At 40.7% G+C, this 142,535-nt stretch overlaps 1 protein-coding gene and 1 pseudogene across 3 annotated transcripts; one reads left to right on the top strand and one right to left on the bottom strand.

The window, feature by feature from the left end:
• The first annotated feature begins 21,102 nt into the window (after nt 1–21,102).
• LOC115513438 lies at nt 21,103–21,669 on the top strand (annotated as a pseudogene).
• Nucleotides 21,670–35,559: 13,890 nt separating this feature from the next.
• MYB (MYB proto-oncogene, transcription factor) lies at nt 35,560–69,294 on the bottom strand. Of its 3 annotated transcripts, XM_030316399.1 has the most exons (16): nt 69,177–69,294; nt 64,377–64,494; nt 62,519–62,590; nt 60,971–61,063; nt 60,499–60,719; nt 58,538–58,772; nt 57,194–57,274; nt 56,627–56,731; nt 54,829–55,083; nt 53,331–53,693; nt 51,659–51,801; nt 50,559–50,673; nt 50,341–50,466; nt 49,374–49,484; nt 47,317–47,424; nt 35,560–36,274 (listed from the first exon to the last, which is right to left on the bottom strand). In XM_030316399.1, exons 1-16 carry the CDS (start codon nt 69,197–69,199, stop codon nt 36,158–36,160), a joined length of 2,286 nt encoding a protein of 761 aa, XP_030172259.1. In that variant the 5' UTR covers nt 69,200–69,294; the 3' UTR covers nt 35,560–36,157. The 3 variants fall into 3 exon arrangements, with proteins under 3 accessions (XP_030172259.1, XP_030172257.1, XP_030172258.1); XM_030316397.1 differs by lacking the exon at nt 53,331–53,693 and having other exon boundaries at nt 69,177–69,288; XM_030316398.1 differs by lacking the exons at nt 53,331–53,693; nt 69,177–69,294 and adding an exon at nt 67,415–67,509.
• Between the last annotated feature and the right edge of the window lie 73,241 nt (nt 69,295–142,535).

Genomic DNA, 142,535 nt, shown 5'->3' with positions numbered 1-142,535 from the left:
TTTCTTTTTCTGCATTCTCTACTCCCTACCCACATAGAATTGTTCTTCTCCCTGTGGGCTCACACTTTACCATGTAGATTCACCCTGTTGCTAAAGATTTAGGTAACATCAGCACATCTTGTGGGAAGTCCAATGTCAAAAATCCAATATGGAAAGTCTATAGAATTTCTTTAGATTCTCAGGGAACTTACATTAATTTCTTACTTTCTGTCTCCATTGAATTCTTCATTTCTTGATTTCATACATTCATATATTCTCACAAAGCTTTTTATGCATAGAAATTACTGAACACTTACATGCAAAGCAAACTCTTTTTTTTAAGTTTATTTATTTTGGTGAGAGAAAACAAATCGGGGGGTGGGGGCAGAGAGAGGGAGAATCCCAATGTGGAGCTCCAACTCAGGAACCATGAGACCATAGCCTGAGCTGAAGTCGAACACTTAACTGATTGAACTACCCAAGTGCCCCACAAAGCAGTCTTAAAAAAAAGTCCTATATCTTCTCTGCCATGCTGCTCAGTAATCACTGATTTCATCCTTTCTTCTATTTGCTGCATCCCCCCCAAGAAAGAAAGGGAAATTTTTCATTTTTCTAATGTTGTAAAACACTTTATTTCTTCCATCCTCTCCATATAGATTTTGTCCTATCGTTCTACATTCACCTGGCCAATCAAGGTTTTATTCCTATAACATGACATTATTTCTCAAAGAAGACTTCTTGTAGAGCTTAGTTTGGAAATATGAGCTGATAAGAGCTAAATTACTCTGGATAATTGTATCAAGGTACTAGGAGTTCATGGGAGCAATCTGGGAGAAGTAAGAAAGACACAGGTGAGGAGAGGACCAGGAAAATAGTGAGAGGCCAGGACACTTTGGGAGGTGGTCTGGCCAATGAGAATGGGAAAGGAAGGTGGGAAAGGACTTTCAAAAACAAAAAAGTCCAGTGTTCAATTAAAGCACCACAGATGGAGATTGGGTGGCTTTTAGGAGCACCGGCTTCTTGGGTTGCTGACAGTTCTCCAAATTCAACTCGACCACCAACTAGCTCTGTGACTGGAAAATTCCTCAATCTCTTTCATTTCATTTCTTTTTTTTTTAAATATAAAATGTGGTAACAATTTTTTTAAATCTATTTCCAATGACTACTAAAATATTAAATAAGATAATATATGAAAAGCATCTGACAAAACAAACCAGTTGTCTGGAAATGTTGGCTATGGTGATGACATAAACAATGGTGAGCAAATGCCATTACTGCTGCCATGTAAATTGACATTATCTCCCTAAATCTTCAATTGCAAGTCTGTGAGTTGGTTAAAAAATACTAAAACAACCAAATTCCCCCATTCTGGTTGAAGCAATCATGAAAACAAGGACAGGTGAATTTATAAACTGACCTAATGCAGCAGAAACAATTGCTCCTGGACACAAGCAGGCAAGCTCCTTGGGAAATAACTGAAACCTTGGAGTCTGACTTTCTAAGGCTGGGGATGGAGGCTCAGCCAGTTGCACCAGATCTGAAAGGGCAGGTACAACCCAGTTGTCATCTGAGTTAACTGTCCTTTGAGTAGTCCCTACAGAGATGCCACACATCGCAGGCCAGGCTGTCCTTTGTCACTTCTTATGGTTGTCACTGGCAGCGCTCCTGTGTTGAGAAGAATTCTCAAGTGATGGCCAACCTCAGCTTGAGCTGGTAGGGCCTTGACTGATCAAGGACATTTGTCTTGACCTGGAAATGTTCTATCCATGTCCAGAGTCAGCAAACTAAAGCCCACAGGTCAAGTCCGGTACACCACCTGTTTTTGTACGACCCATGAACTGAGAACACTTTTTACATTTCCAAATGGTTGAGAAACTTCATAAAAGAAATTTCATTGCTCATGAAAATGACATGAAATTCAAATTTTAGTCCGAAGTGTTGAACTTGGTTAATTTAAAAAGTTGTGGAAAAATATTCCTTCACTTTTGTTATGAGAGAGCCTACATCATATTCTAGATTTTATCGCTTGGCTCAGAAAAACGAGTAAAATATTTACTGTCTGACCCTTTACAGAAAAAGTCTGTCACCCCTGTTTTACATAATCCAGAGGATTCCAAGACACTGCCACACTGTGCCTTCTTCCTCTCCGCCTCAAGGCAATGCTTGTTGTTTTTCACTCGATTTTATCACATACAAGTTGTGGGTGGGAACCCAAGAGGCCTATGGATTGATTTCCTTTCTTTTGGTAGAAAATTTCTTTCTTAAATTATCCCCTAGTGACAAGCACATGGTACGTCAAATAATGCAAGCCTGAGTGATTTTTTTTTCCTTTCATCAAATACTAAAAATGAGTTAGTAGTTCTCATCATCCTCTGCTTTAATGACTAAAATATAAGGTAGGCCCATGTCGTTGCCATGATGCAAGGTTCTTAGTATTTCTTCTGTTTTCAAGGTGACTGCCAAATCTGCTCTCCCTAACTTTTATTCTTTTCTTTCAAAAAATAAACACACAAAAAAAGAGATTTCTTATCTACTCACTACCACCCACCTCTCCGCTTTACTTTCAGACACCTGAAAAGGATTTGCTTTCTCAGTAAGATCTAGGACCTGGGTACAGTATGCCCGGTGGGTGCAGTGTTCTCAGGTTGATGGCCTGGCACCTCTTCCCCAAACCCCAGGAAGGCAGGCACCTTCCCCTTCTCCCGGAAATACCGGGTGCCCTTTCTCCAGAAAAACTGTGTGAACTTTGAATTTTTTCAGTGCAATAATTTCCCTGATAATTACATTATAATATTAATGGAGCTTATCTTTGTTTCTGATAGCTCTTCAATTGGCATGGACTCCTGAAACTTTCTCTCTCTTGGCCCTGCCTACCCCCCATCAAATACGTAGTTAATCATCTGTTAACAAATACATAAGAGCTTGAATGGAGTTGCCTTTTTAAAAAGAAGCCTGTGGAGATTCTTTCAGAGGAGAGAAAAATCCTTTACAAAGTGAATAATAATACCCTAATTATATGTTCTGGGGATTTTGACTTTCTTCTTCAGATTTTCTTAGGGTTTGCGCCACGGTAACAATATTCCTTCTTTCTGAGCACTTCTTTGCTGAAGCCTGTTTACTCATTCACCAACCACTTACTTCATTTTTCTTAATTGATTTTACAAAAACAATAGAAGCTCTTTTTGACAAGTCCAACAATAGAGTTACATAAGTTATAAGTTTTAAAGAAAATCACTCTTCCCTCCTTCCTCCAATCTTGCTCATGGCTTAACAGAAGATTGAATTTAGGATCTCTTCCATCCACTTGGCTATATTTAGACAAAAACAAATGTGAAGAGTTATTTTCTGTACCTTTTTCAAAAAAATAGATACATATCACTCTGAGGTTATAATCGTGTGGGTCTAACTCATTCTTCTTAGTAGTTGACGTTATTCCATTGTAGAGCTGTTGATGTTTTTGTGGAAAGACTTTCAATTCAACATTTACTTTGCACAAAATAAATGCCAGACCCTTCAATAAATTCTGGAGAGAGAAAAATGAACAACACCTCACATTCGATGTGAAAGTCAAGGACCTATAGGGGAAATTAAACAAATGACTGTATGTCAACATGATATGCTACAACAGAGGAGTGGACAGTCATACAGAAAATGAACAGAGAACTTGGAGGGGGATTCAGAATATTCTGGAGATAAAAGTGACAGATAAGGGGGAAGGCCCAGGCTTAGGGAAGAGCATGTGCAAAGTCAAGGAAGCTTGAAGGAGCATGGCACTCTCAGGAAACAGGCTAATGCACAGTGTGGAGCAGATGGAAAAGGGCAGAATGGTAGGTTGGCACCAAAGTGAATGGACTTGTATACCAAGCTAGTGTGGACTCAGCCAATGGGCTGAGAGTAAAGGGGGAATGTTGTAAGGGTTTTAAGCAGGAGACTGGATCCTGTCTTTAGAAAGATGTCTGGAGAGCATCTGGAGGATGAATTTGTGAGGGAAGACCAACTGTAATAGGAAGTCACAAGAAGCAGTTGACATGGGGCACCTGGGTGGCTCAGCTGATTAAGCGTCTGACTCTTGATCTCAGCTCAGGTCATGATCTCATGGGTCATGAGATGAAGTCCTCCGACTCGGGTTCTGGGCTGACAGAAGGAGCCTGCTTGGGATTCTCTCTCTGCATCTCTGCATCTCTCTCTCTCTTTATCTCTCTCTCTCTCAAAACAAATAAATTAACTTAAAATTTTTTTTAAAAAAGCAATTGACATAATCTAGTCAGAAGGGGTGATGGTCTGAGGCAGGGCGGTGGCCAGAGAACAGAGGGGAGAGGATGGGAATTAACTCTTTGAGGTGAACCCAGTAGGACCTGTGGGTAGACTGAAGGCATGACAGGGCAGGAGGGCTTTTAGCTGGGCAGTCAGATGTACCCATGGAAAGAAACACAGGGAGGCAGGCCTGCCCAGGAGAGGTGATGGCTTCAGTTTTGCACACGTTGAGTTTGAGGGGCCTGTGGAAACATCTTGGGCTTTTTGAACATTTTCCAAATACGTGGCAATGATGGCCCTCCTGAAGTACTTCATTTAACTCTGTGATAGGTTTTCCCCTTTCACAGAGAGAAACGAATGAAATGACTCAGTAGGGTTCCAAGCAAGACTCCAGTCCAGGAGGTGGGAGCTATACAGCAGCAGGGACTCTTCTAGCACACTCAGTGCCTCTGAGGTAATTCACAAAGGGCCTCTTCTAGCTGACACACTGAAAACATGTGGCCCTCTGGGTAGATCAGTAAGTACATGGTATCCTTCCAGTAGGCTGAGGTACACATGCCAGGAGGCATGGCCAGGATGATGGACTGTGGGTAAGATCCCACTGTGCCACCCTCATCAGTCAAGCACTTGTGTGCAGGTCCCAGTCTGCCCATTTATAGGAGAATCCCCAAAGGCAGCCTGTCCCTAATGAGTATTTCCTCTGGAGTGACCATGATCACCAATTACGTCCTAATTGCCAAATCCAACCAATGTTTGTCATTCCACATCTTACCTCACTCAGTAAGCACACAACACTCCACAAAATGACAAGTACATTGGATGTCAGAGACACCATAATGAGCAAGACTTGCTCTCAAGATACTCTTGGACCAGGGGCACCCGGGTGGCTCAATCGGTTAAGCGGCCGACTTCAGGCCAGGTCATGATCTCGTGGTCCGTGAGTTCAAGCCCCGCGTCGGGCTCTGTGCTGACAGCTCAGAGCCTGGAGCCTGCTTTGGATTCTGTGTCTCCCTCTCCTTCGGCCCCTCCCCTACTCATGCTCTGTCTCTCTCTCTCTCTCTCTCTCTCTCTGTCAAACATAAACATTAAAAATTAAAAAAAAAATACTCTTGGACCACTATGGAAGTCTGAAGTGACAACCCCCAAATCCCATTACCGCAAGATGAATGCTTCCATGCCGATAGGTACAAAGTATAGCAGTGTGACAAAAATAAAAGCTCCTTTGGGTGGGGTTACAGAAAGCTTCAGGGGGCAAACTGCAGAGACTTTTCTGGGGTAAGCAGGAATCTCCAAGAGGGACAGGCTTCCTAGAAGGATCTTCCACTGAAGGGGAAGCCTACAGTTGCCAGATACAGCCAGGAAATTGGCTCCATCAGAACCATCTGTAAAGCTTTTTAGGGTCCCAACAAGGTGAATCTCTGCAACTTAAAAAATCTGACGGCGTCAGGAAAATTACAGAATTTATCCTGGGAGAATAGCACTCTTTCTTTTGGGGACATTCACTAATATTGTTTTTGAAGTATAAGGCCCGGGAGCTTAGCTGGAGGAAGAGACTAATGCAAAAGGGCTAAGCTGCCCTGCAAGATGAGAGGGGGTGCAGAGGAAGGCACCTTCAATTTTTGCACCTTCTGGATTGTGCCCAGAGGAAGATCTTCAATAGAAGATGATTTTGGAGAGTTGGAGAGGAGGGAAATGTCTTATCAGCTTGGGCTGCTATAACAAATCAGCACAGAGTGGGGGGCTTAAACAACAAACATTTCTCTCTCACAGTTCTGGAGGTTGGAAAGTCTAAGATTAAATTGCTGGTGGATTCAGTTCCTGGCAAGGGCCTGCTTCCTGTGTGTAGATAGCAGCCTTCTTGCTGTGCCCTCACATGGCACTTGTAAGGGACGAATCCCACCATGAGGCTTCATTCTCCTGACCTCATCTAAACCTAATCAGCTCCCAAGACTCTACCTCCAAATATATATTCGCCATATTAGGGGTTAGGGCTTCAACGTAAGAATTTGAGGGAAAACACAAACATCCCGTTCATAACAGGAAGGAGCTTGAAACCGAGGAAGAGAAAGCCAGAGAAGACGGGAAGAAGGCCCTCTGGGGCAGGACATGGGTAAGGTCAGGGAATAAGGACAGTGATAACCATCCAGTTACTCCTCTAATAATGAGAAGGGCCACGTCATTTGGGGAGCAATGCTGTCTGATATTAAACACTACTTCGTTTCGTATTTTGCACTGTCATTAGTCTTGCTGTTAGTTAAGGTTTATTAACCGCTAATGAAGCATCAGCTGGTGGTGGTGAGGCCCTGGGAAAAGGAGGAGGAGGAGGGTCAGTTGGAACAAAGAAGGGATAGGGAGACACCAAACAGTTGGAGGGAAAGGTTGAAGACAGGAGCTCTGAGTTGAGGTAATGAGAAAAGGAAAAAAAAAAAAAAAGTAAAATCTCAGACTCTCCTTCCCTTCAACCCAGGAACCCTCAGAGGCATTTAGGAGGGAAATTAAATTCCTCCTATTATTATATTAAATAATAATACATTATTTGGAAATAATATATAATAATATATCATGAAAGTTGGAGTCCTTTCATGTGGTTGTAGTTCTTTCTCTGAATCCAAAAAGCTGGAGGACTTGAAAAGTGAAATATAAATACCGATTTCCTTTCTGTGTCTGTCTGCTCTAGAGAATTCTGATTCCCAAGGTTTGTGGTAGGGTTAGGTGCCCGGATGGCTCTGATGGGTCACTAAGGCCCCCGGGGCCACTGCCATTGGCTGTGGAGGCCAGCAGAGTTTCAAGGAGGTGGGTTTGCTTTAGAAAACTCATCTTGGTTGCCCCGGTGATGGTGGGACGGTGGGGCAAAGCTTGGTTCTATCAGGAGAACTGCGATCACCTGACTCTGGACCTTCCCCAGGCCTCCTGTGGCACACAGGCTCTCAGGGCACCTGTCTTGCGTCCTGTCGTTTTGTGTTACCACTTTCTTAGAGGGAGCCCTCTCCTTGACAGCAGAGTGTCTTTCATTTGTAATTCCCGTTGATTGTTGTCGAAGGAAAACAAAAACCAGCATGTTTGTCTTTCATTAGCCTGCGCGCCCCACCCCCCACCACCCCGGAAGACAGGGACAGAGCCAAGGCCACGTGGACCTAGTATTTGACTACCGTCTTTGGAATCCTGCTAGCTTCTAGCTTTTATATCTTATCAGAAAGCCAGGAAATTGCTAAAGCAAACACCCCCTTTTTGCATTAGGCTAGGCCCAGCTCGAGTTTCAAAAGAAGAGCCTGGCTCCTTCCCCAGGAACATGCTCCAGTGTTTCCCCACTTTCCAGTAAAATGCAGAAAACAATTGGGGATGCTGCTGTGCTAACACAATGACATTAGAAATGTGTACTTAGTTAAAGCTGAGAATACTAGGTACCCTCCTTTAGGGGGTTTTCTCCCCTTAAAAATGTGTCTTGTGCTCTAAATTTAAGGGACAGAATGTAACAATTAATGAGCACAATACAAGGAACCGTCTTCTAGAGCCATGCAGCCCCCACCCCGTGCACCTCCCTTTTGAATGTAAATGTGGGCAATACCAGGAACCCAGCCGGGCACTGTGTTTGTGCTGTCTGGGTATCTCCACTCTGTCTGTTTGGAGTCTTAGGTAAACACGCCCCCAGCCACAGAGCGTGGCCACGTGTCAGCGCTGCGGCCTCTTCCACCAAAGCGCCTCCTCTGTAAATTCTGATTAGCATCTCTCGAACCCATTGTAAGCTTGCAGAGTCCAAGAACAAAAGACGCTGTACCGGAACTCAAAACAGTAAGTGCGTTTACCCAGGAGCAGCTTTTGGTACATCATTCTTTTCCAAACATCAGCAGAAAACCTGTACGTAAAGGGTCATCTCACTTCATGATATGAAGCTCTGTACAGGATAGGTTGGGCGTCTGTAAATGGGGTGTTGTCAATCGTATCTCATCCTTCTGCCCCAGTGGGAAGTAATACACATATTACACATAAACACACGCCTCGTTATACGAGTGTGACACAACATGCTAACATTTGTACTATTAATAACGAGCACTCAAAATGCTAATTGTCATTTTTCAGGGTCCGGAGCATTTGTTTCAGGAGAACAAGGCCACAGCTCACATTGTTCTCACAGTATGGCCAGCAGCTGGCTTTACCACAATGGGGCCCATTGTTGGGTAAATGGAGTCCCTCAGGTGAATGTAATTATGCAAATCCTTCCAGAACCACCAGCACTCTCTTGGCCCTCTCCCTGGTGGCCTCCCACCACTGGGAACACTGTCACTTTTCATTACGGGAGGCCTCGGAGGCCTCACTTGTGTGCTGGGAGTGTCCACCCCACCGGGCCCACTAAGGAGCTCCCCAGGAGACCAAATCCTTTCCGCTGACACATTTCTCCACATGTGTCAAACATTAAAAAACATACCTTTAATTCCCTAAAGTGCACACAGGTAATTCTAATGCCAGAGGCGAGAAAGGTAAGATAAGGTCCTTTGCGAAATGTGATGCAAGTTATATAGACCCATGGTCAAGTGCTATACACACCGTGCGCGCGCGTGCGCACACACACGCACGCACACACACACTCTTCATTCGCTCTAGGACACTAGCATCCCCAATCCACAGACATAAGCAAACTGAGCTGTTTTTTGTAATTGTTTTAACATTTATTAATTTTTGAGAGACAGAGACAGAGGTGAGCGGGGGAGAGGCAGAGAGAGAGGGAGACACAGAATCCGAAGCGGCTCCAGGCTCTAGGCTGTCAGTGCAGAGCCCCACGCAGGGCTCGAACCCTGAGATGATGACCTGAGCCGAAGTCAGAGGGTTAACCCACTGAGCCACCCAGGTGCCCCTATTATTGCTTATTTATTAACACAACTATACACATACCTAGAAATAGGGAACCTGGACAAAAAGATCTCTTGAAAGTCCCCACCCTTTTAAATTTACATGAGTCACTCCGTGTGCAGGGGTCAGTTTTTCCACATTTTTGGTGATTTCCCACAGTCACCAAAATAGAACTCTGCCTGCAAGTGGGTCCCACACAAATGTTGAGGGAACACAAACTCAAAGTAACCTCTGTTTACTTTTGAGAACTAGCTCAATGAAATAAGAACATTAGTTTAATTATCATATATTATTAATGAATAACACTTTATTTCTCAACAAGGAAATAAATCCATCAGAGACGGGCCCTAACGTGGAGCAGATCCAGGGGACTCCTGTCGTTCATGACCTCTTCTCTGATTCTCCCTCGTGGAGAGAGCTTGGCCACAGTGACTACAGGCCCAGGAGTTTGGAGCCGGTGAAGCCGGAATATCAATCATCAGGATTCTAATGAAGAATCCTTGGCTGAAAAAGCCACCGGTAAAAGCTACCAACACATCATGTCACGGCATATCCTGTAGTCACCCCTAGAAGTACCTGGTGTGTTGTGAAATGTTTACATGTGAGATAGGAAAACAACTGAAATAGTGAAAAAACCTACTTTTACCCAGGAGACAGCCTCCGTGATGCAGACAAGGAATTAGATCCAATATTCTACATATAAAACACAATTTCTCATCTTTGTGACTAATTATATACATGGATTTTAAACAATTCTGGCCACAAAACTGTCCTGACAGTCAGGATTCTTGCCCTGTTCCGGTCTATTCCTATCAGTTTCTGTAAGATAGTGAATTCTTGACCAAGAACCAAATCACATCAGCTATACAACATAGAATAGCTATACGATATACAATATAGAATAGCAAATGAGCCAGATCTGCACTAAAAGTATTTTTAAAAATTTTTTTTAAGGTTTATTCATTTTTCAGAGACAGAGCATGAGTGGGGGAGGGGCAGAGAGAGAGGGAGACAGAATCTGAAACAGGCTCTATCTAGGCTCTGAGCTGTCAGCACAGAGCCTGATTCGGGGCCCAAACTCACGGGGTGGGGGGCCTGAACTCACGGAGGACGAGATCATGACCTGAGCAGAAGCTGGACGCTTAACCGACTGAGCCGCCCAGGCGCCCCTGCACTAAAAGTATTTTTAAGACCCATAGTTAGTTATGTATATAACATTCTTATTGTAGTAACGCCTTGCTAACCAACAACCACTGCTTTCTCCAGGGCTCCTTTCCAGGGCCGGTGGCATTGCGTTCTGGGAGACCAAGGCTGAGCTAAGGCAATCGAATGCTGACCCCAGAAAGCTAAATCACACCTCGCCTTTCAAGATACTCTAAAACCATCAACGTGAGTGCTTAAAAAAAAACCCAACCCCCCATCTCAACGTTAAAAATTTTAATAACCTGTCAGAAAGACAGTTTTGTAACTATAGGAGTAGGAGGCAGGAAATAGAAATCTTTTTCTTTTGTTGTAGTTTGAGGCTTAAGTATTGAAAGGAAACAGGCACTTGTAGCTTTTCACAGCTGAGGAGGCCAAAGCGGGCATGGTTGTAAATCTGACATCTCTTCCGCCTGAAGGTGTCAGCTCAGAAACACTGCTGCCCATTGATCCCAGAGCAGAGCAGTGGTTTCTTGGGTTGTTGGAGGGGTTTTTTTGGCTGCCAGGATGACAGCAATGGAAAGCCTACAAATGACAACCGAACAACAGAAAAATTCCACCATGTTGTTATTAATCATTAAAAAGGAAAGCCTGTTCCCTGACACTCGTAGGAAAAACCAGCAGCCGGGAGTCAATCCTTTCGCTTCCCTCCCCTCTGACCAAACCCAGGAACCAAAGCAATCAGACAAGTGTAAGATGGATGTGAAGGGGGAGAAAGCCAGTCCAAAGGCCAGATCTTCCCATTTTCTTAGAAAAAGTATCTTTGTAACTAGGGTGGAGTACACCCCTAACAGATAGAGGCTAGTGGAGCAGAAGGTTCAATGGAGTGACCAATAAATAGTTTATTATTTGATGGTGGTGATTAATACAACAAAGTGCCGATAAGTAACTCAATACTCAAACCCAGTTCGGGAGATTTTATCAAGTGCTTTTTTTTGAAGCTTGCGTGAAAATATGAACATTTACCTGAATAGTCTTTCCTCGTGTGTATATGGAAAGTGGATGCTCTTGGGTATCCCCTGGCTTAAAATAAATAAGCAAATAAAGCAGTTTAGTTCACTTTCTCCTATTCTTTTCTTTGTTATTCCTATTCCAGAAACTTCCAGGGTCAATTCAAAGCTGCTCTCTCCTCTGTATGAACAATGAAGAATGTGGCTACCTGCCAGCCTGGGCGCATTCATGACTGAAAGCATCATGTGTCTCCTGAGCATTAGCTATGCTTTATTATTAGTGTTAAGGACAGTAGGAACATGTGGAAGATGGAAACTAAATCCCAACTATTTTCCCTTTTGAAATTTCTCTTCTAATCCTAATGGTGTACATGCTCATTTTTGCTTGGTAACCCACTGTGTGCAAAAGGACACGTCCTGCTTTCTTTTACTGAACATTAGTTACATAGCAAGTGTTTTCCTTGCTTTTTGTAGGGTACACTTTGTTTCAAATGGCTGCATTGTGCCATAATTTAATTAATGCCTTATTTTTTCTTCCTTCCTTTCTTCATTCCAATTTCTTAACTTCCTACCCACCTTCTTTCTTACCTTTCTTATCATAAATCCTATGGCTTCTTATTTATTTTGGCTTTTTTTTTTTTTTGACCAAGTTATCCGATGTGGGATTACCGTCTCAAGGCAAACAATGCTTTTATTATTCTTTATACGTGATGCTAATTTGTTTTCCAAAATAGTTGCAGCCATTCACACTGTCAGCGAGGGTATAGGAGTACATCCAATCCCCTAAACCTTTTCTAACAGTGTGAGGGATGTCTGAATTGCCAAAAACATCCTTGTTGCTATTTTTATGTATATTTTTATTTTTAGCAAGGTTGCTAATTTTAAATTTTTGTTAACTATGTTTCCTGTTATTCAGCTAATTCATTTATCTACTGCATTTTTTAATGAATTCTTTAAAAAATAAAAAATTTGCTATATTTGGGGCACCTGGCTGGCTCAGTCAGTAGAACATGCGACTCTTGATCTCAGGGTTGTGAGTTTGGGCCCCATATTGGATGTGAAGACTGCTTAAAAAAAAAAAAAAAAAGAATTTGCTGTATTTATCATATTTGCTGTATACATCTTTTCACAGCCTTTGTATGCCTTTCTACTTTAGTTGAAGAAGACTTTTTCTTTCTTTTTTTTTCTTTTGCAGATGTAAATGTTTTCAAAGTCTCTTTACCTAAATCTGTTGACTTTTGGTTTTGTGAGTCAATCCTTTACTTCTAAGGTTAATAAAACAATCCAGAATTTAGATATTGGATATTCAATTCTTACTCTATAAAATATTTAGTTTTTTAAATTATATTATCTAGTGTGTCACACAGGTATAGATGGATTTTCTGCACCAATCTCTAACCACTAACCACTGTCCCTTTCCTTCCTGGTCATTTTATGAGACCTCCTTTGTGATAAAGTTCTTATCACTATGAAGCTATCCCAACCCAGTGCTACAGGATTATTGCTGGCTCTCCTTCCTACTTTTTTTCCTTTCCCGAATATTCCTTGATATTTTTTTACTTATTCCTTCTTTGAAATAAAATTTAAAATGGTATTATCAGGTTTAAATACATCATGTTGGGATTTGACGGTATTTCTTTAAACCGGAGAAATTATTTCTTTTATTACTTGGGATAAGATGACATATGGTGACTGGGATATTTTAGCAACAGTTGTCTGGAGCCGAACTGGGTTACATGACTTTTTCTCAGAACAGCCTGCCAGCATAAATTATAGCAAAGGAAAGGATTCCAGATCCATATTTGGGGGAAATGTCAACAATCAGGTCCAAAGGGAGAGAGTTAGTCTTGAAAGACAGAAAGGATATTGAGACATCAAGAACCAGAGCGCCTGGGTGGCTCAATCAGTGGGGTCTGACTTTGGCTCAGGTCATGATCTCACGTTTCATGAGTTTGAGCCCTGAGTTGGGCTGTCTGCTGTCAGCACAGAGCCCACTTCAGATCCTCGGTGCCCCCCTCTCTCTGTCCCACCCCCACTCACTATCTCTCTCTCTCTCTCTCTCTCTCTAATAAATAAACATTAAAAAAAGAAAAGAAAAGAAATCTAGAATCCAGGAAAGCGATAATAAAGCAGAAAAGAAATCATTATATGGCCACTGATGTATAACCAAACTCTTGGTTTTCTATAAATGCATTGCATTTTCCTTTATGTTAGCAGGGTCATCTGTATCTGGCCGTGAATTTTATAAACTAGAAAGAGGCTTTTATAACCCTGTGAAAACTGTGTCAATGACATCCAAGCATCTGTCGGATTTGCATAGTGTCTGATGTGTTGTGCAGGAATCGGCCACAAATTGTCAGATTGCATCACAATTGCCTCATTACAGATTTTTGAATAAGCTGAGGAAACATTTACTTTGTGATATCCTGCAGTGTTTTGTTTTGGAAATGTGTATTCGTGGAATCAACTATAAGTCATAATATTTACCTTTAACTGTTTTCCAACTTAAAAACATTTTTTAAATTTATTTTTTCTTTTAGAGAGAGAGCACAAGTGGGGGAAAGAGGCAGAGAGAGAGAGAGAGAGAGAGAGAATTTTAAGCAGACCCCATGCTCAGCTCAGCATGGAGCCTGATGCGGGGCTTGATCTCATGGACCATGAGATCATGACCTGAGCTGAAATCAAGAGTCAGACACTCAACCAACTGAGCCATCCAGGCATCCCTAAAATTGTTTTTAATCAGAAAGACCCGTGATTCTCTCTTAACTATAAACACCATTTTTCAGGAAAAAAAATACTTCCAATAAGAAATTTCAGGTAGGGGCGCCTGGGTGGCTCAGTGTGCTGAGCGTCCAACTTCAGCTCAGGTCATGATCTCATGGTTTGTGAGTTCAAGCCCTGTGTCAGACTCTGTGCTGACAGCTCAGAGCCTCGAACCTTCTATGGATTCTGTGTCTCCCTCTCTCTTTACTGCTCCCCTGCTCACACTCTGTCTCTCTCTCAAAATAAATAAACATTAAAAAAATTTAATAAAAATAAATTTAAAAAATAACAAATTTCAGGTAAAGTCTATTTTCTGAAATTTAGATGAAGATAACAGATAATATGCCAGATCAGTTCCCCATAAATCTATCTTTATTCAAACATTGCTATGAGTTGAAATATATTTTGTTTACAAATGTTCTCTGAAATTTGAACAATAATAAATCAGAAAAGAAACATTATATGGCCATTGATGCATAACCAAACTCTTAGTTCTTCCTCCTGGTGTTTTTCTTGATTTCAGGTTGGGTCCTGATATCGCGGTTCCTGGGTTTGGGCCCCACATCGGGTTCTGCCCTGACAGCGCTGAGCGTGCTTGGGATTCTCTCTCTCTCCCTCTCCCTCTCTGCCCTTCCCCAACTTGCTCTCTCTCTCTCTCTCTCAAAATAAATAACTTAAAAAAAAAAAAAAAAGCTGAGTCTGCAGCTGTCATTGGCTGGAGAGAATGCAGCTGACGCACCAGAAAACTGAAGAGACCACCCAAAGTGTTGCGTTCCTACCTCCGGCTGTCAGGGCCCCACAAGGTGTGCAGGAGATACAAAATGTGGGTTCTGATGGTTAAATTCAGTTCCTGTCATTTGCATCCAAACAACTCCCAACGAATATTGCTGAGACAGGAGCTTTCTCAAGCACTGAACACCCTCTCCATGGAAAACAGCACCGTTACTCAAAACTTTGTGCTTAATTTCAGAGGTTCACATTCAGGGATCCTTTACGGTTTCTATGCTTACATATAATCTATTCATACACTTCTGATTGTACGAGGAGGACACGTTCACAGGCTGTCTACTACTCTTCCTGGCAAGAATGCGGGCCTCGCTGAGTAATCTCTGGGTAATATTTGAGAAAAACAGTAGCTAGGACTTTTGTTTTGGACTTTTTCCACCAGATAAACAGAGGTACCAATATAGAAATCACAGCTGATCAAGTCAATAAATAAGGAAGTAAAAAAAAAATATGTGCCAAGCAGGGTACATACTCGGAGCTGTGCAAATGTCCGCATGGACAGAAAGTTCAGGAAAACAAGCAGACGGCACCGGGCAAGATGGTATCATTCAGCTACCAACTTACCGTGAGAAATACCTAAGTGATGGTAGTATTTCCTCGACTAGGGAAAAATATTTATACTGTCGCAGGAGCAATAGAATCGTGACGTAGGTTCCACAACTCAGCTACCTGATTTTATGTATCTTTAGTCCTCTTCTGACTAAATGTGTGTCCAAATGAAAAAAAAATTTCTCTCAGGTCCCCCGGGGGAGTTCCCGACTTCTCACTGTCCTGCACATACACTGTCCTCCCTACACACAGTACATTATGTCAAAAAGATGAAGTGGTCTAATTCCACCAGACCCATATTGGCAGCACCGTGTACAGAGCCCACGTTTATTGCTTTAGTCCTAGATGTGTCCACTTTTCTCTGAGCCCTCTGACACCCCCCCCCCCACCATCAAGTTACCCCTGTGTCTGTGTGGGCCTCGGGCCAGCGTGAAGCAGGACCCGCTGAGAGGTGCTTATGGGACATGGCCTTCATATCCCTTCATCTCACAGCAAACACTCCAGAATGTTCTGGGACTGTGTCGCACCAGTTCCTTGCCCCTGGTAAACAAGCAGGAAGGCGGGGTTTCCAGTGTCAAGCAGGAGAGAGTGCCAGGAGGGAACAGAGGAGTTCTTCATGCCTGGCAGCATCCTTGCTCCAAGATGGCAGTAGCTTCCATGTAGTAGCTGTTTGGCCTTTGAGGAACTTTTGGGGGCCTAGGAAGCTTTACCTCCCCCTGTGTTGTTATCTTTTGCTTTGTGAAAAGCTGTCTTTATGAAATGTAAACATATTTGCATATCCCTTGATTTTCTGAAAGAAAGAGAAGGAAAGGAAGAAAGAAAGAAGAAATAACGAAAGGAGGAAGGATGGAAGGGAAGAAAGAAAGAAGAAAAGAAAGAAAAAGAAAAGAAAGAAAGGAAGGAAGGAAGAAAAGGAAAGGAAAGAAGGAAGGAAAGGGAAGGAAGGAAGGAAGGGAAGGAAGAAAAGGAAAGGAAGGAAGGAAAAGGAAGGAAGGAAGAGAAATAGCCCCTGCCTGGATATTTGTAATAGCCCCTGGTATTTGTCAGGATCTTTCTATTATTCCTATCATCTTCTCATTTTGACAGGCACATGATAAACTTGAATGCTGCCTCCATTTCAGTTAATGCCTTAATTTGAAACTCAATTTTGCCTGATGACAGTTTTCCTTCTAGCCAGTTCTCAAGAACAGTTTGCTTATATTTCCTCCCTTCTTTAAAACATCACACCTTTAAAACTGCATAGTCTTAATGCTGCTGTATAACACACTACCACAAACATGGAAACTTCAAACAGCTCCCATTTATTAGCTCACAGGTAGGCAGCCAGGAGTCCAGGAGGGCCTGACGGCATTCTTTGCTTAGGGCTCGGCAAGCTGAAGTCAAGTTGTCGGCTGGACTGAGCCCTTACCCGGAGAGTCTGGGGAAGAATCTGCTTTCAAGCTCACCTAAGCTGTAGGTGGAATTCAGATCCTTATAACTGGTTAGGACTGAGGTCCTCATTTCTTTGTTGGTTGTCAGATGGGGAAGATTCTCAGCTTCTAGAGGCTTCTCTCTGGTCCTTGTGTGAGCCCCCCCCAACCCCCCCCCCCTCATTTTTCAAAGCCACCAATGGTCTGAATCCCTCTCACACTTTGAATCTCTCTGACTCCCTCTTCTGCTACTTTTTGGAGAAACTTCTCTGCTTTTAAAGGGTGTATCTACCCGGGTGAAGCCTGCAGTAGAATATTTATTAAGCCCACTGACTTGGGACTTTACTTGCATCTGGAAAATTCTTTCATGGCAGCACTTACATTAGTGATTGAATACCCAGGGCACAGTAATCTTGGGGGTGGGGGCCATCTTTCGAGTTCTGCCCTTCACGACTACCAGGTTAGAAGCACTTGAGTCCCCTTCCGGGGGCCTTGGATTAATGTGGAAGCCTCCACATGTTACAGCCGATATGAATATTTTTGCTAGGACAACTTCAACTTTTGGAATTATTTGCTGTTTATTGTTTGGATTTCATCTGCTATGCTTCCTCGTTGTCTTCCTTGAGTTGAGGTGGGGGCATGGGGATTCCTTCTATTTCTTTGCGAGGCTAAAACAGTCTTTAAAAAGTGTATTTTGAGGGGCGCCTGTATGGGTCAGTCAGTTAACTGTCTGACTTTTGATTTTGGCTCAGGTCATGATCTGCTGCTGCTTGTGAGTTCAAGCCCCACATCAGGCTCTGCGCTGATAGAGACGGGGATTCTTTCTCTTCCTCTCTCTGCCTCTCCCTTGCTCACACTCTCTTTCTCAAAATACATAAACTCTAGAGAAGCATGTTTTGAAATATATGTAAAATCTAGTTACAATAGGAGAATATTTCAAAGTATATAATCCCCTATAATAATGGATTCAGTGTCCACAGATTCTTGTGTGTGTTTACCAATGACACAGCATAGCTACTAAGCAATCAGAATGGACACCAACCATGAGGTACTTTATAACATGCTAACGGAGACACAAAAATGACTATAAAAGTAAGGTGTGACACACAAAACAATCTTGTGAGGAAGATGAGCTATGTATGTAATGTAATGTTAAGACATTTATAGGTGTCAAAAGAGAGATAAAAATAGAATGCTTTGTGTGGTCAGAGGGGAGAAATCTGATTTCCACCTAAGGAATCTGGAACATTCGATGGGAATACAGCTCAGGAGGTAAGCCTGTGGAGACCAACTATCCCAGGGCTTTCACACTTTCACCTAGAGAAAAGCCTTTTATCCGGATTCTCTTGGAGTGCCCTCTATACCCTGCATGTTAACGTGCACAGAAACGGTAGAAAATGCTTTCGTATTAATGGAGGCATAACTGTTTTCTGAGCTAGATCTATTTTTGACTAAAGATAAACCATGACATCAAGAGACTCAGAGACTAACCAACAGATTATTGCTATTTTATCCTCTGTCCAAAATAAAATTATAAAATATTCAGATAGTATTGCATTTGTTTTCACAGCTCACAAGACCTCTTTGTTTCTGGCCTCTCACCTTTTAATGGGCATTCCTGAAACAGAGGATTTGGTCCACAACTACACATCTGCTTTAAAGGGGAAGATGTACTGACGCTTTTAGTAGCATCTTCCAGAGTAAAAGTGATCCAGGCCGTGATTGCTTTGATAGACTGTTCTCAGACATGGCTACAATCATTCCTCTCCCTTTGCAATGTGACTTTGTAGCTCTTCCCATCAAGAGGCGGAGCCTATTTCCCTTCCCCTTGACTCTAGGCTGAGCTTGTAACTTGCTTTGACCAACAGAATGTGAAAGAGGTGACATCATGCCTGTTCTGAGCCCTGGTCAACAGAGGCTGTGCCCACCTGCAGGCTCTTTTGGGACTCTGCTGAGCCACCATGTTAACAAGCCCAGCAGCCCGTGGGGCCAAATCCAAAAGCAGAGCTGGATTTCAGGTGCTTGAGGAAACCCAGCTGAGATCAGCAGAAGTGTAGGTTCACAAATAATTTACGGCTGTTACTTTAAGACACTGAATTTTGTGTTGCTGTCGTATTATCCTAGTTCCATTTCTCTCTGAGGCAGGTTGGAAGGGCCGGTCCCACTCTGATCTTTGGTAGCAACATAAACAGTGACCTGGGACAAGGATTTCTCATAGGAATTTTGCAAGCATGACATTTCATTTGTTTTGATAATGTGCAAATTACATCTCTGTGGCAGGTACATACAGATTTTGTGTAATTTGCTTAAGAACTACAGGTAAAGGTCACAATATTTTATTTCCATTTTTTTCCCCTCTAAGAGTGAAAAGTCTGAGTTTCAGGTGCTTCAGAAGAAGAATGGTGAGTTTAATTGAGAGTCTCCTGGACCTCCAACCTTTCAAAATGCTCCAGTGGTACTATTCCCATAACATTGGCCAAATTTGGGGCGGGGGTGGGGGGGCTTGTCTGAAACATTGGGATAACATATTCTGTTTTAATTCTCATAGTTGGTTTCTTTTTATAAGTAGCATTTACAGGGTACTTTATCCTTTACAGAGCAGTTAATTCTTTACAGAGCATTTGAACCTTGTAACTTTAAGATGTGTATATCCTCACCACCACCGCCACCCCTGGTCCATTTTATACTTGAGAAAACTAAGGCTCAAAGAGATTAAATAATTTGGTGTAATGTATGTTCCCATTATCATCTGACATCAAAACCCTTGCTTTTATCCAAGGCTTAATAAATGATTAGTGGTTTGGAATTTGATAGCATGTTACATGTAAGGTGTTCAAAGTGTTCATCCCTTCTTTCTTGTATGATATCTATGTCTTTAATTTGAAAAATATTAAGGACGGAATAATTAACTATCAATAAGTCATTTAATTAAAAAAAAGTATACAGAGATCTACAGTCTTACGTGCAAGCTCAGGTTTCAAGTGTCTATAATCTACTACTAACCTCACTGCTGATGTTGTTGTATTCCTTTCCCCCAAACATTTTATTTGTGACTATTGAAATGGCCAGGAAAGTTGAAAGAGTTTTAAAGTAATACCCATACACTTGCTGCCCAGATTCTATAATTCATAATACTTGCTCTATCATATCCATCTCCCTATGCCTATCCATCCACAATCAATTCTTTTGTGTTCACTTTTAACAGGACAGTTTGGTAGCCCAGAGTAAAATGCTGTTAAGAATATTGCTTTGTGAGCAAAGTTTGTCACTTCACCTTGGCACCAGGGTCTACAGACAAAACCACTGATGATCTGAAAGTCAACTTCAAAGGAAGGATGCCAATAAAAGCACCAACTGCAATTAGTTTCAAAGTGACTCACATGGTCTGAATGGAGGCATTGCTTGCCTGCTGATAGGAAGGGTTGGCAAGAATGCAACTCCTGCCTGCTGGCCCAGAGAATGTTCCTTTACTGCAGCTCTAATTCTGAGTCATATTTTGAGCCTTCTTTCTTTATTTTTTTTCCTCCTGAGACTTCCCTCTCAATAGTGATATAAACAAAAATAAAAGACATGGAAAGGAATCATGGAATCATGGGGTATAGAAGGACAGGAGACCACCTTGTGCCTCTGCCAAAGAGCCCAGATGTCCAAGATGAAGGGTAAAGCCCCTTGAGCATAGAAAACTGAAAAATATGTACAGTGATGGAAGGAAGAGACAAGGCAACTCCAAAAGAGTGATACAGCTAGATACTAGGAGTAAGAGAAGTCAATATGAGCTTTGGAGGACTGGAAAAGAGGCCCTGAAAATACTCTTCTATTGTTTTAAAACCATAATGTCTGTGTAGGCCAATAACTGATTTTCTGTCCCCCGGGGAACATTGTACTTCATACCTTGTTCCACTCACTTGATACAAGTATTGAACCAAAAGAAAACATTCTTGCCAATGGATTGGGAATTTATGGTGTTGGGAACCCCACGAACTCCAATGTACACTGTTAGCTTTCTTAAATTGGGTGGGGGAAATTCTATGGCTGCTTGACTGGCTGCTGGGAGTTTCTCCAGTAAGTAAAACCCCAGTGACTCTTCCTCTCATTGCTAAAACCACAACCACTGTGTTTGGGGATTAGCAGATGTTTACGCTATGTTACCACTTACCCAGAGAGCAGTAAAAGGGGTGAAATTAGAGGCGCGGAAAGAGAGAATTTTGGAGGAATTTAGGCAATTGTCTTGCTGTATGAAGAGCAAGGAAAAATTCTGCTCCACCCAAGTCTCTTATTGGTGTAGCACATTATTTTTTAAAAGTAAACTCTACCCCCCTTGTGGGGCTCAAAGTCACAACCCCGAAATCAAGAGCCAGGCGCACTGGTGTAGCCCATTATTCACGGATTTCGTTAAAAATGCAGCTTGAAAAATGCGGGGCAGCTCCAAGTGTTACAGATTAACAGACAAAACAGTCATTGGATGCAGCAGATTTCATGGAGACTGTCTTACAAAGATTTTGTCTTACAAAGATTATTGAAGTAAGACTAAAGATGTATAAGCATTCCAATAACAAGACCATGACTACAGGGGCGATTGCTGCAATGCTGTCTACAATCCTCTATTCAAGTCGCTTCTTTCCATATTATGTTTACAACATCATCGGGGGACTGAAGACGGGAAAGGAGCTGTGTACAGCTTTGGCCCAGTAGGGTCCTACCAGAGGGACTCGTTCAAGGCTGGAGGCCTTGCTACAGCCCCTGCTTGACAACCAGGTTGGTTTTAAGAACATGCAGAATGTGGAGCACTGTCCTTGGACAGAGCCACGTGGCTTGTGAAAGATGTCTTCATTTCAGCGGCTGAGAGGGACATGTACACTGGGGATGCACTCAGAATCTGCACTGCGACCAATGAGGGCACCAGGGAGGAGACTGTTCCCCTGAGGAAGGATTGATTTGTGTGCTGTTTTCATTCATAACTGGTTAATTTTGTATCTTGGAACTATTGGACTGATTTGTTTTATTAAATAAAACTTGAAGTAATTATTCTAAGCAAAAAAAAAAAAAAAAAGAAAAAAGAAAAAAGGATTGTAGATGTAGGAAAGGATTAAAACATTAAGCCCAGGATGAAAACACTCGTGTCATCCTAACTGGTTATGGAGATGATATAAGGCTATAACCATTGTAGGAGAGGTGAACAAGGGGCTTGCGGGGAACGCATGTTGTGGGAAGCACTGTAGAACCAGAGTGGCTGGACGAGAATAGCAACTGAGCCATTGGGATGGAAAACTACTTGGAGTAGTTGGGCCATCACAACTGCCATGATATTCCAGACAGATGTCTGGTCTTCCACAAGGCCCGAATCTAGATGCGCCCTTGGTGTTTGCAGCCTTCACAGCTCAAGTCACTGAAAATGAAGACCTGCCCTCATTCTGAGGTGTCCCAGCATTCCAAAAGCTATATGCGTGTGAGAGGAGAAGAATGAGCCACAAAATCTTCAATCACTCCTCCGTGTCCTTCCTGCTAGTGAACGTTAGGATCTTAGATATATTAGCGGCAATGTAATTTTTAGTTGATTAAGTAAGCCTACGTTTATAAGCAGTGGTTTCAATGAACTGGATTATGTCCCCTCAAATTTCCTATATTGAAGCCCTAACCCCCAGTGTGACTGTATTTGGAGACAGGGTTTTTAGGAGGTAATGAAGGTTAAATGAGGTCATAAGGATGGGGTCCTAATCTGACAGAATTGGTGGCCTTATGAGAAGAGGCAGAGGTAGATGAATTTCTTGCCACCACAGAAAGGCCATGTAAGGACACAGTGAGAAGGTGGCCATTTACAGTCTAGGAAGAGAACATTCCTAGCTCCTGACCAAGGTGTCACCTTAATCTCAGACTTCTCATCTCCAGACTGAGAAAATAAATTTCTGTTAGGTTGTCTAGTCTGTGGTATTTTGTTATGGAAGCCCAAGTTGACTAATACAGGTGGTAATACGACCAAAGTAGGAACACAGTTCTGACTTCTGGTCAAACACACTTTTTGCTTTTCTATCTATCAGCCAGCTTTCTTCTATTCTAATTCTTTCTCTATCTCTCTGTCTCTGTCTCTCCCTCCCTCCCTCCCCTCCCCTTCCCTGTCTCTCTCTGCCTTTTCCTTCACCCTTCTCTTTCTTTCCCTCCCTGCCTCCCTCTCTCTCTCCCCTCATCATCTATGTATTATCCAAAAGAGTATTCTATTCTTAGATTCCAGATAACCTAGTGATGATAAAATTTAGCAACATCGCATTTAAAAGGGGCTTCTCAGAGGATCAGGAACCATGAGAATAGGGGAGTTCTATATGCTATAATAGCATTCTATGTTTTTCTTTTGTAATAGTTATATTTACCCTTGAAGCTGTTTTGTTGTGTTTTTTTTTTTCAGGCATTTTTTTTCCACCTATTTCATTCATCCCACACCCACCTCCCCTCTGGTAACCATCAATTTGTTCTCTATATTTGTTCTGTTTCATTTGTATCTTTTTTTTTCTTTGTTCATTTGTTTTGTTTCTTAAATTCCACATATAAGTGAATAATACTATATATGGTATTTGTCTTTCTCTGACTGACTTATTTTGGTTAGCATTATACTCTCTGGATCCCTCCATGTTGTTGCAAATGGCAAGATTTCATTCTTTATATGGCTAAGTAATATTCCATTGTACATATAACAACATCTTTAGCCATTCATCTGTCGATGGACACTTGAGTTGCTTCCACAATTTGGCTATTGTAAATAATACTGCAATAAACATAGGGTTGCATATATCTTTTCAAATTACTGTTTTAATATTTTTTGTCATCCCTGAAGTGTTGTGTTTTTCCCTAGAACATAAGTTCCATGAAGACAGAGGCTGCTTATCTCATTCACTACCATATGGTTAGCTTCTAGCAAAAAAGAAGTCACTAGGTTTCCCTTTTGCAACAATTCTCTCATTTCTGTTCAACAAACATTCACGAAAGCCTTACTCTGAGTGAGGCACTGTGCCCATGGAAGACACTAATAGAACAATGGTTCTCAAAGTGCAAATACTGAGCAAGTATCATCAACATCAACTGGGACCTTGTTAGAAATGCAAATTCTTGGACCCTATCCCAGGCCTACAGAATCAGAAACTCTCGAGGTGAGCCCTTCCATCTGGGATTTCACAAGCTCTTCAGCTGACTGATGCAGACTTAGGTTTGCAGTAGTGGCTATGCCAATCATTTATTACAATTGCCCACATTCTTCTGTCTAGGTAGAAGGAGTCCATGACACCCAGCACTGAGATATTGTCAAAGCTCTTTGTAGCTCAGGGATGCTCAAGCCTGACCGCTCGTTAGAATCACCTGGGGCACATCCAAAATACCCAATGCTGGGCTCCTCCCCCAGAGTCTGCTTCAACTGGTTCAGTGTATGGCCTAGGCATTAATGTTTTAAAAGCTCTCCAGGTGAATCGAGTATGTAGCCAAGGTTGAGAACCATTGAGGGAGTTGGAAGTCTACAAAGGGAATGGGGAATGGAAAGTGAGAATGCTGAAGGAGGCTGAAGTCTTGGGCTGAGTCACATGAAGCTGCCATATTTGTAGGTCAAAATCTGTCAAATGTTGGCAGTTGTATACGGTTTAACCTACTAGATGTTCTCAACTCCCAAACAAAAGCAGTCATGGCATGTAGCCAACAAAAGGGCCCAGGAAATGGAGAAATCAGAAACTCAATTAGTCTAACTAAAGCACAATCCATTATCTTCACCACTAGAAATAGAACTGCTATTGTGACTTTCGGTTACTTTTCCTCAAGGACGAGGGTCACAGACTTTTCCTGTAAAGGGCCTGATAATAAATATTTTAGATTTTGCAGGCCATGTGGCCTCTCTTGCAACTGTTCAACTCTGCCACGGTAGTGGGAAATCAGCCACAATGTGCAAACGAAAAGGCGTGGCTATGTTCTTGTATGTGTTAAAACAGGCAGTGGGCCAGATTTGGCCAGGGGTCATAATTTGCCACCCCCTGCTCTATGATATGCATTTTTAGTAAGAGTGCTAGAGAGTAGACTTAAGATTTTTGCATGATGATACAGCTGGTTAGCTGACTCTAGTGAAGTTATACGAATTAGCTATAAGACACAAAGAGGGCTTCCCTATATCAAGAGGCTTTTAGGTGACACAACAGAGCATTGCTGAATTCCTTGGAATAGAAGGACTCCCATTTAAGCAGCAGTTGGGAGGTTTGGGAACAGAAATGGGAGAAGCCCCAAACTGTAGAAACTTTTTTCTCTTCTTGTACAACTGGTGATTAGCCAATGTTATTGTACAGTTTGCTAAGGCTATCATATCAAAGTACCATACTGGGTGTCTTAACCAACAGCAATTTATTTTCTCATAATTTTGGAGGCTAGAAGCCTGAGATCCAGCTGTTGGCAGCATTTGTTTCTTTTAAGACCTCTGTCCTTGATTTGTAGATGGCCATCTTCTTCCTATGTCTTCACATGGTCACTCTGTGCGTCTGTGTCCTAATCTCCCTTTCTTAGAAGGATATAAGGACATCACAGTTATATATATGACCCCATTTTTACCTTATTACCCCCATTTTTACCTTATGCCCCCATTTATAGGTCCTTATTCCACATATAGTCACATTCTGAAGCGTTGAGGGTTAGGACTTCAACATATGCGTTAGGAGGAGACATAATCCAGACAGCAGTTATCAAGTACATTGCTTTCATGAACAATACACTTGTCAAATAAATCCTCTAAAACCACTGTAGTTTCCCATGTGCAGCAGCTTAATGACTTCACTTACTTGGAGATGGCTAGAGCAGGAAGGAGTCTGTCCATAGCTGAGCTCATCCAAACTCATTTTATTTTTTTAAGCTTTTTTAAAATTTTATTTTAGAGACAGAGTGTGTGTAAGTTGGGGGAGGGGGTAATGGGAGAGAGAGAGAGCGAGAGAGGGAGAGAGCGAGAGGGAGAGAGAGAAAGAATCTTAAACAGGCTCCACACTGAGTGTGGAGCCCAATGTGGGGCTCGATCCCACAATCCTGAGATCATGACAGGAGCTGAAATCAAGAGTCGGATGTTTAACCAACTGAGCCACCTGGGCACCCCATCCAAACTCACTTTATAGCTAAGCAAACACAGACCTAGAGAGATGAAGTGTTTGATCACTGTCACAGGTAGGTCATGAATAATGATGCAGGGATGCTAACTCATATTCTTTCATGGACTTTCCAAATATGTATTAAGTACCTTCCACACGTTGGGTATTGGGTTAGAGACTGAAAGTATAAGAACATTCCCACCCCGGAATGGTTTAGACATGCATCAACCCATGAGCCATGGTTAAGCATGTGGCTCTGATCTGCCTGGGGAAAGTGGTCAAAATTTGTGAAGGCTGAACCCCTGTGGGTTTCAGAAAAAATTCATAAGTAAAAAGTTAGGGAGTCTTTTTTTTTTTAAAGTAAGCTCTATGTCCAACATGGTGCTTGAATTCACGACCCACAAGATCAAAAGTCACATGCTCCACTGACTGAAGCAGCCAAGTGCCCCTAAAACATTAGGGAGTCTTTTCAGATATTTCTGATTTTAAGTTTCAAGCTCTTCCTTTATTTTATGGTGTCATCAAGTACAGGGCTCTATGGACTTAATACCAATTTTCAAAGAAAGAAAAATCAAACTATGTTAAAGACACACCTGATGTCAGAAATGTTAAAACATGAATAAAGACATTTAGTCTTAAAGAAATATGGCTAATAAAATAGGAAATCTGAAACCATTCTCTTGGTACTTTTGGGGGGCATCCAACACAATATTGCTCTGTAATTTGAAAATTACATATATCAGATTTGTAGAATTTTGAATTCTGCCTGGCATGTGAAGTGCTCAATAAATATTTGTAGAATACGTGAATAATTTAGGTTCTTGCCAAAAAAGTAATAGTACCTGGTCTTTTCTATTCTCTTTGACTTTTATATTTGTGCTCCTTACTTCCCCCTTCATTGTCATTTGGTACAATTTCCCGATGGAGTGGCATTAATTCATGTCCTCCATTCACTATGTTTAACCAGGATACATGTTTCTAATGTATTCTCATTTGGGCAGATTTGCAACTGGGGAGGGGAATGGATCTGGTATGATCCAAGTGAAGTCATGTGGCTACTGCCCAAGCCAACGTGTACCATCCCAGTGTGTGGCAGGCTATACACTTGGTCACTGCTTCACTGACTTGGAAACTAACCAAAGGAGGGAACGTGAGGAGTCTGTCCATAATTAGGTATCTGGGACCACTAAATTATAGGTGGATGGATTTACATTCTTTAGCGAAGTGACTGACTGAAAACCAACACCAGCTCTGTCCTTTACATCTGCCCCCAAACACAGTCAAGGATAATTTGTCAATTTACAAATTCATTTCAGAGGATGCTTTCCAGCAGGAAAACCTCACTATTCTGTCCTTAAGATTTCAATGTCTTTGAGCTACTGAAGCTTTCTTTGAATTTTATTTGTCTTTGATCTGAGAACCTCTGTGTGCTTTGTAACTATATACAAGATTAAACACTTCCTCCATTTAAATAGAAATTCCAAAGTAGAGAGGTGTAAAGTGACTTGAACAAGCATTTGGCAAGTTGATTAAAGACTGGTTTAGAACAAGGGACTTCTGGATGGAAATGGTATTTTTGTATTTTGTAAATGAACTAAACTTTTTGAGCTATTAATTCCCTTTTGATAGGTCATATGCAATAGAGCCATATGTTTAAAGAGATTTGGACATACTGTGAGTAAAATTATGCTTTGCCACATATTGTAAAACTTAAACAAAAGATGGATCTGACAGCCAAGTTCAGCCTTAATTACCAATATCTGTAATACAATGATTCCCTGGATTTAAGAAACTTTATTTATAGTTATGGGCTTAATATTTTTCTAATATTCTATAGACCAATGTACATTTTAATGAAGAATTATGTGCTCCACAGGAATTGAAATCCATGGGGATTGTAATAAAGAAGGCACAGGGTTTGGGAGACTAAAAAAGTTTGTCCTAAGACAGGGTTTCTAGTGTGGTCCCCTCAGACCACCTGCATTAGAATTACCTGGAAGCTTGTGAAAATATTCCTAGGTCAACACCTGACTTATGAATCAGAATCCCCAAGAGTAAGGTCAAGAATCACACAAGTTCACAGTGTGTTTCTGATGCCCAAAAAAGTGTGAAAATCACTGGACTACATGAATGTATTCTAGATTACAGAGTAAAATACAATAAATATAAAGTAAGCCGAGAACACCTTCCAGAACAAATATTGTCAGGGTTCCTTACTGGGCAAGAATTACACCATATGTTAAAAATTCAATGGAAGATTTGGCTTTTGAAGATGACAAGGAAAATGACAATAATTTAGATAAATTATTGATCATTGGTTGAAAAGATACTGCTCTTAAAGGAAAAAAGTGTTTTATGTAAATTTTCCTGTACTAGTTTCTTTATATACTATAAAATGTGAAAATAGCCTTTATGAAAATAAAAAAAAAAAGAAATTAGTCTTTGTTAACTTCAGAGCAAAAGGTATTTCTCAATAGGATTTTCTGGGATTAAAGCACATTCCTTTGAAATTAAGACACAGTAGGAAATGTACTATGAAAAACCCAACTGGCTGAGTATAAAATTTAGTCCCTGCAATCATTTGGCTCTGCTAAACTGAAGTTTCATTTTATCCTATCTGTAAAAAAGGGATTTGAACAGAATTATTTATGTAAGTCAGGTATAAATTAATCATCTTATTTCCCTGTCTAAAGCCACTCAACATGCAATGATTCCCTTTATCTCTAAGGACACAACTCAAACTCTTGAAGAGTGGTTATAGGCTTCTCTCTCTGGCCACATATCTTTCCTGGCCCCCCAAGTTTCCCTTTCATTTTTTCCTCACTCTGACCTCTCAGACATCACTATTTTTCCCTCTGCTAGGACCCTTCCCTACCTCTCCCTTCTACCGTGAGCACTTAATATGCATTGTGGCATTACTAACAATGTCATTACTGACAATGAAGAAATGTGGCACATTTAAGGTGGCATAATTTCAAGGTATAGAACTCAGGTCACTGTGAGCAATTGGGTGTAAGGAGGGGTGATAAGGTAAAGGGAGAAATCAAGGATGACGCTCAAATTTTTAGCCTGAGGCGTGCCTGGATGGTTTAGTCGGTTAAGCGTCCAACTCTTGATTTTGGCCCAGGTTATGATCTCACGGTTTGTGAGTTTGAGCCCCATGTTGGGCCTTGCAAGGTGGAGCCTGCTTGGGATTTTCTTTCTCTGCCCCTCCCCTGCTTGCATTCTCTCTTGCTCTCTCTCTCAAAAAAAATAAACATTTAAAAACGTTTTTTTGGCTTGAGAAATGGAAGAAATGAGGGCTAATTACTACAAATGAGAATGATTTCAAATGAGAAAAATAGAAGCAATGAGTGATTATGAGCTTCATTTTGTTCATACTAAATTTAAGAAGTTTATGTGGGGAGGATGTTAATATGGAATAGAATACAGGAATCTGGAATTCTGGAAGGGGGTCAGGGCTAAAGATAAAGATGATACTTAGAGCAACATAGGTAACAAACTCCCTTGGGAAGAATGATGGAGAGGAAGGAGCTAAGGACCACTTGGAGGCCAAGAGGAGGAAAGTATCAAACTGTGTTAAAAAGAAATGGGCTCGGGGAGCCTGGGTGGCTCAGTTGGTTAAGCATCCGACTTCGGCTCAGGTCATGATCTCACTTGTGTCCTCAGGCTCTGTACTGACAGCTCAGAGCCTGAAGCCTGCCTCACATTCTGTGTCTCCCTCTCTCTCTGCTCCTCCCCTGCTTGTGCTCTGTCTCTCTCTCAAAAATAAAAAAAAAAAAAAAGAAAAAAAAAAGAAAAGAAACAATAGGCCTAAAATGAGTCACTTATGCTAAGCCCGATCAAGACTTAATAACCTAATTGCCGTTTCAACCTCTCCCAGGAGTGGAATTTTAAACCATTCAGTCTGGGATTTCTTGATCAACACCAGTAAGGTCCTCTGCATTATCTGTCTGAGGGGACCTCCTGCCTCTCCCCCTGAGGGAAGATGACCTTGCCTGAAACGTTTGCTAATAACTTCTTTGTCTTGCAGCTGCCACCCCTCAACCTGCCCCTGCCCCCTGCACCCATTTCTGCCTATAGAAGCTTTCTACTTTCCACAACTCCTTGGAGCTCCCTTCTATTTGTTTGAATAAAGCCAATTAGATTTTTAAACTTAGTTGACTTTTTGGTCTTTAACTAGAGGAAACCAGTGAGGAAGGAGGGAAACCGGGAGAGTGGTACCCTAGAGCCAAGAAAGGAAAGTGGCTCAAGAAAGTGGGAGTGTCAATTCTGTAGAAGGCTGCCAATAGCTGAAGTGAAATGAGGCCTGTAAGTGACCAAAGGATTTGGAAACGTGGAGGCCATTGGTGACACTGACAAGGGCAAACATGGTGGAATAGGGGCAATGAAAGTTCATACCGTGTGGACCACTGGAGAAGACAACATGAGGAAGTGGTGCCCATGACCATAGAAGATCCTTTAAGTAGTTTTGCTGAGATGAAGAACAGATAAATGGGGCTGTATCATGGTGATATTACTGCTGGGAGATGTAGACCATGTTAATGTGATAAGAGTGATTCAGGAGAGAGGAAGACATTATGATATAGGAGAAAGATCCTATCTGCAGGATGAGGCCCTGGAGGGTACAAAGTACAAGAATACAAGCTTGCAGAGGCCGAATGGAAGGGCTGGCCCCTGATTGCAGCTGGGAGTGCTCATCCATATTAAGGCGGAAGGAAAGGACTTTGGCATGTGCTGGTCTGTGGACGGCTTTGATGTGGGGAGATGGGATGCTTCTCCTTTCTCACTGATGTTCTGAGCTGAGAAAAAGACTTCACCAGAGAATATCCTCAGGTAGTAGAATTGCCTGAGTCCCCTTTTGCAGTTTGCTATCATGAATTTAAAGTAAGACAAGTCATTTTATTTGGGTCTTTTTCCTCCAGGAAATTTCAGATGCTACCTTCACCTTGACGCCGCCTCCAATTCCTACCCAGTTTTATCTTGGTGTTATCAGTCCTGCTTGATGCCAGTTCTGTGGGAAGCTGTGCTGTTCCTCCAAGTCTAGATTTAGTGCTCTCTTGTTGTCTCTTTTACTCTTGTTACAACCTTACCGTAATTATCCAGACTCCTCTCTGTCTCCCTCCAGAATGTAAGCTCCCATTGTCCAGGGATTTTCAGCTATGTTCTGAACTCTAATCCCAACTCAAATAATAGGTACTAACTGAATAAATATGGTCTATACGGCAAATATCAATCTCCCCAATTTCCACATCAGCAGCAAGAATATTTACATTAAATGTCAATTAAAAAGAATTCTTGCCTATTTATTACCAAAATACAGTTTCCTTAAAATGTATAGTTCAGTTTCATCTTGCTGCAGTTCCCAAAGTTACTACATATAATTATATATAAGGCAACTTTATTTTTAAAAAGGGATTTGCATTTTATTTTTTTAAAGACTTTATTTTGGGGGCGCCTGGGTGGCTCAGTCAGTTAAGCGTCTGACTTCAGCTCGGGTCATGATCTCACGGCTCATGAGTTAGAGCCCTGTATTGTGCTCTGTGCTGACAGCTCGGAGCCTGGAACCTGCTTCATATTCTGTCTCTCCCTCTCTCTCTCTCTCTGTCCCTCCCCAGCTCATGCTCAGTCTCTCTCTGTCTCTCAAAAATAAACATTAAAAAATTTTGAAAAAATGCCTTTATTTTTAAGTAATCCATATACCCAACATGGGGCTTGAACTCACAACCCTGAGATCAAGAGTTGCATGCTCTACTGACTGAGCCAGCTAGGTGCCCCCAAAAAGAGCTTTGCATTTAGTTGACTTCCTTTTAACTCTGCTCTCTAAAAAATAGAGAATAAGGGGGAAAAAAATTATAATGGCAAAGGTTAGAGAAAAAAAAAAGCAACAAACGTGTAAGTATTTTAAGTGCAGTGTAAGAGACCTGCACATCATATTTTATCTATTGGTTTTCTTTTTCAGATTAGAAACGAACAAGTTTGAGGAAAAATATGCCCCCATATTTCCCACAAACATTTGTACAGGAAGGGGAAACATATTTTTAGTGGCATCTCAGAATGGTTAGGAATATTTTGAGAGGATATAACTTAGATTTAAAGTTAGTTTTAATATGAAGACTAGATTTAACACAATCAGAGACATGGGCCTCAGTGGTTTTCCCTTCTCCATTGCTAGGTAATCGACATGTTTTTTTCTCTGATTGATCATAAGTCATTACAGTGACTTACCCAATCATTAGGCACTGCAACATTTTACAAAGATGCAAGAACGCATTTACTCTGTCATGCGATAATCTTCGTAATACCTAACAACATTGAGATGTATCAGCTGGTGCACTAATTATTAACACAAGAAAGTCCTATATAAGTAAAACATACAATGAATAATATGAAGCTTGGGGTGATAAAGTAAAACTTACATAAAGTCATAGAGCTGGTAAAAGGCAGAGTCTGAATTCAATTCAGATCAGTTGGTTGGCCTCTAAGTGTGACAAACAGGGGAAGCCCCTTAAGATGTCTAAGGTCCCTTCCAGTCCTAGCATTTTATAATTTCTAAAGAAACAAAGAAAATTTTCCCTGCACTTCTGGCTCATCTTGAACGATTAATCCCATTATCAGCTGGGAGACAAATCAGAATTTTCTCAGCATCTCTCCTGTTCTCCAGATGTACACATGTGGACACAAGCTTTACACACAGGAACTCAAAAGAACAACCTTTCCTTTGAGTAGTAAGAAATGTTATTTCCATATATTTTACTGCCTGAATCTCTGCTTTAGAAAGGAGGATGATTAAAAACAAAAAGCCCGGACAAATAAATGTCTTAGAGATGCTGATGAAATGGGTGTTATACGAGTGTGAGTATTTGTACATAAAACCTAAATCTGCACTATTTTTCATTAGTTCAAGTTTCTAGTTACTAGGTCATGTACTTGTCGGAAAGGTAAAAATTTTTTTTTTTAATGTTTATTTATTTTAGAGACAGAGAGACGGAGCACAAGCAGGGGAAGGGCAGAGAGAGAGAGAGGGAGACGGAACCTGAAACAGGCTCCAGGCTCTGAACTGTCAGCACAGAGCTCGACACAGGGCTCGAACCCACGAATCATGAGATCAGGACCTGAGCCACGGTTGAACCGACTGAGCTACCCAGGTGCCCCTCAGAATGGTAAATATTTGTTTCAGTTCTGCATAATGCTGAATTCGCTCTTGCCATTAATTTAATAGTTACAATATGACCTCTGCATTTAACTCTGTAATCAGCAATGCACATCACCAGTCAGATGAACATTTGACACACTAGATGGCATGCATTACTTAATTACAGAAAGCATATGTAACAACAAATATTTGTATAGCGTGTTACTCAACAAGACTTCATTGTAGGAATGAACTCATCTCACAGGTGAATAAAAGAGTCTCAGAAAGGTCAGTGACCTGTCCAACTTTGAACTGCCAGTAAGGGGCATCGTAGCACTTGGAACATACTCGGAGAGTTCATGAATATAAAAACACTGTGTTAGGGATGATGTGTTATTACCTCACGGAAAGACAAAGGGGGCGCCTGGCTGGCTCAGTCAGTTAAGCCTAAGCACCTGATTTCAAGTCAGGTCAGGATTTCGTGTTCTTTTTTTTAAAAATTTTTTTTCAACGTTTTTATTTATTTTTGGGACAGAGAGAGACAGAGCATGAACGGGGGAGGGGCAGAGAGAGAGGGAGACACAGAATCGGAAACAGGCTCCAGGCTCTGAGCCATCAGCCCAGAGCCCGACGCGGGGCTCGAACTCACGGACCGCGAGATCGTGACCTGGCTGAAGTCGGACGCTTAACCGACTGCTCCACCCAGGCGCCCCAAGGATTTCGTGTTCTTGAGTTCGAGCCCCACGTCCGGCTTGCTGCTGTCAGGGCAGAGCCCACTTTGGCTCCTCTGTCCCTCGTTCTCTGCCCCTCCCCTGCTTGCATGCCCTTTCTCTCAAAAATATTTTTTTAATTTTTTAAATTAAAAAATGTTTATTCGTGTTCGCGCGCATGGGGGAGGGGCAGAGAAAGAGAGAAATACAGAATCTGAAGCAGGCTCCCCAGAATCTGAAGCAGCACAGAGCCTGATGCAGGCCTTGAACTCATGGACCACAAGATCATGACCTGAGCCGAAGTCGGACGTTCCACTGACTTAGCCACCCAGGCGCCTTCCCAAAAAATAAACATTAAAAAAAAGACAATTGGAGAATACTAAACAGTCTTTTTACTCTTTTTTTTCCTAAATAGTCCTAAAGACTGGTATTGGGATAATAAATCCTTGGCTCTAGAACACCGAGTGCATCGTGCAGGTGAGAATGCAAAGTCTAAGTTGGACAAGAGTGACTAGAGGAAATTGTAAGACGTCCAGGTGAGAGGGCTATTGTAGCACAGGAAAAAGAAGGGTGAGCAGAGAGGGAGGCCAGCAGAGGTTCATCTGTAACACAGGGAGGTGAAACGAATGGGTGACTCGGCTGGAATGCCCTACCCTTGCCCCAGCAGGTCAATGTTCTTGGGCTCTGTCCTCAGAGGCTGACTGACCTTACATCCAAGTGCTCCCTTGCCTTCTAGCTTCTGGTTGGTTCTGTGGACGAGGACCCTTGACAGAGATGGAAGGGATGGAAGTAAAGTCAAGCATTGCCCTCGGCACTCTCCCTGTGAGGTCTTCAAAGGTCATGACTCTTCTCTAGGGCTCCTGCTTTCCGTGACTGCCCCTCTCCAGGTGACAGTGTCCTTCAGGCCTCTACCCACCCAGGTGCATGCACCAACCCCGTGGTCCTCCTATCCCCACCCACATCTGTGGTACCAGTCCTCATTATCCCAGTGCACATGCTGCTGGAACCTTAATACATTCTGCAAGATTCCTCCCAGCTGTCACTCTGCACGTGATGATTTTCTAAACTACTGAACTTGGTTTGCTTGTTCTTCTTTCTTGGCTTCTTCACTTGAGGTTCAGATGGTGCACAAATTATTAACCTAAGAAAGTGCTTCGGGTTCGCTCCATTTCCTTAAAAGTATAACTATCGTCCACAATCACAAGAGAGAAGCCAGAAGTAAGTAAAATAAGGGCACAGCTTTATTTCTCTACAAGGCAGTAAGTACACTGTCATATCAAAGTTCAGTGCCGGCCATCTTGCACCAAATGTTCTTAAGGCAGCAACTGGCTATAGACCCCAGGCTCTCGACCCCAGCTGCGAACACAGGTTCTGTGCGGCAGTTCTGAGACCTTACACTTGGAAACCATGGGGGACGCTGATCAAACACATAACCCCTGAATTAAAGAACAGTTAGGCTGAACTCAAAACAAAACACAGAACATCAACAACACAGATCTCCCAAAAAAGAAGTAAAGAAGTGCAATGCGAGTTCTTCTAAACCAACAATAACCAAAAAAAAAAAATAAAAAAAAAAAAAAACCAAAAAAAAAAAAAAAACCCAATGACATCAACAAATGCAAAATCTCCCAAACCAGTTTTCCAAGGTATTACAAAAGGAAAAAAAAGTACATATATATATATAAAAAATTAACAAGTCTGAAATACTAGTGCATAGTCAATTACCTAACACCAGGTTTCTTTTCTTTCCGTCCAAAGCTCTACTGCCCCTCTGATACTAGCAGCACGTCTACAGGCTAAGACCATAGCAGCAAAACACATTTTTCATTTGGCATTTACAAAATTAAATTACTGAATAAAAATATAATTTTTTATAAAACTATTTCACACAGTAATAATTTTTAAAGCAAGCTGACAACAACAACAAAAAAAACTCATAAAATGGTTTAGTACAATAAATGTACCTCCAATGTTATTAACCATAAATGAGCATTTACAATCTTGATTAATAATCCCATGGTATTAAGTCAACATTTATAGTAATGCATTGTGTTTAGTGATTGAGAAAAGTGAAATATTGGAGTACCTTTTTTTTTGTGTAAAAATTTCAAAAACCCCATCACAGGAAAAAAATACTGGTCTGTGGGATTCTCTAAAATACAGATAAATCATTTTATGTTTAAAAAAATCTGCATTAAGATATTAACAACTGACTACAATTCATTACCTAATAATTTAGGTAAGACTGTTATTTATTTATTTATTTATTTATTTATTTATTTATTTATTTTAAAAAATCCTTTTAGTTGGGTGAAATCCCATAAGATTTCATCCACCTAAATGCACTTGGTGCTGCTCTCAACTGTTGTACCACAACAAAAATAGGTTCTTCTCCCATTCATGAAAAGTTTCATGTGAAGGAATGATATATCATCCCAAGTCAACTTTTGAAGTGTTCTGAAAACCATAATGCTTGTCTGGAAACGTCTCACATGACCAGAGTCCGGGTTGAGAAGGCATTCACATATTTACGAGCTTGACCAGAAGCCGTCATCTGATCTTCTGTCTTTCCACAGGATGCAGTCTCCCAGGCACCACTACAAGGCTAATGGGGGGAAAAGAGGGCAATGGCAAGGTCAGACAGGAAGCCCATACTTGAGCCCACAAAGGATTCCCGATCCCAGCAGAACCAGCGTAGAGAATTCTGACCTCGGGATGGCAAGAGCAGTTACCAGGGAGCCTTTGTCAGATAAAATCTTAACCCTCTGCCCCCCAGCATTGGGACGTGCTATTAAGGGCCAGAAATCATTTATTGCTAAGAGAAAACCCCACTTCAAACGATACCATAAGCTACGGCTGCACACTTCCCACTTTTGTCTCTTGGGTGATTTTACAACGCTGGAGACAGAAAGGAGCATAATTCCCCCAGGTACCTAATGTGTCTCATGAAGCAAACTGGTGAGTGCTTCAGTCCTCTGAGTGAAGAAGCTCCTGGAGGTGCTGGAATCAATTAACACCTGCTAAACATGGCATCTATTTTGTAGATACCAATTAAGTATCAATTAATTTAGAAATATCTGTTCACCAGGATAGACACACTGGAAGATACAGATGGAACTAGTATCTAATAGGCAGCCAGTGTTTGGCACTTCACGGTCATGATCTCATTTACACAGCACCACCCCCCTGAGGGGGAGGTACGTTCTGTCTTCAGTCAGGCAGGAAATGGAAACCCAGGGTGGAGATAACCCTCCAAAGCCTCGCTGAGGGTGAGGGGTGGAGAGGCTCTGCACCCAGGTTTGTCTTCTGCACAGCCCTGGCTCTTGCCTTCCCTCCATACTGCTTCCCACTGAAATATGTGCTATTTATGCTCTACGTAGTTCCCAAAAGGATTTAGAATAATTACAATATAAATATAAGATAACAGGGTTTAAACAGTGGGCAAGGCAGGGTCACAGGGAAACGGGGAAAAAATAAATAACATGATGATCTGGGTGAGATTTGTACGTAAAACACTTGTCATGAAGTACAGCGCACCAGCTGGGTGTAAGCCTCAAGCTGGTCTCTGAGCTGTCCAGCCGTCAACGCAGAGGTAAACAGAAACTCAAGCAGATGTAAGATTTGGGGTCCCTAAGCTCAAAACTAAACCAGTGGTTTAGTCAAAGCGCAACTATTCCTGGAATTGACATCTAAGAGCGATTCTTCCATGGGACAAAAGAAGACAGGAAAGGCCTCTCTGCTCTCTAGAGTGTCCTTTAGGGGACAGAGTGAACAGGTGTGGAACAGGAGGAGTAGTAATGGGCAGGGTAAGACGTTGGTGGTGCCCCGCCCAGGTGAAGAGAGGGTGGCACCACGAGGAATTGCCTGGGAAATGGCAAGAAAAGGCAGATTCATTTATTCATGTTTTAAAGTTTATTTATTTATTTTGAGCGAGCGAGAGACAGAACGCCAGCTGGGGAGGGACAGAGAGAGAGGGAAAGAGAGAATCCCAAGCAGGCTCCGTGCTGTCAGCGCAGAGCCCAACGTGGGGCTCGATCCCAGGAACCGTGAGATCACGACCTGAGCTCAGATCAAGAGTCGGATGCTTAACCGACTGAGTCACCCAGGCGCCCTGAGAAAAGGTGGATTTATATGGACCAGTGAGAAAGAAGGAGTGTACCTGGGTGGAGAGAGAGCACAAAAGAACCAGGAAGCTGCAATTTGTACGTTGCTTGTGGGAGGGACCGCGAGACAGAAAGAGATATAGTGGGTCAAGTGCAACATTTAGCAAGTGCCACCCATGCTGCCCAGTGTCTCACAGGTTTTATCTCATTTAATTCTTACACAAAATACCTGGGGCACAGGTGGGAGTCAGTGCACCTGTTCTACACACTGGCCAATTTTAAAGGAAGAGAGAATTTAGGCAACATCCTCAAGGACACCCAGCTAAGAAGTGATGAAGCAAGTCCCTACTGAGGGTAAGATGCTGCTTCCATGAGCATTCTCCACAGTGGAAAACAGTGGGGGCAGCTCAGTGGACTTGGGATTGCAGGAAGAAGCATTTAGATGGGCAGGGGGAGTCGAGGTCATCAGACTTTGTAGCAAACAGGAGTAATTCTGAATGAATGTGGTATTTGTCTGGTGATGGGGTTTCCTAGCCTAGTGGCTGGAACAAAGTTGCAGTGACATAAGGCTTACGGTGCCATGTTTCTAAATTGTGAGCTTTCAGAGGATGCAAACCGGCTTTCCCGGCTTCTGCCCGGTCTGCCATGCTGTCTCACCACCAAGGCAAAGTTGTCCAAGTTTACATATGTTTGCTCTGAAGGCTCAGAGGTTCAACACATAACTTGAAATACTACATAGCAAGATGGATTATTATAATATTTTCCTGGAGCTGTGTATCACAAAGATGACAGGTGTTTTTTTTGGAGCAGACTTCTGCCACTGGGTCACATTTAATCTTTTCCTAGACAAAATCACCAGGGTCTTTGAAATAGTTCTGAATAAATGATGTTTCTCTAGGTTCAAGCAAGTGGACTAAAGGTACATATTTCTCTAGTGTATATCTGCCCATACAGAGTTCATATTTCAGTTGAGTTGGCTGCCTACGTGTTTTTGCTAAATTTTCGGTGCAGCACTGAAACACCCAATTGACACATGACACCCAATTAAAAAAAGGAAAAAGCTGATGCTACCGTTTCAATTACTGAGCTTGCATCTGGAGTCCCTGTAGCACTGTGACATATCACTACTCAAGAGTGAACAGGTAAATATGGCAGATGTCTACATGAAGTACTGTGCAGTGCTCAGAACCGACGATGCACACAGAACAAAGTGCATGGATCTAAAAAAACAGGTGAGTAAAGGGGCGCCTGGGTGGCTCAGTCGGTTGAGCATCCAACTCTTGATTTCAGCTCGGGTCATGATCCCAGGGTTGTGAGATCAAGCTCTGTGTTGGGCCCCGTACTGAGCATGGAGCCTGCTTGGGATTCTCTCTCTCCCTCTGCCCCTACCCCCCACCTCAAGTAAAAAAATAAATTAAAAAACAAGTAAAGAAACAGCAGAAGGAAGTATCTTCGTATACTAACATCTTATATGCAAATCCAAATTACATAAAGATACATACAAAACCCAAAAATACATATTTTGAGAGAACACATGCGATGAATGGAGTGAAAAGGAGAATGTAAGTTGAGGTTGGAGAAAAAAATGAGAAGAAAGGACAAACGTTTCTATTTTCCTCTGGTTAAGAATTCTTCTACTTTAGTGGTGCTTCAATTAATGCAAACTTAATTTTCGAAATGCGTAAATCAAGTATCTTAAAATACTATGTGAAAACAATCTCGTGTGAATACAATACCCTGTCTCTTGGTAAAAGTCAAATTCTGATCCTTGGCCATACAGTACTTAAGTTAATGCAGGATTCCCAGAATCTGTTCAGGAGAACCGAATACTGAGTATTATCAGTTTCATATATTCTCAACTTGAAATTTGACCGTGTTCTTACTGGATGGCCCACATGGCCCACCACTTTATTCATGTTTGCCTCTTTCTCCAGGGCCAGATATTCAACACAAGATCAGTATTTTTTTTTAAAATCATACATTTTTTAATTAGTCTTTTGAGGAAACCTTTCAAACAGTCAACTTTTCCTCAGCCAAGAATGGATTTTTCCAAGAAACACATCGAATTCCAGAAAATGGACCATCCCGGGGGCAAATGAGCCTTGGAGCTCAGAGTCTCAGGAGGGCAAGCCCCTTGGAAGACCTGAACCTCCCAGTGTGGACAAATACCAGGACCCAGTAGTCATTGTGTGCCAGCTCCTTTTCTGCACTCTGTGAGTACTCCTTGCAACAATGAAGAAAAATCCAGTCAGAACAGACACAGACCTATAGGGTGAGAGTTGAGGCAGAGCAGAAGGTCAAGGACTCAGGTATGAAAAGAAGTGTTCAGGTCCAACAGCTGAAATGACAGCAGCCTCCTCTTTTGCTATTTCCTTCTCTCTCCTTACCTTGAAACCCTGGGGCCATTGGCCAACTTTTCAAGCAGACAGAATAGTTTTGACAAAGGGGGATTAAATGTCTTTGTGCTTGAAGAATATTTTTTAATACTGTCATCTGTTATCTTTGTGCCTCTCTATTCCTTCCTAAATTTTAGTTTCATTTACACTAAAGAACTGATAAGAATTAAGGATTTCTGTCCATGAATTCTTATGTGAATGCAGACCTGTCACTCTACCCTAATTCATTTCAACATTAATAATCCTAGGGAACATTCTCCTCCTCTCACCTGACAGTCACCTTGTTTATCCTGTAATGTGCCTTTAATTGCTCCCGGGCAGAAGTGAACTGCAAACAGACTGTCAAAGCTTTAAAGGGGATATCCTGCTAGGGCACTTTAAACAAATACTGGGATCCTTTGTGGAAAACAGAAGAAATAAAATGAGTCAAGACCATGTCCACAGGTGGTGTTCTGTCAGAATTAGATTATCTTCACATTTTCATTTGGAATATAGTTTTTTTTTTTTATCATGCTGAACAACTGCTGTTATTATTATATTATATTGCAGCTTCACACAATAGCTGCTCATGTCAAAAACCTTGGCAAGGTATGCGTTTTACAATTTGCAGACCTAATAAAAAATTTGCATAAGTCATAAAAAATGATTTTGTAAAACCAAAGCAACTCGTGAGATGGCATTGGATTTTTCTTTTGGTCTGTTTTTAAATAATAAACAGATATGAATGGTGTCCTAAAGAATAAGGAGAAAAATTATCTGATTATTCTATTTAACTCACCTGAAGAAAATGCTTACTCTGGACTAAAATTCTAAAAGTCAGAATTCATTCCCCAAAGAGCATCTTCTAAAGATGTATCAATTATAAGAGATAATGCAAAAATCTTGAAAGCTGCTGTATCTTAAAAGTCAGAGATAAACTTGAGAAGAAATGTAAGGCAAGGTCTATGGCTACCCAACTTTTCTCATGCACGACTGCTTCCCTATGTCTGCACAAAACAGTGGAATGCCCCCAATTTCGGGATTTTCAACTTGTCATAGAAAAGAGCCTTAAAAACTAGAGAATTAAAGGTCCAGACGGTGATTGGAGGTTACCCTATCCACCAGTGCCTCTACCTCCCACCCAAGCCTAAGTTAACTATTGCTAATGTGGACAGACTTTTCCCCAGTCCGGAGTTTGTCCTAGATGTCTCCGAGGGTCTCTTCATCTCACATGTTTACAGACTTTACACACAGTTTATGTCGCATAACCTAGGGTGTCACAATTTTTGGAGAAAATAGTTCTTTCCTTAGTGATACATTAGTTCATACTATTAAGATTAAGACAAGTGCCAAATTTCTCTAAAGCAATTCTATCTTTGCTGTCCCATGGAAGAGTCAGTATCATAGCGTTTTCCAAGGCGAACCAAACAAAAAATCTACATCTTGTAATGTCTGGGGCAGGGCACTCTGAATTTGACCTTGATATATTTTCTTCCCTCATTCGGCCTTTCCTATTACGACCCAAAAGCTGTACACAGCAAACTTGCTTAATTTATAACATATATTGAAAGCAGGTCGCTGAAATACTACCAACGGCTACGTGAATTCTTGCTGGGGCAGGTGGAAAAAAGTGGCCCAAAGGGAGAACCAAATGAGTCCAGGGGTATCCAGGAAAGCAGGTCAACAACAGCACACTACATTAAGAAATGCCCAGAAAGACAGATGTCACATGTAGACAGATGGTTTCCATGTCTGTTGACATGCCAACACAAGTAGCAGAAAAATAGAGAAAACCAATCAACCAGATGTTTCATCTCCATCAGAGATCTGACTACCTTTATTTCAGGCATCAGTTGAGTCAGCTATCTCTTCGGGTGACCCACTGACACACTTCTGTGAGAGTGGAACAAGGAATGAGAAAGAACGTGCTAGAGGAAATAGCACACCACAGGGCAAGAAGACTTGGCCAAAGATGAGGCCTCCTTTCTGAGAGACTGCGCACAGCTTTTGCCTAATAATAGATACCACCAATGTACATGGACAACTGTGCTGCCATTTTGAAACCAATATTATATCCATTTCCGCTTCCTACCAGCCTTGTATGATGAGAGGAGGACATACTATACTACAGTCCTCAATTTATAGATGAGAACATGCTGTCCTGAAGAGGTTAATGAATTAAGATCATGCAATCTGAAAATGGTGGACTCTAGAGTAGAACCCAGATTTCTCTTGCCTGCGTGTTAGTTTATTGTGCTCTTCAGCAATGCTGATCATACCAAAAGGGTTTGCCCTATTTAAAAAAATTTTTTCATTAGCAATTCACATAAAGATAGGAGCAATCAAAACCACACGGAATTGAAAAAGTGAGTTTCGTTTGCTTGCAATAATATTTTAAGATTCTTTGATGTTGTGCAAATGTGTTTAAATAATAATAGCTTAAGAAATTCACTTAAATTAAACTCACTGTTTTACAAAAGTAAGGCCATGACAAGCCAAGCCAGGAAATTAAAATTTAAGGCTGTCATTCTGTGGTTACAAAAAAGAGGAAAGTGAGTGAGTAAAGAGAGCATATGAATACATCTTTTACACTCGGGTCTTAAATAGGAATAAAAGGAAATTATAATTTAAGAGAAAAATACAGAAGTTCAGTAGGCTTACAACTTAAGTACAATTTCGAATCTGCCAATGGAAATGTCTACCTCAAGAAATGTTTATTAGCATAATGTATTTATTTCAAAATGGAAAGCAAATGGAAAGCATGCTGAAGAAAACAGGCAGCACTTTTATCCTTGCAGAAGAGGGAGCTTTGTGTGGGTGAGTGTGGATGTGTGCGTCTGCCTCAGGCTCTCTCAGGGTAACTTCAGAATCGTGTTCCACCATGAATCTCTTTCCTGTCCCAAACTCCAAGTTTTCTAAGCTGGATTTTATTTCCCTAAACTTGATAATCTGATAATTTTCTAGACTCCATCCTCTACCCCTACACAACATAGGAAAAATGGTACAATGGCCCAATGTGAAAATCTCAACATATTTTGAGCTACATGAAAGACACAAATATCAAAAATGTCTCAGAACATTTTTATTATAAGAGTCCCTGTTTACTGTTACAATTTAAAATTAAAGCACCTTTGAAACAAGAAGAAGACATCCAACAATTATAAGATTGTGCAGCTGCTACAAATTCCTTTTGGAAAGAGATTAGCATAAATCATTTTAAAAACAAATAGAACATTATTTGTGCATAATGGCTAATATAGCCTCTACGTAAGCCTTATAATTTAACTGTAACTCAGAGTTCTGAGTTACTAAAATTCATTATTTCTCAGAGAAAACCCACATAACACATGGATGTACTGAGCACCCTGATTTTGGTCTCTATGTACCGTTTCCCACGGAAAGGATCAGAACTCTTTGGGGAAATGGTTAATTCCAGGAAAAGAGGAAGGAAATGTGCCTATTAAGTAAAAACAGAATAAATTAAATAAAACTGAAAATTCTGGCTATCACATTGGACAGGCTATCGCATGTGACTATTAAGTTAAAGCTGAATAAATTAAATAAAATGGAAAATTCTGGCTATCACATTGGACAGGAGCATACTGGGCATTTAAATCACTGCAGAAGTTCTATTGGACAGCATTGGTCTGAGATTAAAAGAGATTTAAGAGACAAAAAGCAATGTGAATGGGGCGCCTGGGTGGGGTCAGTTATTAAGTGTCCAAGTCCTGATTTTGGCTCAGGTCATGATCTCACGATTTGTAATACGGAGCTGACAGCATGCAGTCTGCTTGGGATTCTCTCTTCCTCTCTCTCTCTCTGCTCTCTCCCCCCCCAGAATAAATAGACATTTTTAAAAAATGCAATATGTGAAATTGTTTCAATCTGACCAGATAATAGAAGGATTCTTTTCTGAATTAATGGGGAAACTTAAATACAGACTGAGAATTAGAATATTAAAGAATTATTATAAATAACAATGTGTGATGACAGTTATATATGAAAACAACTTTATTTTTGGAGATACATCTGGAAGTACATATGTGAATAAATGTCATACTGTCTGGAATTTTAACATGCCTCATAAAAATAGATGAAGTAAATATGGCAAAATGTAAATAATGGTTAAATCTAAATCACAGAATATTTTCTATACTTCTATGTATGTTTGAAATTTGTCAAAATAAAATGCCAATTCATAGCTTCTTGCATTTGTATTAATTAATTAATTAATTAATTTGTAAAATATTAAATGTAATTTACACATATTTATGTATAAGCATGTGCATTTCTATGTACATCAGAAGCTAGAATTGTGCAGCTCCAGTATATTGGCCTCAAAAGTAGTAATTGCTCTGTCTAAAGCGTGATTGTCATAATTAAGCCAGGGATGATTAACACTGAAATGACAGAACACAGAATTACTAGTCTTCAATAAACTGTTCTTATACCTAAGTTATTTAGACTATTGGATGGATAGACAATCCAACTGCCCTATACAAGAGGCAGGTATTTTATATTTTAGAAGTATCAAAATTTGGGGGCACCTGGGTGGCTCAGTCAGTTAAGTGTTCAACTCCTGATTTCAGCTCAGGTCATGATCTCATAGTTCATGAGTTTGAGCCCCAGGTTGGGCTCTGTGCTGACAGTGCAGAGCCTGCTTGGGATTTTCTCTTTCTCTCTCTCTCTCTCTGCCCCCCCCCTACTCTCTAAATAAATAAATAAACATTTAAAAAAAAGACGTATCAAAATTTAAAAATATTTTATGAATCATGTTTAGTTGTTTTAATTAAAAGCACTATGATAAAAATATCTAGAATGGCTAAAATCCCATTCGACATTTAAGTACGAAGTACAAAAGTGATAGGTTACTCAAGTACTCTTAAATTGAATAGCCAGATCATGTAAGAAATGCATCTGTTCAATAATACTGTTCGTGAGAGTATGAGAAATTTCATGAGAAATGAGAAATCTGCCTGATTAGGCCAAACTGAATTACCAATGGAAATATATGATAAAGCAAAACTTCTAAACAAAATTAACAAATCACATAAAAACCTATGTAAATATTGTTGAATCAGGATTATATGAAATATAAACAGCATCTGTTTAAATATTTAGATTCACTTGATCAATTTTCCAATATTTATCACAGAATTTAAAACATTTTAGAAATCACATACTTCTATGACCTAAGAAGCTAGATCTCCACATAAAACAATGGAAATATGTGGTGTGTGTATACTATTAACTCATTTAATGAGGATTTCTTAAAATGAATTAGTTATCTATTGTAGATTAGTAAGATATATTTAAGCAGTGTAAATCAATAAGCCCTATAGTACAGACAGAAGCACTGACTCTAAAATTAATTTTTGGATCTCAATTACTCCATTTAATGGAATTGACGAGTATTGCCTTCACAGCATGATGTATGTGAATGGCTTAATCCCAATATACAGATATTAGAATCTGTAGAGTACCAAATATGACTCCTTTATATGGTAGAAAATATAGATTAATAAAACAGGGCTACTACTTAATTTTCAGTTTCAAAGATAACTACTATTTCCATTAAGTAATATATAAATATGCTGAGAATAAAGTTCCATACTGATCATTTTTATGAAATGCAATAGCACTAAAAACCTTAAGATAAAAAAATTAGACAACTTACATAGGTTGAATCCCAAACTAGGTTATAAAATATATGTAAGGTTTACTCTAGCTTACTGTACTAACAGCAATAATCAAATTCTGTGTTCTGGAAACCAAGGGCCAAGTTTTTAGAAAAGGAAGAAGGAAAGAAAAACAAAGAAAGCATGGCCTTTTTGGAGCCAGGATCAATGCACGGTAAAATTTTGAAGGAGCTGACCCTTGCCTTGACATGCTTCTAATCTGCTTTCTGTGTCTCCCTTCGGCCTTGGTGGAATTCGTTCTCTTCCTCCTGTCCCAATTCTTGGTGATACTCTGAGTCTTTCCACAGGTGGCCTACCCAACCCTGACTAACTCAAGAACACTCCAGAATCCCCCACCCCAGGCACTGGCTTTCCCTCTTCTGTGTCCTACACTCCAGTCAACCATCACCTCTCACCAAAGTAGCTGGACCAGAGAGAAGCAACAGGAAAGCAACCTCATTGAATTAAGAAACAAGATGTGCCTGCCTATAGCCCTTCCAGCTACATTTGCATTAGTTAAAAACTATAATGCCAGATATCAAAAATACTTAAAATGGGGAAGTTTTAAGATTCTCACAATTTGCAGAGAGAAAGCCTACCACAATGATGGGGAAGCCCTTAAAAGAGAAAAGAAAAAGAAAAAAAAAGAAAAGAAAAGAGAGCAGTTCTCAAAGCAAGCCAACCTAGTTCAGTGCCTTTAACTCTTAGTACAAACAGCACTTTCCCCTTCAGACTCCAGGTTCTCTTTATGCTCCAGGGTTTATGCAGTTTCTCTGGGTGTAGCTCAAAGGGGTGGTGGGGGAGGTGAGCTCTGCAGGTGGCTGGATATCGGGCTATTTAATGTTGGGAACCGCTTTAAATAATTTAGGGGAGTAAATTTGCATTCTTATTTACATTTGGCTCAGGATTAATCTGGAATTTGCTGTATTTCATCAACATACACGTACTTCAGAGTTACAAGGGAAATCTCTTTTGATATTAAAACCCAGCAGCAGATGGTCAACTGCAGATTAGCCACACAACATTGGCAGCTGACTTTCTTATTCTGATAGTCAAATACATTGTAATTCTTTTCCAACCAGCTAATTTCAAACTTCATTCAAAATTCGAACAGTGCCTGAGTTTTGATGGCTTAATAATTGAGTGTAAAAAATAAAAAGTTGGAAATAAAAAGAAAACTATACCAATAAACTTTGTATAAACTATTTAAGAGAGAAGAGAGAAATATTGACAGACATGTAACCCATGATCTTGCCCTCAGTCACAGTAAGAAATGTGTCACTTCATCATGCTTTGGAAACCTGCTCTAATAAAATGTTCTAGTATGTCTCAGATGAGTGGCAACAGGGAATTTTGGGAGATTTTTAGACATCAAGAGTTGTTTAAAAGCTATATCTATATCTGTATCTAAAGTCTTAAAAAAAAAAACCCTCAAGATGACAGTGTTTCAGTGAATGGCTTTTAAGACACCAATGTTGGAATAGTAATTACCTGCAAAGGACTCGCCAGGGACCTGTTTTTAGGTACTGTAAATGCTTTGAGAACATTGTCTTCGTCTTCTGATACTGGCGTCATTAAAACGGAACTTGTAAGAATATTCTAAAGGGAAAGAACAATTTGAAATTTAAATGAGAGTGGAGAATATGAGAGCTGACACATTCTGACACCATAGACAGGAGATTATTATGAAGTGATACGTATGAGCAGGAACAAAGGCAGGGATCTGCCAGAAATTCTCTTCTCACCGAGCTCCGAGAAGGCCTTAGCTAGTACTCACCCTAATCCCATTGTGGCAAACACCACTACAACAAAAAGCTTTGGGTCCTAATATAGTTCTAGGTGGGAGATGGGCACTCAGAAAATACCTACTAAAGGAATCGGTAAATCCATACTTTTGAAAATGAAAGATCTACTAAGCTCTAGTTAGAGAGCTATTTATTTTATACATTGGTATGGAAATATTTTAGAGTTATCAATTAATGACAGTATAGTGTGATGGTTAAAAGTGTGGAGTTTAGGGGCGCCTGGGTGGCTCAGTTGGTTAAGCATCTGACTCTTGGTTTCAGGTTGGGTCACAATCTCACAGTTTGTGAGTTTTACCCCTGCATTCGGCTCCTCCCTGGCAGTGCGCGGCCTACATTGGATCCTCTCTCCCCCTCTCTCTTCCCCTCCCCCACTCATGCACCTGCTCTCTTTTTTTCAAATAATTTTTTTTAAACTATGCAATTTAGAACTAGACTTTCTGAGTTCTAACTCTGAACCATCACTTATTAGCTATGTAGTCTTAAGTAAGTGACTAAGCCTTCCCGTGCCTGTTTCCCAGTTGGTATAATGGTAATGATAATGTTACCAACCTTGCAGGGCTGTTGTGGGGTTTAAATGAAGTAATGCATCTAAAGCGTTTAGAAGAGTACCTACCACTTAGTATATTCTGAATAAATATCAGCAATTGTTATTAGCTCTGATTCTCCATGAAGGACAGCCGTGCATTATTTAAAAATTTTTAAAAAGTTTAACACTTAAAAAAAAATTACTTAGTGGTAACTAAGTGCTAAAAAGAAAGGAGCTCTCAAGCCACGACAAGACATGGAGGAAACTGCGTATTACTAAATGAAAGAAGCCAATGTGAAAAGGCTCCACACTGTTTGATTTTAACTATATGAAGTCTTGGAAAAGGCAAGACTATAGAGATAGTAAAAAGATCAGTGGCTTCCAGGGGTTGGCGAGGGAGTGGGGGAGTGATGGAGGGATGTATACGTGGACCACAGAGAAATTTTAGGACAGTGAAGCTACTCTGTACGAAACTACAATGGTGGATACATGGCATAAATTTGTCCGAACCCACAGAATGAACAGTACCAACAGCAAACCCTAATATAAACTATGAACTTTGGGAGATAAAGGGTCAGCAGTGCTGGTTCATCAAGTGTAACAAACGTACCACTCTAGCGGAGAATGTTGATAATGGAGAAGGTTATGCACGTGTGGGGACAGGGGTATGTGGAAAATCTCTATCTTCTGCTCAACTTTGCCATGAACCCAAAACTGCTCTAAAAAATAAAGTTTATCTTAAAAAATGGTGGCAACCAAAGTAATGCAATAATAGGAACAATAAAGGGCATCTACTATAGATGCTGACGGGCATTATGTTAGATGCTGCACAAAACCAAACAGGAGACTACGTAACAAGGAGAAAATACTACATTTGGGAGACAGATAAACAAAGGAGAAGAAAATGCAAAGATTAACATTCTGTTTTCACGGAAATACATATTTTCATGCCATGGATTTTTTTAAGTGGCAAAGACTCTCAAATCATAAGAAAATAAATAATGAAAACAATCTGCGATGAAAAAGAATTTCCAACACAGAAACAAAATTTCCACATTCAACATTAATGATCATGAGGAATCATAAGGAAATAAACATGTAATGGAGAATGTTCAGAAATATGATGCATTAAATAGTGCTAAAACCACAGTAGCCTCACATGCCACATGGAGAATTCTGCGAGGCACCAACATCTCATAACGTGGGCGTGTACTTACTGGCACATCCACCACAGGCGATGCCTGTGTGAACAGCTGAGTGTTCAGACTCTCCCCTTCCCAGTGGTTGGAGCAGAAGAAGTTTCCTGCTTTATCCGTTGGAGATTCCACCTGAAAGCAAACAGGAAGTGCTTTGTTGTTTCTAGAACTAGAACTTCCCATGGAACATTGGCACTTGTTGGTAAATTTCTGTAAGATGAGCAATATCTGAGGATCTAATGTGTAACATGGGAACTATCATGGCTAATATTGTACCGTAGAACTGAAATTTGCTAAGAGAGCAGAAGTTAAAGATAAACATGTGAGGTGATGGATATGTCCATTGACTCAGTGATCCTTCCACAATGTATACATATATCAAATCATCATGTTGTATACTTTAAATGTCTTACAATTTTGTCAATTATATCTCAATAAAGCTAAAAAAAAAGAGTAAATTTCTGGCCAGTCTCTTAAATATTAATCCTAATATGAAAATAAATTCAAGAGGCACGGTATCTACCTGCTGGAAATGCTTCTTGCCACCAAGCTAAGACTTGGATCCCTGCAAGTTACAGCGTTTTTCTTTTATGCTGGAAGTTAGATACTATTGTTTTAATATAAATTTCAATTCTCCATGACATCTGAAAATTAAAAGTCGGTGTATTATTTATCTATCCATCTGTGTATCAGTGATAAAACAGTACAGTAAAAAGCTGCTTCCCTCTCTCTCCTTTATCCTCTCTAACATGTTTTCTGCTCACACATGAAGTAGATAGAAGTGGCTTGGCTTCCCAAATGAAAGGTTACGTGCCCACAGTCTAGCAGTACCTCTTAACCGCATCTTGCAGGCAAACCTTGTATGAAAAGCAGTGCTGCTACCCAGTACTGATGCCAGACGTATAAAGGAACGTTCCGTGCCCACAAGGTACAGAGGGAGCAGGATTCACAGCTTGTTCCTTCTTGATCCCAAGGATCTCATGTTTACCTCTTGTTTGATCTTCTTCAGTAAAGGTGGCCCATTTTCTTGAAACTCAGCAACAATTCCAGATTCATCAGATTCCTGCTTGATCACATCCTGTAGGTCTTCTACTAGATGAGATGGTGTCTGAGGCTGCAAGGAAGAGCGGGTATGTTTGCATCAGAGGCAAATTTCTGTCTGTAATTAATACACCAGCTAACCTCAAGAACTTGGCCAAAACTTACTAGCATCTTCAGAGGACCATATTTAATTTCTTGAGCTGCAAGTGCATGTTTGAACGGTGTAGGAGTTCTTGGAGAGCTTTCTAGGATTGACCTTTTGATAGCTGGAGTTCTAAAACTTTAAAGGGAAAACAAGGGTTGGTTCAATATGAAAGAACATAAGCCCTTTTACATCATTCTACCTATTAAATATAATATTTTTATACTGAATAAGCCCTATAATTGATATGCAATTGGATATGTGAATTAATCATATGTGTACTGTTAACAAAAAGATAACATATACATCACATATTTCCAAATATTTAAAAGTATTATATTCCCAAGACTAAGAGCATTAAAATATTCTTCATCTTTCTTTAGTGGTTCTGAAGATACACAGAGTGCCTCTAGGTCTTTCTAATGGCCATAAACATGGTAAAGGTTTGATGTCATTTACAAATAAATTTTATCTATTCATTAAAACAGGCTCATCACAGAAGACATAGAAAACCACCTTTTAAAATGTACTTATTGTAACAGGAAATAGTAAGACTGAATTTTTTTATTGATGTTCTCTGTCATTTCTTTGAATTGGTTAAGCCCTTTATTGAATATGTGGGAGGCATCACTCCTTAGCTTCTGAGCATATAATATCCCTGGGGATTTTAGAAGCAGTCCTACCAACAGATAAATTTCAAAAAGGAAACATAAGATTAAAAAAATATGAACTAAGTACAGAACCATACCACTGTTATTGTGAATTTTGTAATCAGAGAGCAAAGGAGGTTGAAAATTTTGTCTTCGGTGAAGAAAGAAAAGCCTTACTGAGCAAACAGAAAAACTGAACAGAAAAATTATAAGGACTACCTCTGTATGTATAGAACATTTTGAAGTGAGCTACAAAAAGTAATCTAGTTTATCCTCTGACTCACCACCTCTAGGTAGTTGTAACATGTGCAAGACAGATATATTCAATGTGGGAATATACATGATTATGTACATTACAGGTAGATCAGTAAAATTATGTACATGCAAATGGATCAGACATTGAAGACTGTATTCCATTAATTAAATATAGGTAAATAAGGGGAAATAATTTTATTCTTGAACCAAGGACTTACATAGTATTTTCCTTTTGAGTTTTCACAGTCTGGTCTCTATGAAATGGTGTTGTAACAGTCAATTTGTGACCATTGAGAGGGGTAGAAGTTAAAGAAGGCATTTCCAAGTCTAAGTTTTCATGGTTACCAGAAGTGTTTAAGAACTAAATATGGGAAGAAAGGGAAAAAAATTACTTAGATTAAACAGTGATTCTTTATTCAGCCCAACTTAAAAACCACACCATGAAAACTAGCAAGTATGTTTTACTGACCCACTATGTAAAATAATAAAGATGTTAACAAGCACATAGCATTGGACAGGGTATTATTGTTTTATTTCATTTGAGCACCCGAGGTTCAGAATGAAATTTCCAAGAAATAAAATCTAGGGTCATTGCTGAAAAACTTGCAAAATCCTAAGAAAAAATTTTCAATAAGTGCCACTTGCCATTAAAGAGAATGAGATGCACTCTTTATTAAGATTATAAGCATTAAGGTGATTTTTTGGTAAGTAATTCTTGATTTTCTTTCATGCTATTTTTTCTCTTTAATGATCCATGAATTATGATAGAAGATTTGCATTATGTGGAAAATTCTTGGATAGTAAGCTGTGTTTCTCAGAACACCATCATTCTGGGAAAATAGCAGGTGTTCCTCAAAAAGTTCCAAGATACAATAAATTTGGGATACATACATATATCATAATCTCCTCCTGAAATTCATAATGCACACCAATTCATTAAAAATTCTGAGAGGTCCTGTAGTAAAGAGACCAATTTTAACTCTGACTTAGTGTTTCCCAAACTTCTATATTTCAATTTTTTCTGGACCATCTATTAAAGTCTTGTAGAACTAATATTCTTCAGAACACAATTTGGAAGATACAAGCAAAAAGCAAGATAATTATTTTGGTGGGTGCTTCATTTGTTCATATTTAGAGCTCTCCTTAAAATAAATTCAACAGACATAACTGGAAAAATGTTTGAAAGTGCCAAATTAACTATTAACTTCAATTATTCTCATAATTAAGGAATACAAGTCTCTGATAAGAATTATAATTTCCATGCCTTAAAAAAAATTCTATGAAAGGATATTTATGGCAAATACTGGGTTGATAGCATATTATGGCACAACTCAAAAAGCCAATGTTGAGAAATTAAAATTAAAACGGAAGTTGCTTTCCTTAAGCATTTGTTCCTTATGCTTTTCCAAAACTTTTCCACATAAGGATGGATTGGAACCTTTAAAGTTTCGGGTTGCGACTCAAACAAATGCTCTCCAAATATAGTTTGGTTCCCTCCTCCCCTGGGTCAGTGAATCACAAAGTAATAAGTGAACAAATAGGAAGAAAATCTACTAAAGTTTTTAAGGAGAGGGAAGGGAGGGGAGAAAAGGAAGGGACCGAAATGTTAAACTCTAGTGTTGAAGGAAATAAAAACACGTCCCATGCAGCTAACCAGGTTTCAAACCACCAAAAGAAAGAGCGAGAATTATGACAAAATGATCAGTCAGCCTACAGACAGCTCAAACTTTGGGAAGCAGTATGACTTGGCAACAGCTAGATTCAACAATGGAACGAGATCAGTGAGGGCAACAGTAATTAGTCATTTGTTCCAAAGGATTAGTTTCTAGATTATGAAGGCTTGAGTATCTGTTGAAAATTAGTAATAGCTGTGTAGAAATCATGCTCTACCTGTGAAGGGGAGAAGGGTAGGCTTTTGACAGGGGAACGCTTGGGAGTTGAGCTGCTGACGCCAGCAAATAGGAAGGAGCTAGAGCCTCCAGTGGCTAAGGGGCTTGCCTGGCCGCGCTTTTTTCGAAGGATGACCAGTGGAACTGTGCCGTGCCTCGAAGGAGGTAAGGGCTTGAGCGGGTCAAGTGAACCCTCACTCAACTTGAGAGCGTTCACCCTTGTGCTAGGCTCTCCTGCAGGTCTATTCAGACTGCCCTCTCTTTGCTGAAGCTTTAGGGCTCTGCCTGCATGATGTTGGCTAGGTGAAAACTCTGCTTCTTCAAAGAATTCAAAACTGCTGAGATCACACCATGATGAAGAATCCTGAAACAATGTGGGAGGCACAGAACTCTGAGACGGTGTGTGCATGATATGTGCCATCACCTGAAACACAGTACTGAGAAAGAACACCGAATGCAGAGAAAACACCTGGCCCTCTTGAGAAATAGCGTCAGGATTAACAACTGTTCCAGCACACCGCACGGCAGGTCTACCATGCGGCCTCCAGGCTGGTCCTACGTGTGTGCTGCGGGGACCTCCGGGTATTCTCTCATTTGCATGCAATCCGAAGCAAAGAGAAAACCTTTTCTAGATGGCACATTTTGGCAACGTTCATCCCGTTTGATGGATATGCAGGTAAGTGCTTTTTAACCAACTGGCAACAAAGGAAATGAACTGAACATTTGCTTTTTAGGTGCCAACCTCACGTTTGTTTCACTAAAGATGGTTTATCTCAGTGAACCAGTGGGGCTGGTAATCAATCATCAATGTTTTGTGAAGAGAGCCAGGTACCAGCAATGAACTCGCTACCACTCAAATACACGGAACGACTGCTTAAAGGTCTAAGTAAACATAATTCTTAATGTGCGATCCAAAAGCAAAGCACAATTCTAGGGGCGCCTGGGTGGCTCATTCGGTTAAGCATCCGACTCTTGGTTTTGGCTCAGGTCATGATCTCATGGTTCGTGAGTCCAAGCCCTGCATCGGGTTCTGTGCTGACAGCATGGAGTCTGCTTGGGACTCTCTCTTTTCCTCTCTCTCTCTGCCCCTCCCCTGCTCTCTCTCTCTCTCTCTCAAAATAAACAAATCAACTTCAAAAAATTAGAAAACAAAACTTAAAAACAAAAGCAAAGCACAATTCTAAAGAAACACAAAAAAGTAACAAATACGTTAAAAATAACTCAAACAGTACTCCATAACCCGAGATCTACTTATAGGTCATCAACTTTACTATTTTAAAAAGTATGCATTTTGAAGGAAATGCGTGAAAAGCCACCTTTTATCTGCATAGCCTATGAAATCAGATCTTTGAAAAAACAGACACAAAGGCTAAAATCATACTTTTACATTCATACATGCTAATAACATGTTATTTGCCATAGAAAATGGTAATAATTTGAGAACTGGGTTTCCTAATTCACCATCAAAAACATTCACTTGCCTTAACAATTCTACTTACAGAATCTATAAATTGAAGTGTTTCTGCAAATTCTAAGAGGTTCTTAACATTATCCAGAATGGTGCCTTGGTGGACGATCATGCACCTTGCTGGAGAGGCACTTTCTTCAGGTAGGGAGCCAGGATCCACAGGCAGAGAGGGAGTGGAGTGGTGTTCTTCCAAACAGGAAACAGGTGCACTGTCTCCATGAGGTCTGGTGTGGTCAGCGATGGTGGTGCTGTGCCACCCGGGGTAGCTGCATGTGTGGTTCTGCGTCTAAGGAGGGGGAGGAGGGGGAGGAGGGTGGGGGAATAAAGAAAGAGTAGGGAGAAGAAAGGGAGAAGGAACTTAGCAATGAAGTTGCACAAGGTATCAGATGCTGTTGGAGGAAAGATAAAAGTAGTTGCATCATCCAAAACTTGCGCCTATGAAACAGTCGTCAAGATGTTTCCTTTTATCGATGCAAGACCCTGCTTTTTAATAGTGGCGTAGTCTGTCACCTATATGAACACCCTCACTGTCATCATTTTGCTAAAACTGCCAACAGAGAGACTGTGTCCTCAAGTGCCACTCTCCCATGGTCCATCTTAAAAGTCTACTTTAACATCATCTCCAAAAGGACCACGCATGGTTGCTGTGAACTAAGAATTGTCCTGTTCTCATTCTAACCTACAAAAAGGCCAGAGGACTCGAGAGTTAGAGTTGCTTTTCTCTGCATATGTTCTCATTGCTTCTATCCCTTTTTAATGTTACGGATTGCACTGATGCAGTGAAGGGCTGTCAAATCAACGTGGTTAGGAAAGCAGAAGGGCAAATTAACAGAAGTCTCCTTTCGGCATGACCATGCAACAAGAGAAATTGCAAAACATGAACTAGAGTTAAAAAGTGGTCGAACTAACATATGCACATAATCATCTTATGATTTAGCCCCAAAGACATGTATTCCTAAGAATACCCACTGGGTATCACATCTCTTTTATTCTCTTTGTTGCTGAACTAACTCTGTCACAAAGTACACGCTGATTTCTCAGTTTGCGGCCAATCACCGAAAAGATGTCAAAATTCAGTAATGGTCCACACGGCTTTCATGCATGCAAACAGAAGAGAGCAGCCGTGTTATAGACAGAGAGAGGATGTGTATCTTTTTCACAGGTATATACTGAACATGCTTCAAATCATATGTGAAATTAGCAAGTATGAAAATGTAGGTTAAGAAAAATAATAAAAGAAAAAATCAAATGAGTAGGTATCATACAGATACATAACTTTGTAAATAAAAGCAGATTTTCATTCATTTATATCTGTTAGTCGGTCTTTGAATTAGTAACAGTCCTGGAAAAACAGGAAGATTGATGGTGACAATCACAAGTGGATATTGTGTTTGTATTGCCACTCAAAAGGGCTACTTTTAATTTAGTCAACACACATGGTGATACCGACTGCATTTTATTACAAGCAACTTCTGTTCAAACAGTGTTAATGAATGGGCATCTAGGCAGCTCAGTGGGTTAAGCCTCTGACTTCAGCTCAGGTCATGATCTAGTGGTTCGTGAGTTCCAGCCCCATGTTGGGTTCTGTGTTGACAACTCAGAACCTGGAGCCTGCTTCAGGTTCTGTGTCTCTTTCTTTCTCCCTGCCCCTCCTCCACTCACTCTCTGTCTCTCTCTCAAAAATAAATAAACATTAAAAATTTTTTTTGAAACACTATTAATGGATCTACAGTCTTGATTAGTGTAACACTCAGAAGAGAAGGGAAAAGAGACAGGAGGGCACCGGGGTGAAGTTCTCCCCACATTCAAGCACCTGGTTGCCTTCTTACCGGTAGCGCCTGCTGTCCTTTGAGCTCATTCTCAGTCGACATTAGGAGCAATTCTAATTCCTTTATTCGCTTTTCTTTCTCAGGGTCTTCATCATTATAGTGTCTCTGAAATTAAAAGTAAAGGAAGAAAAACAGAGAAGGGCCTGATTGAAGCTACTGCAGATACAATGGCTGTGGCCTGCAGTCATGAGGGGCCATACAGCCCAGTGAGCCTCAGCGTGAGACTGGCACCAACGAAATGTGGCACAAAGCTCTGTGAGTGTCATTCCACACCTAAGGGAGTGATGTGAAATCTGAGGCTCAAGTGGGTGCTGACTGATGAGCTGGTTCAACTTATGACATCAGAGAATCAGAGAATTCCTGAGCAGGTTTAACTCTAGAAGTGAAGATTGGTAGCTTGCTGGCCAGAACTCTACCCACCCCTCTGCTACTCCCTTTTTTTTTTTTTTTACATCAGTCAGTCGAGCGAAAATAAGTATTTACATGAAAGAAATAAAGCATGTCTTGAAAAAGTTGCTTTGAACAGCCAACGGGTTTCTTTACGAAATGGTCTTCACATGATCTTACCTGAATGGCTGCAGCAGCTGGCTGAGGGACATTGACTATATTTACATGTAACGCTACAGGATATGGGACATGACCGGAGACCTAGATCAAAAAGGCAGACAAACAAAGGCCGAGTCATTCATGGTCACACACGCTTCAGGGGAATTGGCTTCCTCTAGGATTGAGAAAAAAAATACTGTACTAATAAAATTCACACATGCACAGAGGAAAAAAGAAACACAACAAAAAACCCTCTAGTTTGAAATTTTAGCCAGGCCTTTAAAAATAGCCAAATAAATAGCTTACGCAACGTAAAGAGATTTGGAGTGCTCGTTGATCTTGACAAAAAGCATCCCTTAATTAGAGAATAACACAATGAAAAATATAACCTAAAATATATTCATGAAGCTATGAAAGAAGCTGTAATGGGAAAAACTGATGACTTAGTTGTTTATAATAGAAATATTTTTCTTGGAATAACTATTAGTTATAGTAAAGAGCACAGAACTGCCTATGATGGTTCACTCATCTGAGACTTTTCTGGAAAGTCTGTAGTCAAATGAATGATAGAACAGACAGAGAAGAATAAAAACTATTCAGGAATATGATTTGAATATAACTTGCACACGGGCTCCATATTCTTGGCTAAGTTTCACCATCTATTACTGTTAGTTGTAAGATTCAAGTTCACTGATTTTATTCTTTATGCTTCGTATTTTTCTTTCCCCACCCATTCTGGACATTTCTTTCCCTAAATATAAATGTCTGGCAATCAGGAAGGCATCACACTGATCCAAAGGAGGACGAAAGAAGACATCAGAGAGTGGTGTCACAGAACTGCACCTGACTCGGAGTGAGAAGGTAAACACACGTGGAAGGAGCAAATTAAGACTTTTCTCCTAGATAGATCACTACCAGAATCAAACTTTACAGAATCAAACTTGCCGCATTTCAGTGTCAAAGGATCTCTGCTTTAAATTTAATATGACATTCACTTTTCATTTTGGAAGAGAAAAACAAAAGCCCACAAATGCATCTTCATGACCCCATTCTTCTCCGGCAGGAACTTGTTAAGTGGATTTACATTCAAAAGCTAATCTGATCTGAAGCACTTCAGTTGGAATCCAAAAGCCTGGACTGCAGGCTGCCCTACGAGCTGTGCACCTCTGCAGATTACTTAACATCCTGGCTTCCCAGCATACACCAGGGGTAAGGATACCTCCCCCTATCTACCTCGAGGCTCTGAAGTGGGGTGATCACCTTTGTGGAAGGTCTTTGAAAAGTCAGCGGCTGCGAGGTATTACTGTTACCTGGGGCTAACATAACCATCTCTTTCAGTAAACTAAATTCTCAGAAATGGCTTACGTTTTGCGCTTCAGAAATGTGGTAATAGGAATAATCATTGTTAACTGAAGTCTGGCCAGCTGGAGGGAGATGAGCTGAAGGTGGGGCATGAGCAAAACCCATCAAATGACTGTTCTTCTGAAAACTTGTGGCCACTGTTGGCGGGCTGGCTTTAGAAGACTCTTGCAGATAACCTTCCTGCTCGACCTTCCGACGCATTGTAGAATTCCAGTGGTTCTTGATAGCATTATCAGTTCTGCACAGAAATATATCATGTAAGAATTTTACAAAAAAACATTTTAATTCAGATTAGAGTTAATTGACAGAAAACTGTTTCCCACAGAGACGTCTTCTTTGGGTCTTTTGTTTTTTGTGTTTTCTTTTAAATTGTTTTAGTCTTCCCGACCTCTGAAAGTCATGCTGCCTCTATTATCTAATTGAAAATCCATAGATTTTCCTTCATTACACAAGATGGAATAAATGTGGCTTTCGAGAAATCTTTAAATTTTGTAACTATTTTGTTTCCTTGATAAAAGAGAATTTTCGATACAAACCCTTCCTGTTTATTCTGAGTGTTCACGGTACAAGACTCTAATACAACTTAAAGATCCAACTATTCTGGAAAATTACCGGCTTAGTAGGGCCTACACACCCCAACAGGCACACAGTAAAGTTTGGTGAATGATAATGATGTCGCCACTGCCTCACTGTCCACTCTTTGTCTCGAATAGCACTAGCCAGAAATTTTGAGTAAAAAAAAAAAAAAAAAAAAGGGAAAAAGCAAAAAAGAAACTCCCACCTTTTGACGGCCATCTCAAATTGTTCTATAACCAGAGGTGACAATGGAAAATGGGATCCAGAAGGGGAAAGATGCTACATCCCCATATCAGTTCAAACTGAAAAGCATTTTCACTAAAGTCTTACAGTTCTCAGGAAAAGTTTCTCAATTCAAAAAAAAAAAAAACAAAAAACGTTTTAGGCCTCCCTTTTACTATTTTGATGGGGGTGGGGGCATGTATGCTAAAGAAAGAGGAAGTTCAGTTGCCCCTTAAATTTTTACAAGAATCAACAGCATATTCTCAGGCCAGATGGGAGAAAAGGCCTTCTTTCCTCAGTATCTTGGATCCTGTAAGCTGATAGGGAGCCATGAGGGAGGCGGTGCTCTGGACCATCACCCAAGAATTGCTACATAAACCATCAGAGCCATGGCCTTCTTTGAAGGTCCCTTTCTCCAATTCTGCTGCCTAAGAATATAATTTATTAAATATTTTCTTACATTGTTTATATAAGATTTATAATGAAGAGTATCTTCCAAATTAAAGAAAATGTGTCATAAACTGTTCAAGTGGGGAGAGTGCGACAAAAATGAGCTTCTAGAGATATCCTTCACGATGAGGTCATTTTTTGTGCCTTGTTCATTAAAAGAAAGCATAACACTGACATTGTTTAAAAACCTGGAAGCAGTAGGATAATTCTAGAAATACTCTTATTTCTTTCTTTAAAAGAAAAAAACTAAGCCAAGTGGTATAATGAAATGAATGTTGGTATCAGGAAAATGATAGCTGAGATCCTTCTGGTCACTTAACCAGCTGTATGAACTCAGACCAGAGGCAAAATGTCTACCCTCAGTTTGCTTCTCTGTGTCTAGAGTTCTATAGTTTACGAAGTGCTTTGACAATCATTTTATTCGATACAAACATTGGCCCTGTGAAGTAGGCTATTATTTATTTTGCAAATGGGGCAACTGAAGCTGAGGAGAGTTCAATGACTCGGCCCAAAGTTCACTGTTGGATGGATTCTGGAAGTTCCCAACCAGATAAACTCTAAGAGCTCCTCAAGTTTTAAAACCTATGGATCTGGCATATCTAATGAAACACTTACAATCATGGGAATGTAATTCACTCGCTATACATTTAAAACAAAATGTTCAATACCCACTCCCTCATTCTTCCCAATCAATATATTTTTTGACATATTATTACCGTCCAGGCAGTAGCTTTGCGATTTCTGCCCATCTGTTCCCCAGTCTCTTGTGTGCCTGGTAAATAATTCTGTCTTCCTCTTCTGTCCAGGAGGTTTTCTTAACTTCTGGATTCAAATGGTTATGCCACCTCTCCCTACATTGTTTTCCAATTCTCCCTTTTAAGTGCTTGGCAATAACAGACCAACGTTTCGGACCGTATTTCTGTACAAGCTCTATCACCTTCAGATAAACACACAAAAATAACCTATGTTTTAATGTTATGTAATGACTCAGTGTAATCATTCTTCAGTGTTACAAGATCTTTAGAAAGGGTCTAAAACTCTGCTTTCATTCATTGGAAATATGGGAATAGAGTCCTCTGCTTCCTGTTTGTACACTTTACCTGTTTCTTCAAGTTGGGAAACATTTAATTAAGATGTCTGGGGAATATTCTTAACTGTGATTCGCACACCAATGAGGAAAGAACTTACTCTCTGATCTTCTTCTTTGGTCCAAGGCCCCTTGATGAGCTCAGGGTTTAGTACTTTCTGCCATCGGTGCTGGCACTGCACATCTGTTCGATTCTAGACAAATAATAAAGTATGCACTGTCATATAGATATGATGCGATAAGCACATGAAGACTTGGTTATTATATGAATCATACACAGACAATATACAGGAAACACGTTCAGGAACATTTTGGGGCATGTTTGGAGAGCCTATCTATCCCTCATTGCTTACAGCTAACAAACATACAAAGAATATATCAAAATTGGATCTAAAATTAGAAGCTCTACCTGTTAAGTGAAATAATCCTGCCATGCGAACTGAAGGACCCTCATATTGTACACATGGCTGTCGATTTAACTCAACCTTAACTTCAGCATGTGGAAGTGCCTCTATGAACTAAGACTTGTTAGCGATTCCACATGAAGGTTGGGCTTCCATGGAAACCTACTCTAAATGATTAAAGTTTGCCTCCCATTCAACCTAAGAGATGCACTTCAGTTTAGGGCCTCAAGTATTAATACTGCAGAACAAAAATCAATAAAGATAGGATGAGAGAGTATAATCTTATTAAGAGAGTATAATCTTATAAGAAAAAAAAAAGACAGATATGTAACTAACTAATAGAAGGCAGAATTTGATTCATATGCAAGAAGAAACCAAAGCAAAATTATATTGGGCTGAGAGCAGAAGCTTTTCCTCAGGAGCAGAAATTATGTTTCCTTAGGAGGTGTCTGCAAAAGCTCTTGATAGGGACTTTGAAGGATGGATGGAACATTCTAGGAGGTGGCATCACCAAGGACAAAAGCCCAAAGGAGGTAAAGCAGAAATTAATTCAACCAAACCTGCTGACAGAGAGGAAGTAGGAAAGTGAACCGGAGCTGTATGCTGGAGCCGTGTGGAAGGGTCCCTATGTGCCAGGTCTAGGCAGTGTACTTAATTTGTGAGACTATATATGTTACTGCTGTTGATTTTGAAAGGATACAGCTGCATCTTAGGAGGCTCCATCTGCCAACAGTGGTTGGGGTGGATGATAAAAGTGGACAGCTACAAATAGAAAAGCCAGTTAGGAAGCCACCAGAATTGTCCAGAGAAGAGGGAAGGGGGCAATTCTGTAGAGCAACAAGGAGGATGGAGACAAGGGACTGACTGACAAAGGAATTTCAGATTCCTCAGTCACTGCTTAGACGTAGGGGATGGGAAGTGGAATAAATCAAAATGGAGTCCAAAATTTTCAGCCAGGGTACCAAAAGTATGACTACTGAAATAAACAGGAAATTCAAAAAAGCTAACTTGGAAATACCATGAGTTCAGTCATCCTAATGTACACAAGTCATCAAAATGCTAATTTATATCACCCAAATAAATAAAAAGATTAAAATATAAACCATAAGTTATGGTTGAGGCAGTTCTCCCCCTGATTCTTGTATATGAGCAAATGTGTAATGTCTTAATACCCTCTCTCCGAATATCTTATTTAAATCATGGGGAGAAGATTTCCTTTCATAGAAGAAAAAATTACGAACTCACCGGGAGATAATTGGCAATAACTTTCCAGTCATCCGTTCCATTCTGTTCCACCAGCTTCTTCAGTTTTTCATCCTAAGACATTTAAAGTTAATCCTAGGATATCATTCATTTACTGTATAACTTTGCTCTAATTAGAGTAAAAGGGAACCAATCCAATAATCCAATCCAGGAAAAAAAAAAAAAACTCAAAAATATCCAAGTACAACAGATATTAATCTAATATACTGGTTTAGAGCATAGATTTATTTAGAGTCAAACAGACCAAAGTTTAAAACTTGACTTTAAGCTACTGACTAGTTACATACACATGGGGATATCATTTGACTTTTTTTGGGCCTCAATACTGTCATCTACGCAGTAGCAATGCTGATGTCGAGGTAGTTATTTGGGGATTACGTGAAGTAGCTACGCGAAACATTTAGTACAATGCCTGGCTCACTGAATGTCTAGTATATGATAACTGTTCAAAGTTTTACTTGATAGGAAAAAATTATGAACCCAAATGTTAGAGTCAATAGATATTCAACTATGGCAACAAATAGGATCTTGAGTAAGAACCAGTTCAATTTCTATTTTAACATCTCCTTAGTTCAACCTCTTTCACGAAAACAACAGAAGATCACTTTTTAATTACATTTGAAGGTATTTATAATGTAAGAAAGTAATTGCATTTTTGTATCAACATAGTCATAATTTAAATGAGGCCAAACTTATTAGAACACAGAAGACACCACACGTCAGGGAGAAATCTTTCAGTTCACAAGTGTCTTCCTAAGCATGTTCCTTCAAGTAAAAAAGAACCCCCACCTTTCTGCAAAGGTAACTTTCACACACACTGTGAGTCCCGAGAAGGACACAGACACAGGGATTAGGAAACCAGTGTTAACAACAGAACTTCTATAGCTCTCAGGATCATCTGAGAGCACAACCTCCATAGGTAAACTATGCATTTCCTAGGGACCTCCCTAGCAATCCTGCCAGAGCCTCTCAACTGGGGCTCTGGTGAGTGAAGTGGGGTGGAATGAAACTGAAGAAGAATCAATACTATTTAATCTAACATAAAATCCTCTGCAATCAGTCGCAAAAGTTTTTGAAAACTCTAAAGAAAAAGTAACTTTCCCCATACATTAATAATTTTGCTCCTTAAGTATTTTCCCATTTCTACAAAGATCAAGATTTTGATAAGCTAGCGGAAAGAGAAAGGTGGAAAGAAGACACATCTCCACCCATCATTGCACACTGTTAGAACAGACATTCATGTGTAATCCATTATGACAAGATAGGAGTATTATGTTTCATACTTTTGTTTTGTTTTTGGACATAGCAATTCATTCACTTGTACAGAGAATACTTACTACCATCCCACTTTGTATCAAGCAATTCTGGGCTCAGGGAACACGGAAACGAACAGATGTTTAGCCCTGCCCTCGGTAGGTTTGTAGTCAGCCTACTGGGGGAGGCACACGTTACAGCAGCAGTGAGGACGAATGTGTAGCCAATGCCTGGAGGATGCATCTAACCTGCCTGGGGAAGCCAGGGATGGCCTCACTGAAGAGGTGCTGTCTTCACAGATGATGAAGAAGGAGTAAGGAGTTGTGCAGAAGGGCAAGAGCAGAAAAGGTAGAGAGAAACACAGATGAAACATACACTGAGGACGGGAAATTCAAAGAACTACAAAGAGTTTGGAAGAGGATTGTATGGCGCACGCGTGGGGGGAGTGCTGCGAGTTCAGCATGGTGCATAGGCTCATGCTAATGAGTTTGAGCACCTGTAGTTTAGCTGGTGCTAAACTTCATAAATTCTTCATAAATTGACACACTCTAGGTTTATCCCATGTTTTGATAACATGATTATTTACCTCTTCCCTGGTCCACCTAGTTTTCCCCAAGTGACGCTTTCCAGACTTGGGAAGCAGTCCATCATAGTCATGATCACACATCTCAATGTCTTCGTCATCCTCGTCACTGCTGTATATGCTGCAGAAATAAAAAATGGGCAGACGGGGACTGAAACCAGAAGACTTAAAACTATTGGATTACAAAACTTACACGAAAACTCAATCTTTTCAAAGGTTACGAAGATAAAAGTTTGAAAACTCGCACAACAAGATTGCTTTCTTCATTCTGTTGCTCTAGTATTGTAAACTGGTTCTGCTGTTATTGGTATCCACAGATACGGCAAAGGACCTGGAACTTTCTTATTGCTCTGCATGTTTAAACCTGCTGTGACTGTCAGCCCAGTGACAAGTTACACATTTGGCAACCTTCCAACCAATGGAGGTTTAAGTTTAAAACTTAATGTTAAGGACAATCAAAGAAACAAGAGCCTATGTCCTTCACATAAGTACACACTCAAAATCTTTGGCATGCACCACATCACTTAAATAATATTTCTCCAATAAAATAAACAACTCAATCATGCTACTCCAGTGGTACTGGTGTTTTATTGGGAGAAAAAAAAAATTCAAGAAGTAATACACCCAACAATACAATTATAGTCATCCCTTAAAGATTAGAAGATTAAGAGAATGTAAGAGGAAAGGATTTAAAAAACCTGAGGAAGGATAAGGCCATCAAGTGATCAGACGGTTTCATAAAATTAAAATATCCATTAAAATATTAAAATATCCCAAAAGCATTAAAATATCCAACAGCCCCAAACTCCAGCACAGTTGATCCAACCTGTGGCCGTGATTACAATACTGTTTCCTAAGTAACTAAATGAATAATTAGGCCACTTGGTAGTCAGACTCTTACTGACTTTTTTGTTTTGTTTTGTTTTTTTTCTATTTCTGACTGAACGGTATTTGAAACCTCTTAAGATGTACCTGATTCAAAACTGAGGGATTCCCCCAGATGGCTTTAAAAAGAATGCATTAGTGTTTTGAAGAGAGCTTTTCTTTTACCTAGTAGACAAAATTATGAATTTTGATGACTTTTGAAATAATTCTACACTTCAGGTTTATTAATCATATACTAAATAGATGGCAGTAATGTTACAGCCAGTAAAAGTTACAGTTTACTTTTACCTATAATTTTACTTATACAACGTATGACACGCTATCTTAAATTGTATCTTAAGAAATTAATGTAATACAAACATATCCTAAATATCTTAAATTATACTATCCTAGAAACTTCAGTAAAATTTTCCATTGTAATATTGAGAAATCCACCAAACTGAGAACAATAAAAATGCTGATATAAAGCAGCATCATGATGCAAATTATTATTTTTAAAAAGGAAATTTATATTTATATCAGGTTTTGTCTTCGCAAACTAACTTACAAGTATAGATATAATACAAGTGCACGATATATACACAATATGTATAATTCATACATATAGAATACAGGTATATAATATATACAAATATATATACCCTTACAAGTCCTTACAAGTCAAGCAAAATATATATACCCTTACAAGGGTGTATATATACCCAAATATATATACCCTTATATATATATATACCCTTATATATATATATATATACCCAAATATATATACCCTTATATACCCAAATATATATACCCTTACAAGACCTTACAAGTCAAGCAAAAGTGCTTTCCAAAAATCCTGAATGTGAGGTTCTCATAATTTAAAACTATCATTTTGAGAAACAATCTGAAAGTCTAGGATGCATGGTGACAAGTAGGCTGTGATCCAAACTCCAAATGCCACTACAAAAGAGAGCTGTATTTATAATCTATAGTCAATTTTTATTTAGTGTCTATTCTTTTAAACAAGAGTCTACTCCTGTTCCCCACTGTCAACAAGAGGCTCTAAACAGTCTCTGATTAATAAATGCAATAGTTTCCCTTTAAAAAATCCCACCAGCAGCAGAAGATGAAAAAAAAAAATATTTTCCCAGAGCTGTAGGTCAGCATCTTTCAAAAGGGTCATAAGGAACTCCTTGAAAAGCCCCCAAATGAAGTGGCCCCCTTATAAAATATCAGGAATACCAGGAAAATTAGGGTAGTCTGAACAAGGAGTCACAGATTCCATCTACTTTAAAGTGTTAGGTTTGGTTAAATCTGGAGATCACATTTTCAGAGGTGAGAACTACATTTTCCAAACTAGTAATTGGGCATCTTTCTCTTGGAAACAGCTCACCTCTCGGGAACAAGCAACAAATACCGCCGCCCATAGGGGGCAGCCAATGTCAGGTGAGAGCGGGTAGGCAACAAACAGGACCAGGGGTCCGGAGGCAACGGTGCCAGTCCCAGTTCTGCCTCCACCTCCCTGCATGACTCGGACAAATCACTTCCTCTCTCTCAGGACCTCAGTTCCTCGCCTATACCTAAGGACTTGGATTCTATTAGGAAGGTACTTTCCAGTGCTAATAAATGATGATTTCAGATATTCCCTGCTTCTTACAAATTCAGCACAGAGGCAGAGATGTGCAAAACCGAAGTCCTGGGGGGAAATGTGGTGTGGAACTTCCGTAGGTCCTGAAGAGGCCACAAGGGCAGCAGGGAGCACCCAGGGCGGCCCACAGTCCGCTCCTGGGTCCATCAGCAGGTTGGGAACCCGGGCTGGCTTTTAAGCTCTGCATGCGATGTCCTTGCTCTAAGTTGTCCTGGTAGGCTAAGTAGCACGGTTAATTTCTACTAAGGACTTGAAATAACTTTTCCTTTATCTGCTCAGACCCAACAGTCAGAGGACTTTCAAAGGCTGATTTCAGGCTTGATGCACTTGACTCCCCACCTGCTAGACCTGGTGTGGTTACAAGAGTACAACTATGAATATTACATTCTGTCAAGGAAACAAACCGTGCAAAGAAACGAAAAAGAAAAGAGGTGTTGGGGGTTGGGAAGAGGGAGGGGAGTGGGAGGAAGTGCCTTGTGGCCGCTACTGTGATTCTAGAAAAGGGGTTCAGACTCATTTCGCTGACCTGGTTAATAATCCCTGCCGAGTTGACGCTCGCCCTGCAAGAAACGGCTTCCAGCCCGCAGCCGGGTTTCTCTTCCCCCTGAGGCAGGTTCAAGGCTCCCGCCCCTCCAGGCCGCCACCCTTCTCCGCTACCTGGGAGCTGCAAGGAACCTGCGCGGCCCCGCCCCACCCGCCCAGCCGAGATCGCGGGGCGCGGAGCCTCCACCGCGCCTCCTCCCAGCACCCCTTCCCAGCTTCCTTCTTCTCCTACTCCTAGTTTCTGCTCTCAGAAAGAAAAAAAAGAAAAGAAAAAAACATAGGTGCCTTGGCTGTTCTGCTGTTAAGTCCCAAAGGCGAAGGTGAAACCACTTCAAGGCCAGCACCCCCGCCCCGCGTGGCGGGGCCTTAGGCGAGGCGTAGGGAGCCCAGGGGCCCTCCAGGTGGCCTCCCATTTTCTCCCGCGCCCAGCCATGCCTAGGCGCTGCTTCCCGCCTGGCCAGACTCGACCCGAGGGTGCTGGGGCAGGGCCCACACCCACGCTGTTTGCAACTTCCCAGCGCTGCGCTGGGACGAGCGACAGCCGGTTCAAAAACAAATAAGTACCAGAAAAACAAACAACCCGAAGGAAAAGAGGTTGGATTTGCTTTGCCCCCAGGGGCTAACACCAAGAAGCTCAGAGCGAGGGTCGGCCCATCACCCCTCGTCTGCCCCGGAGACCTAAGACGGCGGGAGCAGGGCGTGGGGAGGCGCGGCAACCTCAGCCGCGTCCACGTGTGCGCGCCGCGCCCGGACCTCTAGCCCCAGCGAAGAGGCCGCGGGGATTGCGTCCCGGTTGCGCGGCAGCGGCCTTGGGTGCTGCCCGCCTCCGTCCTTCCCCGTTGAGTGGCAACCGCGACGGCCGCTGAGCTTGTCCGCGCACCCGGCGGCTCGCAGGGAGCTCCGGCGCGTCCAGTCCCCCTAGAGACCAGGGGAAGCGGGAGTGCCGGCGACTGACAGTTCGGACGAGTATTTCCCTCCTCCTCCTCCTCCTCCTCCTCTCCCTCTTCCCCTCCGCGCGGCCGCACTGTTGGCGGACTTCACCCATCGTCCCGGCGAGCCTCCCCAAGTGCGGGGACATGTGCGGCGCGGACGCGTGTGCGTGTAAAGTGTTTGCATAAGAAGAAGTAAAAGCCTGCCAGAGTACAATGATCAGAGCCTTCAAAACCTTGGCTTAAAGCAGTTTGCAAATGTAGCGACCCTTTTCCTCCCCAAAATCTTTCCAGCCGCCTGTCAGCTGCCGCTCTGCTTCGCCTCCATAAAGAATGAATGAAATTTAAAGGAACTACCTGCAGCTACTAAACAATCCGGCATCTTCCCTATATCTGCCATATGCTCTGCACTTCCAAGTCCAAACATAACGCAATGCATCAAGCAATTACGCAGCGACTCCCTCGCGGACGCCCGCGGCATCAAGCCAGGGACCTAGTGGGCTCCCCGGGGTTGGGTGGGCACCGCTCTGCCCCAGGCTGGAACGTGCTGCTTTTTTGCCCCCTAGAGAGAAATGGGTCCCCGTGCAACTTGCAAAATGAGCCTCAGGGCATGCTTCCTGACGCCCTGACATATTTCCCGAATAGGTTCTCCCATTCATCAGTTGCACGAGCAGCTTCTGCCGAGGCAGAGGTTCTAGGTCCTCGCAGGATCTGACAGCCCCGCAGGAGATCCGGGAACTCATTCCCACCTGCTCTCCGAGCACCCGGTGCGCCGCGCGCCCCCGCCCGCGGCCGCCCGCCCGGGCTCCCCGTTACCTGTGTCGGGGTCTCCGGGCCATGGCGCGGCGGGCGCGGGGCGCAGCTGGGAGCCGCGGGAACCGCACGGGGCTGCCGCCTCCCGCTGCCCGCCGCCTGCCTGCGTCCCTCCCCGGCTGCGCAGCGGCGTTCCGCACCGCCGGGGCGAAGTTTCTCAGGAGAGAGAGGAGGAGGAGGAGGAGGAGGTCGCGGAGGAGGAGGAGGAGAAGGAGGAGGAGGAAACAGGTTGATATTAAAATGTAAACTCTGTAAACAGAGATGCCATCAAACAAAGAGCTTTGGACACTCCCCCTCCCGCCAAATCTGGCGCCCCTGCAGTGCGCACGCGCCCTGCCCGCCGCCTCCGCGGTCGCCTTGGCTGCCGCCCGCCGGGCTGCTGGGCCGGCGGGGCTGCCGCTTCCCCTCGGCTCTCGCGCCGTCTCGCTGCGCCTGGCGCGCCGCGAGGCCGGGGAGGCGCGCGGGCGGGGAGCCCGGGGCCGGGGAGGGGCGGCCGGGGGCCGCCGAGGCGCCTTTTCTTGCGCAAACCCCGCTCCCGGGCCCCGGCCGCGCGGGCCCGAGCTACGTCCCGCTCCTGCCGCCTTCCCTCCTCGGCTGCCGCGCCACCGTCGCCCCACTCGGCGTGCTCCGGGCGCCAGCGCCCGAGCTCGCCGGGCTCTGACTCACTGCCGTGGGGGCGGCGAGGGCCGGGGGGAGGGAGACGCTCCCGCATTCGGGATTGGATTTGGGGCAGGGTGTAAAACTCAGTTCTTTGCAGATGGGGGAATGGGGGGGGGGGGGCGCAGTAGGGGACACGAGCATGTATTTTCATAGGACGTTTGGCTGTGTGCGTGTGTGTGGTTTTTAAGATAACATCTCTAATTTAACTTGTTAGTGACAAAGGACACTTAAATACGAGCGGGGCTGCGGCTATCACCCCTCCATATGGGGCATCCGGGCGGAGCTTTTACTTCTTTCCCAGCTCTGGAGCCCACACGCCACCTCCGTATTGTCACTAGCACTTCACTCTCACCCGGGCACACGCCCGGCCCCACCCACCCTGCCCGGCCCCGGCGGCGCCCACCACACACCTCTGCCCGCACCCCCCCCCCCGCACCACCTGTACAGCGCGCCCTGGATTACACACCTGCAAAATCCACGGGGTTCCAAACCGCCCAACCCTAGCAGAACTCAGGAAGCCCCACGTGTGCTTGCGTGGTTTTAAAAGTTAAGCGGTTTGGGACACGGAGGTCGGCAGCCATGCTTAGCGTAGTTTGGGGACTCTGTTTTCCGAGATCAAAATCACTGAGGACTTTTGTGTGCATTTCACTAGGGACTCCTGAAGAAATCAAGGGAGAAGATGAGTGCTGAATTTATAAGGATTGATGGTTGGGGGATTTTAGGGGAGTTTTAGTTTTACTTCCGTTTATAGACTCGTACCATTGGGGATTTTTTTTTTTCATTCTCTGTACACACTAATTTATTTTTCCTTTAATCTTATAGAAGTTTGAGACTTCTGCTGACTGGGTTTGTGGGTGTCCCATGTGCCCCGGCAGTTTAAACTTAGCTCAGAAAGCATTTTTCTTACTAAAAAAGCAGTTTTTTACAGAAATGAGTCATAATTTTATTAAATGGCGAAGCATGCTAGGTTTCAATACTTTATCTGGTGTTTTAAACTTTGTTTCTTAAAAATTGTAATATAGTTTAAATCCTTATCAGAAAATGTTAGTTTCTAGCAAGGTTTTAACATTACTTTCTTCGTGAGAAAAATAAATAACAATGAAACAATATTATTGTGAGATAGCTCACAATTCTGAAAGACAAATCAGGTGCAAGTTAATATATTTTTAAAGCGAATATTTATTTGTAGATTCTATAGTAAAGTTTCTACACATCAAAAATAAAAATAAAAAATTAGAACAAACATATGGAAATCATTCGGAAAGGAATTGCATTGTGTCTTTGGGATTACTTTATGAATCTGATTCCCAAAAGCTGAGCCTCTTTGGCACAGAGTAAAAGAACACTTCTCCAAATGAGTTCATAACCTGTTTCCCAAGATTCTGAGGAGGTGCAATTGCTCTGTGATTCTTAAACTCCTTTTAGGAGAAAGGTATCAAATTCAATTTTATTCCGTTTGTTCACTTTGTGCATCATTTTCCTTTTCAAAAAATTTTTATTTATGTATTTATTTATTTTAACATTTACTTCTTTTCGAGAGACAGAGAAAGACAGAGCATGAGCTGGGGAGGGGCAGAGGGAGGAAGCCGCAGAATCCAAAGCAGGCTCCAGGCTCTGAGCTGTCAGCACAGAGCCAGAAAGGAGGGGGTGGGGCTCGAACCCAGGAACTGTGAGATCATGACCTGACCCGAAGTGGGACACTTAACCAACTGAGCCACCCAGGCACCCCTGTGCATCATTTTTCTATGTGTTTTGAGAGTTTATTATATTTTCATTCCCTAGACATTTGGGGACGTACATTGTTTTACTCATAGGTGTACCATAAGACAAGCGTAGGCCAGTAAAGAGTATACCTGCAATGATTCTTAATAGGCTAATTTGGCATATATTGCCACCTGGTAAGTATATGGAAGGCTAGAGTCAAATAGAGTTATCATAAACTCTCATATAGATGAAAATATATTTTCAGAGTCATTATGGAATGTTCACTACAGGTATACATTTCCTCCCTCTACTTATAATGATTACAAATGCAGTTTTAGATGAGAACTTTATATATTTCATCACTCTTAATTTTTTTTTTTTTTTTTAAGATCTGCTACATCAGTTGTTTTAGCTGTGGCTGAGCTGGGATAGGGCTAAATTCATTTACAGCCTTGTATTTGCATTGCGTTAGACCGAGCTCAGCAAACTTTTCTACAAAAGACCAGAAAGTAAATATTTTAGACTTTGTGGGCTATGTTGTGTGTTCTTCTTTTCTTTCCCCCTCCTCCTCTTCTTCCTCCTCCTCTTTCTTTTACAATTTTTTGAAAATGTCAAATCGTGTTTAGCTTGAAGGCCATATCCAGCCTGCAGGCCATACTTGGCCAACACTAGAACAGTGATCTTTAATCTTTAGTGTGTATTAGAAACACTCAGTGTTCCCATGAAAAATATTCAGTCCTAGGCAGTGTCCCTAGAGGCTAGGTCTGAGGGAGGGCCTAGGAATCTGCACTTTAAACAAGTACCCAAGTGGTTATGAAACCCAAGTGGTTTTCATAAGAGTGGTTTCTTTCTTTTTTTTTTTTTAATTTTTAATGTTTCTTTATTTTTGAGAGAGAGAGAGAGAGAGAGAGAGAGAGAGAGAACAAGCAGGGGAGGGACAGAGAGAGAAGGGGACAGAGGATCCGAAGCAGGCTCTGGGATGACAGCTGATTTGGGGCCCAAACTCACAAACCATGAGATCATGACCTGAGCTGAAGTCTGACACTTAATGGACTGAGCCACCCAGCACCCCCAGAAGTGGTTTCTAGACTACTCATTGACAGTCTTGGATCAAAATCAAGAGAGAGGACAGGAGGTTCAATACGCCTTTACCTTTGCCTGATGTTTCTCACCACCTTCTTCCACCTCATTCTCTTTCACCTCTCCTGGGCTAAGGATTCAGTCCCTCTCTAATCCAGAATAATTTGAGTCCATGAGAAAGTTGGTGCCAGTGACCGCAGGGCTGTGGCAGCCTATTCTTTCTTCCTTTACTGCTAAACTTCAGCTTCAGATCTGAAGCTTGAAAGAATCATTTATCACTTGCTGACCATCGTTAGGATTCTCCTCCTCGAGAAAGCAAGCATTTAAAGCATTTTGTTTTACACTAAACATCTGGGAATGGCTGAAGGAAGAAAGATGGGTAATAGGTACACATTTCAGCTTTTTTTTTTTTTGCTTCTGACTGCTGAGAAATCCTGAGCCTGTGGTGGATCTTTAGCAGCTGTGGTCAGTGTCCCAAAGAGGAATGAGGCTTATCAATGGTGGTGACAGACCAGGCTTCTGGGGCTCCATGTCTCCACCTCCCCCCTTTCCTCACGGTCTCAACACGTTTTCCTTTAGAGCACTAAGAGGGAAATAATTACAGCAAACACCAAATGGTTAAAATGCAGACAATTCTTGATCGTTTCACTTAATGAATGACAGCTGCAGCATGTATAATTGAAATCCATAGGTTTGAGAAAAAAACCTCACGTCTGCTCACAGCAAAGCTTCTCGTAATAACAACAAGGGGGTGCTACTTTAGTGCAATTTGTTTCATAGGGCATGTATATTAAATAGTGCCCAAATACACTTTTATCTTTAAATGATTTCTGGGTTTGGCACTTCCCTGGGCGTTTCCACCCTGCAGACTCTCATAAACTTATATATTCCTCTGACAAACAACCTGCGTACTTTCATTGCCATCTGAACTGAGTCTTGAATAAAAGATACAAGCTTTTCGATGATGAGGGAAGGGCATTCCAGAGGAAGAGAAAACTGTGAGCGAAAGCACGCAATCAGGAATCACAAGGAATATTCCAAGTACAGGGAACAAGGAGCTGTCCAGATCACCTGGGGCACTGAGAGCTTTGAAGGTCAGATTAGAGTATGCATGCTTTGAATGGAAGAGCTACATTTTCAGAGCTGTGTCACTGGAGGATTAATCTAGTACTATGATCAGATAGACTGTAGTCAGAAGAAGATGAAGGGGAAGAGTTCAGATAATTGGTCCGGACTAGGACAGGAACCCTAACTGGAAAGAAAAGGAGGGGGCAGATCAGAAGATCATTGCACAGGCAGAACCTTCAAAACTTAGCAACTGATTGGGTGGCTATTGGAGGCAGCATTCACAGAAATAGGGAAGTCGAGAGGGGAAGAGAAGTGTGCATTATGGAGATTCAAAGAGGAAAGTGAGTTTAGATTTCGGTATGTTAAGTTTGAGGTTTCTCATGGAAGAGATTCAGCTATAATTGTTCAGCAGGTGGCAGAGAGTGTGGGACCAGGGCCTGCCGGCGAGCTCAGGCAAAATTCTGTGAGCCAGCTCTTAGACACAGACATGATTACTAATTAAATTTTATAAACCTACAATTAAATATACTGTATTTCTTTTTTGATTTTTATGTATTCATTTTGAAAGAGAGAGAGAAAGAGAGAGAGAGAAAGCATGAGAAGGAATAGAGGAGAGAGAGAAAGAGAGAGAGAGAAAGCATGAGAAGGAAAAGAGGAGAGAGAGAGAGAGAGAGAGAGAGAGAGAGAGAGAGAATCCCAAGGAGGATCTACGCTGTCAGTGCAGAGCCTGATGCAGGGCTAGAACCCACAAACTGTGAGATCGTGAACTGAGCCAAAATCAAGAACTGGATGCTTCACCGACTGAGCCACCCAGGCGCCCATGAATATATTGTATTTCAAAAGGTAATAAATATTCAAAACTCATAATCTCCTAGTTATTTTCCTACATTCACTAGCGTGTATGCTCTGGAGGTTAGTTTCTCTATTACGTATGCAGGATGGAAATACTATGTAACGTATACTAATGTGCATATCTTCCCAATTTTGTGTTCAGCAAAGTCACACGGGAGCTGGGATTGGCTATGGTTGGAGTATTTATACCACAAAAAGAAAATGCTACAAGTAAGGGCTCCTCAACCCCCAGAAAACCTGTTGTTAAACATTTACCAGGGTGACACTGGATACATCCTATATTTAAGAGCTATCTGCATGAAGGCAATAGTTGCACTGTATCATGGATTTGCTAATGTGAATTTGTATAGAGAGATGGCCAAGGGAAAGTCTTTGGAGAAGTTAAAAAATGAGGTTGAGACTGAGTGTAGGGGACTAGATGCAGAGACCTGTTGGAAAATTCCTTATTTTTAGACATGCATCAATAAATGTTTTTGTCTTTTCTTCTTTTGATAGAATTCTGTATTTTGTCAACCGATTATAGAAGGTTTTCGTTTACTTTGAGAAAAAATATTTATTGGGCAGTGGCTTTCAAACATTTTTGACTTCGACTCACAGAAACCCATTTAACATCCCAACACACACACACACACACACACACACACACACATTGACACTTAGAACGAAAAAAGTTTCCTAAAACAATATTCACCTCATTCTACCAACCATGCAATCTGATCTATTCTATTCTATTCTATTCTATTCTATTCTATTCTATTCTATTCTATTCTATTCTATTCCATCTCGTCCCATCCCATCCTATCCAATTCTAAATACATTTTGGTCATGGACCCTGCCTTATTTTTGTGCCCTGCTTATGGGAAGTGAACCCGAGTTTGAAAAATGCGGATGAGAGGGATGAAGGCCTTACCTCCTTCTGCTTTAGGAAATTGGTAACTTTTTTCCCAAGTGATAGTCCTATCTGTTCCAAGCTTTGAGGAAAAGTCCTAAAAACCAGTTTAAAGAAGTCATTTTTCTCCCGTATCTTCTCACAACTGTTTTAGCCAATTCCTCCTCCTTCTCTACACTTCCCCCACATACGTTATAAAAGTAAAACAGCAGATTTCAAAGTCAGTCAACAAAATAGCAAGCTTTTATTAATAGAAATCTTAACAAAAACACCAACAAAACAGTGTAACACCTACAGGCTTACTGGAGTAACTAAGTAACAATGTATCCAAGCCAGGTTCCTTGGATATACAGGCAGAACACAACCTTTCTGGGCCTCCTATTCCAAACTTGCCAAATGTGGAGATTGAAGTAGCAAGCTTTAAACTATTTCCAGGGGCGCCTGGGTGGCTCAGTTGGTTGAACCACGGACCCTTGATTTCAGCTCCGGTCATGATCCGAGGGTGGCGGGGTCGGTCCCCAAGTGGGCTCTGTGCTGAGGGTGGAACCTGCTTAATACTTTATCTCTCCCTCTGCCCCTCTCCCCAGTGCATGCTCTGTCTCTGAAATTAAAAAAGAAAGTACTTTCAGTCCTTAACACTCTGTTTCTCCCTAAAATACTTGGGCCTCCCATTTTACCTCTATATACTTTACAGTGTTTCCACAGTTCTTTTCTTTTCTTTTGGTAAACACATGGAGAGTATTTACTCGGTGTTGGGCACTGTGCTAGGCATGGGCTTACAGACAGAAGAGGGCCTTTGCTCAAGAAATCTTGCACATTCAGGGCCTCATTTCCATGCTGGTTGTCACCACCCCCTTCTAGATTATCATGACTTCAGCATAAACTAGCACGGACACCCCTTCACTAATGTTCTCCTCTCTGAGCTCCTTCTCCCCAACAGACCTACTCTCACCTCACTCCCCACAAGCTCACTGTAACCCCTTTTGGCGATTTAGTCATATATTTAAAAATCCCTCACTGGCCCCTGATGTTGGAAAGATAAGATCTGAACTCCTTAACTTGGCATTTTCTGTCTTGAGCTTGCTTTGGCTTCTGTGCCTACACAGCCTCACCCCCAGGGCTGATGGTGTTTAATAATTGGGATGGCTCACAGACCAACCAATCACAATGCTCGTAGCCACAGGCAACCTGTATAGCTTGACTGGGGCGCACTGGCTGAATGTCTTTCTGCTTTACAACACAAGCTACCTTCCAGCCTTATCTTCTACCACGCTCTCTGTTCACTCTGCTTCCTCCCCAAAAAGCCATTGGCAATCTCAGGGCCTGTGCTTACACCATGCCTCCTGACTGCAACGCTTTCCTTCCTCCTCTTTGCTTACTTAAGTGCCCCCCATCCTTCAGCCCCCGCTGAAGCCCGGCCTTCCTTCTGAACTTCTAGGCTTCTCTGCTCCACAATCACTGCTCCCACCTGTGAGTTGTGTTGATGCCCACCTTTCCTGCCTTGTATTGAGCATATGGCCTATATTACCTTCCTTTGTTATTTATTTGCTTTATTTATCTGTCTTTAATTTCTATAATGTGACTCATCTCATCTTGAGTCTTGATTATAAACAAGACCAGAGGGGAGAGACAGTACCTTCTATCTTTCTACATGTTCAGTTCCTACTGCAGGGTCTTGAGCACATGTATGCATATAAATGTTTGCGATGCTCATAACAATTGATGAGGAATTAGTAGGAGCTGGTGTGTGTGTGTGTGTGTGTGTGTGTGTGTGTGTCTAAAATATACTTAATGCCTTGCATTTGGGTTTTAGAGTTTGTAACAAGCTTTGCCATACATTACCTCATTTAATTCTTATGGCAGTTCTTGTCTTTCTGCATGTGTTTTTTTGGGTTTTTCCCCCCTAGATATTATTTTTTTCCAGTTTTGGGTGAGTGTAGCTGAAGTTGAGAGAGGTGAGGTGATTGACCCAAGGCCACACAGATAATACATTGAAGAGCTGGGATTGTTTAAACCCAGATTTTTATTCCAAATCCTGACTGCTTTCCCCAGCTCTATGGTAGCCTCTGACTTTTCATTCTTACACTTTGATATTCTTGTAAGTTTTCTCAAGTTGCGAATCCCTCACATGGATTCAATTCTGTCCTCAGGCAAAGGTTGATAACCTTACAAATTGTATCAACACCAACATTCTAATCTTAATGGTAGTGCTTTATTTCTTCTTTTAATTTTTTTTAATGTTTATTTTTGAGAGAGACAGATAGACAGAGTGTGAGCAGGGGAGGGGCAGAGAGAGAGGGAGACACAGAATCTGAAGCAGGCTCCAGGCTCTGAGCTGTCAGCACAGAGTCCCACGCGGGGCTCGAACCCATGAGCCATGAGATCATGATCTGAGCTGGAGTCGGACGCTTAACCGACTGAGCCACCCAGGAGCCCTAGTAGTGCTTTATTTCTAATATTTGTGAACATTATTGTCCTTTTGGCAACTTGCCTCTGGAGCTGTTTTCTTTCAAAGACTCTTTTTCTTTTTTTTCCCCATATATCATTTTTCTGGATCTTGTTCCTTCTTCTCCTGCTCTATCATTGTAAGTTTATCTCTATTTATTTACTTTAAATAATTTTTTTACAATATTAAATTCTATTTCTTTACCTCAAGTAGCCATCCATTTTGAAACTAGTCATAAAATTAATGAGAGCTCAATTCCAGCAAATATGAAAAGCTTTCTTAATCTTTGTAAAAACCATTTGGTAAGAACTGGCATCTTTTCTAATAACTGGTATATCTTTCCTATTTCTTTCTCCCTTTACTTCCTCCTTCCCTCCTCTCTTCCTCACTACCATCCTCCCTCCCTCTCTCTCTTCCTTTCTTCCCCCTCCCTCTTCCTTTCTTTCTTTCCTTTCCTCCTTCCTTCCTTCCTTCCTTCCTTCCTTCCTTCCTTCCTTCCTTCCTCCCTCCCTCTTTTCTTTCTTCCTTTCTTTCTTCCTTTCTCCTCCCTCCCTCTTTTCTTTTCTTTCTTTCTTTCTTTCTTTCTTTTTTTCCTTCTTTCTTTCTTTCTTTTCTTTCTTTCTTCTTTCTCTCCCTCCCTGTCTTTCTCTCTCTCTGTCATCTGAACCCGCATTCTAAGGAAATGAAGTTCTTAGCTCTACCAGAGCAGGAAGAAAGAAATAGCTTTAGAGTAGTTATTACTTTTCTTTGGCCCTTCACAGCAAGTGGACTACATAATTTAAAATGTCCACCTGTTAGGATGAAATATACCGCGACTCTTCTCTTTCCATTTAAATGTATTGGTAGAAATATAAAAAAGTTTGTAAAAGTGTAAAGGCAGTATGACAATGTTGTGACATCTATAAAGATTACAAATTTCATTTACTTTTCAGTGTTAGTAATAGTTCTAGGAAGCAAACAAAAATAGTTAGTTAACTGACTTATGAAAAAATCAGTTCCCAGAATTATTTTAATTTGGTTTAAATATTTGCATTAAGCAAAACATTTTACTTTTTTGTAAAGAAAAGATCCTTTAGAAAAACTATGTCAAATTATTTATAATCCTTTGGATTAAAATTTTGAAAAACTGGGTTGTTCAGTCAGTTGAGAGTCCAACTTCAGCTCAGGTCATAATCTCAAGGTTCATGGGTTCGAGCCCCACGTCAGGGTCTGTGCTGACAGCTCAGAGCCTGGAGTCTGCATCAGATTCTGTCTCCCCCTCTCTGTCTGCCCCTCTGCCTCAAAAATAAAATAAACATTAAAAAATAATTTTTAAAAACCTTCAAAGTGATAGTTCTGTGGGAGCCCCGGGAGGCCTATCTGGTCCTGTTCTAGGGTACAGCCTGACTGAGAGAACTTTTGTAACTGAAAAGCAGTATTTGGTTTGAAAAATATCAGGTACGTCAAAGTTCTCCCATAAAAGTTTTAATTTCTGTTTTTAGTCTAGATTACATACAGTTTCATTTCTGAAAGCCCTGTTGGCGCTTTTTCTTTCTGTTAAATAACAGAGAGTTAATGATATCCTAATAGAACAATTAAAAGGCAATACATATGCAAACTGCTTTGAGAACGAAGATGCTTTTTTATCTTTAGATTATTATACATTCTAATTAGCAATGTGGTATATGAATATATAAGAAGTAGGTGTTACTAAGGTTTAAAATGTTTTTTTTTTTTAATTTTTTTTTTTCAACGCTTATTTATTTTGGGGACAGAGAGAGACAGAGCATGAACGGGGGAGGGGCAGAGAGAGAGGGAGACACAGAATCGGAAACAGGCTCCAGGCTCTGAGCCATCAGCCCAGAGCCTGATGCGGGGCTCGAACTCACGGACCGCGAGATCGTGACCTGGCTGAAGTCGGACGTTTAACCGACTGCGCCACCCAGGCGCCCCTAAAATGTTTAAAAAATCTCATTGCAATGTTCTTAGAGATGCCTTTAGGTATGTGAATAGCAGAACTTTGGTGATGATAATGTGCATTCAAATCCCCAAAGCATTCCACAGTCAATAGGTTTCTTTGAAAATGTAACACGGGAACAGATTTTTATTGATCCCAAAACCTGATACGGTTCCCGTGTGCTGGTGTATACAGTCTTGTGCCATGTTATGGATTTATTGGATCCTTCTGAAGCCTGTCAACAGGTTTTGCATAGACTGACTCATTCAGAAGAGCATGCCAGGCAAAGTTTTGAAATTAGACAAGTTCGGATGGGTGGTGTTCTCTCTCAGTGAATGGCAGAGCTGTCCTTTCAGCGGGTCAAACCAGGGATTTGGAAGTCACCTTAAATTTCCTGTGCCCCGAGATACAATCAAACAATTTCGAGTTTGTGCTGCTAAGTTTACTCTTTGATATTTATCCAAATAATTTCTCTTTTTTAATCCCTTCTACCGCCACTTCAGTTCAGACATTTATCAACTCCCTGATGTTGAGTGAACTTCCTTCAAAGCCATTCTCCTCCCAGTCGTCAGGCAGAAAACTTTGTAAACGCAGACCTGGCCATCGTGATCCTTGGCTTAAGATCCTGCTTTGAGCAGCGGCTCTGGACCAGACTATGAGGGTCATCTGCAAACTGTTTTCAGACTACACATGCCTCCCCTACAGCCTCTGCTGATGTCTCCTTTACCCTAAAAACAACCTACCTCCAGGTTAATAATCAAAACCCTTAGCATTATAGGGGCACTTGTACCCCAATGTTTATAGCAGCACTCTCAACAATAGTCAAATTATGGAAAGAGCCTAAATGTCCATCAACTGATGAATGGGTAAAGAAATTGTGGTTTATATACACAATGGAGTACTACGTGGCAATGAGAAAGAATGAAATATGGCCCTTTGTAGCAATGTGGATGGAACTGGAGAGTGTGATGCTAAGCGAAATAAGCCAAACAGAGAAAGACAGATACTGTATGTTTTCACTCTTATGTGGATCCTGAGAAACTTAACAGAAACCCATGGGGGAGGGGAATGAAAAAAAAAAAGAGGTTAGAGTGGGAGAGAGCAAAAGCATAAGAGACTCTTAAAAACTGAGAACAAACTGAGGGTTGATGGGGGGTGGGAGGGAGAGGAGGGTTGGTGATGGTATTGAGGAGGGCACCTTTTGGGATGAGCACTGGGTGTTGTATGGAAACAAATTTGACAATAAATTTAATATACTGAAAACAAAACAAAACAAAACAAAACCCTTAGCATTGCCTTTGAGACTCTTGGGAGCCTCCTACATGTTTAAGCCCTAGTAGGAGTCCATGGCTCAGATGCTACCACACGTGCCATGAGGCTCTGTTCTCAAGTACCTTTTGCTCATTCTGGTCCTCTCCTTGCCGCTCTCCCTGTTTCCTTCTTTAGTGACTAATTCCTGCTTGTCATTCTAGCCCCAGTTTAGACGCCTTCTGCTTGAGAGAATCTTCCGTGGCACACTGCGGATGTCCCAGTGCCTCTAGCCGAGTGCATCCACTATGTCCAAACTCGCTTCCTGTCTGTCCCGCTCCCCAGAACAGTGGCTCTCATATTTGAGAGGGATAAGAATGCCATTCGATATGCAGACTTCTAAGTCACCATTGTTCAGAGTCTAACTCCATAGGCCTCGCTGGGATCCAGGAATCCGCATTTTTAATAGACAGAATCAGGTGATGCTTGGTTTACGATGGTTTACGATGAAGCGCCCGAGACACCAGAATTTTGGGTTCTATTAACCATCGTGTAACAAGCCCTTTTCATTTCACAGATATTCCATAAGTGTGTGAGGCCCTGATTTAGAGTGAACACGGCTTGTCATTCAATAGTTATGTCAATTTCAGGATGTTTTAGGCCTGTGCTTGCCTCTCTACCAGAAACAAACCATTCTCGCCTTCTGTCTGGCTGTCTCAGAGAAAGTAGCATCCTGAAAGATCTTAACAGTGAAGAAACAGAGATGCAGGCCAGCCAAAAGTTAAAATTTGTCAGTAAAATGAAATGTGATATTTATCTGTGATTTTCCCCAGTTACACAGATAATTGGGTTTCCTGTAGAACAGTGCCTCCAAATGAAATCTAATGCCAGTCATATATTGACCTTAAAAATTTTTTGTGGCCATGTTTTTTTTTTTTTAATTTTTTTTTTTTTAACGTTTATTTATTTTTGAGACAGAGAGAGACAGAGCGTGAACAGGGGAGGGGCAGAGAGAGAGGGAGACACAGAATCTGAAACCGGCTCCAGGCTCTGAGCTGTCAGCACAGAGCCCGACGCGGGGCTCGAACTCACAGACCGTGAGATCATGACCTGAGCCGAAGTCGGACGCTTTAACCGACCGAGCCACCCAGGCGCCCCGGCCATGTTTTAAAAAAGTAAACAGAAACTGATATTCCTAATTGTAATAATGTATCTCATCTAACCTAATATATCAAAAATATTATCATTTCAATGCATAATCTGTATTAGAAATTATTAAAAAGATATTTTGCCTTCTGTTTTGACACTAAGTCTTTGAAATCTGGTTTGCATATTATGCTTACAGCACATCTCAACTCAGATGCTACATTTTCATCAGAAATATTTGTTCTGTGTGCAGAATTCATAAAATGTACTATTAAAAAAGTAAACTTATGTATCTAAGCTGTTTCAAACATACTTAAAGGTTTTTTAGTAACTGAATTTAATATTAAATTAATTAAAAACAACTAAAATATAAAATTCAGTTCCTTGGTCACACAGGCCACAGTTTAATTACTCAATGGCCACATGTAGCTGATGGCCTACTGTAGTAGTCAGTGTAGGTACACAATATGACATTGTTCGAGGTCAGCTACTTATCAATGAGCTATCTTCAAGATACTCATACTCACCCTCATCATTTTCATTCAGGGTCAGATTTGCAGAATTTTGAATAATGAAAATAAGAACATTTTCCCCAATAGGTTCCATTTAATTTTTCAACATTTGAATTTTACATAAATAGTCAACATGTTACCTTGAGTGAATGAACAGTTGGACTGGGTCGGTGATAGTAGGCAGGGTAGCAGGAGGGCAGAAATATATATCTGATGTAGACTCAGAGACCCTGAGTTGTCCCAACACTCCCAAACAGACTGTGCAACTTCAGGCGATATGCTTAATGTTTAAGCCTGTATCCACATCTGTTTAACAGAGATCGTACCTATTTTATGCATGATTTTACAGAGCCAAAGTGAGAATCGAGTGGATAATATATTTCAAAGTATTTCATAAACTGTGGATAACTTACTGTAAGAACACAAATATGGTTTACAACTATTAAATTGAAACACTAAACTAAGAACTACCATTTATTGAGCATTTGCGGTATGGCAGGCACTTTGCGGACTAACTCTTAATTCTCAGAGCATCTTTGCCAAGTAGGTGACACGCTCTCCATTTGACTGGGAAGGAAACAGAGCCAATGAGAGTTTAAGTACACGTGCAAAGTTACGTGACCTTTAAAGTTCAGAGCTAGAATTTTAACACAGGCCTTTTTGATCCCAAAGCCTATGGGCTTTCCTAGAAACTTTACCCCCACCACCCTCCTCCCCCTCCCCACCCCCAATAAAAAAAGCTGAAGTTCCTAAATTTCTTTTCAGTTAATGGAATAAGGTAATCCAATTATGATTTTTGGAAATTATGAGTGAGCTGAGAATATAACTCATTTTGAGAAGGGTTATGGAATTCTAGGCCTCTATGAAGGTTAACCCATTGTAGCGAAGAGAATGAAGCATAACTCCACAGAGATTTGTGAATAAGGATTCACTCCAGATAATTTCCCAGAGAAGGAGTACATGACCTTCCGAGGTTGGTAATTACTGGCATTTCTGGCTCTGAGCCAAGCCTGGAGCCATAGGAATTAGTTGGCAGTGATTAGGCATGTGCTCATTAAAGAAAACAACCGGTCTTCAGTTGCATTGCAGTCAGGTTTCATGTAACTCTAAAAGCATTGTCTTTTTATGGAAAACGTAACTTGATGTTCAGAGAAGAAAGGGAATCAACAGTAAACACTCAAACCATCAGGTTTGCTGAAGTCAGCTACTTCCAAACACCAGGAAGGTAAGGCTCTGTATTCACATATTTAGATACCCTCTTGATCCCCTATCTATATCCTAAAGGCAATAAGACAGCTCTAGTAATGTGGCTAACAAAACGTATGTGGCTTTTGTAGAGCAGATATAAATTGTATTTGTCTGTTTTTTCTTCCGGCATTTAGACAAAAATTTTCAAGTTTCCCAGTGAGCATAGTGTCATGCTAGCCATGCCATTTTCACATAAATAGAGCATCCTGTCATCTCTTTGGAGGCCAACAAGCATTCAGTCAGGGCTTACTCTGTGATGGTCACAGTAGATGGGGTCACCCTATCAATCACCCCCTCGGAAGAGAGTCTCTCCATTGCCTTGGTTACTAGCTCCAACTCCTGGGTGCCTGGCTGGCCAGGGCCCCTCCTCAGCATGTTCTCTAGGCAGCCAAGGGGGCAGTACAGCTGGAAGGCCTTGAACACCTTCCTCAGTGTCAGCAGGAACAGCAGCAGCAGCAGCCGAGTGACACAGCTGAAGACCAGTGCGGCCACCAACAAGTCCTTCAGCACTGGCGACGAAGATCAATGCGATGAGTTTCTGCCCTGAGAGAGCTCAGTGAGGGGAGGCCAGTGTGTAGTAATTGCCATACGATGTGCGTTCGGTTCCTGGGAAAGAGCTTAGGTTATCCATAATTCCGGAACAACCAGAGAAGTTGTTGGAGAAGACTGGCCCTGTATAGCCCAGTCTGTTGTGTTTTCAGTAGACTGACCTGTCCAGATGCCTTCCCTGTCCACCTGGCACTTGTTGATATCAGACTCCTGTTCAAACAATTGACTTGAATTCAATGAACATACTGATGCATTTATAACTATGAGTTAGTGTGCTTTCATTTTTGAGTTGGGGGTTTGGTGAATAGACCCAGATGAGACACTGGAGTGAAAAACCTCACCCAGTAGGAGAGAAATCCTAGGGAGCACATCCCACTCAGTGGACTTGGGGAGAAACCTAGAGGTAACCTGACTTTTTCAGGTTTGCTTAGGTGCTACTCTGCCTCTAATAAATGCAGCACCCAGAAGGTACACATAACATTCAGCATGTTGTAAAATGTTTTAAAAAACATTTTCTTCAAAGACGTATGGGTTTTTTTTTTGGATATCACTGAAATCTTTCAAATTACGTATTAGATTCTTGTTTTCCTTTATGTGAGGTCATGCTGATGCCACCTGAGCTACTGTGTGAGAGCAACTACTTACCTAAGTGAGGTGAGTTAATCCATTGATGGTATCAGGGCGTCCGTGTGTAGTCCAGTATCCTGGGATGAACTCCATGGCCAGCCATGTGATCCGAAAGGCTTATTTACTCTGGCTGACCAAGGGATTAGCTTCTGAAATTACTTGCCAGAAGGAGTAAAACTTTGGGTCAGTATGAAAAATGCCATTTTCACATTGCTTTTCCATATCAGTATAGCCCTAAAAAAAACCCTTGATTTTGAAGTTGCACAGCTTAACTGAGGGCTTCAACATGAGATCATGACGCGGCTATCACCAAGTGACAGAGAAATATCCCCAGGAGACCCCGGTCTCATCTCTGGGGTTGGTGCAGTATTTTCACAAGTTACTGCTTTGGGGACGGTGCTCCTAGGGGTCCAGAAAACTAGTAAGATCTCACCTGTGCTCTTTTCTCTTCACATTCCCCACCCCCAGTCTTTTGACTGGGGTTTATTTGGAAAGGAAGCTGCCTTCAGGGCCGTGCTTCCCCTTGAGAAAATCAGATTGATCTCAAGGTAGGTGAATCCTGAGGTAAAGACAGAAGCTGTCAACCCGGAGCCAACTGAGAAACCTGTGGAGGCTGCTTCTCTTTGGGGTCCAGACATGACAACAGTGCATGATGGGAAAGACAATGTTACCTTAGGAATATGGTGGAAAATAGTTTATCTGTATAAAGTATTCCAAGCCTATATGAAAATTTATCAGAGGAGGGATCAGGGAGTGCGACTAGTGGTATTTGTAATGTGTGTGTACTAAAAGTTGATCTAATTTCCTGACCAGTGTTGATAAAAGTATATTAAAATCTACTGAGAACAAACTGAGGGTTGATGGGGGTGGGAGGGAGGCGAGGGTGGGTGATGCGTATTGAGGAGGGCACCTTTTGGGATGAGCACTGGGTGTTGTATGGAAACCAATTTGACAATAAATTTCATATATTGAAAAAAAATAAAATAAATAAAATAAAATAAAATCTGCATTACACATTGTTATCAGTCATGATTTTCTTTCATTAAAGGTTTTTGGTTGATTTTTCTGTTTACTCCAAAGTTCCTAACAGAGAACATTCCCAATCCAATAAATACTAAAACTTCAAAGTCTACTTTAGGGGTTCCCAACCTGCGTCTGGGGGTAGGCTTTAGGGGACACTTTACACTACATGTAAATTATAATGAATATATTCATTTCATTTTTTTTTTTAATTTTTTTTTTCAACGTTTATTTATTTTTGGGACAGAGAGAGACAGAGCATGAACGGGGGAGGGGCAGAGAGAGAGGGAGACACAGAATCGGAAACAGGCTCCAGGCTCTGAGCCATCAGCCCAGAGCCCGATGCGGGGCTCGAACTCACGGACCGTGAGATCGTGACCTGGCTGAAGTCGGACACTTAACCGACTGCGCCACCCAGGCACCCCTATTCATTTCATTTTTTAAGGGGAGAATTTCTGCAGTCATTTGATTCATGAAGTCATTGGTAGACCCAGAAGTGAGGTATGTTATTATGTGCCACTTTACAGAGTGAATTTAATTCTGTCTCAGGGTATGAAATTGAAAACAGGCAGAAATCCAAATCCAAATCTAGTTTTTAAATAACTCTTCAGTCCATAAGTGTGAGTTTGATGGAAGTATAGTCAAGTATGTTATCTGCTACACACAAAGAATAGAGGCAAATTGAAGTTTGTGGGTTTTTTGTTTTTGTGTATTTTTAGATAGAGAGAGAGCAAGCTGGGGAGAGGGGCAGAGGGACAGAGAGAGAGAATCCCAAGCAGTCTCCACCCTCAGCTCAGCCCGTCTGTGGGGCAGATCTCATGATCCTGGGATCACGACCTGAGCCAAAATCAAGAGTCAGATGCTTAACTGACTGAGCCACCCAGGTGCCCCTGAAGTATCATTTCTATAATCATTCAAAATAAAATCATGTGCTTTCTTCCAAAACTTAGAAGCTTCTTTTTCAAAGAATTAGACCTTTTTGCATTTCCAAAAAAGATGAAAACTCGCATAACATTTTGGTATAAGAACAAAGTTAACCTTTTCCTCTCCCCAGAAATAAACATTAAACTAAAGAGAATCAGAATTCTAGTCATAAGCTTTTATTTTTTGCACTTGAAGAACTGAAAGCTTTCTCTGTTTGTTATTTTCTGAGGGAGGGGGTTTCCTGTGTGTCTTTCTGAAGCTCTGGGGATCCCCTCATCGTTTTAGTCCTGGCTGCATTTTCCTTTACAGCAAGCGTCCTTTGAACCAAGAAGGGCTCCTGTGACCACCATTTGCCAACCCGCTGGCAGAGCTATCTGCATTTGTTTCTTCACCGAAGAAGGGTACTGTCTCCCTGGTGTAGGGCTTACTGACTGCAGGGGCCTGCTTGAGGAAGAGGCAGAAGCTGTCTGATTTGAAGGAATAAAAAAAAAAAAAAAAAAAAAAAAAAGGCTGGATTCTCAACTTCACAGTTGATGCACACAATGTCTGAAGTTTTACCTTGAGAGTTGAGATTTTCAGTCTTCTGATGTTTGTGTCCTTTCTTTCTTTGTTTATTTTTAATGTTTTATTTATTTTTGAGAGAGAGAGAGATGGGGGAGGGGCAGAGAGAAAAGGAGACACAGAATCCGAAGCAGGCTCCAGGCTCCCGATGCGGGGCTAGAACCCAGGAACCCCCAGATCATGACCCGAGCCAAAGTCGGAAGCTTCACCCACTGAGTCACCCAGGCGCCCCTGTTTATGTCCTTTAAAATACAGTCTTACCTGGGTATCCTACTATTACTAATATTGGGGCTTGGGGCATTGGGACAGCTATTTATACATAAACACTAAGGAAAGAGGTTGGTGGGTAGGTTCATGAGAATCCCAGAAGGAACAGTTGGGGGCCCAGTCCAGTGTGGGAGACAGCCTGGGGGTCAGGGGTTTTGGCTGGGCCTGGGCTGGGCCTCTTCCAGGAAAAGACCATACACGCCTCAGAAGCTGCCCACCCCCACTGCAATACCAGGTACGACCACTGGGGAACGGAGCCCTCCTGTCAAGTTGCCTTCTACCCCAGTGTGCAGTAAAGGAAATCTCAAACCTGTATCAATTTTTCAAACTATTCTGGGCATAAAAGATACAGTTTTCTTTTGTGCCTGCTATGTTTAACTCTAAAAATTCACGAGTGGTGTTTTAAATGGATTATTAGTGCAGAACACGTTATTGTAGTTCAATAAAGAATTCTATGTCTCCATTACACAGACTAATAACACCTCCAGACATATTTACAGTAATTTTCTCAGCTGATATAGTTTAATTAATGATATAAGGACATAATTACATGTTTCAGTGATCTTTCACATATTTACAGGAACTGCTGTAACTAGCTTAATTAGTGTAATTATGTAAATAGCTGATAATGCACAACAAATTACAGAAAAAAAGTCTCTTAGAGTCTTAGCATGTTCAGCTTCTAAGCAAGTTTAGAAAAGGAAAACATTTACATCTAATCTGGGGATTAGAGAGAGTTAAGACTACCGGGCCTCTGAATTTTGTTGTTCCTAAATCAGGCAGAACATAACTGTTGGAGGTTTAACAGTTAACTTTTCTTCCTTTTGTAGTTCTGTTGCAGACCTCATGTCCGTTGTTGTTCTATGAAATTGCTCATTCTGCTCGGCTACTGGTTCGAGTTTCACGATGAGTTTTCTGTCATGCTGGGTGGTATACTGCACTCGCCGAGAATGGGAAGGGTACTTAGGGAAAAGGTTGACAAACCTCACACATCTTTTTCATTTCCTTTCTTGTCCTTTCTTTAACTGATATCTTCTGTTTTCATCCATCACACTCATGCACAAAGATCCTTCTTTGGATCAGGCTCTAAGGGCTCTTTCTGTAGTTAAACACATATTGGTAGACGCTGTAATTGATGTTCTGCTGTGCAGTTCTAATTCTGGTTTGCCCACTGCTCAATTCCTTTTGATGTTGCCTTTCCTATTGAAGCGATCAGAGGAAGCAAGAGCCTCCTTTTAAAGTGAAATAATGCCCCTCCTTAATCAGCTGGTGTGTGTTTCCTTTGAGTGACATCAGGCACGCTCTCCCCCTGCCTTTACTTTGGCAGGCAGCTGGATTCATGTCCTGGCACTTCTTAGGTAAGAAGACTTAAGGAAATTCAACTGAGCCAAATAGCAACCTTGAGTGGTGTATAGGGTCAGATTATATTCAAATTTGCTCAAATGAGTGACCCGTGAACGCTTTGCACATTCACGCTGCCTATTTTCCATCTTTGCCCTGCCCTGCCTTGCTCCCACTGTCCCACCTCAGGAACCCTCTCCTGCGGTCAGGCCAGTCTCTTGAATATCTTGTGAACATATTCTAGAACGTAGGTGTTTATTTCCTTTTCAGTCTCCTTTTCCACTGGGTTTTACCCATTTTCGAGGTCCTTCTCAAGTGCACCTTCTGCATGAAGCCCTTTCTTATTAGTCTCAATTTTTTTCTCTACCAAGACACGGTCAATGCCATGTAAATTGATTTAATTCTGTACCGTCGTGCCTCATGCTCCCATCTCTTTTCTCCAGCTAGATGGAAGGCTCTTGAAGGAGGAAGACTTGTGTCCGATACTTCTTTATTGCGCGTCAGTGCCTAACACAGTGTTGGTTACACAGCAGGCATTCAATAAATTCTCATTAATGGATTCAAGTGTAGGAATCAGTGTATATTTACACAGACTATGTATGCACAGCTCTAGTGGGCACCATTGGACATCAACTTTGCAACGCTTTTTACTGTTGTATCAGGTCCTTTCTTCTCAGTGCTGCTTGCTGCCGTCACTGATCTCTACCTTCTACCCTTACCAATTAACCTCACTCAGCTGAAATCTGTAATTAGTCAATTCTTCCCCACAAGAAGATCTGGCGTCCTCCCTTAAGGAAGTCACAGGCTAATAGGAAACACAGACATGGAAATAAATAACTGCTGAATCTTGCAATGATCAAAGTATGCAGAATGGATAAAGAAGATGTGGTATGTGTATACAATGGACTATCACTTAGCCATAAAAAATAACGAAATCTTGCCATTTGCAGTGACTTGGGTGGAGCTAGAAAGTGTTATGCTAAGCAAAATGGGCCAGTCAGGAGAAAGACAAATACCATATGATTTCACTCGTATGTGGAATTTAAGAAACAAAACAGATGAATGCGGGGGAAAGGAAGGAAAAAAAAAGAGGGAGGCAAACCAAAAAAAGAGACTCTAGAGAACAAACTGAGGGTTGCTGGAGGGGAGGTGAGTGGGGGATGGGCTAAATGGTTGATAGGTATTAAGGAGGGCACTTATTGGGATGAGCACTGGGTGTTGTATGTAAGTGATGAATCACTAAAGTCTATTCCTGAGATTAACATTACACAATATTTTAACTAACTAGAATTTAAATAAGAACCCGAAACATTAAAATAAATACACACAACAAAATAAAATAAGTATTCCAGTAAAAAAAAAAAGTGTGCAGGAATTACAGAAGTGGTATAGGAAAGGAAGTAACATTTAAATTGTAGAATTAACAAGACTAACTGGGTGTTGGGCTAAGAAAGGGGTGGACAAAGGGTATACGTCCTTCCTAGGTTTCTGGCTCCAGAGACTTCATAAATGATGGCGCATCTTGTGAGAGGGGTGGTTCTGGATCAGGAGGACAGAGTTTGTAGAGAAAAGAATAGTGGGGGATATGTGGCCTTTGGAATGCCTATGGAAGATGGGAGATGGCCAGTCAAGTGTTGTTTTCATAGGCTTAGGACTGAGACATCGGCAGCATCTGTCACATGGGTGGTGGTTGTGTGGCGTGATTAGCTTTCAGAGACAGAAAGTGCAGGGCGAGAATGAGACAGGGCAAGAGGAGAGTCACTAGGATGAGGGAGGAAAAGTACCAAAAGCAGAGTATGGGCAGAAGAGGCCCAGGAACTGGAGGCGACACAGGTCAAGTTATGATAACTGAGGATAACCCATTCCAAGATCTTGCCTTAACCAACCATCAAGGATGATTTCTGACAAGCACAGCCAATGTCCCTATAAGCGTGGCATTTTCTTTGCGTATGAAATGTAGAAACCTTCCTTTTCCAAACATTTTTTTTTACACTATTTTTGTGCAGGGTAAGTCCTTTAGTAAATTGTTACCTGTTTAATAGAAAAATTAGGTTAGGATTAAATAATGAAACAAATGTCCCTGAAATGAATGTTTGAGAGTAGGCTGAGGTGTAAGAACTGACAGTAAGGTGAGATCATCAAGGCCCATCGGTGGGCAAGGAGGAGACAGAATTGCTCATCTTGTTCACAGCCCGGCCCCCACGGCCAGTTTCCTGTTACAGTGATCTGGGCTTGGCCCCCTTGACCCTGCAGCCCCTTGTGGCAAACCCATCCCCTTCCATTTTTATAGGTTTTTTTCCCCCCACGCTATCCTCTGTTCTGCTTGCTCCAAGTCTGTTTTAAGTGTTTATCTCATTGTTGCTTTAGAAATTCTTGCAAATGGGGAGTGCCTGGGTGGCTCAACAGGTTAAGCGTCTGACTTGGGCTCAGGTCATGATCTCACCACTGGGGAGTTTGAGCCCAGCATCAGGCTCTGTGCAGACAGCTCAGAGCCTGGAGCTGCTTTGGATTCTGTGTCTCCCTCTCTCTCTGCCCCTCCCCCACTCACGCTCTGTCTCTCTGTCTCTCTCTCTCAAAAATGAATAAAACATTAAAAAAAAGCCTTTACAATTTCCCACAAATGGCTTTAAATACTTGATATATACTTACAATTCTGAAATTTTATCTCCCGTCTGGATCTGAGTTCGGAATTCCAGACTCATGTAGCTAAGTACCTGGTTCTCATCTCCGGACCTTTCCAAGTCTTTTCTTTCTCAGTAAATGACAACTTCGTTCTTCCAGTTATAAAAGCTGGGTGTTATCATTTGATTTCATCCAAGACCAAGACATCTTTTCGGTCCTGTCTGTATTATTTTATGTTACTTATTTTGAGAGAGTGAGGAGGGGCAGAGAGAAAGGGAGAGAAAGAATCCCAAGCAGGCTCTCTGTTCAGTGCTCAGCGTGGAGCCTGACTCCGGGCTTAAGTCTCACAACTACGAGATGACCACCTGAGCTGATATCAAAAGTCGGACACTTAGCCGAGTGAGCCACCCAGGCACCCTGGCTGTATCTTTAAGACATATTCAAAATGTGACCACATCTCACTATTTCCATTGCTACAGCTCTATTAATGGGCACCATGATGACTCTCTCACCTACACTATTATACTATTCTAATGGGCCGTCTTCAGTTTGGTTTTAACACAGCAGCCAGAATCCCTTTTTATTTTATTATTTTTTAGATAATAAGTATTCCTTTAATATGTTTCTGTGACTCAGAGAGAGAATTTTTTTACACGTTGCCTAATTGTTAAGTTATAAATCACCTTTTTTAATTTGAATTTTTTATTTAAATTCTAGTCCGTTAACGTATATGGTAAATTGGTTCCAGGTGTAGAAGTTAGTGATTCCTTGCTTACATATAACAGCTGGTGCTCATCACAGCAAGTGCTCTCTTTACAACCCATCACCCACTTAGCCCATCCCCTGTCCACCTCCCTCCATCAACCCTCAGTTTGTTCTCTGCAGTTAAAAATTGGCTGAAGGTTTGCTTCCCTCTCTCCTTTCTCCCCTTCCCCTATGTTCTTCTGTTTTGTTTCCTAAATTCCACTTAGGAGTGAAATCACATGGTATTTGTCTTTCCCTGACTTATTTTGCTGAGCATAATACTCTAGCTCCATCCACATTGTTGCCAATGGCAAGATTTCATTCATTTTGATGGCTGAGTAATAGTCCGCTGTGCAGTGTGTGTGTGCCCAATGTACATCATCTTCTTTACCCATTCATCAGTCTATGGACATTTGGGCTCTTTCCATAATTTGGCTCTTGTTGAAAAAGCTGCTGTAAACATCAGGGTATATGTTTTAAAAGGGAAATCAGACCTTTTCAGGTCAGCAGAATCAGTCATTCTTCTGCTCAAAACCTGATGCTTTTCCAATTTAGAGTAAAAGCCCAAGACACTATACTGACATAAATATGATTCCCACCTTTTTGCCCCCTTACCAACTCTGTGCCCCATATCCTCCCATTGCTCTCACTCAGGGCACTCCAATCACTGTGACGTCTTGGCTGGTCCTGGAACATACTAGGCATGCTTTCACTTCAAGGCCTGCCTTTTCTTCTGTCTGGATGTTCCTTCTTCCGTCCGTACAACTTGCTCCCTCCCTTCCCTTAGGTCTTCATTTAAATTTCCCTTCTCAGTGAGACTTTCCCGTGTACTCTCTCTAATATTTCAGTTCCCCATCCCCACAATTCCCATGCCACTTCCTTGCTGAATTTTTCTCTTTGGCAATTCAATATCTCTGATATGTTTGGACTTAACTTTGTAATGGTCTCTTTTTGCATTAAAATATAACCTCAAGAGGGAAAGACTTGTTTCTTTGGGTTTCTTCACAGCTGTGTGCCCTTTGCCTGGAAGAGTGTGTGGCATATATTTGGCACACAGTAAATATTTAATGAACAAATGAATGAACAAAGAGGACACAGTAACTTCTGCACAACCTGCCGTAAACTCTCTCTCACTCCTTCGTACCATTTGAACAGCTTCAAAAATTCTACTTCCTTCCCAACATTTCCTGCATAAAGAATTCATGAATTCTATCTGGTACACATGGGCTGGGTATGGAATAACCCTAACTCTTCTCTTTTCTTTTTTTTTTCTTATCATCATAATGATGCCATTGTTTTTGTTGGCATTATCACTTGTTGACCATGCTTTTATGTTCCAGGGACTAGACCAAAAGCTTGACCTAATCTTTATAGCAACATTGGAATTAAGGTATTATCCTCCTTTTCGAGATGGAGAAGCAAAGAGTTAAAGAGGTCAAGAAACTGCCCAAGTAGAGCCAAAGGTCTCACTCAGGTGGCTCTCATGCCTAATTTCCCTAAATGTATATTTTGTATATTTAGTATATACATGTAAAAATGGGTGATTTGCAAATGGTTTGGACCACATGTTAACAGGCATTATAATGAGCCCAAATATAAAATAAAACTACAGAAGCAAAACCAAACATTCTTTTAAAAGCATATGCTCAATTAAGTAATTTGAATTATGGCAGACACTGCTGTATTTGGAAGGTTGTTTATTTCCATGAAAAATGATAGGCAAGATCTCATGCTGACTAATTTATTGAAAAAGAGATAATGAACTTTGCATTTTTCTTAAAAGTCAAAGGTCAGTTTCCCCTAGGGTAAAGAACAGAAGTAGAAGAAAACAGGACTATAACTAATGTCATTTTGTCTTAAGTATCCTGGTGAAATTTAAGTCAGTTTTCCAATGGAAGCAACTTAGCTCCCTAGGATCAAGCAAATGAATTCAAGAAGGCAGTTTTTTTTTTTTTTAATATGTTTACAGACTGTGAGGCTGACACATTTTGCCGTTCATTCAACTAAAATAAAACATTTCATTTAAAAAACTGGTGACAGGAAAGGATTTGACCAAGATAATAGATGTTTTAGAGTGATAATGTGGAGGCGTACTTTCTTCCTCCCAGAATCAGACATTTCAATTCTTCCCCTCTTCACATTTCTACCCCTTATTTGCTTATAGAGCAAGGGTTTGGGGGCATGGGATGGAGAACGAACATTCTGACTCCAGGGACTTTCTAACGGCATAAACTGAAGTCAGAGATACTGGACCCAGTGTTTAAAGAGGCTGTTATTTCATCATGGGTTTTGTAACTTCATAGAAGATACTTGAGGAAATTAGTATCTTATACTTAGATGTGGATGTTTTATTTCTTCAACAGGATTTTGTAAGAGAGGGAACACCTATTTAAAAATGAGGAGCACACTGCTAACTTGATGTTATACCAGAAAAATATGAGGTTCCTTGAAGTCATTCAAAATAACACTCCCACATAAACTTGCCACCTTACAGACACGACACTTCCTTTCTTTCATTTAAAAAGTTGACAACTTGTCTTTCTAGGTCAAGTACTACATGCTTCTTTCTTTTTCCTTTTAAAGCAGCTGGTGGAAAAGAAGTAGGAGTAGATGAACACTAGGTAATAGAAAAGATAACTTTAAATGCCCGTAGCACACATTTGTCCGAGTTCTTCAGCTCGAAGCTAAAGGAAGTGCTCTAGAATTTTTCACGAGAGTGTGGGTACCCCTTAGAGTAATAAAGAAGACTCCATTACACAAACCAGATTCTCTTGTTTATTAGCACAGGGTATTAGTCTTCTTATGATGTGTACAAATAATGTCTATTTTTCACATGTCCCATCCAGTCAACAACTGTTCAAATGTTTCCCTATATTTTTTATTGCTTCCTGGAATTAATTTCAGATGCAAACATAATTTAAGATGCAAGCTCTAAAGACCATGTAGAGTGTTGCTTTGGAAAAATAGAGCTGACCTCTTGTCTACCTACCAATCAATTAAACCTTTAACATATTAATGAATTCAGTATTCCCCCCCCCCTTCCCTTCATTCGTTTGTGAAAGTTTCAGAAAAATGAGTTACTTTTTGCTTGTTTTTGTCTTTTCTTCCACAGCATACATTTGGGAGTTTAAAGCTCTTATCTCTGTAACGTAGAACAATAGTTTTATAAACGATGCCAGAAATTGTAAGAACAATGTGATCAGAGACTATAAAGTGTGTCTATATATACCCTTTACAGTTTTCCTCAATTACACTTATTAGTACTTCTCACCTGTTTTTGCAAATATGCGTCCTGCCTTCTGAATGTGTTCTTAAGTAAAGATTTTGCTTGCGTTCTTAACTTTCTTGCTACCCTACTTTTTCGCCCCACTTTCAGCCACTGTTAGCACAACCGATGCCTGACTCAGAAAAAAGTCACTCTTAACTCCAATGTCAAGGAAGTTAGTTCACTCTTTTCTATGTCATGTCATGACTCTCTTGGATATTTTTCCTTCATTGGCACCTGTGCTAAATAGTGGCAATTAAAAAAAGTAAATAAATCCAGATTCTTATACCTGAGGGGACAGGTAGTCAGGGAGTTGTGATCAGTCCTATGATAACAATATGTTTAAGGGATCATAGATGAAAGACTTCACAGTGAAGGAGATATTAAGTTGGGACTGGTAGAGGTCTACCAGAGAGAAACACAGAAGAACATTTCCCAAAGAGGAACCAGGATAAGGGAATAATCTGGAAATATAAAGTACATGGCTCTGTGGGGACCAGGCAGATAAAGAAAACGAATGACTGGGCTGGGAGTGATTCAGTGGAAAGGGGTGAGGATCGTGGAGAATTAGAGAGTAGGTGCCACATCTAAAGCAGAGAGCCATTTCTTCAGTCAGCTGGTTGCTGCCATGCTAGAATGTGGGCCCAGCGTTGGCCAATCCTCCGTTTTTTACAAGAAGATAGAAGGTCTGTGAAATGTCCAAACAAAAAAAATTTAAACACTGTAAGGCCCAAACAAAACATGTCTGTAGGCCCAAACAAAACACTCTGTAGGAGGCTCCACAGATCTCCAGCGGACAATCTTGGCAAATACCACGCTCCAAAGATGGTTAGTTCTGGGTAGTAAGAGCAGGGGGGTGTCCTGCAGGATGGGTGAGGTGGTAGAACGTGCTGAAACGTAAAGAGGGAGAGACAGGTTGGAGATAGTTTATAAAAGGCCTCTAATTCCTTATCTCGACAGCCTGGACTCCATTCCAGAGGCAATAGAGAACGACACGGCAATTTTATGCAGAAAAATCCCATGATTCTTGGATTTGTTTTAATTTCCTGAAAATGTTCGTACGGATTTAAGTTTTTAAAAATTTAAAACAAATTCTGAACATAGATCTTCTCACAGAAGTAGTGTGCACAGGAGTAGATCTAGTACTTGTTTGTAGTTGCAATTGGAATTAACCACGTACTCAGGAATTAAATGAACCATAGGACAACTCTATTACCACCACCACCACATGTATTTGCAGATGTAATTGTGTAAATTGGGCGCTGGGCTGGAATTTTCTGCCCTGTTAAAAAGGGTTGTCACCGGCTTCCCATTCTGAGCATTAAGTAGAAATCAGCCTGACTAAAAATAACTTGACATGCACAGGTAGAATAAACAAATCAGAATACATCCTTAGACCTTTACCTGTTGTATGCAGAGCTGGGCCAAGGTTGGGATGACCTCGTGCCAGAAGGATGTGGTTAAGCTGTAACTCACTGTTTGCCTGCCTTTGCAGCCGTGGCTAATGGCACCGCTTTAGCCACAGCTGTCTACCTTAAGCCACCCCCACAACACGCTTCTCTCTGCTCACTGAGACCTAGTGATGAATGGGCTGGAAGGAAAAATATCTCTGCTTTCTATCAGCCCTGCAGGGCAAGGTCAGTGCATTGCATACAATAGTTGCACACAGGGCCAGATTGTGGACCTAGATTGAAGTTCGATGCTTTTTTAGGTATACCAAAATGGGACTCTTGATGATGTATGGTCATGAGTACAGAGGAATCTGTTGGTGTGGTTTAAGGTTCCTGGCATCTAGCCCTGGCTTGGGTTAGAAGTACTGTGAGAAAGATGTGTTTTCTTGCCGCCCTCCCCCCACTAAGGCTTGTAGCAGGGTCTCTGGTTTACACGGGTCCAGAGTGAGTTTGGGGTCCCAAGTTGAAACTAGTGACTAATGTTGGGCTCTGAGCGTTTAGTCATGAGAGGTCCTAGAACTAGGACACAATTTTCCTCAACAGTGAAAATGTAACATCAAACCTCTAGAAGCCCAGAGGTACTAAAAGTTTGAAGAGCCATTCAAGAGGAGAACTCTGGACTGGGAGAGATGAAATTAGTTTCACTGGAAGATGTTTGTCACATCACTTTTGTTTCCTATCTCCCAGTTGGTCCAGTTATATAACGGAGATACTAATCTGTTCTTTTCTATTGGATGGAAATGCGTATCCCTTGAGTATGTACTGAATTCTGCAGGAGAAAAGTTCTCGAAAGAGTATATTATTATTTCATTAGCTAAAAATTACACTTGTATAAAAAAGAGAAGAGACTCCATTTCAATGATAGCAAATACTTTGTATTAGAAGACTAACCATGTAGAAGTCAGCCTTACATGCAACTTTAATTCTCATTAATTTCTAAGTGGTATGTTTGCTTTGTGTCTCTGAAGTGTAATATAAATGGCAGAGGGAAAATAAAAATAATTTTAAGAATAGATGATGCAATGGAAAATTCATGGCTTTTTTGGCATGTTTGTATGGTACATATTGACAGTCAAAGGAAAGACAGAACCAAGTTCCCTCACAGATGTGGTCCATTATAAAGCCAAATCTTCCACTCTCACTTTCACCAAAAAAGGGGAAAAAGATATCCAAGAATAGGGGGAACTTTGGGACTCAACTTTTCTGGTTTGCCAACTTCCCTGTGCACACTTTCACTACTTTCGTTATCAGCATCAGAGACTGGAGTCATTTTTGCTCATTTCTATCCCTAGAGTTTTTGTGCATGTGATTCTTTTAGCCCGCCCTTCAATTATTCGCGAAAAGACTCTGAATTCCTATTTTCCTCATCATGTTTTTACCTTCCTTCCCCCCCTCCCTACCTCAAGCTAATTTGCAAGGTTAAGTTTGGGCTCTTCATTTAGGATCCAAGGTCGGTTCTTTGATCATTCTTTCTGAGAGAGGTGGGCCATCTACTGTTGCCTTTTGGTATGACTTTTGAAACTAGAAAATTCTGGTAGCAGAAATTAGATAAGTTTATAAATTGCAATTACAAGCAGTTGCATACATTTACAAATTAGACCTATTAACGAAAGAACTTAAGAACATCAAAATTTGTTGCCATTGTCTTCATTACTCAATGAATTTTTTTTTTCTACCTGCAAGGGGTGGAGGCGGTAGAAAAGGCAGATGCAGGGCTTAGGAAGCATTTAAAACTCACCATGGCCCAGGCCCCACCCCTAAGAAATTCTGATTTCTTTTTCTTTAAGTAGGCTCTATGCCAATGTGGGGCTTGAACTCACAACCCCGAGATCAAGAGTTGCATGCTCCACTGACTGACCCAGCCAGACGCCCTAAGAAGTTCTGATTTAATTGGTCTGGGATGGGCCCAAGCAACAGAATTTTTTGTTTTTTCAAAACTGCTCAGATGATTTGAAAATGTCAGAGTTGGAAGCTACTGCTAGGATTTTGGGGCCGCTTATTGCTTGATGCTGGGGTTTTTTTGTTTTGTTTTGTTTTTTTCCAAGAAGCAAAGGGGCTGCTTTGTCAGGCTTCTTATAAAGCAGAACCTCCTTCATGGAATATGTTTCTAAAAGGTTTCCAGAAAGAAACTGTCATGAGTTAACAGGCCCAATGATCAGATCCCATGAATGGCCATTCAGAGCCTTGAAGTGAACATTTCCTTTTTAACTTTTTGTATTTTTCGATGGAATGTGTACAGTGAATGAGACAGAAGCAATTTTGCTCAGAGTTCTGCTCCCCCCTTCACTGAATTTGTTAACTTGGGCATATTATTTAAACTTTCAACTCCAAAATGAGGATAATCGTAGTAGGTAGATCCCAGGGGTATCTGAGAGGTAAACGAAATACTGTATGGCCCACCAAAGCACGGAGCCTGGAGTTGGCCCAAATGAAGTTCTCAGTGAAAGTTGGAACTACTGATAAAGGGAATTGTACTGTAGTGAGTGATGTACTTTGGTATCTAAGTGTCTTTTTAAATTTTTACTTAAGCCTGCCTTTAGGCCCCAATGGATTCTTTACAGAAAGTATATTAAACTTCATATAGGCAACTCTTGACTTTTGATGCATAGCTAAGCAGTTCACCTAAATTTAACTATGATTTTACTGCCAAAATATGTTCCTACTACTATGACTAGGTGAGGGCAAAACTCACAAGGCTACAGAGGAATAAACTGAAATCTCCTTTTTTTCCTCCTAGAATCCTTAGCAGGATACTAAGGACAGAGTGTGGGTATGTCCCGTCGGTCAAAAAGATGCAAGCTCGCTTTTGTCTCTGAAAAACTGCTTTACAACAATCTTAAAATGAAAGTTTAGAAGTTAAAAAAAAAAGTATACCTATTATTGTCTCCTTTTACCCTAGCATGGTTGTTAAAATTTCTTCTTGCCTTCTTTCAATCTATTTGCATGTATTTATTCCTATCGTGCCTTCTCTGACTGAAGGGTCACTGTATCTATTTTGCATTTGATCTGTTCCCCTTGGGCTACAGAGCTTAGTAATCTGAAGTGTGGGCTCCAGTGTCAGAGTCCTTACCTTCTAAGTCCCCACCATTCTGGCTGTATGACCTTGAGTACTTTAATTTCTCTGCCTCCTAAAGTTGGTATGGAGTTAGTCCATTGGTACTCCATAAATTTTAGCTATTGCTTAACAGTTGTTTGGTAAACCCTTTCAACTTGCTACACGACTTAAATATTTCCATTATTTACAGGCTCGTGTAATCTTTCAATGATGAAACATTATTATTTTGAGGACTGGCAACTACATAGATCCTTAAAAGTCTCAGTTTCTCTTCTTCATATTTTCCACCTGACATTAATTTAAATTGAATATATCCAAGTGTATTGAGCAGGTATGTGTAGATAGGAAAGAATGGAACAATATGGCTATGTGATGAGGGCATTATCAGGCAACCACACCAGACATGGTTATTTATCTCAAGATGACACAAAATGATTTCTAAACCTCTGCCGGTTTACTGTGTGGCTCTTCAGATAGGAAGACGTTGCTGTGGACTGAAACTCAAGTGAGTCTGATGTGGTGCTTCTTGATCCCAGGCACCTCCAGGAATGGTGTTGATAAGAAGAGAGATAAGATTACGTCTTTTTGCTCTATGCTTTCTACCTTTAAGAGAGGAGTGACCAGCTGGTGATTACTTGGATCGGAGCAGGATCTGGGATGCTGGGACTCACCAGCTTGTCATCAGACACCTGTTACTTGCCATGCTCTGCAATGTGACCAAAAGCAGATGGGGCCTGACCTCCTGGAGTATACCATCAAGGAGGGGAGACAGACATTAATCAAACGATCAATCGAGTACGTGTAAAATTATACCTGTGATCTGTTCTAGGAGGGAAGGGTGCATGGAGCAATGAAGGGCTAGACTTAATGTACTTGACCTGGGCAGGGAGGTCAGAGAAAGCTTGTCTAGAGAAGCCACAGTTGTGCTGAGAACAGATGAGTGGACATTGATTAGACGAAAAGGAAGGAGAGCATATCCTGAGCAGAAGGAACAGAAAATACAGAGTCCTGTGGCAGGAAGAAGCAGACTAAGTAAAGAGAATTGAAAGAAGACCAGGTGGCTGGTTCTGTGACAGAGTGGAATGAATTACTGTCAAGTGGATTGAGGCAGCAGTCGGCTGGAGCTGGTTCATACCAGCTTCTGGGAGCTGATTCCACATCTCTCCCTGACTCCACATACAGTGATATAAAGTCTGTAGCTGAAAATTGGCCAAAGTGGGTATTTTTACACATACCATAAAAATTGGCCAACTTTTTTCATTCTCCCCAGAGAGCTGGTTTATCAGCACACCATTGGACTAAGTCATGTGGAATGATACCCAGATTTAGAATCCAACTGTTTCATACGGTTCCTAATCTGAGAATATAAGCAGCAAAGGGAAACATCCTGGGAGAGCGAAGAGATCGTGACGTCTAGTGATTATCACTAGAAGCAAGAGCAAACTAATTAGGTATGATTAGCTTTCCTTTCCTCTTTCCTTTCCTTTCTTTCTGTTTTTACAAATAAAATGGCTCAACCATCCATACCAAATACTGTGGGAAGCCTAGTACCTTCCCTGATATTAGTAAGGATCCCAAGCTCAGTGCCTTCTTCCCATGGCCACCTCTCACCTTGAGTTTTTGCTGAATTCTCTCCTTGCTCCCTTCGTCCTTCTGACTCTGCCTGTTAGCACCTGTCTATACTGCTTTGCCTTCACGAGGCTGTTGCTCACCACAGGGCCCTCACCCACCTTCTTTCATTCTCCAGAGCGGCACCAAAATCAGGCAGACAAAAGAGACCCCCTTGAACTTCAGGATAGATCTTCCTGCTCTAAAGCTCCTGCCTTGGGTGGTCTTCTCTCAGAGCTCCTAAAGCCCTGGTATGTCTCCTCTTTCTCTCTCCCCTTCCTCTCATTCCTATAATATAACCTGGAAAATTTTAGTTTGCAAGATTTATTACAGATTAGGTTCAATGTGCATCTTTGTATACCCAGAAAACTCATAATATTGTTTGCCGAACCAAAGGGCAGTCAACCATAGTGACCCTCAGCAGTAAGAATAACTAACAGTATGTTTGAGATGATCACTGTTCTTTACCTTGGGCAATTTTTTCTTTTTAAATATATTTTTAAATGTTTATTTATTTTGGAGAGAGAGAAGGGGGAAGGGAGAGAGAGACAGAGAGAGACATGGCACATGCTGGCGAGCGGCAGAGAGAGAGGGAGACAGGATCTGAAATGGGCTCCATGTTGACAGCAGAGAGCCCCATGTGGGGTTAGAACTTACCAACTGATGAGATCATGACCTGAGCCAAAATTGAGAATCAGATGCTTAACCCACTGAGCCACCCCCCAGGTGCCCCAAGATAATAGTTTAAAGCAGAGTTTACTTCTCCACCAGCCAAGGGTCTTGGATTTCTATTTTTCATTTTACAGAAACACTAATTTTCCTTACCGGTTGCGAGTTTATTGTAGCCGGAAAACCGGAAACACCATGCCTTCTCTAAACTTTGGTAGTTTTGGTTCATTTTAGACTGCAATGTACAACCTTCCGGGGTTATTTTATTTTATTTTTTTAGTTTAGACTTTTGGCATAATTAGAGCGAAACGTTCTGCACTCCCTCCGCCTCCCTTGGTCTGGAACCCTGGATGCTGGCGTGTTGGTGCAGGCTTTCCCTGCTGTCTCTGCCCAGTCGGATGCTATTAGCAGAAAGCCCTCCTGGGCACACAGGGAAGATGTAGCCCCCCGGGGTCTGTCTCCTCCACCTCTCCATCTTTTTACTCACTTGACACAGAATTCCTGTGTAGACTTTAGAGAAAAGATTCTATGTGCCATTTCTTCAGCCACAGAGGAGAAAAGATGCTATAAAATAGAATGAAGGCAGCATTACTACTCAGAAGATACTTGGCCAGGTAAAATTTGGTGGAATTCGCCCTCAGTTCCTTTAGGCTTTCCTTTCCAGTCTCTTCCCTACACCCACAGAATCTGTTGAATTCATTCATGCTAAAGAATAAATAACTGATAAGACTTTGTATATGGCGGCTTCTAAAGCTGTATGCATTTCATCAGGAGAAAAGCAGCTAGTCAAAGGAAACACGCTGTTATTGGATGTATAAAATTATTTTGCAAAAGGGTTTCTTTTTGCCACTTTCGAAATTATTTCCCTCAGTTTAAAGGTTACTCTTTGAGACTAAATATGAGCAGATACGGAAGGTTTATGGGTATTTTTTTTGGATGGGGAGATCTTTGTTGTAATTAATTCAGCACTGATACATAAAGTCAGGCCCCTCTTTTTAGATCAGATTGAACGGCCCCCTCTTTTTTAAAGCCAAAACTCTTAGGTTGACAGAGTTGGCGGTTTCTATTCAATTTCTTATAAAAAATGTATTGTGTATCAACCCTGGCCCCAGTGCTCCTTTTAATAAACTACAGAATACACCTAGAAAAGAGAACACTTACAGTCTGTATCAGTATTGCCCTGGGAATAAGGGGTTCCTAGTACTTTAAACTCTTGCCTTTCAACAGATCTAACTCAAACAATAAATATAAATATCATCTTTTAATTGCTCTGGTGTTCCTTATGCTGGTTACTTACATTTTGAGGCTTTGATAGAACATTGAGGCAAAGTCAAATGAACGTCATGAGGTCATGACTGGGTTGGTCGATCTACTAATTCCAGAGATGAGGACTAGAGATGTGTGCAGATGGAAATGAAGGCCAATTAGACATGATTAACATGTAGATTCAAAAATAAGATAGCACAGCATTTTACTCTGAGACTTTGCCAGTATAGTTTAATAAATTAAAATGAAATGCAGTCAAGTTGAGACATTAGAAAATGAGGTTAGGCAATATTATGCAAACATCAAGACCTGGTTAGTGGATCCGGACATTTTGGGAAGATGGATTCCCTAAAGCCAAACAGTGGGCTCTTTTGTGGTTTGATGGCCTTATCCACTTTCCGAAGGAAAGGACGGACCTGCCCAACAAGGAGGAGAGAAGATAGTACTTTTGGTTCAGGCAAATATTAAAACTAGAGATTCATATAAAGTTTTAGAGTTGCCCAAAGCTCCTAAAGTTACTGCCATTTAGGAGTATTTGTTCCCCTTTCTGGTTGCATGGGGTCTCCCACCACAAGATCTGCTTGCCATGGTACTACTTAGCTGCTGCGAATGGAAAATGAAAGAGTTAAATAAAAATTGTATTTTGTGGATATAGAGAGTAGGCAGCTAGAAAAACAGACCTAAGGATCCTAATTCCTGAATGATTTTTTTTAAGCATCGCCTTTGCTCCTCCTAAGAATTTATTTCCATAAAGCTTTAGGCTGTTACAGTGCAAATTGCACCTTGCTTAAGGGCAGCAAGATTTACTTAATGACTATCTGCAAATCGTCTTAGAATCTTAAGGGAGGAATGTTATTAGGGTGTAGAGCAGTAAATGCTCTCTGTAGAGGGGAAAGCTTCCCCAGCTCATGGCTGCAGGCTTTGATCTCATCAGTCCTCATAATGAATTTCTGCCTTGAGTTTTATAGGGACTTTCTTCTAAGGAGAGCAAAACTCAGTGCAGACATTATCTAATTCTTCCTCATAACATTCATGGAAGTTTGGGTGGGGCAGGTGTTATTATTACCCAACCCACTCTGCAGATGGGGAAAGAAAATAGAAAGTTACATGACTCTCCCAAGGTCAAAAAAGAAGCTGAACAGGAGCCAGAAGGATTTCATTTGGGATTTCCCAATTGTCAGCCTAGAACTTTCACTCACTGACTCTGGTATCACCAGGCAGCTGTGAGGACACTGGCAGGTCATGCCGGGCTATGACAGGAGTGCAGGATTCCAGGTCAGAGTGCCTGCGTTTGTCCCTTTCTGCACTTACTGTGTGATATGGGACAAGTCATTGGTTCTTCTGAATTAGTTCTTCTTTAAAATGGGGCTATTGAAGTATATGCCCCACAGTGGGCTAGCTTGGATGAAATGCATTTTCAAGTTATGGCATATAATGAAATAGGCCAATCACATTAACATCCCAGAGAGTTAACCACGAGGTTGAATTCTATAACACAAATACGAAAGTTGACAAATAAACTTCCTTTATTATCTAGCTTCATTTCACAAAATGTGCCATCCTTCTTATGATCCACCATTAGATTTACTGTGGATTTTATACGATTTTAATGCAGGAAAGGTGTGCGTACATTCACAAGTCTTTGATTGTTTCACCTATTTTTTTCATGACCCTTACTCAGAAAGTCTCACCTGTGCTTATAACAAAATAGCTACTGCATGGGTCTGTGTTTTCTTCCTTTCCAATCTTCTCTCCTCACCCTTGTGTGTCCCCTGTAGCTCACTGATGGTGCCCCATCAGGCTCAGTAGATGTGCGTTGGACATGGCCATCAATGTAGAGGTGTGCTGGGTTCCTGTGGAGTCCAAGGGGCCCTGCGTTCTCTGGAGTTTCAACTACAAACAAGCTGTGTCCTGAGCAGGAGTGGGGGCTCTATCCACCTTGGCTCGATTACACCTTTCCCCATGGCTCTTCTACCTGTGCCCTGATGTCAGTTTTTAGGATAACAGCTTGAAGGCCAATACAGCACTTGGGGTCTGCATCAGGGGAGAAAATTAGAGGACAATTATGGAGCCGTACTTAGAACACCTTCTCCGCTGACTGCCAAGGCTTTTAAACAAAACAAAACAAAACAAAGCTGGATCATAACCATGACCCTTGTCTGAACCTTTTTTTTTATTTCCTTAAGGAAGGATTTTTATCCCAGGAGGAACCTCAGACTTTCATGTAAACATTGGTGGTGGGCAAACAATCTAGAATAATAGACATACCTGAAGAGTGGGTTGAACACAAACATCTTTCTCTATATTCCCATAGAGATATGACTGTAAAGTGAAAAGAAAAATGAAGGCAAAGTTAAATATAAATGTAATTTTAAGGGTAACTTTTTACTCGATATTTTCTATACATCATATGAACCCCTGGGCTTAATTGATTTTATTTACTATAGTAGTGGTTTTCCAATTTATAGTACTGTCCTTTACGTTTCAAACAAATGAAAGTGAAGGTAAAAAAAGAAATATTCACTGACCACACGCTTCAACTTTCAGAGATTATAGAATTTCTTAGGCCAAACAATGTCTCGTTTATATTTGGAAAGACTGCATTCTAGTGATTTATACGGTCATATTTTCTTGAGGGGGGAAATTATCCTAAGTATTTCTTTCCTCTTCCTTCTCATCCACTCCATCTGTTCTATATCCAGTCTCACATCTGGAGATAGAAAATTTACAGATTCTAAAATGAGATTAATTGACAATTTGTTGTTGTTTTTACAGCATGAAAAACTTTTCCCCTGGGGATAAAAAGGGGCTAATGACAGTACTCAAAACTGAATTGTTCTGTTTCTTCCAGGTACATGGCATCTGAAGAATGATTTCACTTTTCTCTCTGGCTTGGAATAGCTAGAAAATTACTTATTATATACACAGTGTCATTTTTTTGTTTTGTTTTGTTAAATCATATTTGAGACTTTGCCCAGAGCAGAACTTTCATGGAGCTTGAACACACAGCGTAGCTCTTGCTCCAGAGGCAGAAGCTTGGCTCAAGTATAAATTCCAAAAGAGCCTCCGTGTGCAAACCAGACGCATGAAGAAGTAGAGAGAGACCTTATGGTATATCTAGACTGAGCTTTTGAAATAACCTCATTTGAGTATTAAGATTTGTTATGGTGTTTTGGGCATCATTCTGTTTCAGGATACCGAAAGTATTGGCTCAAAAGCTTAATTTTGCCTCCTCAGACTGAGAACATTAGACTGAAAATTAGAAGGTTATTCTAATTTTTTTTGATGTTTATTATTTAAAAAAATTTTTTTAAATGTTTTATTTATTCTTGAGAGAAAGAGGGACAGAGCATGAGTGAGGGAGGGGCACAGCGAGAGAGGGACACAGAATCCAAAGCAGACTCCAGGCTCTGAGCTGTCAGCACAGAGCCTGACATGGGGCTCGAACTCATAAACCGTGAGATCATGACCTGAGCCGAAGTTGGGCGTTCAACCGACTGAGCCACGAGGCGCCCCTCATGTTTATTTATATTTGAGAGAGAGACACAGCAGGGGAGGGGCAGAGAGGGAGAGAGAGGGAGACACAGAATCCAAAACAGGCTCCAGGCTCCGAGCTGTCAGCAAAGAGCCAGACATGGGGCTTGAACTCACGAGCCGTGAGATCATGACCTGAGCCGAAGTCAGACGCTTAACTGACTGAGCCACCCAGGCGCCCCTAGAACGTTATTCTAAATTGAAATTTGAAGATTTTCTTGAACCTGAAAAATGTGTGTGTGTCTTTATGTGTGTGTGTGCACTGGCTATTACCTAAGGAAATGGTTACACTAACTCCTAATTAAAGACAAAATAGCTAAAAGCACTGAAGGTCATTGTGTGTGTGTGTACGCGCGCGCTATAGACTTTTGACTAGCAAACCTTTATAATATGCACATAGGAACCCAATGATAGAAAGTTTACAACTTAACTCATTTTGAATGATCATTAAGAAGCGCTTTCCCCCTAACCGTTATTAATGCTGGAGAAGGGTTTATCTTTGTGGTGCATTCAAGACTCCTATCAGCCACATGGCATATGAAATACGAATAAATACATGGCAAAGAACTTCCAGAATGACTATGGGCTGCAGGAATCATAAGAAAGTACTACCAATGTGGCATATTTATAATTACTGGCCAACAGAACCAAAGCTGGGAGGGATGGAAAGAGTAGCCGCCTTCTCTCCATTTATCCCAGTACAAAAGCAGTTAAATCAAGTTATGGCCTGACCCTACTGGGAAAGTACGGGTGAACAGCCTCACAATAATCACCGCTGTTCAGTTGTAAAAGAAAGAAGGGTTTTCTGTTGTTGTTGCTATGTTTTGTTTTGATTTTAAGAAGTGTTTCGGCAAGTTTAGGAAGAGGAAGTTAATTCTATGCCAAGTTGTCATTGATTCTTGTGGGTATTCCCTTTTGCTCTCCTCCAGAGCTGGGAATTTCCCTGCCCTTCTCCACGCTGGCCTCTACGCCCCCCCATCCCCCGCTTCAGGGAAGCAGCTTGCACAGAAGCCTTTTCCTAGATCTAGCCCCCTTTACGAAATCCACACCTAAACAGAAAGTTTTTGATGTATTTGAGTACAGTACAAACAATTCAGGTGGAGTTTTATTCTCTAAAGAATCTTCTTTCTCAGAACCCAGAAGATAATTCTTCCTAGGCACAGAAGAACATCTCTTCACTCTATGACCTCAAAGCTCGTGTATATAAGACGTACCATTTTATAATTTTAAGATAAGAATTTGTACTTCTGTACATTTAAATTAATTTTGTCATCTTATCTCATGATTATCATTTGTTATGATGGAATAGAATAAAAATATGAAAATTATAAAGTAGGCTTATAATCTTCTATTTTCAGTTTCCCCATTTCCTGAACATTATTGAATATTAACTGAATATTGACATTGTCACCTGCTATCATATTTCTTTTTTTTTTTAATGTTTATTTATTTATTTTGAGAGAGAGAGAGAAAGAGCTTGAGCAGGGGAGGAGCAGAGAGAGGGAGAGAGAGAATCACCATGTGTCTGGCTGCCAGTGCAGATCCTGATTGACCTCACAGAGCATGACATCATGACCTGAGCCTAAATCAAGAGTTGGACACTTAACCGACTGAGCCACCCAGGCACCCCTTCAATCATATTTCTTATTTAACTCTAAGATTAAAAAAAATCATCAGTAAGAACATGGTGATTTTTTTTCATTTTCAAAGGTAGAGATCATTAAAGGTACCTTCAATTCTGAATAATTTAATTTAATATTATTTAATGCCCCTAGGTTGGGTGTAGGAGAGGATAATGTTGGGCACAGACTGGAACTGTTTATCCAAATGTGTGTGTTAGGTAGGTCTGTACACTGAAGCTATTAAAACAGTCCTCATTCTACTCTGGGACTGAGTATGGCCCTGAAGGCCAAGGCAATATGCACCTTGAATTATTTATTCTTCTCTACAGGGTGGGACTAAGGAGAAAGATTAGTATTACTGATTATGCCTTTTGTCGAAGGCTCCAATATGGCCTGGTGGGGCACTTGGTAGAGCATTTGATATTTTTGGGGCGCCTGGGTGGCGCAGTTAAGCGTCTGATGTTGGCTCAGGTCATGATCCCACGGTTTGTGAGTTCGAGCCCCGAGGTGGGCTCTGTGCTGACAGCCCAGAGCCTGGAGCCTGCTTGGGATTCTGTGTGTGTGTGTGTGTGTGTGTGTGTGTGTGTGTGTGTTTGCATGTGTGTGTGTCTCTCTCTGCCCCTCCCCCTCTCATGCTATGTCAGTCTCTCTTTCTCTCTCAAAAATAAACATTAAAATTTTTAAAAATATTTTGCTTATCGTGACAGTTTTTGCATTAATTTGTATTTTTAAAATTATTGCATTGAAATGTGGTTTCTCCAGATTACTGGGTATTTGGGACCTCCTTAAATTTTGTGCCTGAGGCGAGTGCTTAACTTGCCTTATTCTGGTCCCTGCCCTGCTTTTGTCTTTGCTCTGTTTTCCCAGCTCTCTAGAATGAGTACCTGGAATAGGGCTCAGCACAGAATAGATGTTTGATAAGTGGTTAATGCTCTTTTTTTTTTCTTTAAAATTTTTTCAAATGTTTATTTATTTTGAGAGAGAGAAGGTGTGTGTACGAGTGAGGGAGGGAGAGAGAGAATCCCAAGCAGGCTCCACACTGTCAGCACAGAGCCCTACGTGGGACTCGATCCAACAAGCCGGGAGATCATGACCTGAGCTGAAATCAAGAGTCAGACGGTTAACCAACTGAGCCACCCAGGCGCCCCAGTTAACGCTATTTCCGATGAAGGCTAGCTAATTGTGCAGGCCGGTCTCTTTCAATACAATGAGCCTAGCCATGTGGGCCAAGGGACACTAATAATATGCTTCATGACCTCTCCTAGGAGGTGGGAAAAGAGGGATAGTACTCTCCGAGAACAGGCTCATTCACTGTGTATGAGACTTTGCAAGCCCACTTTGAATGCAGTCCCTACCCCATGAACACAGCCAGTGTGTCCATAATATAGAGGTTGTGGAACCAGATCTCCTGGCTTTATAGGCCAGCTGGCCCACTCCTAAGGCTGCACAACTCTGGGCACGTTACGTAATTCTGTGCTCAGTTTCTTTATCTACATCATAGGGATATTAATAGTACCTGCCTCATGAGATTTCTGTGAGGATTAAATTAATGAATACATACACATTAGAGTAAGTTCTCTAGAAAACTGCCTGAAGCAAAAGCTTATGTGTTATCTCTATCATAGAGGGCAATCCCAGGAAACAGGAGTGAGAGGAAAAGGAATTTAGTAAGGCAGGAAAGGAGTGAGAATGAATGTTAAGTGGGGAGTGCTACTGGGCTGCCCCCAGTTTGCTAGTTGCATGGTCTCACAGGGCCTTGCCGAGAGGCTGTATAAAAACATTTAGAGACAGGCCCTCAGAGAGGAGGGTCAGCAACCAACCGGCTTATCTGCTGGCCACTTCCTATCTCCCATCTTTCATTGGTCAAAGTCGACCCATGGGGTTGGAACTCCTTCATGTGTCTGAATTTTATTAGCTGGTCCTCCAGACAACTGAGAGGAAAGCAAGAATCTCCATGGTTCCTGTCCAGTCAGTGTGCAGGTCTAGCGGTCTCTTTATGTCAGTCAGAGCCTAACACGGAAGCTTCCCATCTTTAGTGGCCGCTGTGGCTCTGGCTTTAAAGCCACAAAGACCATATGAGCCATATTATTGGACTCGAGGATCTTCCCAGTATCCCTAACCCTGGAAACTAGCTCCTTCTCCTTTAGCAAAGTAACCTTTTTTTTTTTTTAAGCTTATTTATTTATTTATTTTGAGAGAGGCAGAGAGAGCAAGGGAGGAGCAGAGAGAGAGAATCCCAAGCAGGATCGGCACCAGGGTGAGTCACCGAGACGCCCCAGCAAAGTAATCTTTTGTACTTTTGAAGCAAGCACTTGTTTTTTGATTGGTCCTTCTGCCTTATAAGCTGTTCTTGTGATCTTCAAGTATCAGGATTATTTTGTTCATTTGGAGCTTAGCTCAAATGTAACTTCCTCAGAAAGGCCTTCCAGTGACCAGCACAGCTTTCTTCATTCTCAGATAAAGAGATACGTTGATATCCTTCTCTTATGTCCCTACTTTTAAAAAGCATGTACATTGGCTTCAAAAATGAAGGACTTTTTATGTTATAAAAGGGCATGAATCTGGGCCCTCAGCTTACTCTCTCACACCCTGCAGCTTAACAGTTCACACAGCCAAACCACAAATGGAACTAATGTCTCATTATTGGCTTCCCATCACATCTGACCTATTATGAATCAGCCCCCTTTCCCTACCAATATCAAAATTGGCTTGTTCAGGAAGTGAAAAGATATCATTTCTCCTCCTGCTTCTCTTTCATTGTTTTTATTTAAAAAAATTTTAATGTTTATTTATTTTTGAAAGAGAGACAGAGGCAGAGGGTAAGCAGGAGAGGGGCAGAGAGAGAGGAAGACACAGAATCTGAAGCAGGCTCCAGGATCCGTGCTGTCGGCACAGAGCCCGACGCGGGGCTCGACCTCACAAACTGTGAGATCATGATATGAGCCAAAGTTGATCACCCACCCAACTGAGCCACCCAGGTGCCCCTCTTTCATTCTTTTTAGAACAATTAACTTTGACTTTGAACTTTTGGCTTGTAGTAAATTTAAGGCTGACAACTGAAATGGGGGGAGGGGGGCTGGGAAATCAGTGAAATACAAATATAAAAGATATTTTTTACATTTTTTCCCTTTTCTCTTCATCTCTCTGTTCCCCGCACCCTATAGAACATGAGTCTGGTGGATGGATCCCTTGCTACGATATTCTTTACTCCAAATACTTGTGTCACTCGTGGTGTCTTATCATATTTGGTCAACACATGGTAAGTTACTCACAAGGCTCAAGAATTCATCTTGTCGCAAAAAATAATGCAGGAGAAAATAAAATATTCTAATATTTCCCCTGTAATCATAGTTCACTTTAGGATCCTCCAAGGAAAAAAGTTAATTGACCAATTATTGTCCTTGTTTCAAAATTAACAGAAGTCTGTACAGTCTCTGTTTTTTTATCTGTCCCACTGTCAAGTAACTTCTGTATAAAAGATAATGATCAGAACCGACATCTTTATTTAACAAATCTGGAAATAAACACCCTTATTAGCGATTGAATCCCTTGGCTTCCATGCAGCACAACCATCTGCTTGGTGAACACTCATTTCTATGACATCTTGACTGTGGTCACCCAGGTTCCGGTTGGAATTTATCAATAATAGGAATGTACAAGATAAGTCTTTCCATTTTAGAGAAGCTTTAATCATGATGGACTCTTTCTTTCTTTCTTTCTTTCTTTCTTTCTTTCTTTCTTATTTTGCATATTGAGCTATAATTTATTCTTTGTGACATTGGCCCACTGATTCCTGTTCACCCTACAAAGCAGTGTTTGACACAGTGTGCTCTGTGGACCCCCCACATCACAGTCAACAGTGGTTCCTGCTGAAACTCAACTCTCCTTCACATAGGGCCATTTTATTTTATTTTTAATTTTTTTTAACGTTTATTTATTTTTGAGACAGAGAGAGACAGAGCATGAATGGGGGAGGGTCAGAGAGAGGGAGACACGGAATCTGAAACAGGCTCCAGGCTCTGAGCTGTCAGCACAGAGCCTGACGCGGGGCTCGAACTCACGGACCGCGAGATCATGACCTGAGCCGAAGTCGGCCGTTCAACCGACTGAGCCACCCAGGCGCCCCCACATAGGGCCATTTTAAATGGCAGTTGGTGCCTCTGGAGCCCAGATCCCTGCTTCCATAAGCTTTTTTTTTTTTTTTTTTTTTTTTTTTAATGCTTATTTATTTTTTGAGAGACAGAGAGTGAGCGGGGGGAAGGACAGAGAGAGAGGGAGTCATAGGATCTGAAGCAGGCTCCAGGCTCTGGGCTGTCAGCACAGAGCCCGACGCGGGGCTCGAACTCACGAGCTGCGAGATCATGACCTGAGCTGAAGTCGGACACTGAACCTGCTGAGGCACCCAGGCGTCCCTTTCACAAGCTTTAATAAGCTCCCCCTGCATCCTGTGTTTGAAGATTACTGTTCTGAAGCCAAAGAGAAGAGCAAGGTCAGTGCCTCGTACATGTGTAGCACTTCAGACAGCTGGAGACAGGTATTATTTTCTGTTTCTCCATGTCATCTGTTCTCTGGACCAGGTGTCCCAGTTTTTTCAATTGTCCCTCATAGGAAATGGTTCCAGGTCTCATTCTCTTTGAGCTGGGTTTCATTTTCTTAGAGTTTGCACTAAAATGTGATGCCCAGAATGGAATATAAGAACTGAATAGAATGCTCTAGCTGTGCTCTGACAGGAGCAGGAGGTGGGGCAAAACGAAGGGACCAAATCCTTAGCCCAGGCTGCTGTATTTGTTATGAGAGACCATATATTAAACATATTTATTTCATTCAAGAACTTCAGTTGCCCATTGAGAATTTGATCTAGAAAAAGACAGCTTAAACGTAACTGCACGTTTTCAACGAGAAGAATATTCATACGTTCATTTGAATGTATGGTAAAATGTCATTACTATGGGGATTTTTGGTAGTTGGCATGGGATTAAGATAGAGATGGCTTTTGGTCTAATTAAGCTAAGTGGATTCAGTAAACAAACAAAAAAAATGGTATGAGAGATGGCAAGGATATAATTAACCTACTCGAGAGAACACATTTTTCAAGTACAGGTCTCCCCCACTATCTAAAAGCAGAGCATTCCTATGAAAACTTTCTTAAGCCGAAACGGTGTAAAGTGAAAAAGCAATTACCATGAACTTATATGTAACATTCGGGAGCATCCCCAACCCCCCAAAATAACCTCTTGTAGGTTTTTCTCATACCTTAGGACACATCTTGTTAATGGAAGTACAAAATACCTCAAGGGAAAGCCCAGACGCTCAGACACAGTCCAAAGCTCTGGCAGCTTGGTGCTGAGATGCTGAGTATAGTTCCTGGCGAGGGAGCTTGGCGACCCCCTTCTGGCTACCGGGGGCGCCCTGCCTCTAGAAGGTTTGCTGCAACAAATGCTGAATGCTGTTTTCACTCTTTGCCTTTTTTCTTAAAGGCAAAATTCCTTGGATTTCCTTTGCTTTGTGAAAATAGGTGCTAATGCAGGTCTTCCATAAAAGTGAAGTGGCGTAACATGAACTTTCAGGAAGCAGAGGGCACCTGTATGTGGTCTGATATTGTCTGTTTGTGTGCTGTCAATTTGCATATTAATAATTTCGGTCATTTATGAAAAAAGTATAAAATACTTTCATAAAGTACCTACGTACCAGTACTCTCTTTGGCCTAACAGGACATCATTGTATAGGTCTGACACAATAAAATTGCGTTTACTTAAAGAATATAATTCATAGTTTTCAACAGCTTAGACTGGTCTCCTTCCCAGTTTGTCTGAGTTGAATAATAGTCGACTAAATGCAACCCTTGGTAGACCCGCTCAGTGTTGATAATTTTCTTGATGTCATTTAAGACGTTGACATCTCTGTCCTTCATACTGTAACCTGGTGGCTATTACTGTCTGTGTGAACAGGTATTTATAAAAATAAGACACACGCCAGACAATTTGTAAATCCTTCCCATGAAGTCATTTAATATCGAGTAACAGTAGAACCTAGTTTTTTCAGTCCCCCTCTTACAAGTTCTTAGTCGCCTTCCTGTGGCTCCTCTTTTCCCCCTCCCCCTTTGCTTAGAGCTGGTGCCTACCTCTCTCTCTCTTTTGGAGATTTCCTTCACTTTTGTGGCCTTATCTCCACTTCTCCTCTACCAGCGACTTCCTGATCTGTAGTCCTCTGGGCCAACTGTTGCCATTTAACTTCAAAAACAAAGTAAATGTTTATCAGGCATCTCCTCTGTGGTCCTTTCATGACAGTAATCTTCTTTTAGCCTCATTACAACCTTGTAGAGTAGGTTGTGTTACTCCTGTTCAGAAATGAAACAATTGAAGCATAGAAAGTTGTATTTAATATTACTTTAAATTCAACATGAGTTTGGGAGGATGGTTTGGTTACTGACTGTCACCATGGCATCTCTGTGATGTTCAGAGACCAGATCAGCTTGTGCGTAACAATTGTCTATATTTGACCTAACATAGAGTAAGCCCTAAATAAACACTTGAGAATGACTGAATGAATGGTCAGGTACGCATTTTAGGTGTATGCTAGGTATCATAGCATACATGTTCTTTCTCTCACCACGGTTTGTTGGAGTCTTGGGTTTTCTCGCTCTTTCTGGGCTATTTCATTCTTTCCAGGCTATTTTGTAGCTAGTTGAGTCCTGAGCATCACCTTCCACTGGAATCCAAAGATCTAGAAGGAGCTTCGGTCTGTGACTAGGCTTTCAATGGATTTGCCAACGAAGCTTTACCTATCCTGTGGCCCGGAACCTTCTCAGATGGCCAGTGAAGAAAATTCCAGGAAGGCTCAGCTGCCTTCAAACTGTCTCCGAAGTATTAATAAAGAACTTTAGTAAATTGGCTCTTGAGCCTAGTATCAAATTCCCTTCCCCTCTACCAGCATATCCACCCCAACAGCAGGACAACGAGAAGAAACCACAGGGGCTTATGGACCGAATACTCAGCAACAGGAGGAAGGGTGGACTTTGTTAACTGCTCCAAAAGAAAGGATGGGAAGGCTGATGTGGTTTATTTTATTAAAAAAAAATTTTTTTAACGTTTATTCATTTTTGAGAGACAGAGACAGAGCATGAGTGGGGAAGGGACAGAGAGGGCGTCACAGAATCTGAAGCAGGCTCCAAGCTCCGAGCTGTCAGCACAGAGCCCAACGCGGGGCTTGAACTCACAAACTGTGAGATCATGATCTGGGCCGAAGTCTGATGCTCAACCGACTGAGCCACCCAGGCGTCCCAGCTGATGTGGTTTATTAAAAAACATTGCTACTTCAACCAGCATTCCATGGATGAATCAAGAGGGAAAAGATTTAGAGGTAGATGTCATTATTGCCTGTATCATAGAGATCCTTCTGAGGATCCCAGCATGGAGAATAATTATGACATGGAGTCAGTGTAAACATAAACCTTAACATACTTTTTTTTCTCGCTAGTAATTTTAGGATCAGTATGCCGCAGCTTGGGAAAGCTGCTCTGTTGAGACCAACTGTGTAATATTTTGATAATCTATGATGTAAGCTCTGTCCTGTCTTTTCTACCTAGATACCAGTAATTTGTGAGGAGTCCTGCTAGTTTGCATTTGAATGACTTCAATATACTTTACTTCCACTTTTTGATGTGACCCAAGGAAGTAGGTTTTGAGTGTTGCCTGTGTGTTTGAGAAGCCTGAAGTTGTTAAGATAGGTTAACCTAACATGGGGCTCCTGGGTGGCTCAGTTGGGTTAAGCATCTGACTAGAGCTCTGTAGAGTAGGGCTCTGTGCTGGCAGCTGGGGGCCTGGAGCCTGCTTCGGATTTTGTGTGTGTGTGTGTGTGTGTGTGTGTGTGTGTGTGTGTCTGCCCCTCCCCCGCTCACGCTCTGTTTCAAAAATAAACACATTTAAAAAAAAAAGAGAGAAGGGCGCCTGGGTGGCTCAGTCGGTTAAGCGGCTGACTTCGGCTCAGGTCGTGATCTCGCAGTCCGTGAGTTCAAGTCCCGTGTCAGGCTCTGTGCTGACAGCTCAGAGCCTGGAGCCTGTTTCAGATTCTGAGTCTCCCTCTCTCTGACCCTCCCCCATTCATGCTCTGTCTCTGTCTCAAAAATAAATAAATAAATAAACGTTAAAAAAAAGAGAGAGAGAAAACCTAACATCAAATTGGAAGCCAAGTAACTTGTGCTGGAGGTATATACAGAGAATATTGGGTGGTTTGGCTAGAGCATAATTATCATTAGGGCAGGGTGCAACAGGCTAGATTTTCTGGTTTTCAAAAATTGGAATTGTAATAAATGTTTTGATGTGCTAGTTCAATTTTCAGCAGCAAATGTGTACGTAGAGGATCTTACTAAAATTGAGACTTATTTGAAAAAAAAGGTAATTAGTCTGATTTGAGGAGTTCAAAAGCAGCAGGGTGACTAGGAAGCCATTATAATGGCACAGCTAAGAGATGAGTAGCTTAGTGATGGTGGTGATGGTTGTGGGGGAGAGGGAGAAGATGGAAAGCCGTGCTCCTAGTTGATGGGAAAGATGGCACTTAGTTCAGTGTGGAAAGTGCCTTTCAACGATCTTTAGGCTCTCATGGTCACAGGATTTGGATATTGACTGGACTCCCAATTTTCTGGCTGAGTGACCAGATGTATGATGTTACCACCAACTCAGTCTGGGAATACAGGACAGAAATCTTCAGGTCTTTGAGCATTCTACTACCAGATTATTCTTCCTCAAACACCATTCTCATCATGTATCTCTCCCGATTAAGAATCCATAATGACCTTCTACTGCACCTCAGAGAATATGATAGTGATTTTGATTTTGGTACTCAAATAACTTATTTTGGTATCCAGAAGTTTCATATCTTCTCCTCTCTGGATTCCGGTGGGATCCCTTAAGGGCTGGGAGAATATCATAGTCTTCATTGCTGTTATTGTTGTTACAGTACAGTAACTAGCATAGTGCTGGGTGAATAGTGTATGTGTAATACTAATTTGTTTAAAGGATTTGAAAACAATTATGTAATGATGCCTTTGAAATTCATGATTATGAGTATGGAGTGATTTAGAAAAATAATAATGTAACTGCCTCTACCTGAATCTATGTTATAACTCATAATAGTTACAAACACTTATATAGTATATTTTATATAATAGATATTAATTCTCAGTGCTTTCCTTCTATTGACACATTTAATTCTCACAACAACCCTATAAGATAAACCCCACGAGACAGATACTAGTATTATAGACGAGGACACTGAGGAGGTTAAGGACATTTTTAAAAGTTGCACAGTTAGTAAGTAGAGAGTTTGGATTTGGATGTAGGCAAGTCTGGCTTAAATGTATACTTAACAGGAGTGCCTGGGTGGCTGAGTAGGTTGAGCGTCCCAGTCGATTTCAGCTGAGGTCATGATCTCATAGTTTGTGGGATCGAGCCTCCCATCGGATTCTCTCTTTCCCTCTCTCTGTCTCTGTCTCTCTCAAAATAAATAAACAACCATTAAAAATGTATACTTAGCTATCACATTACCTACAGAATCTTAGAGAACTCGGGATCCATTAATTATTATAGTTACAGGGTAAGTAGTTATCCCATTTATCAAAAATGAATACATGATTAATTAAATGCTGAAAAAGGTAACCAAAATCTGTTCATATGTCTTTCCATTTCTTCCATTATCCGATATGCTCATGCTTAGCATCATTAAAATAACAAAAGTTTAAGTAGTTCTTTCGCATCTATAATTCATTTGATTCTTAGAATAAGCCATGTGGTAAGTGGGTAATCATTATTACCCTCCAATTTTAGGAGGAAGCTGACATAGCCTGTGCCGGAAGAGTTCAGGTGCTGGTGTGTTTCTTTCTATTTTTTAAAGTTTTATTTTTATTTATCCTGAGATGGGGGGAAGGGCAGAGAGAGAAGGAGGGAGAGAGAGAATTCCAAGCAGGCTCCACAAGGACAGCGCACAGCCTGATGTGGGGCTCAAACTCACGAACTGTGAGACCATGACCTGAGCCGAAATCAAGAGTCAGACATTTAACCGACTGAGCCACTGAGGTGCCACAGGGCTTCTGTTTCTAATCCATAGCACTGGTGATTGGGTGTGTGACGTGACCCAAACTCTTTCAACAAGGGCGCGCCATCCCATTTTACCGCCTTGCTGAATTACCAATAGTTATTATTGCTATCAACTGTTGTGATTTGGGGACCTGAATTTCAATAACTAATAATTAAGAATCAATCGAGGCTCATCAATTCACCAAAATGGGGGAGAATAACAATAAGTATCCATCACGTAGACTCGTTCTCAGGATTAACTATGAATCTGTCAGTGTTTAGAATAGCTCTTGGCAACATGCAGTAAAGGTGAGCCGTTATTCTTATCTTCATTATTATTAGCATAAGTCCTAATGGCCTAGAACAATGATCTTTTCATTGACAGTGGCGTCTCATGATAGTGGCACCAAGAGCTGTCTTATGGAAGAAGGGTAGCTCTACACCCAACTACCCCTGAGATCTCATTTAAGATCTGCAATCCGTTATTTTCTCTTACATCCTTGCTGGGCCCATTTATATTACTCCAGGCCACAGTTTGGGCTGATAATGTCCCTGATCTAACTCTCTGTTATATAAAAGCAGTATTTTCTACCCCACGTGTATGTACTGGGTGATATCTGGAAACCCAGGACTCTAAGTTCAAATCTAGAACAAATAAAGAACTAGTTATGATACAAAAAGTATTTTATTGTTCCTGACTACCGATTAACATTTATTAGAGAAGACAAAAATGCTAGTTGTCTTTATCAAGTATACCCTGCAGGATTGATGCCCCTGTGTTCAACTTGATTTTTGTGGTGACCGTTGCAACTCTTTTTCCATTTGTTATGTCACTTGACATTAATGTTGTTTAACAAATCAAGAAACAAAATATTCAAAACAAAGAAATCCACAAGAAAAAGATTTTGACTCATGAAAGGGGTACCCCTAACTTTCCTTGCTGGGTAAAATGAATCATAACTGGGTAATAACCTCAGGACAAACGTTTTCAAACAAAATATAATATTTTCGTTTTCCTTTCTCTTTGAATTTCACTCTTACGGATTTGTGGTTATAATGAAACATCCCCCCTATTTATTTCAGAGCTATCTTCTGAGACTGGAGCCATTTCTGTGCCAAAGTTACAAACTTCAAAGATGCCTGGCTAGTTATGCTGGGAAACTGGTGTGAATAAATGAGCCGATGGACTGTTGTGTCTGTAGGACCACTGGAGAAATAGTCAAGATTCCTCCCAATCCTTGGTAACTTCCTTCCTTCTCGCCTCCCTGTCCTTGTCTCCTTGCTCCATTTTTACCTTCCCTTGTCTCTTTGTTTTTCCTTTCATATTGTCATCTTCCTTTATCTTTTTCTTTCCTGTTTTCATCTCTTCATTCCTCTCTTCCCTTCACTCTTTCACCTAGACTTTTTAGCTCCATTATTTACTTTCATCTGGGCAATTTTGTGGCAGCTTGTAAATTCAAATTCCAAACTGCTGTATGGAATTGTTGAATCACTATATCGTACACGCAAAACTAATAGAACACTGTGTTAACCTACTGGAATGAAAACAAAAACTTAAAGGCAAAAACAAAAACAAAACAAAATGCAAACTGCTGTTTATCAGAACAAGTGACTAAGGCTAAAACATTTATTCAGGTGATCTTTCTGTTCTTGCTTTCCCGATTTCTAGAAGGATTCAGTTAGTTCCAACATAGCTTTTAGCTCTTGATTTACTCTTGCATTTGCTATCCTGCTGCTAGCCCTACCCATTTATACTTTCCATCTGAATGTATCTCTCTCTTTGTTACTGTTAGATCTTTCTTGCAGACTTCTGGGCTCTTGTCTGTATCACTTTCAGTGTCCTGCTTCTATCTAGCTGTCCTGTGGGGAGCCCTACAGTGGGCCTGCCCAACTTGCATCACAGTGTGCTCAGCCATCTCTCCAGCTTACTCCTTCCCTGATAGTTGCTTGGTCAGCCTTATCTCCTAGACTGAGTGGTTCAGCTATTAACTTATTATGCTATTTATTCATTCATTCAACAAACATTTATTATGTCCTATACATAATCATAAAGTTGAGTGCAACAGACCTTTCCTCTTTTCACATATGGCAGTTTTTTCTTGAGGCAAGTTTTCGACTGTGAATTCTACTGAATCTAAGAAAGCAAGTATTATTAAACATTTCATCTAGCTTCTTTCAAACAATAGTAGATAATTAATTTTTACACAAAATTAATCCAACAGATATTTTAAGGTATAATCCACATGGCACTACACACTAATTCCTCTCATTTCATTGACTCTAAATATTACGTCCTTATAAAATTAAACAAAGAAAATGGGATGATTGACAGAGTTCTTCATTTTTGATTCAGACATTGTGATCTTGCTTCGAGTCTAAGACTCAGATAGATGTAATAAGAATGTAATGAGAAGTAGATGTCCCCCAATTATTATTTGGTTGTTGTATGTGTTTAACCCAAATGGGGAAAACTACATGAAAGATACTGAGAAGTCCATGAGGAATCTGGCTTATCTTAAAGTGCATATATTTGCAGAAAACTTAAGTTTCAAAAGCTGTGTGTGTTGAAGGGAATAGAAGAGAGATTAAGATCCTTGTTTAGTTAGAAAGAATACGTTTTCAAACAAAGAGACAAACAAACAAGAACAGAACCAGACGCATAAACACTGGGAATAAATTGGTGACTGCTGCGGGGGGCTGGGGGGGGATTGGCAAAATGGGTGAAAGAGTGTGGAAATTAACAGGCTTCCAGTTATGGAATAACTTGGGGGATAAAAGGTACGGAATAGGGCCTATAGTCAATGATACTGCAATAGCATTGTATGGTGACAAATGGCAGCTACACTTGAGGTGTCACAGCGGGATGTATGGAGGGTGGAGTCACTATGTTATACACCGAAATAAAACTAACGTAATAGTGTATGTCCACTGTAGGTCAATATAAATAAATCAATAAAAAAGAATAGCTGTTCATCTGACTCAGTCAAATACGAGGCTCAACATTCTTATGTGTTTTCGACCCTAAAGAAGTGAGCCAAATTCTTTGAATTTTAATGCTTGTATGTTAATAATAGCGATGATGTCACTAAATAAAGCATGTTCACGATTATAAGCACTGTTAAGTTTTAATTTGGTTTCCTTTTCTGATAATAATTTAACAATGTTTTTATTTGCAAAGTAATACGCAGACATGAGTTACGAATATATTTTTAGGAAGATTCTCCTTAGCTAGACAAGCGGTCCAAGTCAAGCAAATAGGAGAGATCACCCTGGCTCCAGCAAAACTAGCATTTTGGAAGATGCATCCCTACACGAGAAAATAGGACACTTCTCTGAGTCTGGTGTTTGTGCCTCTGTGCAAAAACACTGGAACACCGAACAGAGAAGTTACACTATGGGAGGAAGCTAAAAAGAAGCAATTTTCTAATTTCCCACTAAGTCATCTTTGTTTAAGCTTAAGATATAAGATGCAGTATTTTCTGAGTCTCTACTGTTTTTTTTTTTTTAAACCGAAAGTACATTTTTTAAAAATAAAAAATGCTTATTCCTTTGGAGAGGGAGAGGGAGAGAGAGAGAGAGAGAGAGAGAGAGAGAAACAGAGCACAAGCAGAGGAGGGGCAGAGAGAGACAGGGAGAGTCCCAAGCAGGCTCCGCTCTGTGAGCCCATAGCCTGACGTGGGGCTCCAGCCCACCAACAGTGAGATCACGACCTGAGCGGAAATCAAGAAGGGCTGCTTAACAGACTGCGCCACCCAGGTGCCCCTAGTTCCATGACATTTTGAGGTAGGTGTAAGTATCCCTATTTCACTGACAGGCAAACAACTCCAAGAGGGTCACCACAGCAAAGAGGTTATTCAAGCCTACGTCTGTTTGATTTCAAAATGCAGGCTTTTTTCTACTACACATTGTTTTGTTTTTTCCCCCTCCTGTTTTGCGCTAGGTGTATGGAATAAAGTTACTCTGTCATCCACAGTTGGTACAAAGTGCTGCTTACTGTCAGGCCCTAGGACAGCGCTGCAACCAACCCTCTGGCGGCGTTCCCAAGATGCCAGCTCTGAGACCACGCGCAGGACCGGAAGCAGGAAGTCTCCCGTAGGCTCAGGAATAGCGGAAGGGGCTATCGGTTTACAACACTGTCGTAAAATACGCGGCAGCCGAAAGCCAGTCAAAAAGTCCCATCAGGGGGCTTGGGCGAAAAGGAGAGGGAGGAGGAATGGGGGCAGGTAGTGCCGAATGAAGAGCGGGAAAGGGGCAAATGGTTAGATTATCAGAGGAACACAAGTAGGGCTTTGTGGTGAGAGGAGAGGGTGGGGGTGAAGCAGAGTTGAAACGGGAAGAAACTTTGCTGAAAGAACAAAGAAAAGTGTAGTGTTATCTTCATTAGAAGAAGTGGAAGTTTGTCTCCTGCGACACATTGTTCCAACCCATTGTGTTGTGCTAAGATATTGGATTATCTCAACTGTTCGCCATTAGAAAAGTGTAGATTCCCGGGGCCACTTTGTAGCCAATGCTTAATAACGTGTCTGAGCTTGTGGACTTTACTGTGTGCCACGCTGAGGTGAAAATAGCGTGTAGTGATAGCCACTGACTTTCTCACCAATTATCCAGAATCCCTCCTCTTTCAAAGAGGATACAGAGATGAGAAATAATTTTAAAAAGCAGAGATAACTCATCCCTTGGGGCCAGTTATGTGTGATTCCTAGATTTCCTGGAGGTGAATTATAGTTTAATGTAACATATAGGTTCTTTACCAGGTCCCAATAGCCCTGTTGAAGTTAAATTTATGAAACACTTTGATAAACCTCCTTGGATACCCAAGGGCCGTCCTAGGTTCACAGCCTATTTTATGGAGGTTTGCAAACCTTTCTGCAGCGCTGAGTTGGATTTCAGTTGAGTTGCATGCAAACTTGGGCCAAGTTTCAAGGGAACACTAGGTAGTTCTTTCAGGTAAAAGCCAGGTGAAACTCAAAGGGTCCAAAGTGGGTTTTGATTTGAGTTTTCTTTTGGGTTCTACTTGAACTTGACACTCAAAGTGAAACTCAGGAGATCTGAACCTCTTGCAAACTCAGGCTCCAAAGGAGGTTTTGGGGAGCAAACTTGCATGTTGAAAATGCTGAGCTAACAGTAATAATTGGTGCATTAGTTTGCTTTGCCCAAACCTCTGAGTAGTTTCATCTGGAAAAAGAAGGGTTCTCTTAGCATATGTAGAGTTTAGTAAAGCTTTGCAAGAGGCCTTTGGTCTTCCTGACAGATTACCTGCAATAAGGCAAATGCACAGGTTGCCGTAAGGCCAGATTGCCAAGCACAGTCTCCAAAATAAGCTACGGAATTGGACCAATCACATTCTAATATCACATTCCTGAATGGGGATTACAGGCATCTTGGACAATTCAGTTCACCTGGCCAATTTAAATTAAAGCTGGATGTGTTGTCTGCATTACCTAGACAGTTGGTGCTGTATAGATCAGACCACAGCGAGATGAGAATATTCTCTTGTAAGAATGAGTAAGTGGAAAGAGAATCCTGGGTTTTCCCTCACCCCCATCAAACATTCATAAAGGCCAATGTATGACAGTCCTTAAAAGATAAAGGCACAACAAGCATATAGATGAGCCAATTGCCAAGACATTTTACAAGTTATGCTTCTGACCTGATGAGGGGTTGGTGCTAGGGCAGAGGGGATTTAATTTACTTTTGGCAAACAAGTCTGAATACTAAATTAAACTTAGCAGGAATGAGGGGTTTTTTGAGAAAGGAAACAAGCTGGCAGAATTTTGGCGTATCAACAAAAGGAAATCACACAAAGAAAAGGATTAGTCAAAATAAAGATCAAATGCAGATAAAAAATAAATTGGCTTCAATCCGGGAAACATTTGTTGCATTTTACAAGCAGGTCTTTCCTTCCCCTGTGTGAAGAACAGAGGAACCTCCTGATCTTCCCCTAAAGGTCATCCAACACAGGGCATGCTGGTGATGAAATGCTCCGGAGCCCCTGAGAAAGCCTAGCACACGTGCAGTATTGAAAAGAAATTCAAACCTCTTAGGCTTAAAACTATAGACAACATGAAGGCAATGAATATTACTAAGCAAATTCTAAGGAAGTGTTGTACCAAGTATTCATACTTCAGACATACTCACATAGCGGCTGCTTTAACAAAATGAACAAACAGTATCTATGTATCATCTTTCTACAGAGTAGGCATTCTGGAAGATACTGAACTTTTTTAGACTTCAGAGGAACCTGTGTGATGCATTATAACCAAAGCCACACAATCTGTATGGCCTGGTACAAAATGAAAATTCAGAAAACCTTGTTTAAAAAGGCATGTTGAAGGTCTATATCTTTTTCCTTTTTTTCTAGGGTCTCTCTTTCCACGTGTGGTGTTTTTTATTTCCTATTTAATGTTATTTTAAGTAAAGAAAATTAACATTTGAAATTATTAGCACACGTCTCACTGCTTGTCTTTATTCTGTGCACAGCCAGACTTAAATGCAAATATAAGAGCACTGACTTCATATGCGGGATTACTGAAATTACACAAGTCATATTTTGTAGTTCATACATATGCTTTTCACTCTTACCAGAACAGTGGAAATGTTTCACAGAATTAACTCAACTGTTTTCATTTCATTTCTTGATATGCATACATTCTACCGACACTGTCTCCCTTCAGCTTACTGATGAGTAAGGAAGGGCTAAAAGGAAAAGGAACCCTCGGGTCACCCTGTTTTTCCCTGAACATAGAGGATTCACAGAAGGCTTGCTGGAGAAGGTGGCATCCAAAGATAGTAGGAACAAACTGGACATGAGAATTTCAGGAGAACGTCTGATAAAGAGGAAGAATTACTATAGGAGATGAAATAAGCTTTAGCATAATTGATTATTTGATTTTTGGCTTATTTTTTCTTGTTCTTGCATGTTATGGATTCTCTATAATCAATTGACACATTTTGTAAATGAGGCGTTCACATTCATCATGAGAATTAGATTGCCTCCAGCCAGTGTCAGTGTCATTCAGAAACTTCCATCTTTAGGCTACAGATTATAAACCCAGTCTTGACTAAACCCTTCAGACAAATATTCAAGATGTGTCGGCAGTTTGAATACCTTTTAAAAAACTATGTCAGAAAGAAAAAAAACTACGTCTAAAAAGAAGTTCTGGAAAAAATACTAAATCCTAGATGCCACAGAGGAACTAAAAATGGAATGACACTGGACATTGGAACATTATTGAAAGCCGACATGTGGCCTTCCGTGAAATCAAACTCTGAGGTCCTCTCGATTCTCTAATCATTCTACCCGTCTGAGGAACTAATTGAGGCTTCAGTTTTAGGGAACACCGGCCTTTGCTTTTATTACACATATTTATCTTTTAGATGAAGAAGTACAAATATTATTTTGAAATATCCTTAGAAGAGTGTTGTATATTAATTTCTGAGTTTGAAATGTATTTGCTTTTCAAGCTGTTTCGTTATTTTGCAGGTAAACATGCACACACATATACTCATTTTACCGTAGATGTGAGTAAAGAGATGTATAGATAGATCTACTTATGGAACTCTTATAGGAGGATGGATACATCAGAGGAATGTGATCAGGGAGGGAAAAACATTCTCGGGATGCATAGTGCAGTACATATTCAGTTTTGTAACCTTGGACAGCCGGGACGTGTGAATGGCTGATAGATTGGGTTAGCATGGGGTGATGAAACTTGGAGCTAACTCTTGGGGAAAAGTCTGCATCGAACCTTAAAAGCCCGTGGCCTAACCAGTTTTATTGGAGGTGTAGGTCCAAGAGCCCGTGTAGGAAGCACACAATTACAATTGGTCATCTTTAAAAAGCAAAATGAAAAGGAAAAGAGGAGAAGGGAGGCTGGTCAGCCAGTGGTGTGTTTATGATCAGGATGTGGGTCGAGTCAACACAATGCACTCCATGACCACCAATATTCCCCTAAACCATAACCTCAGAGCTGTGCTTCGTTAGTCATATGGAAAATCACAGAAGAAAATGTGGGTTAGTTGTGTAAATGAGACACCACTCCAGGAAAAAAAAAAAAACAGCTCAAAGTGTGTGCCCTGGAGACCATGGGTCAGAAACATTTTGTACAGGGGAGAAACATCTGTAAACAGCAAATGCCATACACTTAAAAAAATTTTTTTTTAATGTTTATTTATTTTTGAGAGAGACAGAGACAGAATGCGAGTGGGTTAGGGGCAGAGAGGGAGACAGAGAATCCGAAGCAGTCTCCAGGCTCTGAGCTGTCAGCACAGAGCCCGATGCGGGGCTCGAACTCACAAACCGTCAGATCATGACCTGAGCCCAAGTCGGACGCTCAGCCAACTGAACCACCCAGGCGCCCCGCCATACACTTTTGAATTGTCTTAACAGTGGAGGTGGCTTTCCACCCTCGTTTAATTTCCCTTGTGACCAAGCATCTTGTCCTCAGCAATGACTACAAAGCCTGTTTTTAATAGGCTTATACTTGTTCGTTAAACAGAAATAAATTGCCAATCTAAATTTTTATTTATTATGACCTAGAACTTACCTTGTTTATCTGCCTTACATTCAGCGAAGTTTAAAAGGGGAAGAATTTAATTTTGACAGACATATTTATTCATTTTCTGATCCTGTTTTTCTTTTTGTAAATTTCTTTGCAGAAAGAACAAGCCTTAGAAAGCAAGTGGTCTGCTTCTGTGGTCTATTTCCTTACACTTACTAGGCAGTGTTTATCCATTTCTTCACAGCCTGACCTAAGTGTCTCTGATAATGGCACAGGTGTAAGTGACAGAACAAGGGAAATGTCAACCAGATTAGTTTGAAACAGTAAGTCCAAGGTTGCCTTTATTTCTGTAGTTTTCAATAATATGCTTGTATACATTTTAGAAAGTGGCCCAAACTGAGCAAATATATTTGTAGTATTATCCTGAAAATAGTTTGGTCTTATGGACCCCTGAAAGGGTCTTGAGGTCCCCAGACCATTGCTGCGAAGGTGATTACCTCCATAGCTGATTAAAAGCCTTCTAGATTGCTGACTATACATTTAATCTTCACCTTGTTTTTCGCTTAATGTATCCTAAAGATCTTTCCACATCAATACAAAGAAATCTTCACTTGCTTTTATAACAGCCTAGTATTCCATTGTCTAGATTCACCATAATTTATTTTGGCAGTTCTCTTCCGATAGGCACTTGGGTTCCCTTTGCCTCATTAAATTTTTTTTCTCTAATAAACGATAATAATGAAAAAACTAGTAAATATAGCCTTTAATATAAAGCAGGCATATTTGTAGGAAAACTTGCAGAAGTAGATTGCAAATTACAATTTTGCCTGGTCTAGCCAAATTACCCTTCATGGACTTTGCTCTATTTTGCATGCCTACCCAAATTACATGAACAGACTTTCTTCCCCAACTTGCTGTTGGGAGCTTTGATAATCTGGTAGTTGAACAATATTATTTTAGAGTAGTTTTAAGGTACATTGCTCTTGTTATGAGTAAGGCTGAACATCTTTTCATACGTTAGGACCTTGTGTATTTCCTTTTCTGTGAACCAGGTTATCTCAGATTGTTGATCTTTTTCTTCTCAATCATATTTATGAGGGCTTTTAAATGAAGGATTAGGGAAAGGATATAGGGACCTTTGAAGTATTGCTCCTGCTATGACTTTCAAATGCTTTGTCTCAATTTGTCATTTTATTTTAGATTGGCTCATGGTGTCTTTTGCCATATACAACTTTTTAATTTTTATCTATTTCTACTTTACCAACTTTTTCCTTATTCTTGGTTTCTGCATTTGGGGACTTGGTTTAGGAAGATGTTTTTGGGGTGCCTGGCTGGCTCAGTCAGTGGGGCAAACAACTCTTAATCATAGGGTTGTGAGTTCGAGCTCCACATTGGGTGGAGAGATTATTTAAAAAAAAAATCTTAACAAAAAGAGAGAGAAAGACTTTTTTTTCTACTCCAGAGTTATAAAGAAATGCACAGATATTTCCTTCTTGTACCTTTACTTTCTTATATCATAGTTTACATTTAATCATTGGAACATTTGTAGAGTATCTTGGTGTACAATGTATAAAAGATGAATCTTATTTAATATTTTTATGCACTACCCACGTTTCACAACACCACCTTCTGAAAAATTCCATCTTTACAATTGAAACATAACCCTTATCATGTAATACATTCTTGAATATATTTGATTTAATAGCATGTGAAAAAAAATAAAATCTTATGAACTAGTAGAACGTATTCCAGCCATGCAAAAATTGCTTAATATTAGAAAATGTATTCATGTAACTTCATTAGATTAAAAGATCTCACACCCACCATGTTGATAAATGTTAATGGTAAGATCGAATTGACTGAGAGACCAAAAACACCTCCTGATGAATCAAGAAAATTTACTTATCTAGAAGCTACAGAAGGAAGTCTTGCAATCAGGATACACAGCAAAGAGGCCAGCAGCATTCTCCAATAACAGACAGAGGACACTGGCAGATGTACAACTGCAGATATAAGTCCAAGAGTGTGAGAGCCACATGAGAACTTCTAGAAGTTCAACTGATGCCCTCCAAGCCCAGCCTTATTATTCCTGAGGCTGTGGCAATTCTCCTACAGGCTAGAGTGGCTATTTGTGAGAAACCATGTCATCAGGGTGACGTGTATCATCAGTCTTGGTGGAACCCAGTGCACACGAGACTACCTGGCACAATATAGGACAGTGTGGTTTATTCAGTCTATTTACCCCCCTCCGCCTCGTCAAGATACGCATCCCATTCGAGTTATTTTCCTGGACTTAGAGTTGTGGAAAAAGGAAAATGGTCAGTTATAAACTTCTTTGGGAGTATTGTTAACAACCTCTTAGCTGAAAGACCCAACCTATATGGAGAAAACATATATAGTGATCTCACAGATGTAAAAAAAAAAAAATTACTATCAAACAAAAGCTTATAAATATAGAAATTAAAAAAACAAAACAAAACTAGGTCTTTACCAAGAACTTATAGCCAACATTCTTGTGGTGAAATATTAGAAGAATTCCTACAAAGACAAGAATTTCTGCTAAAGTGCTATCATTTAATATGTATTAAAGGCCCTAAAAATACACTGAGAAAAAGAAAATATAAATGTTAAAAGGGAAGAGGTGAAATCGCAACTTATGGAGATATGATTACCTATACAGGAAATTGAAGAAGAATCAGCAGACGATCTATAATATCTAATGTGAAAGTCCATTAAGGTAGCCAGATACAAGATTAACATACAAAAATAGATAATATGCTGTGCATCACGATAACTGGTGAGAAAATGGAATAGGAAAAAGTCCCACTTACCATAACAATAATAAGGAAAACTTTTTTTTTTTTTTTTTTTTTTTATTTTTTTTATTTTTGGGACAGAGAGAGACAGAGCATGAACGGGGGAGGGGCAGAGAGAGAGGGAGACACAGAATCGGAAACAGGCTCCAGGCTCCGAGCCATCAGCCCAGAGCCCGACGCGGGGCTTGAACTCACGGACCGCGAGATCGTGACCTGGCTGAAGTCGGACGCTCAACCGACTGCGCCACCCAGGCGCCCCAGACTTTTAAGATAATAATTATAATAATAATTGTAGGACCCATATGAAGAATACCTCAAACCTAAGGTTGTCAAAGAAGAATTGAAAACATGGAGAGAAAAGCCATATTCTTAGATGAGAAGATTTAATATTATAAAAAACAATTTAATTCTACCCAAGTTAATATATAAGTTTAATGCAACCCCTACTAAAACATTACAAGAATTTTAAATGAAGTTTAATTCTAAATTTTTCTGGAAAATAATTCTAAATTTCAAAGAGAAAAATATGCAAAAATGTTTAATACAAGATTGGAGGAAATCACAATCACTGGAATTTGCGTTACTATGTATGAAAACATAAAGCTTTACTAATTATATTGATGTTAAAGTGGACATAAAGATCAATAGAACAGAACAGATTGTCCAGAATTCAATCTTATTTATATACAGATATGATTAATATGGTAACTTAAATCTATCTATGGGAAAGGTTAGTAAATATTATTGAGCAGTTTAATAAATTATTTGGAAAAAGTAAGGCTGGACACAGAGACATATCCAAATTTCAGATGAAATAAGAGCTATATGTAAACAAAAACAAAGTAGAAGATAGTTTGACTTGTCTAGTTAATTAATTGAGATGGGATGTGTTAAGAATCTGAGGGCACATAATAGGCCCTCAATAAATAGGGACTCTTGACCCTCTTGCAATGCCCAGCGCGGGGTCCTATTGTCTATAGAAATATGTTCGGAAAAGATGATTCCTTTTGCTCATCATCTAAGTCATTTTTACTGTGTTCTACCCTGGAGTCTAACCAGGAACACCTCCTCCTAGTAGGTTCTTTATTATTTAGACTATTTAGTCTATTTATTATAGTCTTTATCTTGCAACGAATAGCCATCATTTAGAGTCATAGCACATCATGGATCAAGAATGCTCCTTTAGGATTGGATTTCCAAAGTTTAATTTGATGTTTTATGCATGCCTAGAGTGCCTGTGGCTCGCATGCAAATGGTTTGATCCATTTCTCAACAGCCTGAGTGCCTTCTGAGAAACAGAGATGAGTAAATAGTTGTAGTTAAAACAGTAGGCAGTCCCAGACTGCTCTCCTACTGGGAGATTAAAATACTCCAAATGCTCCTAAAGAGTCCACCTTCTTCAGAATGAAGAGAAAGTGGAAATTGGGTGAAAATAGGCATAATAAAATTAAAGCATTCATTTGACTAAATGATGCTGATTCTAAAAGGTAGAATCTATAGAAGAGTTATAGTAAAGTGGCTTTTTTTTCCCCAGAGGCCCACATAATCTCAGCAGGTTTTTTTTTTTGGTCATATTTCATGAATGCGTTGTTAAAGATGAAATTTCAGTGTGAAAGAGCTTTCAGCAGCTAAATCTTGAACTTTTTCACAACTTAGCCCATATATACCAAGTTCTACAAACTAGTACATGTTCTATATCAGTGTGTGCTTGAGTATATATTCCATATTTGCTTATTGTCGTTTGTTACAAGACATGGGCTTTCTTGTTTTGCTTTTGGTATCTGACCCTCCAAAACAAGGATTGTTGCATAGGGATGCTAAAGTTATCAAAACCCAATATGGTCTCTCTGAATACCCACTTTGTTTAAGTCAGCATAGATCTCCATCACATTGACATTTTTTGTAATGAGTTTCTTAATCACTCTCTGAATGTTGTAAACATCTAATAATACAAATCAAATATAATACATACTGATTGCGAAGTGAAGTTGGAAATCTTACAATAGAGTCAATAAAATCAACGAAAGCGGTGATGGAAAAAGATTCCAATTTATATATGAAGCTATTGACACACGAGGACCTGGTGGAATTAGATCAATTAATAACCAAAGAAGTAATAATCGACAGGACTAATAGCATAATAGGTATTTCAGAGACTTATTTGTATACCAGTGTATTAAGAGAACATCTTGGAAAAGTAGAGCTCTTGAATAATTTTTCATGACTCTTACTGTGATCATTTGGCAAAACTCAAACAGGTAGCGAATGGTATATCCTGCTAGCCTTTATTTTTGTCAGAAAAGTTACCTTAAAAAGAACCAATGCTTGATTCATTCTTTGGTCTCATAATTACTGCATAGCTACAATTTTAACTTCTGTAAAATACAAGATGAAATACTGAGTTTTATAAGTTTTGGTTACATTTTTTCAAAATAAGAAAATCAAACCTTTTATTTACTCAGTACATGACATTTCTTCTCTATTTTAAGTAGATTCACTTTAAATGAGCTTTTTGCAGGACAAATAATCCTCCAATAATGAAAACCTGCTGTCCTACAAACCTTTAGTTCTGCAGTTGCGGCAGAAACTAGGAAGAACAAATTGAATAAGACATGGGCCCTATGCTAAAGAAATATACAATTCAGCCAATGTACATCACATTGCCTCGTTTTCTTACATCTTTCATGACATGCACATTATTTTGAGAAGGAAATCAAGGATTTTTTTTCCTTTATCCCCTTTCCTTATTCCCAACAGAGCTAATTGTTCCAAGACTGTGGAGATAGTGAGTTTAACAATTGCAAATTTGAGGTGGAATTTTCAACACTTTATTAGACAAAGGCTGTTTATGTTTTCTTGTTTGCATTGTATAAAGATTCTTATCTATTCTTGTTGCTATGTGACGGAAACACAATGTTTTTCGCTCAGATTTTTTTTTCCTCCAAATAATGATGATGTAAACTTAGAGGAAAGTTGGCTTTTCTGAAGAAGTTTTATTATGATGTTTGAACATGAAGAGTGCATTTGAAGATTTTTCTTTCTCTATTGGTCTGTTGAGTTCCTTTCTTTTCTTTTAGAACTTGTTGTGGGAAAGAAAAAGAGGCTTTTACTATAGCACTAAAATAATTTAGCTTTTTATCTGTAAGAGTGAAAATAAAAGGAAAAATTCTGAATGTCTATGACATAGATGAGTTGTTATATATTTATACACACAGCTTAGCCAAGGTAGTTTCAGAAATGATCTTCCTACCTTCCCTGATTATCAGTGCCTTTTAAAATATGTTACTAGCCAGGATTTTATTGCTACTAGTAGAAATTCTACTCTCTACAAAAGCTGTCAAGACATATTTATTTTATTTATCATCATAATTTTTCTCTCCCCTTCCACGTCCGTCTTAACACCTATGTGAACAGAAATAGTTGTGCAGGTGAAGAGTAGCTATAATCCACGTGTAATACAACTGCAATTTCTAAGTAAGAAATCATGCTTGCAGTCTCGCTCAAAGAATGATCTTTAATTTGATCTTTAGAATCTCAATTAGGACTTAGGATCTCAACGTGAGGACTCGATGTGCTGGTCTGCTTTCTGTACAAAACAAAGTTGGCTAAAGTTAGCAAAACCAGAAAGATTGTGACCCAGGAAAAATACACCGAGTTTGCAGTTTCTGCATGAGATTAAGAAAAATAAATTGAAGAAAATCAAAATTCTATCGATTAGAAAAAAAATTATTTTTATGAGACTGTGTGTATCCACCTTTTAGTGGTGAAAGAAGACTCTAAGGAGGATCAAAGAAGCTTCATTGCTCCTTCTGTTCACTTGGTGACCCTTTTAGGTCTTAAACTCAGAAGGACTATTCTCTTTCCTGGCCTTCAAGGCTGCATATTCAATCCACATGTGACTCCTTAGTCATTCTGAACAGAGTGTGATTTTTTCTTAACCCCACATGTTGCGAACTATCTGGGAGAGTGCTGTCCTCCAAATATCTCCCTCTACAAATCCTAAACAACAGCTAGACGAGGCCTTCTTCTCTCTCATTGCTGCTGTCCTGGTTGTTCAACTGCCCATGTGGCTCCCTTCTATCTAAGTCTTAGAAGGGCCACCTGAGGCCCTCCAGTCCTGTTTCTCAATTCTGGCCACGACAGCCACCCAGCATCACAGATGCAACATTATCTTGACACTCTCTGGAGCTTCTTCTTTATCCTTCACCAGAACTGCTGTCCCCACTGCCATCTTTGTTATGAAAAAACTGGTCGTGGCCATAACAGATACTCTCTTTCAGTGATGCAGAGATGACTCCTCTGCATTTCTGCCTTTGGTAGAATGCTAAAAATCAGAAAGCAAAACAAAACAAAAACAAACCTTTGTCTCAAGGGCATACACTTTAAACTTACCTGTTGTCTTCTCACAGTTGGAACAGAGGGCTGAAGTCAGTTTTTCCATTTCTCCCATTTTGCCCCATGACAATGTGAGATAGCCAGGATGCAGATGTCCTGGCAGAAGTGATTCTTGTTCTTCCTGATCCCCTGCTTGCCCCATGAGACGAAGCAACATTTCACAGACACCTTTCAATTCAACCGTGGGAGCCCCGATTCTCTCTCCTGATTCCTCACACCCATTTTCAACAATCACAGTAGTTCAGCCTTCTAGAAAGAGGGAGATTGATTTTTCCACCATGATGGTCCCTGGCCAGTAGCCTTAGTCTCCTAGGGCACAAGCAAGCCCCTCATGTGATTTTTTGGGGAGTGGGCTGGTACATAGTCTGCTGCTTATGCTAATGTACATTTTATACTTACTTTAAAATTTTTTTTATTTAAAAAATAAAAATGTGTAATTACTTTAAAAAAATTAGCACAGATTTTTATAGTTCATCAATATTCATTAAACATTTTCTTGTGTCAGGAACTGTGGTGTAAGTTTTATTGGAATGCTTTATGGTAGATATCCAAAGAAAAGAAAGGAACAGGGGGAGAAATGTAAAGGAAAAATGAGAAGCAGCAATCATGAGGTTGGCCAATATCTTTGGCTTTGTTTTTCATTCTGCCTTATGCTTCTTAATAGGTGGTGTCTCCCTGTTTCCACTTCCCCACGGCGGCTTGTCCCAGATGGCAAGTGGGGGTCCAGGAGCAGGAATTACTCAACTTTGAAAGGTTTTCTCAACATATGGATGAATGGATGGGTGATCATGTGTTTACCTTACTATTTTTAATGTTTTGTTTCTGAAGTTAGATTACAGGCAGCATAAAAAAGTTAGGCAGTCTTTGGCCAACAGATGTCTGTTACTAACTGCTATTATAGGGTGAAAAACAGAAACAATATGGCAACTATCAATTCTGATTGGTGACACGACAGACCAAATCATTTCTCTACTTACAAGCCTCCACTTTCTTTCCATCTCAGAACACAACACAACAAAACAAAATGAAATACCAAATCCTTTGTGTGGTCTACAAAGCCCCACATGATTTCACTTCTACTTACTATTCTGACTCTACCACTCTCTCCTTTCTCCCTACAACCTAGCCAGCCACATTAGCCTCCTTGCTCTTTCCTGAACATGCTAGTATACTCTTATCTCAGGACCTTTGCACTTACTCTTCCTTCAGCTTGGATCTCCCTGCCCCCAATAGGCACTAGACTTTTTCCCTCACTTGCTCAGATCACTGCTCAAACATGACCTTACAGAGAGACTTTCCCCAACCACCCTTTCTAAACTAGTTCCCCTTTCCTATTACCATAATAAGTTTTATTTTTTTGTAGTGATTACCGTCTTTGGTTATATGTTTATTGTCTCTCTCCTCAATCAGAATAGAAAACTTCATGAGTTTGGATTTTGTTTTTGGCCTCTATTCCCAATACTAAGAACAGTACTTGGGGAAAAGCAGGCACTCAAACAAAGCAGATGTTATCAGTGTCCTCCTTTGTACCATTTAAGCCAAACTCCAGCTGTGAATATCTGCATCTTCAAGTCAGAGGATGCTTTCCAGAAACTGCAGAAGGCCATTTTGCCTAGGCATCAGGCTTGAGGCTATACAACTCCACCCCCGCCAAAGAGCATCCCTCAATCGATAATTCTCAGCATTTGCTGTACAAATATTACAGCTCCCTTGTCTTTCAGTGGAGGAGGGGTGGGGGTAAGGGGATGGGGGAAGGACCTTCCCCCCTTCGTAACAGCACACTGTTTTATTGGCTACCTTCCCTTCCCAGTATCACTTTCCGGCTCCCCTACCAGCTCGCACCACTCAAGTAAATATTTACCCTCAAATTCTTGTCTCAGGGTCTGTTTGGAGCGACCCAAGCCAAGATGACAGATATTTGTTATCGTTGAATGAATTATTCACAGGGGGTTCTAGATACATGTTTAGAAACAAGAGTGGAGAGGGGACAGCTGCAGCAGAGTTTCATGGAAGGTGGAAGGTTAGCTCAGCAACCAAAAGATGAGGCTACCACATCCTAGGGAGGAGACAATATTACAAAAAAGAAAGAAGAAAGAAAGAAAGAAAGAAAGAAAGAAAGAAAGAAAGAAGAAAGAAAAGGAAAGAAAACGAATTCGTGGCAGCATCTGAGAATTAGCATCTGCAGTTGAGTCCTCAGAAATCTATAAGGTTGAACACAGAAACAAATATACATAATGTTGACTTCACAGGTGTGAACCCTATGTGGTTGCACAGGGCTCCATGCTCAGATGACCCTGTACTTGGTTTGAAGCTCTGCTCTTGCCATCTTCAAATTCTTAATAGAGTTTTGTTGTTGTTGTTTTTTTTTTTTTTTTTTTTTTTTTTTTTTTTTTTTATTGACAAGGAGCTCTGCACTTTCATTTTGCACCGGGCCTCACAAATTATGTAGCCAACCCAAGGTACACACCATAGTTTCTCATTATAGTTGAGGAAGAGGAATAGAATATCAAGGGTTTAGAATGAGAGAAATAGGTTTTATAGAGCTAGGTGGTAGGTCCTAAGAAATTCTAAGGATCTTTTCATAGGCTGCTTTCATTAGGAGTGCTGATTTCTTATTTCAGATCATTGTAGCAGTCTTGAAAGTAGACATAGATGATCTAGCAATATTTCATGATACTAGTACTTAGTATAAGTCATTAAAACATTTCTGGATGGACGTAATATACATTACTACTTACAGTTCGATTTATACAGAGAAAAATACAATTGATACTAATTAGACAAACTATGATGGAATACTTACAAAAAGGTCATATTTGTCATCTTAATTCACCTGTAATATGTTGTTTGTGTGGTGTGTGTTCTATTTGCTGCTGACTTTTTAACTGATCATTCACCTGACTTTCCAGTTAGAAGGCTGCCAAGTTTTTGATATTTCCAGTCTGATAATTGGCACGTAAGATACTATTTTTAAAATATGCCATTTTGTTTCTTTCCCCTTAAAATAGTGAATATTTTAGAGGTGGCTGGGTGGCTCAGTCAGTTGAGGCTCAGACTTCAGCTCGAGTCACGGTCTCATGGTCTGTGAGTTCGAGCCCCATATCTGGCTCTACGCTGACAGCACGGAGTCTGCTTTGGATTCTCTATTTCCCTCTCTCTCTCAGCCCCTTCTCCACTTGTGCTCTCTCTCTCTCTCAAAAACAAATGAACATTAAAAAAAAATAAGCTGGTGAATATTTTAAATGGTACATTTAAATACTAAAAAAAATCTTTTGATATAAAGAAGTTACTTGAGAAAAAAACAATTATCCCTTGTGAGAAATTTTGGTTTGTGGATTTTCAAGCCGGGTGGCAAGTAAGTCAAGTATTGTAGCGTTTTCCACTAACTAAAAACAGATGTCATGTGATGATGGGTGTTACATCTGCAGCTGACACCCACTTCAAAGAACAGGTGCCTGTAGATGTTCAAAAAAGAAAAAGAGGCTCTTGTACCAGTCTACAGCAGCCTTCAGGAAGTGATGAGTGGGAGCACTGGGAAGACTGGCTCAGTGGCAGCTTTTGGTCACCGTGTCACAAAGATGCATCAGGGCGCTTAGATGTTCATTGCACTTTCTCCTGGGTAAGTCTTCAATGTCAGAGGTCAAATTGTTGGGTAATAACATTTATTAAAAAGTAATGACTTCACATGTGAAAGAATGAAGGTGGACCCTTAATTTGCAGCATATACAAAAATGAACTCAAAATGGATGGAAGACTTAAACATAAGAGATCAAAACTATAAAACTCGTAGAAGAAAATGGAGGGGGGAAAGCTTCATGACATTGGATGTGGCAATGATTCCTTATATAGAACACCCAAAGAATAAGCTACAAAAGACAAAATAGATAAAATGGACTTCACCAAAATTAAAAAGTTTTATGCATCAAAGAACACAACAGAGTGAGAAGACAACCCACAGAGTACAGAAAACATTTGCAAATCATATATCTGATAAGGGATTAATGTCCAGAATATATAAAGAACTCCTCCAACTTACCAACAACAAGAAATAAACAACTGTTCAAACTGGGCAAAGGACTTGAATAGACTGTTCTCCAAAGAGTATATACAAATGTCCCCAAAACACTTAAAAAGATAATCAGCCTAACTCATCATTAGGGAAATGCACATCAAAACCACAAAGAGATATCACTTCATACCCATTAATGTGGCTTCTGTCAAAAACCAAGAACAAAAACTGTTGCCAAAGAAGTGGACAAATTGGAATCGTGCATTGCTGGTGGGAATGTAAAATGATATCACACTGTGGAAAACGCTATGGTAAAATGTTAAGTAAATTATTATGTGATCCACCAATTCCCCTTCTAGGTATACGCTCAAAGAAATTGAAAGCAGGGAGTCCAACAGATACTTGTACACCAATGTTCATAATTGCATTATTCACAATAGCCAAAAGGTGGAAAAACCCCAAATAACCATACACAGATAAATGGGTAAATGAAACGTTATATTTTTATGCAATGGAACATTATTCAGTCTTAAAAAGCAATGTAATTGGCACATGCTACAATATGGATGAACCTTGAAAATATGCCAAGTGAAACAAGTCAGACACAAAAGAACAAAAATTGTATGATTGATTCCATTTAAAAGAGGGACCTAGAATAGGCAAATTCATAGACACAGAAGTAGAATAGTTGTTACTAGGGGCCGGAGAAGTGGGAAATGGGCAGTTATTGTTTAAATGTACGGAGTTTCTGTTTAGGATGAGGAAAAAGTTCTGGAGATGTATCACATTGATGGTTGCCCAACACTGTGGGCATACTTAATGCCACAGATGTGGACACTTAAGTATGATTAAAACTCTAAGTTTTACACTATGTGCACTTTCTCACAATTTTAAAAAAGAAAAGAAATCCGTCAATCGGTCAGAAAAAGATGATTTTTAAAAATTTTGTTAAAAGTTGGAAAGAATAGTTTTGATTGAAGTTGAGTTGATATACATTATCACATTAGCTTCAGGTGGTATTAGGTTTTTTTTAAAAACGATAACATGCATATGAATTTTAGGCAAAAGAGAAAATTACCAAGTGGAAAGCAACAGGTTTTCTAATGGCCTGGCATCATGGTGAATATGTTTTTAGACGTTTCTCTTTGCATTTCTTTAAGAGGGTTGAATGAATGAATAAATGAACTGGCAGTTGCATGGGCTGAGATACAGAGCATAAGTAATTTAATAAGAATGAGATCATACTATACATACTATTTTAGAAATAGAGATGTTATATTTAATTTGACCTAAATATAACACAAGGATAAAAACTAAAATAAAACTAAATAGCTGAATGAATTACTGAAATTCAGAGTTTTGTTTTGTTTTGTTTTTTCCGAAAGAAGGTGGTTAAGACTGGTTCCAATTTAGATTAGAGCAAACATTTTTTTCAAGCTACATGCCTTAATTTCAGACAACATGTGAGCTGACTCCATGCAGGTAAAGAAATGTCATGTGATCAAGCTCTGCGTTGGGCTCAGCGCTGAGCACACAGCCTGCTTGAGATTTTCTCTCTCCCTCTGCCCCTCTTCCCCATTCGTGCACTCTCTTTAAATTAAACAAACAGGGGCGCCCGCAGTCGGTTAAGCGTCCGACTTCAGCCAGGTCACGATCTCGCGGTCCGTGAGTTCGAGCCCCGCGTCGGGCTCTGGGCTGATGGCTCGGAGCCTGGAGCCTGTTTCCGATTCTGTGTCTCCCTCTCTCTCTGCCCCTCCCCCGTTCATGCTCTGCCTCTCTCTGTCCCAAAAATAAATAAACGTTGAAAAAAAATTTTTTTTTTAAATAAATTAAACAAACAAACAAACTTTATTCATTAAGTTTGTTGAGATGCTATTTCAAAGACCAAATTATCTGTATGTTGGATAAATTATTTCTGTATTCAATTTACCTAATTCTCTTTGTCCTCTATTTCCTTGTTATTTTAATTTCTTTCTTTATCTTTTGGATCCACAAGGAATATTTCAAGCACCTTTCATTCAAATACCAGGTAACTCAAATTCATATGGATAGCCATGCATACCTATTTAAATATATTCTGTTTGTTGTGGCCTATGGACATTAAAATCTATAACAGTATAATTTTTATTCTTAGTTTATTTCATTGCTTGAGAGCAGCTCAATCTTTTTCCGTAAAGTATCAGAGAGTAAATACTTTAGGCTTTGTGAGCCACATATATTTCTGTCGCATATTCTTCATTTTTTGTTTTTACAATCCTTTGCAAATGTAAAAACCAATCTTAAATTGCAGGCACAGGCCATACAAAAATAACTGTAGTTTGTAGATCCTTGCTCTTAGAATCACTTTATCATCTCATTCTGTGGTTTATTAGCTCGACCTTCTGTTCTTTATATTAAATCTACACATTTGTATATTATTTTATGTAATAAAGTGCTTGAGAAATCTCTTTGTTATTTTTTTTCAACAAAGTTCTTCACCTAATTTTGCTGCTAATATACTTTTCCTTCCTCTCAGTCTCCCTCCCTCTTCTCCCTTGTGTCCTTTCTTTTCCTTCCTTCCTTCCTCCCTCCTTTTCTTTCTTTCTTTCTTTTTCTTTCTTTCTTTCTTTCTTTCTTTCTTTCTTTCTTTCTTTCTTTCTTTCTTTCTTTCTTTCTTGTGTTTGTCTAGTTGCCATGATGTTCTTTCCCTCCTGTTCCTGTTTTATTTAGATGACTTAGTTCAAACACTCTGCCCTTTGTAATATAGTGTGGGTGTGTTCTCCCTAATTTTCTTCCCACTTACTGCTGAAACCTATTTATTATTTTCCCTCTGGGCTAATATTTGAGGGTAGTTTTATTCTTTCAAGCCACTTTTTCTGTTGCATAACAACAAAGAGGTGAGGGAAAAGAAAGAGGGTGAACTTAATTTGGGCTTATACAGTCCTTGCTGGGAAATCTTATTCTGCAGGGTCTTTTAGGATGTGAAATGTCCTATAACCCAGTCCAGTTAGCCAGAAACATATTCCATTTATGAGTTTTGGCTTACTACCCTAAGATAGCACAGCACCCCATAGGGTGATAAGTTCTGATAGCCTTCTGCCTCAGTCAGGCTTCTAAGATAATTTTAGGTGCTTCTACTTTTGAGGAATTTCTCTAGACTTTTCCCACAGCTACTAGTAGGCACCCTAGCCCTACTCTGAAAGACTTTTAGTTCATCTTTTTTATTCCTTGCTGGTTATGTCCATGGAAGAATTAGAAGCTATGCAATGCCAATTGTGCTCCATCAAAAATGTTTGTCCTCCTACTCACCCCTTTCCTAACTTTATAGTTCAATTTTATTTGCTTTTCCTAGTATGTTTGGAAGGGAAATTCTGCAGTCCTGCTTTGTTCCATAATTCCCCCCCAGAAGTCCTTTAAAAAAAATCTTTACAGTAAAAATTCCTATATGATCTATACACCAACACAATGCCAATGATTGTAGGCTAATTATAAAAGCTATGATCTTTTAGATCAAATAAGTATCATAAAACTCAAATGCCAGTGCCAAATTATGATGAAATTATGACTACAATTAAGTTGATAGCATAATCTTGAGGAAATCAAAACAAAAACATGGAATCACAGGACTAGAAATGGCCCTCAAAGGATACAATTTGACTGTATTGTCTGTGGGACACT

This window comes from Lynx canadensis, chromosome B2, assembly GCF_007474595.2.
Source record: "Lynx canadensis isolate LIC74 chromosome B2, mLynCan4.pri.v2, whole genome shotgun sequence".
Lineage (NCBI taxonomy): Eukaryota > Metazoa > Chordata > Mammalia > Carnivora > Felidae > Lynx > Lynx canadensis.
Note: the sequence above shows the minus strand (reverse complement) of the source record. Positions and strands in the feature narration are given on the sequence as shown.

Excerpts from the sequence above, each read along its gene's own strand:
- MYB (XM_030316399.1), bottom strand. The coding sequence starts at position 69,199 with ATGGCCCGGAGACCCCGACACAG. Across the intron at positions 58,773-60,498 it reads GCAAAGCTACTGCCTGGACG|AACTGATAATGCTATCAAGA; the intron begins GTAATAATATGT and ends ATTTCTGTGCAG. Across the intron at positions 47,425-49,373 it reads CGCCTGTGGTGGATGTGCCA|AATATTCTTACAAGTTCCGT; the intron begins GTAAGTACACGC and ends CTTTCCCTTTAG.